Here is a 144179-nt window from a genome sequence, read left to right as displayed (position 1 = left end):
GCCCGTCACAAGTACTGGGCACACAGGCTCCAACTCACACATTTCTCGCTTTCATTTACACCTTTAATATGCATACATTCCATCGTTTTCACAAGATGTCGTGTTCTCTCTTTTGGCTATTTTCAGAAAGTTGACACCTCTATAGCTCACCACCTGGCTGGCATCAGCCATTATATTTTGGTGTGATGATGAGAAAACTCTACCATGGAAACCGAAAAACAGGGTGCATCACTTAATTTACATTCACCCTTGTTTCCATGTCTACAAATGGTTTTGCTAGAATATGTGTCTGTTATAGTATGTCTTTGACACTAAACCATAGATTTCACTGGCACGCACAGTAATGATTGATTCAGGTGTACTGTTGAAATTGTGCTTTAGCTGGGTAAAACAACAACATAAATCTAACTCCCAAGCGATCAGACCTTGCCTCCAGTATATGACCAGTGAATTGCTTAATAAGGAAAGATGTGAAAACTACCAGATGCCCTAGTAACAGTCCCAAACCCCCATCATATCCACAGCTAGGGCCCAATTAGGGCATCTTTAGTGACAGGTCCTGCATTACTGGGCTCCACAGAGGAAAAAGAGATCTCCTGGACTGTGTTTATCTCCATTGTCAATTCTTTCTTCCCTGACACCCTTCAAAATAGCCTTTGATGGTCTATTAATAAGAGCCAAAACAACATAAGCTGCCTGGCCAATACATGTTCAATTAGGATTATCCAGAGGAATAATTTATGGGAGTTTGGAGTTCATATCTGAGTGAAGCTTGTCAAACTGCACAAACTTCCATAAGGCTTTTAGGGGTTCAAATTTGCAATTAACTCAAGCGACAGCGAGGAGAACAATGCACCTACCCAGGTCAGCCTCCCCCTAAAGCTTTTCCATTATTTTAACAAGCAAAACAGCATATTGTGTTAATAGATTTTTTTCCCAGTCCTCTGGAGCTTGAGTTTCCTGTTGTCAGTCTTCCTGATTATAAATGGAAGACAATTTGAATTAGAGACACTACATTAGTATTCACAATATGTTCCCCAGTAAAACAATGTCTATTCCCCACAATGTCGCACCTTCGACTCACCCCTTACCTCATCTTAAATGTTCACAATACAGCCTTTAATTCCCAAATGACTCTCCCTGTTTATAAGATACAACCCTCTGTAAAAGCAACACAACTTTGTGTAATCTTGTTGTGAACATTTGGAACCTGTTAGTCCTAACATATGATAAGAACATTTGGTCTGGTCAACAAATTGTGTATAAACATATTGTGTGGAAACTTTGTATCTAAAATTGTATTTTTACAATTTTAATTTTGTATGATGTCAGCAGAGTTTCTCTGTATGTCGTTATTCATACAATGACTCATCTATAGTTTACCTAGCTTCATACTGGAAACCAACCCACTGTCAAATACAATTAGATCACCATAATTCCTTTGAATTAATAAAAGACTTCCGGAGAAGCCTTTGACACTAGCATTTCTTACTGTGATGAAACGTTGTGTCTATCGCTCCACTTGTTGTTGAAGCAGATAAGAGGTTTAGAGAGGGGAGAAGATCAATCTGAGTGGCATAAACTGGCTCCCAATGTTGGGAAGATGCCTGGTACTGAACCATGATTCATCAGAACACAATGCTGCGTTTAGTTGAGGGACAAAGCAGTCCAGTGGGCCTTCAGGAAGCCTGCATGCAACTGCGTCACCTGCAATGCTCCTGCCTCATCCTTCACAAGACAACATTCAACAACATGTGTCCTGGTGATGAATCTTTGCAGCACACAAGCAAATAAAAAGGGCCATGATTAATCTTCCTTTTTGGAAGTTGGTGAAGTGAGGTTGGTCTGTACTTTGTGCTCAAAGTCACTGTTGTTTTACTGTAGTTACATCTGCTGGAATTACAGGATACTGCGGTTTATTGCAATTCCACAGTTGCCTTCAGCTGCTGCCTACCAGTCAAAGCTCAAGACCCCCACTGTCAGCCAAAGGCTCCTCCCACGGTGGAACACATTTCACAGTGGGGCCGAGCAGAGTCCACCTCACCTCATATTATCTGCGAAAATCCAGTTAACAGCTAAAAAAAAAAACTCTGAGCTTGTACATGATCTGCAGTTTAAAAAAGCTATTTGCTCCCAAGCCCACACTCAAAACAAAACCTGCTGTAAATTGTGTCCGGCTCTCGACTCCTCTCTACTCGACTACAAATTCCAGACAACAGACATTGGAAGAAACTGGCTGAATGCTAATTTTGCTGCCACTGTTAAATTTGCTATTTGCTAACAGAGAGAATTGGCCCTCTATTTACCATTAAGAGAGGTATCAGTGATCTCTGTTTGCCCGTACAACAATTAATTGATTGGTACTGACTGGAGCCTGGAGGTTCCATTAGGTCCATCTGTTTTCCTATCTAAATGAAAAGTAACAGAAAGATGGAGGTTAACGGGAGGTTGGTACATCCTCATACATTAGATGAGAAGCTGCTGTCTAGAGTTAAATGAGCCTAGACTGCTCACAGGTTTTCAAACGGGACTTTTAGCAGATCTGTTCCGACTACTTCAATCAGGTAAAGGTGTTGTTTTCCTGTCTCAATAGGCAGATTTGTACATTCACATCCCTTTTCTTTACATGATGGTATACTGTAACATGCCCGTTGATTGAAGTAAGGGATATATGCAGCGGAATTCCTTCACGAACCAACAGGTTGTGTTTGTCAAATTGGTGTTGCAACAATAAGGTGGAAAACAACATTGTCGGTTGAGGTGCAAGTCAATCCAGCAGAGAAGTGAGTAAAACAAACAAAGCAAATGTTTTCCTGCCTACCTCATCTGAGATGCAAAACCTGCCTCTGAAATTGCATGAAGAATCAATGTCGTGCTACACAACAGTATCCTTCATAACAGCGCTGCATATTGAACACTCCACCCACCAATATTTCAAGCACTTAAAGCAGCTTGGAGGTTGTAAACAGATGTTCACATTAACACAGACTGGTTCCAAAATGGCTCAGGTCCCACCTTTCTGCAGTATCTCAACTAAAGCGAAATAGTCTCAGTTCTTCGGCCACACAGCGTTTGTAAGTTATATTCTTCGAGACTAGATACAATGTAACTTAATGCAGGAAAACTTTCAGACGCATGAACAACTGAATTGATCCACTGATTCAAAATTGACATATTATTTAAAAGTTCTGGTTGTCATGTTGTCTGGTAACCTTTGTGTTAACTTGGCGCAGTCTTAAGCAATGACAACATTCTCCACTGTTGGTCTCACCATTGTGCACATGAGATGAACGTTGTTACCTGGTTCCATCGAATGCCACCTGGCTGAGTTCCCTGGGGACAGTGAACAGAGGGGCTTTTAATACTTGAGCAATTTGCTGAGAGCACAGTCAATTGAAAAATGATTACGTCCCAGCATCTGCAACTTGCTGTCACCATTCAAACAGCGTTACAGCAGCTGGCACGAGGACGCCTTGTTTTACAGCTGTGCTTGGAACTCAGAAAGCATTGCTGTCTTATTTGGGGCATTTGATGAACAAAATACATCTGTAGTCCTCAGAAAATTAACCAGCATATTTGATTACACAATAATCAGCCCTGCATGTTGTAGACATTACGTATGAGTTTTTGGTGAGACAAAGTCCTTCTAGTGCCTATACAAATATTAAGCACAAATACATTCAAGGTAATGCGATGATGGTGGGGCAAATTTCCCAATGGGCACAGACGCCATTTCAACATCTATTCCACGTTGGTTCAAGGTAATTTCATTGAAATGACATGGAAACAACATTGATTCAACCAGTGTGTGCCCAGTGGGTTAGTTCACCTAAGCAAGGTCACCCTTTCCACCAGTCAAAGGGGAGGGAGTGTTCACACGTCTCCTAGGGACATTTCAAACTGCATTTTTGTTTAAAATACAACACCGAGTGGACAACAAAACAGGATCCGGAGGACATCTCTCATTTCCTTCCTAATAGTAGGATGAAAGCCCAACGTACCAGCATTATAGGGCAAGCATTGAGATCTGCTCTAAATGTCAAGAATATTCCGTTTGAAATGGTTTGGAGATGGTTTGGATGCTTTTGTATCTTCTAATTGAAGGAATATTGCTCCCCTATGGCTGTCCTTCCACTACAGCTTTGTCATTGTGAGTGACAGGGAAATTATTACACAGTATATAAGACCCATTTATCAAGAGAACAATTGCCTGCCGAAGAAATAACTTATTTCATGGGAGGAAAGTCTCATGTGATCTCACTTCCATCATTGAACTTAAACTTGAAGAGATGTAACTCCTGAGCCCTCTGTCGCCCTTTTTTCATGGCACCTGCAGCTGGGGCCCTGAAATTACTCCTATGTCTTTAGCAGCTCAGGAAGTCTATTCTGCGTGAGCACAGCAATCAAGAGCAGAGTCATTTGCATCCCAGGGTTCTCTATCAATCAACAATTCTACCTGATTACTATTGTGTTTTTTTGCATTGCATTTCAATGTGTTCTATTGTGGAGTCTGCAGCAACGGAGAATAATTTGACACAATTCTGAAGATTTCTATGGGTGTCTGCATGTAGCTGATTCTCATGTCATTTCAGTTTAAGTTGCACCAAGTGTCTTTGTATGGAGATCATGACAGTGTTCTGTTCAAGTCATCAGGACACTGACACATCAGAATGGTATGACAATGGGGCTGCTTTTGCTTAAATAAGATCTACACAAATCACTATTACTTTTCCCAGGTCTCCACAAAGCAGGCCTTGAACATTGGTTTTGAGTTGTGAATAACAAATGTTCATATTTGTATTTTAGACAGGTGGAAATAAAGGATCAATCTGAATACTGGTGTCAGAATAATGATTATATAACGCATTTCTCTGTCATGCGTCATACTTCAGGACAGAAGTGGTAAATTAAAACCCATCAAGCATTGCAGCAATATGACAGACAACCACCTCTTGAAGAGCTTAAGTGCTCAATGCAATATGTATGGGAAATATTTGCCACCAGAAGAACATAATGAGCTTTTAAGCAATGGAAAGACATTGAGAAAGTGTTAGTGGTTTATGAAATTAGTTTTATAACTGAATACATTATTATCTTTATAGGGGGCGGATGTGGGGATGAATCCTTAACTGACATCCTCATGTCCTCCATCCGCCAGAATGTCACTCTGGCATAAGAACAAAGGGAGCCATGTACTAAGTGTTGACCTCTCTCAGTAACAACATGTACTAAGTGTTGACCTCTCTCAGTAACAACGTGTACTAAGTGTTTACCTCTCTCGGTAACAACGTGTACTATGTGTTGACCTCTCTCAGTAACAACGTGTACTAAGTGTTGACCTCTCTCGGTAACAACGCGTACTAAGTGTTGACCTCTCTCAGTAACAGCGTGTACTAAGTGTTGACCCTCTCTCAGTAACAACATGTACTAAGTGTTGACCTCTCTCATTAACAGCGTGTACTAAGTGTTGACCTCTCTCAGTAACAAAGTGTACTAAGTGTTGGCCTCTCTCAGTAACAACATGTACTAAGTGTTGACCTCTCTCAGTAACAACATGTACTAAGTGTTGACTTCTCTCAGTAACAACATGTACTAAGTGTTGACTTCTCTCAGTAACAACATGTACTAAGTGTTGACTTCTCTCAGTAACAACATGTACTAAGTGTTGACTTCTTTCAGTAACAACATGTACTAAGTGTTGACCTCTCTCAGTAACAACATGTACTAAGTGTTGACTTCTCTCAGTAACAACATGTACTAAGTGTTGACCTTTCTCAGTAACAACATGTACTAAGTGTTGACCTCTCTCAGTAACAACATGTACTAAGTGTTGACTTCTCTCAGTAACAACATGTACTAAGTGTTGACCTCTCTCAGTAACAACATGTACTAAGTGTTGACTTCTCTCAGTAACAACATGTACTCGGTGTTGACCTTTCTCAGTAACAACATGTACTAAGTGTTGACCTCTCTCAGTAACAACATGTACTAGGTGGTGACCTCTCTCAGTAACATCATGTTCCCCAACAACTCTCTCGTCAACCTGTACAAAAGAATGGACAAATACAGATCTAATTTCTCTGTAATACATTATTATTCTGTAAAACACATTTCCTTAATGTTTCCAGGAACATGACAATATCTCCAACCCTGAGAGAAAGGCACAGACAGCACTTTGTAATTTTACAGATGGTTCAATAGCCTTGTAACAGAGGGGATTGGTGGTGTTAAAATGCATCCATATTAACATTCTGGCTTCTGTACATCCTTCTTTGAGGCATAGAATCTATTTTCTATTCTGTAGCTTTCTCACAGGCACAGCAGAACATACTTGTTAATGCATTATCCTGCCAACAACAATAACATGCAAGGTGGGAACATTATACACCAGGCCAACAGCCTATATTCTTGTGTTGACACACTGTCTCTTAACGCCTTCTAGGTACTAAACCTCTTTTTACACCTAGTTAGTACTGGACTATTTGGATTCGACATCGACTGGGCAATAGTTGCTGCATTATCAAACTATACTGAGCTAAAATTATAATAATTAAATACAGTGTACAATTTTCTAAATATATATTTTTTAAGAAATATGTTTCATGAAATGCAAGATGCATTTTCATACTGAAAAAAAAGTTGTGCACTTTTATTTATTTTAATTTCACCTTTATTGAACCTTTAGACAGGTGGAAATAACAAAACAAAGGAGATGATTGTGGACTTCAGGAAACAGCAGAGAGAGCACCCCCCTATCCACATCGACGGGACAGTAGTGGAGAAGGTGGAAAGTTTTAAGGACAAACTGAATTGGTCCACCCACACAGACAGCGTGGTGAAGAAGGCGCAGCAGCGCTTCTTCAACCTCAGGAGGCTGAAGAAATTTGGCTTGTCACCAAAAACACACAAACTTTTACAGATGCACAATCGAGAGCATCCTGTCGGGATGTATCACCGCCTGGTACGGCAACTGCTCTGCCCATAACCGTAAGGCTCTCCAGAGGGTAGTGAGGTCTGCACAACGCATCACCGGGGAACACACTACCTGCCCTCCAGGACACCTACATCACCCGATGTCACAGGAAGGCCATAAAGATCATCAAGGACAACAACCACCCGAGCCACTGCCTTTTCACCCCGCTATCATCCAGAAGGCGAGGTCAGTACAGGTGCATCAAAGCGGGGACCGAGAGACTGAAAAAAAGCTTCTCTCTCAAGACCATCAGACTGTTAAATAGCCACCACTAACATTGAGTGGCTGCTGCCAACATACTGACTCAACTCTAGCTACTTTAATAATGGAAAAATTTATGTAATAAACGTATCACTAGCCACTTTAAACAATGCCACTTTATATAATGTTTACATACCCTACATTACTCATCTCATATGTATATACTGTACTCTATACCATCTACTGCATCTTGCCTATGCCGTTCGGCCATCACTCATTCATATACTTTTGTGTACATATTCTTATTCGTTCCTTTACACTTGTGTGTATAAGGTAGTTGTTGTGAAATTGTTAGGTTAGATTACTTGTTAGATATTACTGCATGGTCGGAACTAGAAGCACAAGCATTTCGCTACACTCGCATTAACATCTGCTAACCATGAGTATGTGACAAATAAAATTGGATTTGATTTGATTTTTATGCATACTCAGCTAATTGGATGCAGTCTATCACAGTGCCATCCGTTTTGTCACCAAAGCCCCATATACTACCCACCACTGCGACCTCTATGCTCTCGTTGGCTGGCCCTCGCTTCAATTCTTGCCAAACCCACTGACTCCAGGTCATCTATAAGTCTTTGCTAGGTAAAGCCCCACCTTATCTCAGCTCACTGGTCACCATAGCAGCACCCACCCGTAGCATGTGCTCCAGCAGATATATTTCACTGGTCACCCCCAAAGCCAATTCCTCCTTTGCCCGCCTTTCCCTCCAGTTCTCCGCTGCCAACGACTGGAACGAATTGCAAAAATCACTGAAGCTGGAGAACCATATCTCCCTCACTAACTGTCAGAGCAGCTCACAGATCACTGCACATAGGCCATATGTAAATAGCCCATCCAACTACCTCATCCCCATTCTGTTATTTATTTATTTATTTTTTGCTCCTTCGCACCCCAGTATCTCTACTTGCACATTCATCTTTTGCACATCTATCACTCCAGTTTTTAGTTGCTAAATTGTAATTATTTTGCCACTATGGCCTATTTATTGCCTACCTCCCTTATCTTACCTCATTTGCACACATTGTATATATACTTTTTCTCTATTGTATTATTGACTGTATGTTTGTTTATTCCATGTGTAACTCTGTGTTGTTGTTTGTGTTGCACTGCTTTGCTTTCTTGGCCAGGTCGCAGTTGTAAATGATAAGCTGTTCTCAACTAGTCTACCTGGTTAAATAGAGGTGAAATAAAAAATATAAAAAAATGTAAGTAGGCAAGTCAGTTAAGAACAAATTCTTATTTACAATGACGACCTACCCCGTCCAAACCCTAACCCGGATGACACTGGGCCAATTGTGCACCGCCCTATGGGATTCCCAATCACAGCCGGATGTGATACAGCCTGGAATCGTACCAAGGTCTGTAGTGACGCCTCTAGCACTGAGATGCAGTGCCTTGAACCGCTGCGCCACTCGGGAGCCCCCACTTAGAAATGTCCACTGTGCTCCGTCCACATGTTCATTTCAAGTGCTAATTTGTTTTTTATTCCACAGTCTGTGGCTTCCCTTTCATTTCTCTGTGTACATGCTCAGAAGAGGAACGACAGAGAAAATATATACAAACAGAAGTCAGTGGTGTCTGGTTGCTTCTGAGGTGTATAAGCATAAGCCCATCTGATTGGAATGGAAGCCACACCACGTAGGAAGAGGCATGAGAAAGATGTGGGCTGTGCCGGTGGTGGGCGGTTGTCAGAAGATATAAATGGTAGTGCGAGTAAGAACCCTTAAGCCCTGTGCACACTGGCGGCAGTGGAGCACAAATATAATATATGCAATTCAATGGATACACTTCCACTGACAGAGGGATTACACCGCAGACAAGCCCAGCAGATAGCCTGGAGAGCAGTACTTTCACAGTATTGACCAGTGGCTCTCTCTGTTAGCTCTGTCAGTCACCGGGCAGCTTTGCCAGGCATGTGACATCAGTTATAAATTGTGTGACGAGGCATCCTCATGCTAGATTCTATGCCAGATGTATGTAGCATGGTAGAATGTCAAGTCACGTGACTTAAATGTGTTTTATGAAGTATGACCTTTGTGTGGTTTTGCATTGCAACTCTTCATTTTCACTCATGCTGTAAAAAAAAAGATGTCAATACCTTTTCAATATACACAAAATTCCAATCACATATAAGTTTACAGGTATGTTGCTAAATGCTTTTTGTTGCCAGATATTAATCACATTTAGAGAAAAAGACTTACCTGACTTAGCTTTTCCTAACTAATTAATAGGAGTCTTATTGGAACAGACACGTATACAACTGAGCTTCACAGCCAATATACAGAAAATACAACTTGATATTCACCTTGAAATCCTGACAAATAATTAAGAGTTGTCTCATGTTATTAAAGGTCCAAAGCAGCTGTTTTCATCTGAATATCAAATAATCTCTGGGTAACGATTAAGTACCTTAATGTGATTATTTTCCATTAAAATGGTCAAAAATAAACAAAAACAGCAATTTATCAAGCAATATTTTAGCTAGGACTGTATGGGAGTGGTCTGAGTGGTGAGGGGAAAACTGAAAACTAGCTGTTATTGGCAGAGAGGTTTGGAACTCTTTCTTATTGGTCTATTAACTAATTTATCGCTTAGTGATGTCACCAGGCAGACAAACTCCATCCCACCAAAACAGGCTGAAATGTTCTTGTCTTTCTAAACAGCTCTCACGCCAAAAAGAGCATTATCATAAGTTTTACATTATTATTCAAACCTAATAGTGTGCAAATGTATATAAAATACAGGAAATCACGTTTTTGACTGAACTGGGCCTTTAAGCTTTGTCGTTAATTGAGTAGATACTCAGAGGGAGCTCAGCAAATATCAATTTGCTGCTAATATTGATCTTCAAGATCAATTATAAACTTAAACGGATTCTGTTAGTGTTGGCATCAAATAACCAGGATTAAGATATCTGTGGCCAGAACATATGTGATTTTTTTTTGCAAAAAATAAGTAGCAGTTTGTAAAACATTGAAGGAAACCGTATTTCAACTAAATGACAGGCAACCGTATAACACGACAATCTTCAATAATAGTTTATTCATACTTACATTAGTGAAAATAAAGTTATTGAAATGAATCCAACAATGTCAAAATATCTTGTGACTTGAAAGGAAATATGGCAGAGCAACATAATACCCGTCGTAAAATTAAGTGTTTTGGCTAAGACGCACATGAGTATTCGTAAATGGTTTAGTAGATGTTAAAAAAACAGCAATAGCTGGAAAAGTGAATTTTTATAAACCATCTCTCTCATAGTGAGTTTTTCAGATTTTCTTTGATTCTCTGGGGAAGGGACAATCCAAGCAACTTCAAACTTCATATATGAATGTTCTGCATGAGCGGTGCCTATTAAAAGTCATGCATAATGCATTGAAAACTATAGCTGCAAAAATCTGAGAAATAACATTTGAAAAATTAGACTGAAGGTCAAAATGGTAACATTGATTTAATTTGATGCAGAAATGCTTAACTTCAATTTGAAATGGGAAATATCCGACTGAATATATGCCTTGTGCGCATGCATATACTGAATAGAAAATCAAAGGGTGCAGTAAGCATGATGAATATAGAAGAGATGTATATATGCCTGACTATTTTCCACCCCCTATTTGTGAATGTGACCTTTTTTGAACTGGTTTCTCATTTCGTTAAAGAATAGGTAACCATATTCAAAGGGTAGAGACCCAGTTTAAATAAATAATAGCTTTGGTATATTGTAGTTCAGTACAAACTCCTCATTCCACCTTTTTTGACACTTTTTGTTTTGTCTTTTTAGAAGGTAGCACAGGTGCATACAAAGCTCTTTCCTATTTTATTGGTTGGTCATCTTCATCCATGCTCAGTCTCAACTAAAGACTTCACAATTCACATTTTGGATTTGGTTCATGTTAGTCTAAATGACATAAGGGGCTGGCATAATAGACACTGTATAATACTAGAGGATGTCAATCCTGACAACTGAATCATAATCGTTTTCAAGTTTGCCATGTCACTTTCAATTGCTGTGCACCTCACTGCACAACTGTGATTGTCTTGGATGGGAAAGTACTGTTTCATCACCTAGCCCGAGAGACGGATTGTTCCCAGCGGGGTATGCAGCCCTTTTGCTCTTACCAGCCACAGGGAGAACTAGGCTTTGGTAAAGGGACTAGGATACTACCCTGACAAAACCTCACAGATTTCATCCTCACAATTATTCAGACTGTTATTTATTAAATATGTTTTGTTTCTCTCTGTGTACTCACCCCCCCCCCCCCACCCCTCAAGACATGAATTCATCCTAGAATAGACAGTCAAATGTTAGATGAGAAAGTTCCCCAGTAACCTAAATGTCAGGCCACCAGTGGTCTAGTTTATTCTGTGTGATATCCTAAAGCATAAAGGAATATAGACTTTAAAATTGAGGTCAAAGTGTCTCCAACTATTCTCAAAGAGGAACTTGGATATATTCTTATCTCAGAGGAGGAGTAGCTTGCACAGCCAAAGTAATGGGGGAAATGATGAAGAAGAAAACGACAGCCTATGACCAAAATATACTGTAGAGGTGAGACATTTTCATTAAGATTGGTGTTTTTCATTTTAAAACCACGTAATCACATCCTCTTAAAACAATGGCAGAGCATCTGGAACATACAGTGTTTAGTGTTCCTTCATAAAGTCGACAATATAACAAACATGCATCATAACGTTCTAGGAACGCCATTCTTTCACGTTTGTAATCTTATGTCTGCATTCCTCTTTATCTGACAAGAAGAATCTGTCCCTGTCTGACGCAATATCTAATAAACAATATGTAATTTATTACGGGCTACATCACACCAGAAGAAAACAGGCAACAATGTGCCATCAGCTATAAACTTTAGGGAAAATGTTTATCTTCCAAAGGACATGTTACATTTGAGTTGAGACATAAATTAATGTGGTCCTAATTTAGGAACAAAAGCAGCGTGAACTGCTGTAGGACACATTGTTTCGGTCAGCTTATTAATTGGCTGGCAATTAAGGGAACAAATCCCCAAGGAAGTTTCTCTTCAGCAAATGTACAGTATGTCTGCATCATACTGCACTCGCGGATCTATTAGTCACAGTGTTGTGTCAAACAAAAAATGTCTTCAGCTTGAAGACTATGTGATAAGTCAGTCATCATTTCAATTCATGCAAGTAAATGAGGCGCTTTTGTGGATTAAGCTAGCTAATGTGTGCAGAGTTCCTCCACTGAGAATAAACAAAACAAAAAAAGGTGAGGTGTATCAGACTATATGATTACAAAGACTAGATCCCTTTGGCGATGAATTCCTATATCCATGCCAACATGAACAACAGTATCCAATTAATACCAAGAAAGCAAGCACAGGGAACGAGATGGCATTGGCAGGAGTGTATTGAGTGTCCAATGGATCACATTGTTTTTCATTTTTGTCTTTCATTTGGAGACAATTGGACTTTAATAACAGGGTTTCATTGCAGGGAAATTAAACCCGAAAGCACCAGAGGAGTGGAGTCTGAAAAATGATGACATTAAATCTGTGAAATTGGTTGACAATTAAAGTAAACAGTGAGCCAAGTCCCACTCAGGCCTTGTTATGAGGAAAGGGCAGTTTGTTATGTGGAATTATATTCCACATAATGGAGAGGCAACTTAAAATCAAAGTGTTCATTCTATACAAAGCACCACTAATTGACTACTCTGTGGTGTTGGAATATGATAATAGTAGCATGCCAGTTCTTTCTGCAGCGATCTTCAGAGGTGTCTATCTCCATTTTTGTTTCAGACTCCCACAATGGGACTTTTCTATGTTGATCCCACATTTAGTTACAACCGCCTCGTTATTAACTCTGTATTTACTCCTTAAGTGAAAAGTGAAGATGTGTCAAAACTCAAAATGTGTATGAAACGTTAAACCTGTGGTTCTCAATCCAACTCTCGAAAAAATAAGAAACAAATACAGCTGCAACCCCGTCAAGTTATGCTACAACACTAAATGAGAACAGTTTTACAATAAGCATGCAATTTCACATACTGTAGTAAATTAGAATATTACAAATGTATTTGAATACAGTTCCATGTTTCACATTCGACTATAACTGCGATCCATTGGAGGTACTGTATCACCCTCACTCAGCACCCTCTCAGTCAATGCCTCAGCATTAGTATGGAAATAGTGAGAGGATTCAAGGATATGACAAGCAGGAGCGTCCCTGTAATTAACTCTAATCCGCTTTAGACCTGCTCGCCAATCTGTTCCCCAAGTCTGGTTGGTGCATCCAGCAAACAAGCTAGTCACAGCAACCTGCACATTTCAACAATGATTTGAGCATGATTCATACAACACAGAAAGCCGAGTACAAATTGTAAACATGGGGAACTTGTTCACCCTTCGTATCAGTGGTGTGGAGTCTGCAATAAGCAGCTCCTAGGCTTAATGAGAACAATAGCAGGATGTTCAAGATTGCACCATATATATACTACCTTGGCAACATTGAGTTCCACTGATGATTGCTAGTACATAACACTTCTGAAACGCATGTTTGTAATTAGCTGTTGTTGACAGAGATACTGGCTGCTGTTTTGTCTTCATAATATTTTTTTAACACTGGCACTCGAAAGACTGTTGTTTGTTTCATTTTAAAGTACCCAGGACATAGACCTTCTCAAAGCCATATTTATATTTAATCATATGGTTCCGTTAGAGGTGAAGGTGTGTAGAAATGCTTCTCTCCTAATTACTGACTGTGAAAGCCCCATAGCACCTAGAGGACACTAGTGTTGTTGACTGTTAAACATAATTAGAATTTAGCATCGGCAATAAAGAGTGCCTGTAAATCTGCCCAAGTTCCACTTGGTTTGAGGAAACATGGTTGGTGGCACGTTCATAAACCCAACACATTCAAATAAAATAAAACCATTTTTGAAATAAAATATTCCATCCCTGTTTCCTTTTTGCATTCTACAGACTAAACATCATCATCATCATCATCATCATCAGTGACTGCAGGCCATTTTTTATTTCAACCACTCTCTTTTGTGCCATCGCTGTAATAACTATGTGTTTTTAGGTCAACTACTGTGGTAGTGTCTGTGTACTTTATTTTAGGACAAAGGTGACCACAACCTCTACTTTCACAGGGTGAAGAGTGCAGTGCTTGTTGTCCCACTTGGTCCTCTGAGCCCAAACAAAGTGCATGGCTGTGGAGCCTGAGATGTAGTTCCTGGATGATACATACACAGGGTGATGGAGGCATTCATTATAAACAACCTGCCGTATTAATATTCAGCAACAGAACATTATTCACTCATCGTTTCCTCTCAAATCTGACATCACATTCATTCACGCGTTATGTTCAAAATCAGATATTGACAATTGTTTCAAGAATATTGATATTTCTTTTTCACACACACCCTTAGGCATTGACGTACAGGCCGACAGTTACAGAAAAACAAAGCGAGTGTGCTGCGAAGCGCATGCAATTCACACAGTCAAACATCACTTCATCCTCAGGAAAATCAGATGGATACATATTGACAGAAGGGAAATGTGTCCAGATTGAGTGAAGGAAGTGAAAATGAACACCCATGCCACATGCTGCATCTGACCAAATTCAATGTGAAGGCTAACAAACACTTCTCACATTTACTGCATCTACTTTCTCCCAGTTCTCAGAAACATGGGATTTTACAACAATGGGAAAGTACAGCTTACAATTCGCAAAGTGAAATATCCTTTATACATGTTAAATGCAAATCAGGATTTCAGCCACAAGACGGTTTGCAGCCATTTCACAGAGTATAGAAAAGTAGCTATATCCAGCTATATGCAAGTCATCCAACCAGAAGGGATTTGTTTGTGTTTGGCTGTCTGTTTTCAACCAGCATCCTGATGATTCGTTATTCATCAATTTCCACTGTGATTGCACATCCTGTGCGACAATATAGACTGAGCTCATTTCAATTTTGTCATGGATAATGCCACTTCATTTTCTGCCACTGAATCACAACAAAACATCCATCAAACTACCCTCATAATATCATCCCTGACAGGGCATTTAAAAACAAATGCAGAAAACACAGGATAACTCTCAATGCTTTGGAAGTGCATTTGACTCAATCTCAGTGTCGGTTATTGGATATTTAATTCACATTCAGCACCAGCTATTCTACAACTGTATCTCCATCATTACCCAAGATTATACTGATTAACACTGACATTCCATTTCGGTTCTGTAGATGACTTGCAATTGCAATGTTTCTGTGTAACTAAACGAATGTGCACAGTACAATAAAGAGCAGAGACAGGATCATAGTGGCATAAAAATCCATATCTTAGGTCTTTGTGCATGTGTGTCACCAGCTGACAACCGAGTACCATTGGTGCATTTTTGATACAGCAAGTAGGAATTTGGAATAGATTTCGCAATGCTAACTATCCGGTTCTAGACATCAGAATGAGAAACCACCCTCAGCAGGATGGGCCATGTTTGGATGAGTATGTAGAATCATGGTTTCAATAAAAACTGATGGGGCCATGTCTTGCAGACAGATTTGCTGTGCTTCTTGTCTGAGAAAGCCAAGGCCTCTGTGTAAGCATAAATCAATAAGTCTGAACTAACATCTTTGCCTGGAATAAATCTTGAATGACTTGTAATAATTCCGACACCCTGACAAGAAGGAAGAGCAGTACACTGTCTTAGAAGACACACACAGAGAGATGCTCAATGCCTGGCTTGTTGCTAAAACAAGATAATAAGGAAACTGTAACATATACACCAGGAGTCAAGAAGCAGGTGAATTTAATAATGAGTATAAGCAGATAAACACACCAGGAGACACGTACTGGACGTGAACAAAAGCAATACTGATGGCTAAATAAAGGGGAAGTAATCAAGGTAATGATGAAGTCTAGGTGTGCATAATAATGGTTGCCAGGTGTGCGTAATGTGGGTTGCCAGGACCAGTGGCGACGTCACGCGCCGGAAAAGATGGAACGGGAGTAGGCGTGACAGAAACTCAGCCTATTGACATCATTATTAATGTACAGTACAACACGCACATACTCTACTGTATATGGAAGCACATACCAACTGACACAGATGTATGTCATGGTAAATAAGCACCACCATCAATTATTCCCCATTTATATCTAACAGATATAGTGTTATGCCTGATAGGAAAATGAAATATTAGTCAATAACTCACAATATTGGCAACCAAAACTGGAGGCTTTTTATTTTTGATTGTATAAAATGTATATTGTAATGGCTCTCTTTCGGTGAGTGAGTAGACCAACGCGCAGCGGGTGATGAATACATAATGTTTATTTGACAAGACGGAAAAACACGAAACGAAATACACTTGAATGATAAACAAAATAACAAAACGAACTAGACAGACCTAAACTATGAACTTACATGAAACGAGGAAACACACGAACGACCGAGACGAGACAGTACCGTGTGGTGCAAAATACACAGACACAGCGACAATCACCCACAAACAAACAGTGAGAACAACCTACCTTAATATGACTCTCAATTAGAGGAAAACGCAAAACACCTGCCTCTAATTAAGAGCCATACCAGGCAACCCAAAACCAACATAGAAACAGAAAACATAGACTGCCCACCCAAAACTCAAGCCCTGACCATCACACACATACAAAACAACAGAAAACAGGTCAGGAACGTGACATATATTCATAACTGATGCCTAATATGGACAAAGGCCCAGCGGTTATCATTTGAGGAAAACCGCTATATTTTTGTACCTACTTTTCTCCCCTCCACCATGTATTAATAGAACACAATAAAGTGCTTTGGCTCTCTCCTGATCCCTTAGATATCAATAATAGGCGTTTTAAAGTCAAATCAATAACTTAAAGTAAAGGGAATATAATTGCCTCCATGTTATCATGTAAAACAGACCATTGAGTCCAGCTACATAATTCAGCTCAAACAAACAGTGTCCAGTTCTGAACAGCGTAGAGCCAATATAGCTAATCAAGAGGTTACTGAAGGACATATACAGTTCTTAATTTGTCTTCGTCTCATTGCCCATTCGATCTTGAGCTTTAGTTACAATAACTTTCTACTAAGAGAGAAATTATGAACAACCAAATTACCAGAGCCTGTTAAAGGACTAGTTCACTATTTTACAATTTTATGTTAGACGGTTCCTTACCCTGAAAGTAGTCTATGGACCAGGAGAAACTGTCATCCATGGTTCTTGGATGATTCTTTAAACAGCCATTACGAACTTCAGTTCACTTTCGCCACCGCTAAAAATCTATGGAAATGATGGGGGTATATGAGCATGTTTAGAAAAACAGTGCTCAAATCACCTGAAATGAACTCCATATTTGGTTTGATGTTACTTAATTAAAGTTGCTTGTGCCATAAACAAAACAACAACATGCTCACAAGCCTCCCATCACTTCCATTGATTGTCAGTTAATGCTGGCTAAAGTTGGCTCAAGTTTGTAATGGCTGTATAAAGAAAATTGAACCATGGGTTATAGTTACTCCTGCTCCCTCCCTCCGGAGCTCCACTCGCTGGTCTACTAACCACCGGTCCTGGCAACCCACATTGCGTGCGCACACTTGGCAACAATCATTGCGCTCACCTGCTCCCATCACTACGCACACCTTCTCATCATTTTCTCATTGATTACTCCCCCTTTATTTAGCCCTCAGTTTTCATTAGGTGGTATTGTTCTTGCTCGTGTTCAGTACATTTCTTACGTTTGTGCTTGTTTATCCTTTCATTATTAAACTCACTTGCTTCCTGGTGTATACGTTATACATAGACTCCTTTCAGGGTGAGGAACCATCTAACATCAAGTTGTAAAATAGTGAACTACTCCTTAAACAATAACGCCATATCCTAATAGTGGAAACTACCCTGTGAAAACAGGGGTGCCCTGTCAAAATGTCAAATATATGCTGCTTATTTATGGAACATCGATAATATGGACATTATGTCTGCAACTTGGCACTTTGATTAACTCACTTCATTTGGATCATCTCTCTGGGGCTTGCCCTCGACCCCAGCTTCAGACTGCACTGTAGGCTGGCTCTTTGTGGCGTTGCCAGTTGTGTACTAAAAAGCTTCCTTATTACAGTATCACTTTTGCAATGGCATCAGTCAGAGCTACATAATGCCCATCAGCAATTTATTGTAGGCATTTATGAGAAACAAATCTCATAAAAATATGAAACAATTAAATACCTAAAGTTTTATATTCTTCTGATTTTCTGATATTCTTCTTGAACTCACAATGCCTGATGTTGTTGGGCCAGACGATTCACAAGGGCAACTACATTACAATGGCAGTTTCAAGGGTAACTCCAATAATAGAGCCAATGAAAGTATGAAGCAAAATGTCTCCTTACTCAGAACGTGTAACAGAAAAATGCAGCAGATTCCAAAGTAGAGAACGTAATAGACCTTCAATCTTCTCTTTACAGCGGCAACCTTAATGACTCCTTGTCGATACGAGGGAGGATCCTATGGAGCAAATAGAGTAATTACTTTTAGACATTCTCATCATTAAAATAGCTACCTTTGACATGGGTAGCCACTTTATTGATCCCCTGGCCTTGCAGACTGAAACACTTCAAAGTCTAGGCCTGGTGAAAAAGCAAGATGTGTCAATATTGTCTCTTATGGAATATTTTTTTGATTTTTCAATGAGAATTCCCATCTCCTTGTTTAACTTTATCACGTTTATGCCAGACTAATTCTTTTTTACTTTCATGCATCGACAGGGAGAGAGCCTTTTAATTACTTGCTCAACTCTTGTCAAGCTCGGCCTATCAAGAGACAACAGCATGCATCTCTACAAAACTCCCTGTGCTGTGTCAGAAAGTACATCAACAGCCACGACTAGTCCTCTGATAGCTACAGTGCCTTCAGAAAGTATTCATACCCATTTACTTTTTCCACATTTTGTTGTGTTACTGCCTGAATATAACATTGATTAAATCGAGATTTTGTGTCACTGGCCTAAACACAATACCCCATAATCTCAAAGTGGAATTATGTTTGTATACATTTTTCCAAATGAAATTAAAATGGAAAGCTGAAATGTCTTGATGTAACGGATGTGAAATGGCTAGCTAGTTAGCGGGTACGCGCTAGTAGCATTTCAATCATTTACGTCACTTGCTCTGAGACTTTAAGTAGGGTTGCCGTGGCCTTTGTGGAGCGATGGGTAACGATGCTTCGTGGGTGTCAGTTGTTGATGTGTGCAGAAGGTTCCTGGTTCGCGCCCGTGTCGGGGCGAGGGGACGGTTTAAAGTTTACTGTTACATTGGTGCCGTGACACGGATCACTGGTTGCTGCGGAAAAGGAGGAGGTTGAAAGGGGGGTGAGTGTAACGGATGTGAAATGGCTAGCTAGTTAGCGGGTACGCGCTAGTAGCATTTCAATCAGTTACGTCACTTGCTCTGAGACTTTAAGTAGGGTTGCCGTGGCCTTTGTGGAGCGATGGGTAACGATGCTTCGTGGATGTCAGTTGTTGATGTGTGCAGAAGGTCCCTGGTTCGCGCCCGTGTCGGGGCGAGGGGACGGTTTAAAGTTTACTGTTACATTGAGTCAATAAATATTCAACCCCTTTGTTATGGAAAGCGTAAATAAGTCACATAATAAGTTGCATGGACTCACTCTTTGTGCAATAACAGTGTTTAACATGATTGTTTAATGACTACCTCATCTCCGTACCCCACAAATACAATTATCTGTAAGGTCCCTCAGTCAAGCAGTGAATTTCAACCACAAAGACCAGGGAGGTTTTCCAATGCCTCGCAAAGGGCAACTATTAGTAGATGGGTTTTAAAAAAGCAGACTATGAATATGCCTTTGAGCATGGTGAAGTTATTAATTACACTATGGACGGTGTGTATTTATCCACCCAGTCACTACAAAGATACAGGTGTCGTTCCTAACACAGTTGCCGCAGGGGAAGGAAACCGCTCAGGGATTTCACCACGAGGCCAATGATGACTTTAAAACAGTTACAAACTTTAATGGCTGTGGTGGGAGAAGCCTGAAGAGGAATCGACAACATTGTAGTTACTCCACAATAAATCAAATCAAATCAAATTTGTCACATGTGCCAAATAAAACAGCTGTAGACCTTACAGTGAAGTGCTTACTTATAAGCCCTTAATGAGGACAGAGGGCGCTGTTTTCACTTTGGGGGAAAATTGTGCCCAATTTAAACGGCCTCGTACTCAATTCTTGCTCGTACAATATGCATATTATAATTACTATTGGATAGAAAACACTATCTAGTTTCTAAAACCGTTTGAATTATATATGTGAGTAAAACAGAACTCCTTTTGCAGCAAACTTCCTGACAGGAAGTGGAAAATCTGAAATCGATGCACTCTTCTAGGGGCTGCCTATTAAAGTCCTTGATATTTACTAGTTTAGATGCACTTCATACGTCTTCCACTAGATGTCGACAAGCAGTGAGAGAAGAAATTGAGTGTGTAACTTGATCTGGGCTCGAATTATAGCTCTTGGCATGACGTGTCACCAGTTTCCTGTTTTCTGGAGAGCGCGAGCAGGGACCTGGATTTGCCTTCTGATAAGCTGCCGTTATGGACGACTAATATCTCCGGCTTTGATTTTATTTGATACATGTGACAATATCATCGTAAAGTATGTTTTTTCAATATAGTTTAATCAGATTATTGAATTTTTTTCGGGAGTTTTGCCGTGTTACGTTCTCTTCCGTTTGTTGACATGGAGAGATTCGCGCCACTTGGCAAGTGTGCTTGCTAAATCGAGAGGGAAAAAGGCCGTTCTAAATCCAAACAACGATTGTTCCCGACAAAGGACCCCTTGTACAACATTCTGATGAAAGATCAGCAAAAGAAGGACCCATTTTATGATGCTATTTCATATATCTGTCGAACATGTTGTGCTAGTCGTTTGCGCCCAGCTTTTGGGTACCGTCTCGCTATACCTAAGCTGGATGTCGTAATGAAGTTATTTTTAGAATTCTAACACGGCGATTGCATTAAGAACTAGTGTATCTATCATTTCCTATACAACGTGTATTTTTTAGTTATGTTTATGAATAGCTATTTGGTCAGAATATGTGTGTCAGAAAAAGTGTCAGAAAAATATCCGGACGTTGTGGGAAAAAGATGCTACGTTAGCACAATGTATAACCACTGATTTCAGCTCTAAATATGCACATTTATGAACAAAACATAAGTGTATGTATAACCTGATGTTAAAGGACTGTCATCTGATGAAGCTTATCAAGGTTAGTCAAAAATTATATATCTTTTGCTGGTTTGTTACGATCGCTAACTTTTGCTACTGGGAAATGGCTTGTGTTTCGGGCTATTGTGGTAAGCTAATATAACGCTATATTGTGTTTTCGCTGTAAAACACTTAATAAATCGTAAATATTGGCTGGAATCACAAGATGCCTGTCTTTCATTTGCTGTACACTATGTATTTTTCAGAAATGTTTTATGATGAGTATTTAGGTATTTGACGTTGGCGTCTGTAATTATTCTGGGTGCAATTTCTGATTGTAGCTGCAATGTAAACTATGATTTATACCTGAAATATGCACATTTTTCGAACAAAACATAGATTTATTGAATAACATGTTATGAGACTGTCATCTGATGAAGTTGTGTGTTGGTTAGTTTGGTTGGTTCTTGGTTAGTTAGGTTGGCTTTGTGCATGCTACCTGTGCTGTGAAAAACGTCTGTCCTTTTTTGTATTTGGTGGTGAGCTAACATAAATATACGTGCTGTTTTCGCTGTAAAACATTTTACAAATCGGACATGTTGGCTGGATTCACAAGATGTGTACCTTTCATTTGCTGTATTGGACTTGTTAATGTGTGAAAGTTAAATATTTCAAAAAAATATATTTTGAATTTCGCGCTCTGCCTTTTCAGTGGAATGTGGGAGGAGTTTCCCGCTGGCGGAACGCCAGAGCCAATGCAGTTCAAGAAATAGAGGTAAGAAAATATTTACTAAATAAACTAAAGTAAAACATTAAATAAAAAGTAACACAGTAAAATAACAATAACGAGGCTACAGTTGAAGTCGGAAGTTTACATACACTTAGGTTGGAGTCATTAAGACTCGTTTTTAAACCACTCCACAAGTTTCTTGTTAACAAACTATAGTTTTGCAAAGTCGGTTAGGACATCTTCTTTGTGCATGACACAAGTCATTTTTCCAACAATTGTTTACAGACAGATTGTTTCACTTCAAATTCACTGTATCAAAATTCCAGTGGGTCAGAAGTTTACATACACTAAGTTGACTGTGCCTTTAAACAGCTTGGAAAATTACAAAAAATGATGTCATGGCTTTAGAAGTTTCTGATAGGCTAATTTACATAATTTGAGTCAATTCAAACTCAGTGTCTCTTTGCTTGACATCATGGGAAAATCAAAAGAAATCAGCTAAGTCCTCACAAAAAGAATTGTAGACCATCACAACTCTGGTACATCCTTCGGAGCAATTTCCAAACCCTTGAAGGTACCCTGTTCATCTGTACAAACAATAGTACACAAGTATAATGGGACCACGCTGCTGACCATACTGCTCAGGAAGGAGACACGTTCTGTCTTCTAGAGATGAACGTACTTTGGTGCGAAAACTGCAAACCAATCCCAGAACAACAGCAAAGGACCTTGCGAAGATGCTGGAGGAAACAGGTACAAAAGTATCGATATCCACAGTAAAATGAGTCCTATATCGACATAACCTGAAAGGCCGCTCAGCAAGGAAGGAGCCACTGCTCCAAAACCACCATTAAAAAAGCTAGACTACGGTTTGCAGCTGCACATGGGGACAAAGATCGTACTTTTTGGAGAAATGTCCTCTGGTCTGATGAAACAAAAATAGAACTGTTTGGCCATAATGACCATTGTTATGTTTGGAGGAAAATGGGGGTTTTCAAGCTGAAGAATACCGTCCCAACTGTGAAGCATGGGGGTGGCAGCATCATGTTGTGGGGGTGCTTTGCTGCAGGAGGGGCTGGTGCACTTCACAAAATAGATGGCATCATGAGGGAGGAAAATTATGTGGATTTATTGAAGCAACATCTCAAGACATCAGTCAGGAAGTTAAAGCTTGGTCGCAAATGGGTCTTCCAAATGGACAATGACCCCAAGCATACTTCGAAAGTTGTGGCAAAATGGCTTAAGGACAACAAAGTCAAGGTATTGGAGTGGCCATCACAAAGCCCTGACCTCAATCCTATAGAAAATTTGTGGGCAGAACTGAAAAAGCGTGTGCGAGCAAGGAGGCCTACAAATCTGACTCAGTTACACCAGCTCTGTCAGGAGGAATGGGCCAAAATTCACCCGACTTATTGTTAGAAGCTTGTGGAAGGCTACCTGAAACGTTTGACCAAGTTAAACAATTTAAAGGCAATGCTACCAAATACTAATTGAGTGTATGTAAATTTCTGACCCCTGGGGAATGTGATGAAAGAAATAAAAGCTGAAATAAATAATTCTCTCTACTATTATTCTGATATTTCACATTCTTAAAATAAAGTGGTGATCCTAACTGACCTGAAACAGGGAATTTATACTAGGATTAAATGTCAGTAATTGTGAAAAACTGAGTTTAAATGTATTTGGCTAAGGTGTATGTAAACTTCCGACTTCAACTGTATATACAGGGGTAACGGTACCGAGTCAATGTGCGGGGGTACAGGTTAGACGCTGTAGTTTGTACATGTAGGTTGGGGTAAAGTGACTATGCATAGATAGTCACTGGGGGGGGGGGGGGGGGGGGGGGTCAATGTAACTAGTCCGGGTGGCCATTTGATTAATTGTTCACAGCCTTATGACTTGGGGGTAGAAGCTGTTAAGGAGCCCTTTGGACTTAGACAATACTAACCTAAATTATAGAGTGAAAAGAAGGAAGCCAGTGCAGATTAAAAATATTCCAAAATGTTCATCCTGTTTGCAATAAGGAAAAGTACATTAGAGTGTCTAGTTTGAGAAACAGGAGTTGCCTCTTCACTGTTGACGTTGAGACTGGTGTTTTGTAGATACAATTTAAGGAAGCTGCCAGTTCAGGACTTGTGAGGCTTCTGTTTCTCAAACTAGACACTCTAATGTACTTGTCCTCTTGCTCAGTTGTGCACCGGGGCCTTCAACTCCTCTTTCTATTCTGGTTAGAGCCAGTTTGCGCTGTTCTGTGAAGGGAGTAGTACACAGCGTTGTACGAGATCTTCAATTTCTTGGCAATTTCTCGCATGGAATAGCCTTCATTTCTCAGAACAAGAAGAAACTGACAAGTTTCAGAAGAAAGGTCTTTGTTTCTAGCCATTTTGAGCCTGTAATCGAACCCACAAATGCTGATGCTCCAGAAGGCCAGTTTTATTGCTTCTTTAATCAGAACAACATTTTTCAGCTAACATAATTGCTAAAGGGTTTTCTAATGATCAGTTAGCCTTTTAAAATTACAATCTTGGATTAGCTAACACAACATGCCATTGGAATACAGGAGTGATGGTTGCTGATAATGGGCCTCTGTACGCCTATGGAGATATTCCATAAAAAATCAGCCATTTCCAGCTACAATAGTCATTTACAGCATTAACAATGTCTACAATGTATTTCTGATCAATTTGATGTTATTTTAATGGACAAAAAATTAGCTTTTCTTTCAAAAACAAGGACATTTCTAAGTGACCCCAAACTTTTGAACTGTAGATTTGACAAAAATGTTGCATTTTACTTTTTCATTATGGGGCATAGTGTCTGGCTGGGCGAGAAAAAGCCACTGTAAACCCATCTACATAACGACACTATACGTCTATATCTATTCAGCATTCATCTTAAAAACACAACACTTCAATTATAAATTCGACATACTTTGCTTGTATCAAAAACTGTTTTCCGGCCCTCTCTCTCTTGCTGTTGTTTCATTGGAAATGTGTTGAGGCCTCTAGACATTGATGCTCACATAATGTTCTTATGTGTTTAATGTTGCTTTGCTCCTAACGTTGTGTGTTTGCCATCGTAACCATGCAAATCGTTTTTTATTCAATGAAGATGGTCTTGTATAATTAACAGGCATATATTCTGTGGAACTGAATGTATTATGATGACTTGGCCAGTAGAGCCTGGGTCTTTTACATTAGAAGGTGCAAGCTTTTCCCAAGTCATCTGACTGTCAGCTCAGCTGTTGTTACCATGGCACCCCTGGCTGGTAAAGGAGGAACCACAAACTGCTGCAGACAGCAAATGCAAGAATAGAATAAGAATAGAGAAGAATGGTTGTGTTCTTTGCATAATTAGGAGACCATTTTGTGAAGACTCTCAAGAGTACAATATGCAAAGTCCAGTTAAGTGAATTCACATCAGTAGGTGAATTTGAAATACATTGACATGCCATATCTTTGAGCCAGAACTGTTCAAATGATGTACATTACACAGTTATTGTATGTCAAGATGTGTATGAAGGCGAAGTCAGGTGCAGGAGAGCAGAGTATGATTAAATAAAGCGCACTTTACTATAGTTCCGAACCGTGAGCACAACAAAACAAACGCGCTCAAAAAACGGAACAATAAAGTAAAGCGCTTAACAAACATCACTTGACATGAAGACAATTACACACAAAACATGATGGTAGAGAGAGGGTTAAATACAAGTAGATTGATTGGGGAAATGAAAACCAGGTGTGTATGAAAACAAAAAAATCGAATTAAATTTTATTTGTCACATACACATGGTTAGCAGATGTTAATGCGAGTGTAGCGAAATGCTTGTGCTTCTAGTTCCGACAATGCAGTAATAACCAATGAGTAATCTAACCTAAAAATTCCACAACTACTACCTTATACACACAAGTGTAAAGGGATAAAGAATATGTACATAAATATATATGAATGAGTGATGGTACAGAACAGCATAGGCAAGATGCAGTAGATGGTATAGAGTACAGTATATACATATGAGATGAGTAATGTAGGGTATATAAACATAAAGTGGCATAGTTTAAAGTGGCTAGTGATACATGTATTACATAAAGATGGCAAGATGCAGTAGATGATATAGAGTACAGTATATACATATGAGATGAGTAATGTATGGTATGTAAACATTATATTAAGTGGCATTGTTTAAAGTGGCTAGTGATACATTTTTACATACATTTCCATCAATTCCCATTATTAAAGTGGCTGGAGTTGAGTCAGTATGTTGGCAGCAGCCACTAACTGTTAGTGGTGGCTGTTTAAAAGTCTGATGGCCTTGAGATAGAAGCTGTTTTTCAGTCTCTCGGTCCCTGCTTTGATGCACCTGTACTGACCTCGCCTTCTGGATGATAGCGGGGTGAACAGGCAGTGGCTCGGGTGGTTGTTGTCCTTGATGATCTTTATGGCCTTCCTGTGACATCGGGTGGTGTAGGTGTCCTGGAGGGCAGGTAGTTTGCCCCCAGTGATAAGTTGTGCAGACCTCACTACCCTCTGGAGAGCCTTACGGTTGTGGGCGGAGCAGTTGCCGTACCAGGCGGTGATACAGCCCGACAGGATGCTCTCGATTGTGCATCTGTAGAAGATTGTGAGTGCTTTTGGTGGCAAGCCGAATTTCTTCAGCCTCCTGAGGTTGAAGAGGCGCTGCTGCGCCTTCTTCACAACGCTGTCTGTGTGGGTGGACCAATTCAGTTTGTCCGTGATGTGTACGCCGAGGAACTTAAAACTTACTACCCTCTCCACTACTGTCCCGTCGATGTGGATAGGGGGGTGCTCCCTCTGCTGTTTCCTGAAGTCCACAATCATCTCCTTTGTTTTGTTGACGTTGAGTGTGAGGTTATTTTCCTGACACCACACTCCGAGGGCCCTCACCTCCTCCCTGTAGGCCGTCTCGTCGTTGTTGGTAATCAAGCCTACCACTGTAGTGTCGTCCGCAAACTTGATGATTGAGTTGGAGGCGTGCATGGCCACGCAGTCGTGGGTGAACAGGGAGTACAGGAGAGGGCTCAGAACGCACCCTTATGGGGCCCCAGTGTTGAGGATCAGCGGGGTGGAGATGTTGTTACCTACCCTCACCACCTGGGGGCGGCCCGTCAGGAAGTCCAGTACCCAGTTGCACAGGGCGGGGTCGAGACCCAGGGTCTCGATCTTGATGACGAGTTTGGAGGGTACTATGGTGTTAAATGCTGAGCTCTAGTCGATGAACAGCATTCTCACATAGGTATTCCTCTTGTCCAGATGGGTTAGGGCAGTGTGCAGTGTGGTTGTGTCGTCTGTGGACCTATTGGGTCGGTAAGCAAATTGGAGTGGGTCTAGGGTGTCAGGTAGGGTGGAGGTGGAGGTGATATGGTCCTTGACTAGCCTCTCAAAGCACTTCATGATGACGGAAGTGAGTGCTACGGGGCGGTAGTCATTTAGCTCAGTTACCTTAGCAAGACAAGACAAATGGATATATGAAAAATGGAGCGGCGATGGCTAGAAAGCCGGTGACGTCGATTGCCGAACGCTGCCCGAACAAGGAGAGGAGCCGACTTCGGCGGAAGTCGTGACATTGTATCTAACTTTGCCACATCATTTGGATAATTGTGTCAAGATAAAGAGAGTATATAGTAGATAATTCAGTTCCGAGAAGGGCAGGATATGAATTGAAACAGGCTATCGTAGAGATACCTTGCACATTAAAGTAAATGGAACTTTTAAAAAATAGACCAAAATAATAACTGGTTTATTTCATTAAAAATAATGCATGAACAATTATTTATTTCTGTCAAGTATTTTTGATAAATGTTTTTCCTTTTGCTAAATTCATTAAAGGAATACCATTCAATTACAGCTGTAAAAGCTTAGAATCACAAAGGCTTTTGGGACACGAGGACAGCTTAATTTATTTATTTTTAAAACAGAGCTATCTCAGAACCCAAAGTCTTTGAGAATACTGCTGAAACGAGAGATTCTCCCAGCCCAATTTCTTCATCACGTGTGTCTTTGATAGACATGGTGGTGGTTCCAAAGAGCTAGGGAGCTTTTCACCAGAGTTTGAGGCAGCTTGTGGAAACCATTTATTGTGTGGAAAGTATTGGCAGCTTTTTCCCCCCTCGAGGACTCAGCAAACTTCTCTTTAATGAAGGGGAAATATCAAACACCATTCCCAGCGGTACTCATTGCCTGTAGAGGCTTTCACTTGTTGTTTCACAGCAGTAGAATTACAGTTTAGCTTTTTAGTCTCACCACCAGTTAGCAGTGTGCATTGCACAGCATAGAGTGTAACAAGTCTTTGGGGTCTAATTGAAGTCCGAACAACAGATTGTCTTTGATCCTCCTTCCAGATGGAGAGAAGTACGGAGCGATCTCAATGTCAGTCGCTGGAGCCAAAACCTTTGTCAAATCAAAAAGTCTACCTAACGACACCTCTCACAATGGAGAAAAACAAAGCAATGGCTTTCTGGCATCAGAACATACATACTAATTGTGCCCCCTTGACTCAGACAAATAGTGACATAACTAAGAACATTAGTTTCAAGTGTTAATGTCACATGGACAAGTACAGTGAAATGCCTTTCTTGCGAACCCCAAAATGTAGTTATCAATAACAATGTAATACTAGAAGGAAAAACACGAAAAATAAGAAGAAATATGAAGAACACAATAAGTAAGTAAATAAGCATACAGGGTCAGTTCCAATACCATATTTACAATGTGCAGGGATACTGGAGTGATGGAGGTAGATATGTATAGGGGTAAGGTGTGTGTGTGTGTGTGTGTGTGTGTGTGTGTGTGTGTGTGTGTGTGTGTGTGTGTGTGTGTGTGTGTGTGTGTGTGTGTGTGTGTGTGTGTGTACGTACGTACGTACGTACGTACGTACTTATATATATATATATATATGTATGTATATATATATATATAGGGCCCTGTGGGTGTGCAGGGCCCTGAGAGTGTGTAGGGCTCTGTGAGTGTGTAGGGCTCTGTGAGTGTGTAGGGCTCTGTGAGTGTGTAGGGCCCTGTGAGTGTGTAGGGCTCTGTGAGTGTGTAGGGCTCTGTGAGTGTGTAGGGCCATCTGAGTGTGTAGGGCCCTGTGAGTGTGTAGGGCTCTGTGAGTGTGTAGGGCCCTGTGAGTGTGTAGGGCTCTGTGAGTGTGTAGGGCCCTGTGAGTGTGTAGGGCTCTGTGAGTGTGTAGGGCCCTGTGAGTGTGCATAGAGACAGTGCAAAAGTAAAAGGTCAATAAGGATTCAAGGTTAACTCAGATAGTCTGTGTAGCTATTTTGTTAGCTATTTATCAGTCTTACTGCTTGGGGATAGAAGCTGTTCAGGACCCTGTTGGTGTCAGACTTGATGCACCGGTACCGCTTGCCGTGCGGAAGCATAGAGAATAGTCTATGGCTTGGTGGTTAGAGTCTTTCACGATTTCCTGGGCCTTCCTACCACACTGCTTGATATATATGTCCTGGATGGCAGGGAGCACGGCCGTGCTATTGCCATACCCCCCCCCCCCCCCCCCCTTAGAGTTCTTGGACACGGGAATGATGGCGGTCATCTTAAAACATGTGGGGTTTACAGACTGGGACAAGGAGAGGTTGAAAATGACTGTGAATATGCCTGCCAGCTGTTCTGCGCATGCTCTGAGATCGCACCCTGGAATATCGTCGGGCCCTGCGGCCTTGCGGCTGTTAACCTGATTAAAGACCTTTCACACATCGGCATCGGAGAGTGAGATTACCCAATCCTCTGGGTCGGTGACGGCCCTCACACCCGGCTCGATGTTGTCGTTGTCAAAGCGTACATAACATGCACTGTGTTCGTCTGGTAGAGAGGCATCGTTGGGCAGATCACAGTTGGGTCTTCGTTTGTAACCCGTATTAGCTGTAGCCCCTGCCACATGCGGCGGGCATCGGAGCCTGGGTAATATGATTCCACCGTATTCCTATATTGTCCTTTTGCTCATTATACCACAGATTTACATCACTCTATATCATCCATAGGTTCATATCCATACGCATTAATGAATGACTTGCCTTATAAATAATGCAGCAATATGGTTAATGCCCTGAATGTAAATAATGTTCACAACTTTATAACTCTCATGTGCGACTCAAAGGCAAGCTCATTTGACTTACCAGTTGTCATTGACTATCACCAACCAATTAAACTGTGATTTAAAGGCACAATCTGTAAGATTTCCCACTGTTCAATGGCAACTTAATGATATATATACCAGCAGGATCAACCTGTTGAAATAACAGATTGTGCCTTTAGGAGGGATATCTGGATTCCTCAGTAAGGGCATCAGGGTGATTCCCTTGAGTGAGAGACTGGTTTGATTCTCATCCAGCTCATTCCTGGCATTTCTGAGTGTTTGGCAGCCCCTTCATTTCTCTTGACAATCGATTACATGTCTTAAACTTTAAAGTTCAATGTAATTAGTACTTATTCTTAACGTTTGAGCTGAGAATAGTTCATCTTAACCCTAATGGAAGAATGTGCCATCTCAGACAACCTTTCCTGAGTGAATGCATGCATCATTCTCTCTAATGCAGGATAAAAGGAAACGGTCATTCGTCTACTCAACTTGTCGTGTTCAAAAAAGTCAAAACTTTTCCTATGTTCCATTCCGCCAAACCCCCCGATCCAGATTGTCCCTTGTCAAATAGATGTTGGATTGAACCCTCATCAGAATAGTCTAAATGAAAGAGTTGCTTTGAGAGCATCAATTACATGATACACCTACAGTGGCCTCTTGATTTCTACACTCCCAGTGCCACGAGATAGCAATTCGATGTCAACTATCTTCAAAGCTATGAACTCTGCATGGCTGGAATGGAAAGGCCTAGCTAATTAGCCAATTTCCACTGAAAAGATGAAAAGACAGTCAGTGTAAATTCTGTTTATCCTGTCATTTTTAAACCCCTTCTTCTCACTATATGATTGGCAGCAATAAACAAATTCATTAGAAAATATACGGTGCTGGATGCTGCAGTATGGTGCTGGATGCTGTGGAGCAGATACAGTAAATGTTTTTTATGGGATGAAAAAGTTTTTAAAGATTTCATAAAACATTAAGATCATGCCTTAGATTGTTAGCAAGCGAACTTCAAAGCCAAAGCAAATGCCTTTTTTGTAAGTTCCTGTGGCAATTAGACAAAACAAGAAACATCCCTGAGCAAATCATGTTTATGCCACTCTGTATATACACACTTTCAGAATATCTTATTAAACACCAGTTGATTATTTTCCCGAGGATAAGACGGGTTTGAAATGTAATTTCTCTGCATGTTTTATTTATTTTACGGCAAATATACATCAAGATTACGTAGTCATTTGCAGTTACACCCTTTTCCTCTTTGCAAATGTATCAAAATATATTTTGGCAGAGGCAATGCAAAAGACGGATTAAGCTTAATTAAATGCTCCATTTGGTTAAACATCGGGTGAATAAAGTAGCGATGTGCTACTTGTTTTTTTACTTCTTCATATTGAGCCATATGCCGTTAGTGATGACAAACTGGTACTGCATATCCTATGGGGTCGGCACATTCTGGCACATTCTGACACATTCTGATTCTGAAGAAAAATCGGTCATTCCATGTTTAAATTCAAATCTGATTCAAGTGAAGTGCTGTACCTCAGAAATGCAAATCTTAAAACAAATCACAGCTAAACAAGACCAGCGTGTCATTTAAAACAGGTCACATGTATAATTCAAAGCTGTTGTGTAACAGCTTCATTTCCCCCCCTTCATTTGTAGACCTCCTGCTGCTTTCCATTCTGAGAGAAATGTTAGATGTCTTACCAAAAAGTCTTGTCTCCTGCTGCTAGCCTAAGAACTATCACCAAAGGTGAGTCAACAGGAATGACCAGCAGAGCACCGTGGGAGCTCTATGGTTCTCCAGACAGCCAGTCAGAACGGTTTAAAAACCAACACCCCTCCATAAACACAGGGGAGGCTGTTACAACATACACCTCTCTATACTGATTCGGGCCATATAGTGGAACTTACTGTAGTGTTGTGTCAAACTCTGCCTTCAGCATCCTTAGAGAGATGAATGACTACATGTAGTCCAAAAGACTCCCTAGTTTACACTGTGAGTTCCAAAGTAATCCAGGAGGGCATCCAGCTATAACCAGAGATGCAAAGTGAGGGAATTTGTCTTCAAAGGTTTGGATTTGACATGCAGGGATCATTTATAGCAATTAAGACTTGGCATGAAGGTATGAAGGGGATGAACATTTGTACGCTTCAGTGATTTGCAAATAATTTTCTTTGGGGAAAAAACAAGTTCCCTTAACCATCATCAGTAAATTTTAAACAGGAATATTTTCAACTGTACACTTACTTACAAATCAGTCAGGGTTAGAATAAATATATTTGTTCAAATATTTTAGTGCTTACCCTGAGAGGTCCGTTCTATATCATGTTCAAATTACATGTCATGGGCTAATTTGTAGGAGATAGTTAGAACGTGTAGATAATAAATGTACTTGGTCCGTTTCTGTGAATAAATCATCAACATCTCCCATGTTTTCCTTGTAGTGGGATCCAAATCATTTCCCCTGTCTGACAGATAACGAAGCAAGATGCCCCAGAACTAGCCCTTGCACCATCTGTCTCACCACACGCTCCATTCCGGCAGTAACTTCTCATTTACACTGTCCACCAGCCTGCGATCCAGCCCTGCAACCCCAGAAACCAGTTACACACCTGTCCCTTGACGAGTTAATTAAATGAAAGGAATAATTGGTCCACGGCAAAGGATCCTAATAGCTCTGTCAAACTGCCATGCAATTAAAAGAGAAACTTCTAAGGGGACTGTATGGAAGTCCATACAGGTACTGTGGCGTATAGGTACTTTATACAGTAAGAACATATATGGGGTTTCAAATACTACCTGAATTAAAGGAGAAACTGCCCTCCGTCTCTTTATCTCCTCCCTCTCTCCAAGATTGAATTCAATTGATCTGCCTTAGACTAGCCTGGGAGACAGCTGATGAGGAGAGCCAACCCTTGACTACTCCCGGACGGGTGTAATTGTGAACATGTATGCTAGAAAGAGAAATGTCGAATTGAAGAATGAAGTTTGGACCCCTTTCTGAAGCCTTTTGCCTGATTTCAAGACTTCATGCTGTAGAGAGAGCTACTTAAGCACACACTGTTGTATATTGGCAACCTAATGCCTGAACAGGTATGAATATTCAAATGCATGCCTCATTGTACCCTCCCACATCCTTCAGGAGGGCCTGCACCTAGATGTTTGCAGACAAGTCTCTCAGTGTCCCTGTGTCAATTGGTGTAGCTGAACCATCAACGCTATGAACTGTAAGTGTCATTGATAACACTAAGAAAGACAAACATACATCAAGAGATTTCTGGATAAGAGCATCTGCTAAATGTGTAAAATGTCAATTTCAAGTTCATTTAACTGTCAGTGCAGTTATGAATGCTTGGCCAGTCAACCATAATTTGTGCTTGCTTATAAAATTGGATAAGTGGATAATGGCCTAAAAGTCTATTCAACAAGCGAGGGGGTGTGTGTTGGTAATGTAGTTTAACTTCCTCCCTTTCTTCTTCCAGGAAGTGAATGCAGCGCCCTGATGCAGTGAACTGATTATTGAGTCCGCTGTGTTGTTCTAATGCAGCCACATTTGATCTTACTCTTTCTTTGATGGCATACAGACGTGAGCACTGGGAATCAATGCTCCAAAGTTAGTGTTTTTCTGCTGTGTCAAAGTAAGATGAGGTGACTAGAAAATACATACTGTTTCCTGGAAATGTACTTTTGTTTTTACTGTTTTCACGTCACAGGTTTCACATTTTGTTAAGCAAAGGTAATCCTTTAATAAATAATAGCCAAGTGTCAGGATCTGCATGCAATGCTCGGTTGGAAACTTTATTAGTCCTTCTCTAAAGACCGAATCCTAACTTGACAAGCACCAATTTCTCATGTGTCATCCAAATCTGAACTCAAATGACTGCAGACAACATCACTTTACATTCAGGCCCAAGCCCCTTCCTGAATTTAACCACTAAAAGAGAGGCTCCTGATCTCCAGGATGCAGGCGTTTAGCATAAAAGCAAATTAACTCATTGCTGACGGAGCCAGGTCGCTACATCTATTAACAATCCCTGTGGGAATTCATTTCCACCACAATCCATGAGAAAGTTTGTTGGAAATCCCTAGTGCTGCCTGAAAGAAAGGAAACACATTAGAAAGTTAACTTCAAACAGTTCCTCTAAAGCGGTGGAAGTTTGTTCACAAGCAAGATGATTAAAGAGGTGATCTCATTTCCATAATTGAATTTGAAGGAATTTATAGTCCCTCCAAAATGATTATTTTTATTTTTTAGCTTAATTGGCTACTATTTACATACAAGCCACCAGCTGTCTCCACAAAGGTAAATTAACCCGCAAGGCATTATGCCTAGCCCTTTCAGCAACAGCAGTAACAAGTGCAAAGGGATTGTAGGATTGCATCTAAATATGTGTCAGCAGCACACAGTGTTTAGGGAATAATATTCAAATGTGATCTGAATACCAAACGAAGTGGACGTTCAACAAGTAATGAGCAGAAAACAAAATGGGCCAGACTATTTTTCTCCATCAACGGACAAACAATGGGGATTAAAGAAGGTTTCTTCTTTATTAACGTAATTTCAACATGGCCAGAAATGTGTTCAACAAAGTATACTCAGTCATCATTCCTAAAGAAAGTGACAGGTTGATTAAAGGAAACCAAATAAGCAGATTTAATGAATACATTAACATGAACTATCTATTTCATTGGTGCCATAAATACATGCAAATCAAGTCATAATTAGGTTTAAAAATTCGATTTCATGGGATAATCAGACTTCTAAAAACTCAATTTTAGATTTTAATCAGATTTCAACAAGGATATTAACTCAGTGGTAATTTGAAGGGCATTTATTCATGTAGAGTATATTCAGCCTAAGCCTGAGAGCAGTTGATTAATTCAATAAAATTAAACCGTCGAGAGCTTTTATTCAGTAGAAATGTTAAAACACTGTTAGGCACTATGCTAAAATAATGATGTTTTGTTTCAACAATTTAGTATGAAAAACCCCAATTGAAAGATATGGTCAAATGTCTACTTGAAAAATCTATTTGAAAAGAATATGAATTTAAGAGGTTATCTTTTGTTGTGACCCATACAATACTTACATGTCTCATGCTTTTGTAACTGTGTAAAGGCTGAAAAACAGCTGGTAGACATTATATTTGGGGATGGCTGAACACAAATGCTGGCATCAGAAGTCGTGGCGTGTATCTATTGAATAGTAGGACTATCTTTACATCAGGGTTTGTAAAGATAGCAAAATGCCCATTTATAAACTGGGAGGTTTGAGCTCCGAATGCTGATTGGCTGACAGCTGTGGTACAGTTGAAGTTGGATGTTGACATACACCTTAGCCAAATACATTTAACCTCAGTTTTACACAATTCCTGACATTTAATCCTAGTAAAGATTCCCTGTTTCAGGTCAGTTAGAATCACCACTTTATTTTAAGAATGTGAAATGTCAGAACAATAGTAGAGAAGGATTTATTTCAGCTTTTATTTCATTCATCACATTCCCAGTGGGTCAGAAGTTTACATACACTCAATTAGTATTTGGTACCATTGCCTTTAAATTGTTTAACTTGGGTCAAACATTTCTGGTAGCCTTCCACAAGCTTCCCACAATAAGTTGGGTAAATGTTGGCCCATTCCTCCTGACAGAGCTGGTGTAACTGAGTCAGGTTTGTAGGCCTCCTTGCTCGCACATGCTTTTTCAGTTCTGCCCACACATTTTCTATAGGATTGAGGTCAGGGCTGTGTGATGGCCACTCCAAAACCTTGACTTTGTTGTCCTTAAGTCATTTTGCAACAACTTTGGAAGTATGCTTGGGGTCAATGTCCATTTGGAAGACCCATTTGCGACCAAGCTTTAACTACCTGACTGATGTCTTGAGATGTTCGTTCAATATATCCACATAATTTTCTTCCCTCATGATGCCATCTATTTTGTGAAGTGCACCAGTCCCTCCTGCAGCAAAGCACACCCACAACATGATGCTGCCACCCCCGTCTGTCACGGTTGGGATGGTGTTCTTCAACTTGAAAGCCTCCCCCTTTTTCCTCCAAACATAACAATGGTCATTATGGCCAAACAGTTGTATTTTTGTTTCATCAGACCAGAGGACATTTCTCCAAAAAGTACGATCTTTGTCCCCATGTGCAGTTGCAAACTGTAGTCTGGCTTTTTATGGCGGTTTTGGAGCAGTGGCTTCTTCCTTGTGGAGCGGCATTTCAGGTTATGTCGATATAGGACTTTTTTTTACAATGGATATAGATACTTGTGTACCTGTTTCCTCCAGCATCTTCACAAGGTCCTTTGCTGTTGTTCTGGTATTGATTTACACTTTTCGCAACAAAGTACGTTAATCTCTAGGAGACAGAACGCGTCAGTGCCATGACATTTTCTGGAATTTTCCAAGCTGTTTAAAGGCACAGTCAACTTCGTGTATGTAAACTTCTGACCCACTTTAATTGTGATACAGTGTATTATAAGTGAAATATTCTGTCTGTAAACAATTGTTGGAAAAAGGACTTGTGTCATGCACAAAGTAGATGTCCTAACCGACTTGCCAAAACTATAGTTTGTTAACAAGAAATTTATGGAGTGGTTGAAAAACGAGTGTTAATGACTCAGACATAAGTGTATGTAAACTTCCGACTTCAACTGTATATCAGACCGTATTACCCGGGTATGAGAATACATTTATTTTTACTGCTCTAATTACGTTGCTAACCAGTTTATAATAGCAATAAGGCACCTCGGGTTTTTGTGATATATGGCCAATATACCACGGCTAAGGGTTGTGTCCAGTCACATCGTGATGCATCGTGCATAATTTTATAAATGCTTCTATTTAACTAGGGATAATAAGAACAAATTCTTATTTACAATGATGGCCTACCAAAAGGCAAAAGGCCTCCTGCGGGGACGGGGGCTAGGATTAAAAATAACAAAATAGGACAAAACACACATCACGACAAGAGACAACACTACATAAATAGAGACCTAGGACAACAACATAGCAAGGCAGCAACACATGACAACACAGCATGGTAGCAACACAACATAACGTGGTAGCAGCACAAAACATGGTACAAACATTATTGGGCACAGACAACAGCACAAAGGGAAAGAAGGTAGAGACAACAATACATCACACAAATCAGCCACAACTGTCAGGAAGAGTGTCCATGATTGAGTCTTTGAAGGAAGAGATTGAGATAAAACTGTCCAGCTTTTATCATGAACAGCCCTTAGCCATGGTATATTGGTCATATACCACACCCCCTTGTGCCTTATTTATGAATTTGAAATAATTCCCCATTAATGCCTTATAGTTGGTATACTAAACCCATCGCTATGAGCAGCAGGTAAAGCGGTCTATCAGGGCACTGGTAAAACTCCAGGCACTGTGGATTTACACTACAGAAACTGGTGAAACGCAACATGTCCCTGACGCTGGAAATTGAGGACTTTTCAAAGGCAAGAATGGAAAAGCAAATGATTAGATACAAGGTAGCTAGCCTAAACTACACGGAGACTATGAGGAAGATCTGGATCTTCTTACCAAGGCAATGCACCAATATTGGAACATGGAATGCCAAAACAATGTATTTATTTATGATTGTGTTAGGCCTTTAACCTTTCGCCTCTAAACATGTCTAGTTTACTTCAGAAGTTCCTAGCACACTTTCCTGCTGGAGCAGGTGAAACCAGCACGTGTTGTGGTTAATCGTACTACACTGCCCTCTGTGTCAGCAGCAATAACAAATCGAACTTGAGGTTACCACAAAGGTGGAAAGAAATCTGGACAGCATATCAGCTCACAGTGTACAACGTAATCTATTATGTCCCCTCCTACCTACACACAATGCTTGATGGTAAAGGTGACTGGCTCCCAACTGCTCTATGGTGGAACTTGTATAGTCAGTGCTAGTCTCATTTATGGCAGTGAGGTTGAATAGAAATGCCTTGTTCATTCAGTCTGTTCTAAGGCATTTAACTGGACATTATTTGTGTCTTTGGTCATCAATGATTTGTGAAAAGTCAAGGCATTTGAAAAACATAGTTCAAGGTTTAGTTCAGTGGTCGATACCATGAAGACAATGTTTAAAACGAAGTTGATTTGACGTGCATGTACCTAATATTTTTGGGCAGTGTCCACATTACTATTCATTCTATGTGCTGTGTAACACAAGTCATGTGGAACCCAACACGCCAACAATGAACCAACCCTTTACAATCTAGCTGCCGATCACATAACTGAGGAGATAACAGGGAGGTATCCATGGCTTGAAAGTCACAGCTCACTGGCTAATTGTATGAAGGTTTATAATAGCATCATGGAGACAGGGCCCCTCCACCAATGTATGGTATCAAATATATGAAATCTTCCATGTGGATCTTTATGGTGAGGTTCTTTTCATCATATTCTCTATTTTAAGGGACATTTGTATCGGTTTCTCCTGTCCCCATCACATTCAATTGTGTTCTCAGTCCATTGCACAGTTCTGTTACATTTGTTTCTTTGTTCCTAGTAAAATCAGCAGAGTACTTTCAAACCCTGAGAGGCATATAATTACAGGAAGTAGTCAGTGACTAGAGAAAAACAGGCAAAGTAAAAAGTGCCAAATCAACACTACCATGGGCCTTCATCCCAAGGTATTTAGCTCTGTATATTGTGTATTTATATTACCTTTATTTAACTAGGCAAGCCAGTTAAGAAAGAATTCTTATTTTCAATGACGGCCTAGGGACAGTGGGTTAACTGCCTTGTTCAGGGGCAGAATGACAGATTTTTACCTTGTCAGCTCGGGGATTTGACCTCGCAACCTTTCGGTTACTAGTCCAACGCTCTAACCACAAGGCTACCCTGCCGCCCCCTGAGGGATATCTCAATCAGTGGCAGTCCACTTGGCAAAAATAATTCTAAATCACATCATTTCAAGCAGAGCATTCGAATGCCAGCCTGATGATGTATTGAAGAGCACATCCCCGCTCTCTGAGAGCGAAGACCAACACTATTTATAATGTACGGCGTCAGTGGCATCAGCCATTTCATTAGTCATGCTGTCCATGGCTCTTTCATCCAGCCCGTTTTCCCTTTATAAGCCCTAAATGAGAGAATGATTACATGTTACTACGTGGCTGGCAAAACAGATTATAAGCATTACAAATGGCAAACTGGAATATTTATTCTCAAACAAATACCAAATGTACTTTGTAATACTTCAAACACGCCTGACAAAGGAACAAAATTATAGTTCTGACGTGCACAGAAATTTACTTGAGGAACATGGTGGCTCTGATGATAAGGACTTGATACATACAATACATTCTGGCCCATAGATGTTGATATCACCTTGTCTGTAGGTAAAGATGAAAACAGCCCATACGGAGAAATGATTGGCCTGCGAATGCACAGCTTATTGATACCTCAAAGGCGCCATCTTCTGGTAGGCTAAATATTTCAGCTCAATTGAGAAATGAATAATGCATGCTCGATCCACATTTCTTGTTGGATTTTACAGATGTGGTATGGATGTGACTTGTACTTGCAAAGTATGTTTAAAATATTTCAGGGAAGGTTTCAAGAATTGTAGATGTTGAATAATGTAAATCATTGTAGAATATCCATCGATTTTAATGAGTTGGGTAAAGATATCATAGAACACTATAGATTTTTACAGAAAGTACATTCAGGAAGGAGAAATAGAGGGGCTACTCAAGTGCTTGAGCACCTAAAGCCTTTCATTGCAGGTGAACAAAGCTTACAACACGCATGAAAATATACAGTCAGACTATTCTATTTTTTCTGTACGACCGGGCAAGGAAAAACAACTCTGACGACTCCTTTCGGCTGGCTTTTGGTTTGACTGTCCTGACGTCACGGAACACAGCTGAAAGCTTCTGCTGAAGCTGGTGTGCCAATGCCCCGTCCCAATACTTACAAATCAGAGAGCCACCAGTCTGCAACACCTTCTCAGCCAAGTCAATCAATGACAATGACATTGTGATGAGTTTTTCATGGTCCATCTCCTTGAAACCACTGGCATTGGGTGCCATATCACTCATGATGACATGAGCCTGGGCACCAGGGAGAAGTTCAAGCAGCTTGGCATGTGTGACTGGGTCGGTGATGTCATGATTGGACAGGAAGTGAGCTCCATCTAGAGGTGCTATATGCAGAAGGTCAACTCCAACCACAGTGCCACGGGGGAATTCTCCATCTGGAAGTAACAAAACATGCAAGAGGTCATGACGTGTAGAACTGCGGTCATAACTCATTTTCACAGCTTCTTGTGCTAAAAGAACATTGGATAACACTGTCGAGCCTTGACAATTAATTGCACACTGATGTTCTACAGATGATCCTAATGCTTGGCACAGAGCGCTCCATAAGACCAACAATGAACTTCAAATGTCAAAAAACAGAACAATGAGGCAACTGAACATTGATTCCACCCCCAAAAGTAACATTCATATTTATTATAACAGCATTGAGACGGTTCAAGGTTCAGAGGCCAGTTTGGATCAATTTGTCCACTACTTTGACCAAATAAAACATCTTGTTGCTGAACTTAAAACCTCTCCACTGTCACTACCTACAACAGCCTCCACTCCCTCTGTGCCCTAGTACGTAGTCCCCAGTGTCGCTCTTCCTCCCTCGCCTGCAGCAGAGACAGCCCTGAGCATGCCTCTCTCACACGTGACACCTGCTGTACCACAGCATCTTCTAGAGGAGGAGATCAGCCTGGTACTTCAGCATAGGGATGAGGTTTGGGAGCCGCAGTGTGCATTGAATAATTTTGGAGGAAAACCAGGCTCTCAGGATGGAAGTGTGTAGACTTAGAGAGGAACTGTCCAGCGCAGACAACACTGACCACATACACAACCTGCAGAAGGAGCTATATGAGCTAAGGCAGGAATTTCTCAGCCACAACCATCCACTCTACAAAGAGTCCCACAAAAACCAGGATAACAGCTGAATCAGGACACACCAACCAACCAATGCACTGACCACTCCATCCCCAACTCACAGCCTGTAATTCTCCAATCACCCCTGCCATCCTTCATAGACCTGACGAAAAACCAGACATTATATTAATGATGGACTCAAATGGAAAGTTTATATTACAGAATAAACTTTTCCCAAATAAAAATGTGTCAAAGTTATGGTGCCCCACAACAGAGAGAGCTTTGGAGATCTTGACTGTGGCCCAGCTTGTCTCCCCCAGCCATATCATCATTCACACAGGGACCAATGACTTGTGTGTCCAATAGGAGCGAGTGGCCACATCACTAAGGGGAGTGATAGAAAGGGCCTCCACCATCTTCCCCTTCGCGAACATAGTAATATCTATCCTGCTCCAGAGGAGAGATTTCCACCCTGCCACCATCCAGAGGGTAAATGCCAGCCTCTCTCAGGACTGTGTGCTAAGGCCCAACATACACCTGACCCACCATCCCACCCTCAGCCTGGACTGTCTTTATGACAATGTACACCTGTACAAAGAGACAGTCCCCACCTTCACCAGGACGTTAAAGAATGTTGCTCTGGGTGGCCAGTCCACCTCACATGAGCAACAGAACAGGCACCAACTACCTGAGACAAATCAGACGCTCCTTTATGCCTGCATCTGGTGGCGCCTCACAGAGATTGGAGAACAGCCAGCAACACTGCCTCCCCACACCACCCTCTACCACTTCTCTCCAAGGAACTGCATACAGATACACTGAGCTATGCCCAAGCAGTACGCAGTCAAAGAAGCCCCATGCAGTTTGGAGCGTTGCCGGCCACACTGCCCTCCACACCACCCTCTTCAATTCCCCTTACAATCTCCCTCCCATGGTACCAGACCAGGCCCGCCTCAGCACAGCTCAACCAGACCCATCACAGCACAGCTCAACCAGACCTGGCCCATCACAGCACAGCTCTACCAGGCCAGGCCCACCTCAACTCAGCCCAGCTCTACACTGCACCGCCCACTACCCTAGGGTCTAGCAAAATACTGTTGAGGGTAGTGCACCACATGATGCAGTCCACACCGCCATACCACCCTCCTCAATTCCCCCACAACCTCCCTCCCAGGCTAGTTTTGGTTACACTCCCTACTCCCATCCACGGGACAGGCCTGGGACACTCCTGCCCCCCATAGCAGCTCCAGCCCTGCAACAGGAGCCACACCAAGGCCTCCTGTGCACACCCAGAATAGAGCATTGGCAGCCACCTCCTTTGGCGGGAGCTTCATCAGGGTGGACTGAGCTCTGCCAACACTGCTCTCCCAGCTCTCGCCCTAGCCACTGTATCCAGCGACTTGAAGAAGGTCTGTCAAATGCTGTCTACTCTGCTCTCACGTGGATTCGCCAGAGAGCTTGGCAAAGTCTCAGCTCACTCAACAAATAGCTGCAGATGACCCTATGCCTGTTAGCTCTAATGGGACTGAGCTGAATACACCCTCTGACTTTAAATCCTGTAGGGGTCTTGGGCTAATGTACCTAAATGTGCAAAGTATGATTTAAAAAATGGACACAATTGACCTTTGTGTACAGGACATTCTGGTTCTCTAGAAAACATGGTTAAATGGTTCCATATCTGATAAAGACATTGAAATAAATTATTATAATTATTTAGATGTGACAGATTACACTGGAGTGGCCATATGTCAAATCTATTTTCATGGTGTCCCAATCTTTAAATATTTATATTCCCCATAAATGTTAGCTACTGGTTGTAGATGTGCCCATAAACCAGAATACACACTTATTTGTTGCTGGGATTTACACCCCCTCCCCGCTGCCATGGCAGATGCTATTGGTGCTATATCTGAGTGTTTAACACATTTTCTTGTCCTCGGAGTTGGTCATTTTAGGGGATTTTAATCTGCATTGGCTATCCCCGGCCTCAAATCAATTTAAGAGCATATACATTGATTTGAATCTGACTCAATTGATCTCAAAACCCACACGAATAAATGTGAAAAACCCTGTTAACTCCTCATTGATTAATTTAATTCATACTAAAATATATATTTTAGTATTTGCAGCAGCAGCAGTTACAGCAGCAGTTACAGTCTCCAACACTCTGAATACCGTAAAAACAGCCTAACCAGCTCTGCTAAGGCGAGAAAAATGGTCAGAGTGAGGTGTTCTCTCATTTATGCCTCTCTCATTTATGTCTAACTTTAGCCAGTGAGCTTGGGCGCTTGACTTCCGCTGTGAGGTCAGAATGCTCGGATCAACTCCTACTCCTCAGCCAGAGCGTCCGGTGTGCACTCAATGCTCTGAGAGCGAAACGCTTGGAAAATTACAAACGGACAATCTGAAAATGCTCAGAATTTATGAACACCCAGAGCGCACTCTGAGCTCTCTCTGGCAATCCAGAGTGAATTTATAAAAGCACCAGTAGTGAATCTTAGTACATTTATTAAATAAAAACTATCTGTGATGTGCTAGATGCCTTGCTTAAGATTGGGCTGATATGCTTGATCCATGATCCATGATCCATTTCTGCTGCAGCTCTCTGCCCCCCTGATAGCTGAATCATTAACCCATATGTTTAACCTGACGATTATATCTGGTACAATCCCCAAGGTTTGGAAGACGGCCCATGTACTCCCCCTTCACCAAGGTGGTGACCCTTGTGACCTAAATAATTATCAGCCTATTTCTAAACTTTCTTGCCTCGAGAAAATACTAGAATCTTTGATTAATTCTCAGCTAAGAATTTTCTTATCTTTGAAATGTATTCTAAATGTATATCAGTTGGGTTTTAGACCAGGTCATAGCACCATCTCTGCTGCATCCCTAGTTATAAATGATGTGGTTAACTGTATGGATGAAAGGCAACATTGAGCTGCCCTCTTCATTGACCTTTTGATACTGTTGATAATTCACTGCTAATTCAGAGGCTTTCCTCAAGCGGTCTAGACCAGGCTGAATGTAACTGGTTTAAAAATGACATGACAGATAGAACTTAATGGGTATCTACTGATGGTGTTAAATTAGGTTTCCTGAATATTACGAAAGGTGTACCATAGGGGTTGATTCTGGGTCCTGTACTTTTTACTGTTTACATTAACAATATCGACTTTTCTGTGTAAAAAAAATATTTTACCTGCACTTGTACACCGATAATACTGTTGTGTATCTTATTGCCCCCAAGGGTGACGAGGCTCTGAGCTACAGTCTGCCTTCATTGTATTGCAGAAAACGTTATTGCCCTGAAATTAGTAGCCTACTGAATGCAGGTAAAACTAAGTACATGTTGTTCTCTAGAGCGCATAAAAATAACTGATGATTTAAGCATACGTCCTTTGGATGGTGTTCATATTGACCGTGTCCCTGCTTACAGGGAAAGATGAAAACTGTCTTTAAAAAGCATGTTGATGAGTTAGTAAGAAGCTTCTTCTATAGAAATATAATGGGCTCCTTCTATAGAAATATAATGGGCTCCTTCTATAGAAATATAATGGGCTCCTTCTATAGAAATATAATGGGCTCCTTCTATAGAAATATAATGGGCTCCTTCTATAGAAATATAATGGGCTCCTTCTATAGAAATATAATGGGCTCCTTCTATAGAAATATAATGGGCTCCTTCTATAGAAATATAATGGGCTCCTTCTATAGAAATATAATGGGCTTCTTCTATAGAAATGGGTCCTGCCTCTCGCTAAATAGTAGAAAGCAGATTCTAAAGTTGACGTTCCTATCGGTCCTAGACTATGGCGACATCATCTATATGAACACAGCTCCCACTTCATTAAAGCCATTAGATGCCGTTTAACATAGTGTTCTATGCTTTATTACGGGCGACAATTTTAGTACTCATCACTGCATTCTCTACCAGAAAGTTGGTTGTCCCTTTTTGATGTCACATTGCTATGTTTTCATTTATAAAGCCGGTTTACAAAAAGTTCCACTGTACCTAACATCTTGACTAAACTTTAGACATAGGAGTTAGCACACCCGGTCTCAGGGATGGTTAACTCTGGAAATTAAATAAAAGTTAACTAAAAGCTGATTTACCCTGCTTGCACCTTATTTGTGGAACAATCTTCAAAGTGTTCTTAAATGTGAAGTTCTTGGGACTCTAGGTCCATTCAGAAAGCTGATTAAGGACCGTATTACTGATGAATGTGTTTGTTTTTTATGACCATGTTGTTCTTTCTGCTTGTGTTTATTTTATTTATATTGTGCGTATTTTCTGTGGTTTATGTAATTCAGGGCTCATCTGTTAAAGAGACCTTGGTCTCAGTATGACTCCCTGATAAAATAAAGGTTAGATAAATACATAAATAAATACAAATAAACATGGCAGTCAAAACAATGTCAGACGCAGGAAAATATATATTTAGCCTAGCTGGTAGGTTAATTATAACAGCATGTCATGTGTTAATCTGCCAGTTGGGTAAATACAAGACGTACTCACTAGCCCCAGTTGAGTTGACCCTGTGAACAGCTATCTGGCTCCAAGCACCCGGTGTCGCACCACAATCTATTACGTTGAATCCGGGTTTTAAAAGTTTGTATTTGTCATCAATCTCCAGCAGTTTGAAGGCGCTTCTACACCGGTAGTTGTGCACATGGGCGGCCTTCACAAAGGGGTCATTAAGCTGCCGAACTATCCAGCGCTGATCAGCAGTACTCTTTCCTTTCAGATTATGCGCAGCCTTTTTTAAGAGATGTACAGAGGTATGTAGATATGATTTTTGTAACACTGAGTACCACATTATTTAGCTAAATGTAATGGCAACGATGTGCTAATGCTGCTGGCAAACAGCATTTGGTTCGATTTTGTAGTTGCACTTCCTGATCACATGAGTTTGTTGGACACGCTCGATTTAGTCAAAGACAGCCGACTCCGCGATTTAGCTCTCCCGGTAGTCCTGCAGGGCGACATTAGAATCATGCGTGATCCGCCAACCCGGCGCGTCGCGCGAGGTAAATTGAACGCAGCTAATTAATGTGTCCGAGAACGTCAATGATGCACATCATCTGCGCAGATCGATTTATTTTGGAGAAGTTAGAACGGGTGGCAATTATTTTGTTTTCAAACGTGTTAAATTGTATGAGGATGCGTAATTAAAGATGTTACCGTAATACTACAGCAACTGATTTCACCAGCTATGGAATTGTTTTGATATGATGTGGCATTATACTTGTTTCTAGTCGACAATATTTGAGGGTAACACATTTTCACAGATCTTTAACTAAAACGACCAACTTTATCCTGTATGGTTTTGTCAATGTCGAATGCTACAGGTCAGTGCCCGACACATTAAATACGATCACATGCCAGGCCTTGCCACTGTCAACGCGGGATTGGAGAAATTCGTTATTTATTCTGGATAACTCTAATCTACGAAAACCATTTAAAGGACTAGATTGACAACCTAAAAGTTGCTATAAAGGCAAGTTACTTGCATGAAGTTTTACTTCTAGTCTACTTGAAGAATGCAATAAAAGGCTACTTGTTTAAGTTTGCTGCTGTGCACTGCTGTGATGTCTTCTTGCATACCAGAACTCTTACAATAGTGTTTTGGCAGACAATAACATGACAGAATGCTTCTCAATAATCTGCAATGTGTCATCTCTAGAGATACTGTAGCTTCGATGCAACCAAGAGAGTGAGGTCATCCATGGATTGTGGTCTACTGATTATTACACACTGATTATGTATATTACAGGTACAATGTTTACCAACAAGCTGCTGACCCTGGTGCTGGTGGTGCAGCCTGGACGGGTGCTGCTGGGCATGAAGAAGAGAGGGTTCGGAGCAGGGAAGTGGAATGGGTTTGGTGGCAAAGTCCAACCTGGGGAGACTATTGAAGAGGCTGCCAGGCGGTGAGATTGGTTGCAGTCCTCGGTAGATGTCTTGAAAGGTTTCCCTATTTGGTTTAACAATTTGCATGTAAAATCATGTTAACAGATTCCAGCACTGGGCAGCATCTGATACTACATACCCCCATAAATGTCATATTGTGATGTTACAGTAGGCATGGTCTGATTATTGCCTGTTATCTGAGGTTTACTAGCTAGTTTTTCCTACTCTGGTCTGAAAGCGAAACACTTTCCTGCTACTTTCTCTCTACTTACAAACTGGGTTTTTTTTTCTCTCCAGAGAACTGCTGGAGGAAAGTGGCCTCACAGTGGATGCACTTGATAAGATTGGAAATATCAAATTTGAATTCATCGGAGAAACGGAGCTGCTTGATGTCCATGTTTTCCGAGCTGACAACTACAACGGGGAGCCAACAGAGTCAGATGGTATTTATTCTCAATCTCATGCATTCTATTTAGGGCCTGGTTTGTGACCAGGATAAACTCATAGCCCAACAGACTATAATCATAGACCCCATAGTTTTCCTGGAAAAAAACTGCTGACCCTATACTACGTGCCTTTTTATGGACATTTCTTAGACTGATGTCTGACGAAGTTCACTTCTCTTCTAGAGATGAGGCCGCAGTGGTTCGACTCGGACAAGATACCCTTCAGTCAAATGTGGGTTGACGATATTCTGTGGTTTCCACTGATGCTTCAAAAGAAGAAGTTCTTGGGCTACTTCAAATTTCAGGGTCATGACTTGATCATCGATCACAAGTTGGAGGAGGTAGAAAATCTTTAAGACAGATTACTGGCCTCTGACTCATTCATACTGTATCAAAGAGCATTCCCACATGCTGTCTACCTGAAACATCCCTGGAGAAATACTGCAGAATTCCTACTGATTCCAGCTACTCTTGTTCATATTCAGTGCCAAGAAATCCCCAGGTCTTTGTAAATTTACAAACACTTTGTTGCCTGTGAATCAGTAATAATAATTCCCACTGAGCCAAAACTAAACACTGGATGTGTAAATGTTGCTGAGATATGTATCCCATTCCACTATTGTGTTTATATTAAAATTTTAAAGTATGTGCGAATGCAGTGTGCTCTTTAGTAAAGAATGCACCTCTTTTTTGTTACTTTATCAAACAGGTGGTATGGTAAACTGGAATGACAATGATTTTGATTGTTCAACATCCTGTTTAATTAAATTTAGTATCAGGGTAAATTTTTAAAATTGAACCTTTATTTAACTAGGCAAGTCAGTTAAGAATAAATTCTTATTTACAATGATGGCCAAACCCGGACGATGCTGGGCCAATTGTGCGCCGCCCTATGGGACCCTCAATCATGGCCGGATGTGATACAGCCTGGATTCGAACCAGGTACTATAGTAATGCCTGTTGCACTGAGATGCAGTGCCTTAGACAGCTGCACCACTCGGGAGCCAAATAATACTAAGACGGGTATCTGATACTTTTTATTTAACATTAAGTGAGATTCAACATAAAACTGTACAATAGTTAATGGTCCTGTATCTACATCCTTCACCTAGTTCCAATTTTCTTTCTCAAAGATCATAGAAAGCATTTGTTCTTATTATTTAAGACTTGCCAAAAAATAAGGTTATGACAATATCTTATGTTGACACAATAATAAGAACTTGTGAAGAACCAACAGTTCCACAGAGAAGACAAAAAATAATGCATTGAATAACAAAACGTATTGTCCCGGAGCTCTCTAATATTACTGCGTTCTAATTGGGAGACAACATTTTGTTACATACCCTCATTCATGTACACTAATTACATGTAAAACACATGCAATTTGCACATCCTGCAAGAGGGTGAATTTTGCAAGAACAGGTTATGTAAACCTTCAAAATTGTGAGTGGAAAACTGAATTCGTCATCAGATCGAATAATGAGTAACTTTACCGACATGGAATCAATGTGTACTGTTGAATAAGAGGACAATAAATCATTGGGTATATTATTGAAAAGATAAATCAGAGAATATTCTTGAATATTACATACACAGAAAAATATAAAATCTAGTTTTCTTCAAATCTACATTAAGTAAACACTGAACCACCTTTGCAGCTTAATTGAAACTGAAACATTGCAAACATGTCAGAAGCATTAACACAGAGCACATTTAATTTCTACCTGAAATAAAATATTACAGGATAATTACTTCATAATTGCGCTAATGACTGTGTGGCATTGTAGCATGTTTCTTTGGTATGTTCACCATTGGTCAGGTGGAGTGTTATATCAGCCAGAAATCATACATTATTTACATTTTATCAAACTTCTTCCTCTTGATAACTTGCTCGGCTCAGGCGTAGAAACTGAAGTAGCTTTTCACAGTACTGCAACTAAGATTCGATTGGAGCAAGGAATCTGAAGTCCTTTGCATGAATATCAAGACAACAACAAGCTAGCAAGCCCAGTTGCACAAGTGTGGTCAGCAGGATGATTAATACTTATGTTGTACTTCCCAACAAACCATTGAATAGCATGCTGCTACTACATTTACTTTAATATATATTGGTTTGCCTGTCTTTATCAGAAATGAGGCTGTGCCCTGATTAGAATCTTTCTAAACATTTACGCTAGTCATTTTAAACACAAAGGTTATGTTGCCACCACCTGGCTGCGGCAAGGAAACATATCTTCCCTGTGTGGCAACATCTTCAATCAGCTTAATTAGTGCATTCTTACATACACATACATTCTTACATTTGTCTGCCTGCAATGAGACACTACATTATACCTCAACATAGGCAAATGATCCTCCAAGAAATGTAGGTAAGAAGTCCCTCATATGGTAAAGGCAGTGAGCTACAAAATAACACAAAAAGGTCCAGCTTTTCAACAAAATGTTTCCTAAATATCAATTATGAAATCCATATTTTCCTCTTCTCATACAGCAAGGCAGCAGTACACATTCTTCAAAGCACTCTTCCACTTCCCAATGAGCCCCTTTGACTGATCAACCTCTGTGACATCCCTAGTGAGGATGCACGTACAGTATAATATATCTCGAGCTGCAGACCACATCCATTCATTGAAATCAGTGATATAGTGGTCACAAAAAAAAGTGGGTAAACTGATCGCCGGGTAGCAGAGAAAAAAGTAGCGCTCCCTATACTTCAATGCATCTTTCCGCAAAAGGTGGATAAACTGTCCCACAAAGGGAAAAAAAAGGTCAACTACATTTACTCACCACTGATTGATACTTAAGGCACAGTTTGTAGTGTTTTTCAAGGTTTTATGAAAACAGTTCACCATCAGTCCCTTCTGAGACTTTGACTGTATCTTGGCTTGCAAAGCAGCATATTCATCGCTTGTTGAGAGAGAAGGGGACATGGGTGTCTACTTGGGTGTAAGAGGAGGGGATTGCACTTCATCGACACCGAAGAGACACCCAAGCTTCTGCTGGAGATCATTCCACACTGCACCCATCTAGTTATTGAACAAACAAAGTAGTCTGTTACAGTGAAAGCATCCTCTGACAAATTCCAAGATGATCATCTTATAATTGTGTATCTATTAGAGATTAGAATCAACACACACACATCAACCAAATGAAATGTGTGCTCTACTACTTCAACTCAATCCTAGAAATCCATGCCTGACACTGTATATTTCCAGGCGAGTCTCACCTCTTGGTGACCTTGGACCTGTGAGTTGACGAAGGCTCCCAGGATGTGAGAGGTGATGGGCAGGTATGTGAAGATGAGCTGAGTCTCCTGGTGAAGGCAGAACAGGGAGAAGTAGTTCCGCAGTTCCATGGTCTGAATGGCATTCTCCTGCTGTTAGGGGAGGATACAAACCATTACTTCACAAACCACAACCATATGATGGTTATCAAGAGGAACAGCCTCATTGATCATAAGACTATGCTGTCATGGCCTTGTCTGTAGAAGTCCGTGTTGAAAAACATGACATATGAGATCCATTCTAAAGGCTGAAATGTCAAATGCAATATCGTCCTAAAATGGTTTAGTATGAGAAATGTGGTAGGATATACAAGGACATCAATCCTTATACCAGGGTATCAATCAACTCCCCAATGATGGCATATAGGAAAATGCTGTTCCCTCCTTCCTCTCAATGTCAGAGAGGACACAGTCTCTCTGAGGGACGGAGGGTGGGTGGGGCCTGTGATGTCAGGATAATGAAGATGAAATAATGTCAACAGTGTTGATTTGACGTGTGACAACCCTGAGTAAATGAGGAAGGAAGAGGGTTTTCAAGCACACCGAGTGAGTGAGTGAGAGAGAGAGGGTGGAAGAGAAGGGGGTAAAATGAATGAGAAAGAGAACCTGCACAATGCGAGACTCCAGTTGCTCCACTGACACCTGCTCTTTGGGCTGCACTGTGGCACTCATCATCTGCCTCTTCATCATACCGTACTTCTGCAGCGCTCTCTGGTGCTCGTGCAATACTCCCTTCTCATGCCGCTCACACAGATCCTATGGGACACAACAACACACACACACACTGGGTAAGAAATAACTACCCTATTTTTTACATTATAGCCATTTAGCAGACACTCTTGTCCAGCTTACAGTAAGTAGTGGGTGCATACTTTTCCGTACTGGTCCCCCGTGGGAATCGAACCCACAACCCTGGCGTTGCAAGCACCATGCTCTACCAACTGAGCCACATGGGTCAAAGATGTATTGTTAACACTCTAAATTAAGTTTCTGTTATACCTGTGTAGTACATTTGTAATAACACTGGTAACATTGCATTAACATGACAGATAGTTCTTCAGTAACTGCATTTTTTACATTTCTCAAACTCACTCTGTATGATTGCAGCAAATCCAAGAATAGATTCAGTTTTTCCACAACATCGTCCTCTTCTCTCCTCCCCTTAAGATATCAATGAATAAATGATTATGTTTTGCACGCAGGTAAAGTTTGGCAATAGCACAGTAGAGCAGGTGGAACGTATACAGTGAGCTGGATTGTACCTGCTGAGCACCTTTGTCGGCTAGCAGAGCAAACTCCACGGAAAGGCCTTTCAGAGACTGACGGAGAATGCCCCAGGTGCTTTGGGATGAGGCCAGAGAGGGAATGGGTGAACCATCGGAGCCCAGTGTACTGCAACAGAAAGCATAACTAGAGAAGCTGGACCAGTACGGTGTCTTGGCTGACAAAAAAGATTTGAAGTGAAAACCCTGAAAAGGAAAAGAAAACAAATCCTTTACAATTGTCAACATTGTCTTACCCAAAACTGTTGTATGGGTCGGGTACCTAGCATAATACGTTTCCTTGGGCCAAAACACTTGTGTAGAGAGGGGCGATAGAGAAAGAGAGCTTTATGCCCTTAAATGCTGAGTTCTGTACCTGAGCTCCCTTCCAAACATTAGCAAATCAGTGGCGTTTTCCTTGGAGCGCTCGGCCATCTTTTCTGCCCGGTCCCGCAGCTTGTGAAAGCTGTTGTGGATATTCCTGATCAGTTCCCTGCTTGATGAAAACTGGGCCTGGATATCAGCTGGGAGATATTCCTACAGCACAGATGTACCAAGACTCACAATGCTGCATCTCAGTAGGATATCAAATAGTCATTTGATGCACTATTTCATAATAGAAACACTACAAACCTTTGCCAGAGTTGCCATTGTATTAGTCATGAATTCATCTCCCATTTTCTTGCAAGCATCACGCATTTTCACTTGAACGTCCTGAGAGTAAGAGAGAGAGTAAAGTTGTGTGAGCAGTACGGTCATTATCCATGGCAAGCCCAAGAACAATGTGATCTTGGCATAGACAACTAGCAGAGATGAAGCAAGGTGGGATTTTCAGTAGCAGAGACGTACCGAGCCGTTGAAGGTGAGAAAGGTCTTGACCAGTTCGTCCTCGGAGAAGAAGGGGTGTCGTGCCACTAGGTTGATGAACCGGCCCAGAGCACGCCGCCTTCCCTCTATAAAGTCCCTCTCAGACATAGAGGTCAGGACTGTAGACAGACAGAGGTCAGTTAAAGAGCCAGCATATTCAGTTGTTCTGCTTCCGTAAAACAGAAGATATCATACCGTTTTATGTAATACAGTCCGGGTTGGCTCTTGATGTAACTAATCAACCTGGATTACTTTTAAAAAGTGCAATCGGATTACATACATTCTTAAAAACAGCTAATTACTTTCGGGATTACTTCATCTATCTATACTTCATCTTGATAAAACTTTGTCATCATCGCTGTCATTTAGCGCACCATCAGCACTTCTCACATGCTCTCAGAGATTCTATTATTCTGCTGATCGCCCATCAAGGGTGGATGGCTTCTTATGTGGTTGAATGAATTGGTAAGGCTTCCAGAACATTTACACCTGGCTCACTGGTCAATGCAAATCAGCTGGGACTACAGAGGTCCTGCTTGCTGCTTTTAAGCAGTGCAATTTCAAACTCTCTTTCCTTGGTGAAATGCTTTCTGATCGCACAATATTTCAAAATGTAGGCCTAATCATGGGAAAAACACTATTGAATGCCACCAATGTTGTTACTGTTTAAAAGAAAAGGGTCTAAGCTTTCTGGTCTGAATTGTATTTAATATTCAACAAAGGGCACTCACGTCGGGCATTCAAGGTGGGTGTATAGGCATATAGATTAAAATGTACTGTTAGATATACATTTCACGGCTAACTATCAGTAATAAGCTATATTTTGAGTTAGCGATCTAGCTAACCACTTCTTCATCTGGTGAATTAGTCCCAAATAAATTAGCCTCAAAATATAAATGAGTGCCCAAAAAGATGTAGACAAATGAATATCTATTGAACAAAAACATATAACAATTCTGTAACCCTATTTTCATAGAAAAGTAATAACAATTGCCTAGTTGCCAAACCCCAAATCCATGACAATCACCGGTTTAGGTTGCAAATCAAAATAGCTGGAATCATGCAGTTGTACTTGAACATGATGTAAGAATAAACCATGTATTTCTTGAATCATACCATGTTACTAGTCTAGTACACCTCTGAATAAAAAACGCTGAATTACTTTATAAGACGATAAGGATACCATTTTTTTTCTATTGCATGACCCCACAGCAATTGTGGTGCAACCAAATCATGGGCTGTTGCCAACAAGTGAAAATGTTAGTATGGAGCCCCGTGACTATGATCTTACACATAGAATATAACATGAATTATAGGATCTTTAAGCTATGCTCTCACCCCATTTGGAAATAATAATGTTACTAAATTAAAGAATACTATATTAAATCAACAGTTTTAAGCGTTTTCAAATATGTCTGGGTGCTAGAAGGGAAAGTAATGCAAAAGTAATCCAAATGTAATTGGATTAGGTTACTTATTTGGGGTAATTCAAATTATTATTTATCATGTAACTGTAATCAGTAACTGATTACATTCTTCAAGTTATCCGCCCAACCCTGAAAAAAGTAATAACAATGGTATCTAATAATGGTAATATAAAGACAGAGTTCATGTCTGCTGTGGGAACACAGGTGAAGTTGGATTAATAGAATTTGAGTGTCTTTGGAGCAGCGGGACCCCAGCTCTGATGCAGAGTGGAACACTATTATTTACAGACCAAAGCCTCACTCTCCTCCAAATAATCAAACATTCTGACTGACATCCTCTATATACCTCCTTTCAGCATTCTCTTAGGCGGCAGTGCAGGCACCATTCTGTAGGCCAACCTCTGCAGCAAGAGCTCGTGGAAGACATCGAAATCACTGTACCGCCGGTAAACAGATGTCTTAAAATGCTGAAAAAGTTCAAACAAATATTATCTGTGAATAACCGAGATGTGCAAAATAACATAATGCTTTGGGATGTGAATTCAACAAATATATTGACACTGGATGTGTTTGTCATGGGTTGGCTTTAGTTCATACCGTTTGTGAATGCTCACTGTACAGAAACAACACCAGCTCTGTTAAGCTTAGGCATCCAGTGTAAGCGATGCAATGTACTGTATGTATACATTCATTCTTAGATGGACCCTTACCAACAAGCATTAAAGCCATTCGTTTCACCAAGCCAAAAATGCAGAAATAATTGAGGAGCCAGGAACATAGCCAGAAGGAATTACAGCCTTTTTGGAGTTATGATCAAAATTCCTATAAAAAAATATGTTGCTTGTAATGCACAATTGTGACCTATTCGAAGTAAAAAGGTAAATACATGGTAAAGTATGTGCTTGACCTTTTCTATTAATAAATTCCTTGACTGTTCTTCTAACAAAGCCCATTTATGTTACTCTCATATGTAATTAAATGCAGCCTTCACCTGGCTGGTGATCTGGTACTCCACGTGTTTGAGGAACAGACCCTTCTTTTCAGGAATTAGCTCCACCTGGACTGTATCCCTAGCAAGCAGCTTGCCCAGGGTCTGGGACACCGTGAGGGGGCTCTCCTGAGTTGGCTGCATCCTCAGAGTCTGGAGGTCCTTGAACTCACCAAGTTGGGGCTTAGGGAACTCTGTCAAATCAAACATGAGTAACCAATGCTCTCATCTACTCATTTCTCTGGAAGGCAATCAGCACATCTATGCTCACAGACAAAGTGTACACATCCAGCTCTATTGAACTAATAGACATCATTTATGATTTCCTGTAGTGCAGGTTTGAATATAAAAAACATCCATGTTGTGTGGGAAAAGCAAGCATGTTTCAGTGTACATTTGACATTTCACCTCCCTTAGTTGCCCTCTGATCCCTCAGACACTTGAAATCTCCCATTTACATGTTTTGGGATACTTTTATTTAATCAAGGGAGCCAAATTGAGACCAGTGTCTCATTTGCAATGGTGCCCTGAGGACACACGTGCGTGAACTTAATTACCAACAGAGTTTTAAACTGCCCTATCGGCATCAGGGAATCCAGGTGGAAATTGTTTGTAAGGTATTCCATAACTGTGGAATACTAAAGGCGAATTTACCAAACTTTGTGGAGACAACCGAGACCTCAAGAGTTAAGAAAACCTCGGAACGGGATTGGTATCTCATATTGTAATATTTCAACAGGGAAGTGGGGTATGCTGGAATCTTGTGGAGCGGAGCTTTGTAAACAAGAAAGGAGTAATAAAGTGATCTACAGGATTTTAGTGAGGTCCAGCCAACCTTCTGATACATGATGCAGTGATGAGTATTAAAACTGTCAGTGAAGCACGCTACGGTAGACGGCATCCAACGGTTTAAGAGTAGTGGCTTGCTGCAGTCTGGTAAAAATATTTGCCCCCTTTCAGATTTTCTAAATTTTTTGCATATTTTTGATACTGAATGTTATCAGATCTTCAACCAAAATCTAATATTAGATAAAGGGAACTCAGAAATAACACAAAAAGTTATACTTATTTTATTTATTTAATTCACGCAGTTATGCAACACCCAATTCCCCTGTGTGAAAAATGAATTGCCCCTTACACTCAGTAACTAGTTGTGCCACCTTTAGCTGCAATGACTGCAACCAAATGCTTCCTGTTGTTGTTGATCAGTATCTCACATCGCCCGAGGCAGCAAAGCATCCCCAAACCATCACACTACCACCACCATGCTTGACCGTTGTCATGAGGTTCTTACTGTGGAATACAGTGTTTGGTTTTCGTCAGGCATAATGCGACCCTATGTTATCCAAGTTTGCCAAAAAAAGCACCTGGAAACACCTGGATAATCATCAAGACTCTTGGAAAAATGTTCTATGATTGATTCAAAAGTAGAACTTTTTGACAAAAACCAAACACTGCATTCCACAGTAGGAACCTCATACCAACGGTCAAACATGGTGGTGGTAGTGTGATGGTTTGGGGGTGCTTTGCTGCCTCAGGACCTGTACGACATCCCTTAATAGAAGGAACCATGAATTCTGCTCTGTATCAGATAATTCTACAGGAGAATGTCCATCCGTCTGTAAGCTGATGCGCTGCTGGGTCATGCAGCAAGACAATGATCCAAAACACACAATCAAGTCTACATGGCTAAAAGGCAATACATTTGAAGTTTTGGAATGACCTAGTCAAAGTCCAGACCTCATCCTCATTTCAAGCAGTTCATGCTTGAAAACCCACAAATGTCACTCAGTTACAACAGTTCTTCATGAAGGAGTGGTCCAAAATTCCTCCACAGTGACGTGAGACTGATAAACAACTACAACTACAGGAAGTGTTTGGTTGGAGTCATTGCAGCTAAAGGTGGCACAACCAGTTATTGAGAGTAAGGGCGCAACTACTTTTTCACACAAGAGCATTGGGTGTGGCATAACTTTATTTATGAAATAAATGTAATAAGTATGTAATTATTGTGTTATTTGTTCACTCAGGTTCCCTTTATCTAATATTAGGATTTGTTTGAAGATCTGATAACATTCAGTATCAAAAATATGCAAAAGTAGAGAAAATTAGAAAGGGGGAAAAATACTTTCACACAGCACTATATATAAATAGTAAAGAGCACAGGTCCCAATACCAATGCCTGAGGTACACCTTTCGTAATATTGAGGAAACTAGACTTGACACCATTAGAAAGCACACATGACTCCCTAAACTCAAATGTCTCTTAAGTCTTTCAAACAATTATGATGGTGTGATTCATGTGATCCTGAATGTAACCCTCCTTGACATTCCACAGAGATATGAGCAGAGTTAATAGTCCTCCTACAACAACCAGGAAACCAGCTCTACCATAGCTCAGCAGAGAAAATGTGACATCAATTTCACAGAAAGCAGTCAGCTGCCATATTGGCAGCACTTGAAATAACACAGAGGGCCATAAATAATAATATGAGCTTTGGAACAGAGCTCTAACTCAGGGCTGTGTTCGGAATAATGGCTACCTCTGAAAAACCAAAGACGACTCCTCTCCAACTTAATGGTACTGTACACTGTAACACTCATGCTTTTCTGCACAAAAACCTAGCCGCAGAATGTGAAAGTAAATTGATTCATACAATCAAGAAATACAAGTGTACTTAAGAGAGAGGGAAGAGTTCTTCCTGTAACTTTCATTATGATTTTCACAGAGCTGTTCCAGAGGAATAAAAAAGGGCAGGGAAAGGTCTTTAACAGAGACATGGGAAAGGAGCTGGTGTATTCCCGGACGCAATGCCCAGAGGTTAGAGGAAACCGGCCAACAAATACAACACACTATGATAAAACTAGGACCAGCTTTTTAGCACAGCACACTTGCTTGTTTTGTGTGCAAATGCAATGTGCTTGTCACATGCATATTCAACTTCACACAAGAAATATATAGTGAACTGAACTTTCTCACACAAGCTGTTTATAGGGGTCACAAAGGTTTTTGACCTTATATACTAAACAGTCAAGCTACTCATTAAGCTACACATTTACTGCTGTGTCCTCACTTGTAAACAACTAGTTCAAAGGCTTACCTTGTATGCAGTTCTCTAAGAGTTTCGGGCTTGGTTGCTTTCCTTGCTGAGCAAGCGCAATCAACGCCAGTGCTTTATATAGGGACAACTTGCTTAAGAATCCATCAGTGTAGTCAACATGCTCAGCAATCTGAAAAAGACAAGGACATTACAGGACTCTCTTAACAGGTCATTGCCCAATCCAAGGTCTAAATTCAGCTGTGGTTGACAAGAAAAAGCAGAAAACACTTCAGTAATGATATAATACAGTAAGAAACATCAAACTGAACCATGTGGTCTCAGCTGAAATGCATCTATGAAGCGTTTCCATGGATAATGTGTAACACGTCGTATTTTTCATGTCCCATGTGCTCTTGAATAGCACAACTTTTAAAACGCCATCCCCTCAAATACCATCACTTTTCAGTAAGCTTTACTGAAGCAAATACCACTTATTAAAATGGCAGCAAGGAGATAGTTAGCAGAAACCACCCTTTCTAATAACTGGTGTTGGAACTAGTATTGTAATTACCCCCTTAGTACTTAGTGGTAAAACAAATATAGGCTTGAGAGGGTCTTTGAATAGAGTTGAATGGTTTGTATCAAAGAGCTCTAGATGTTTTTCAAGTATTTTCTGTTATGCGTCTACTTCCTATTCTGCAGAATTTCTTGTTCACTTTTCTTGGAGTTCCAAGAAGGGAAGAGGATAGAAAACCCATCGGTCTAATACATTACAAACCAGGCTGTGCTTCTGTTTCATAACAACAAAAACTTGAGCCTAAAAAAAACCCACAAACAGCCAGAACTCCCTTTCCACATTTGGCAGGCATTCTAAATCATAGATGTGACAACAAGTTAAGAGAAAGTCGTGTTCACCTGGCCCTGCACAGCACTGGGAAGATCTGTTCTGCTGAGCAACCTCTGGAAGACCTCCACCTGCACTCGTTCATCTATCTTACTCCGGATGGCCTCATAAACTTCCCTGTAGTATGGAGGGACTGATCCTGACAGAGGAGGTGCACAAACCATTAGGCATGGATTTATGTGGATGAAGACATTTTTATTAATTGCATGATTTGTGGTTAAACATCATTAACAAAATCGATTTCATTTAACCTAAACAAAATCAAATGTATTGGTCGCGTACACATATTTTGCAAATGTTATCGCAGGTGAAACGAAATGCTTGTGTATAGCTCCAACAGTGCAGTGATACCTAACAATACAGAAACACACACACTCCAAAATTATTATCAGAATGAGCAATGTCAGAGTCCGGATATATATAGATATTTTACACAGTGTACAAAACATTAAGAACACCTGCTCTATCCATTACAGACTGACCAGGTGAATCCATCTGAAAGCTATGATCTCTTATTGATGTCACTTGTTAAATCCACTTAAAATCAGTGTAGATGAAGGAGAGGAGACAGGTTAAGGAAGGATTTTCAAGCCTTGAGACATGGATTGTGTATGTGTGCCATTCAGAGGGTGAATGAGCAAGACAACCTATTTAAGTGCCTTTGAACAGGGTATGGTAGTAGGTGTCAGGCACACCAGTTTGTGTCAAGAACTACAACGCTGCTGGGTTTTTCACGCTCAACAGTTTCCGTGTGTATCAAGAATGGTCCACCACCCAAAGGACATCCATTCAACTTGACACAACTGTGGGAAGCATTGGAGTCAACATGGGCCAGCATCAACATGGGCCAGAAGGTGTTCCTAATGTCTGGTATGCTCAGTGTATATTCATATAATGGTGTGAAAATATGGACAGTATATGAATAGAAAAGGTGTGTACATCAGTAGTTATATAAGATGAGCCTTGACTAGAATACAGTATATGCATATGAAGTGGGTAAAGCAGTATGTAAACATAATTAAAGTGGCCAGTATTCAATGACTTTGTACACAGGGCAGCAGTCTCTAAGGTGCAGGTAGGGCTGGATTCAGGGCTTATAAAATTATACCTAGGCTAAAAAAATATGCCTTCAACATAGGAGCCACTAATAATATAATTATTGTATCAAAATAGATTAACCTGCATTTTTGCAAAATCACTGATCTGGCTTTCAAATCAGTCTACGAAATTGTCATTTTTGTTATAATTTTTTACCAGAACCATGCACAATACACATCCACTAATAATGACCAACTTCTCGTAACAGGCATTATAGAAAAATAAAGGTGTAAAATGTAATGCTTTGGGCAACCCAGCATATTCACATAGAAATGTGAGTTATAGATCTGTTATTCATGGAAAGCATGATTTTATTCTATTTTATTCGCGCTATTTCTATGCTTCCTGTACTTAAGTTTTGTTTTTGTGTTTTTTACTTTCGGTTTTGTACATCAGTTTCAAACCGCTGAAAATACAATATTTTTCTTAAGGAAAATATATTTCACAGTGGTTTAGATGGTACAATGATGCTCTACACTATATTTGCTTGTTTTGTCACAAACTGAAATTAGGCAACTATTCAAATTTTAGTAACCAGGAAATGGCTGAGCGATTTCTGCATAGTGCATCTTTAACACAGATCTCATAAACAATCTCAAGCACAAGCCCACCTGCTAGTGAGTAGCCAGATAATCTTTATATTTAAAGTCTAGCCAACTTGGATCTACAGTGCATTTTGTTGTCTTACAGCCTTAATTTAAAATGTATTAAATTGAAATTGTGTCACTGGTCCACACACACACAGTACCCCATGACGTCAAATTGTAATTTTGTTTTTAGAAATGTTTACTAATTAAAAATGAAAAGCTGAAATGTCTTGAGTGAATAAGCATTCAACCACTGTTACTGCAAGCCTAAATAGGTTCAGGAGTAAAGATTTGCTTAACAAGTTACATAACAAGTTGCATGGACTTACTCTATGTGCAACAATAGTGTTTAACATGAGTTTTGAATGACTACCTCATCTCTGTACCCCACACACTTTGTAAGGTCCCTCAGTCGAGCCCTTAATTTCAAACACAGATTCCACCACAAAGACCAGGGAGATTTTCCAATGTTTCTCAAAGAAGGGCACCTATTGGTAGATGGGTAAAAAAAAGCAGACATTGAATATCCCTTTGAGCATGGTGAAGTTATTAATTACACTTTGGATGGTGTGTCAATACACCCAGTCACTACAAAGATACAGGCGTCCTTCCTAACTCAGTTGCCAGGGAGGAAGGAAACTGCTCAGGGATTTCACAATGAGGCCAATGGTGATTTTAAAACAGTTACAGAGTTTAATGTCTGTTATAGGACAAAACTGAGGATGGATCAACAACAATGTAGTTACTCCACAACACTAACCTAAATGAGAGTTAAAAGATGGAAGCCTGTAGTGAAAAAAATATTCAAAAACATGCATCCTGTTTGCAATAAGGCACTAAAGTATAACTGCAAACAATGTGGCAAAGAAACAAACTTCATGTCCTGAATACAAAACAATGTCTAAGGCACCACTCCAGAATCTCCCATAAGTGTTCAATTGGGGTTGAGATCTGGTGACTGAGACAACCATGGCATATGGTTTACATCGTTTTCATGCTCATCAAATCATTCAGTGGCCAATCGTGCTCTGTGGGATGGGTAGCCAAAATAATGGCCTGCCCAGCATTTTTATACATGACCCTAAGCATGATAGGATGTTAATTGCTTAATTAACTCAGGAACCACCTGCTTTCATTATACTTTGTATCCCTCATTTCCATTATTCTTTGTATCCCTCATTTCCACTATATGTAATTTTCATAATGAAAAAAAATAACCAACTAACTTTCCACTCCTGTCATTTGCCAAGAGGCTGGTAAAAAAAAAGAAGCAAAACGGGAATCCTCTGCTCTCCCCACACCCAATGTTATGTTTACAATGACATGTATTACATCAGTATACCCAATGTTAGAATGTTTCTAATAAATGTATGAATTAAATTAATGTTTTTCTATTAGTATAATTTGCATAAATATTGTGATTGGATGATAGCTGTGAGGGTTATCGAATCAGGATCAAATCTTAATGACAGAATGTTCATATGAAGAGTACCTAAAGTCTCTTAGGCAAATGACAGGAGAGGCAAGTAGTGAAATATAATAGCTAAACAGAAGACAACCAGGCTAGTCCTTTGCTATGGAACGTTGAATACGTGAGTTGGACAGGTCATAGAAATATAATCTAGATTGTAATTCTATGGGACAGGTAACATCCATAACAGGTGAGAACATGACAATGAGCAGACCAATGCAACAGTACAGCAGCCTACCCTACTGTATAAAAAAAACGAGTTATCTGTCAAATCACCCTTAATTACACCTATCTTATGTTTTTGTCTATTACTGTTCTGTACTTGTAAATTTTATGTGGATCCCAGGTAGAGTAGTTGCTGCATGTGCAGTAACTAATGGGGATCCTAATAAACTAAACACCCTTGCTAAACTTGTAATCTAATGCTCAGATGAGTAGCCTGCATTTTACAATTCGCAGTAAACCTACTATATTACTGTTTATCTTATGTTGACAGGTTTTATAGTTACATCACGAATCGTAGGCTGCACTATTTAGCTCTGAAACCTTCACACCGCGTTCTCTTAGTCTGAATTCAATTAACAAACGTACCACCCCCCCAAAAAAACATTATTTCGCATGTCGCCACGTAGAACGTTTACAAAAAGTCGAAAACACATTCTTAAATCCAACATAAAGATGTGGAACATAACACGTATTTAGCAAATTACCTTCATTGAGCTCGCCTGCCATAGTTCAGATTGTCATGTGAGCACGACAGCACCTCCATGTGATTTCCTGAAGAAAAAACCCCTGAATAATATCCTGTCTTAAAGTTGTAGTGAACTTTGGACTTTTGCCAGATTTCAGACTTTATGCAGCAGTACTGTATATGTCTAAACATTGTTGTAGGCACTAGACAAGACCTGGATTACTGCAAACTGGATATTAGGAATCCAGAACATAGGAGCATAGGTGAACAAGTGTTATTGTATATGGGCCCTCCCCCACAAAGGCTTGAAAAACCTCAAATATGCCTCTGCCCTCGAATATAATTGCATTCCCACTCTCAGTCCAACTTTGGAAACCGTGCAATTATGACATAGCCTAACCGCAGTGGTGTAAAGTACTTAAGTAAAAATACTTTAAAGTACTACTTAAGTAGTTTTTTGGGGTATCTGTACTTTACTGTACTATTTATATTGTTGACTAATTTTACTCCACTACATTCCAAAAGAAAATGGTGTACTTTTTACTCCATACATTTTCCCTGACATCCAAAAGTACTAGTTACAATTTGAATGCTTAGCAGTACAGGAAAAAGGTGAAATTCACACACTTATCAAGAGAAAGTCCCTGGTCATCCGTACTGCCTCTGATCTGGTGGACACACTAAACATAAATGTTTCCTTGGTAAATTATGTCTAAGTGTTGGAGTGTGCCCCTGGCTGTCAAAAAAATAAATAAAAAAGGAAATTGTGCCATCTGGTTTGCTAAATATAAGGAATTTGATCAATAGCATTTACTTTTACTTTGTACTTTTACTCAAGTAGTATTTTACTGGGTTACTTTCACTTTACTTGAGCCATTTTATATTAGGGTAGCTTTACTTTTACTCAAGTATGACAATCAAGTACTTTTTCCACCTCTGCCTAACCATAACTTGATTTGAAAAAGCTCTAGCCAAATAAATCAAAGGACATCTCTTTGAGGACCAGTGCACCAAATCTATTTATTGGATATTGATATACAAATGTGTATATGATTACATTGTAATCTATTTTTACTTGTTGGTCGTTCAATGGGTTGAGATGGTCTAAAAGTTTGAAGGGTGATTTGTCTCCTCCAATAGATCCCAAAGGAGAGAAAAAAACAGTCAAGTAATTAGCAGGACCCTAAATTGATAATTACAAAAATGTTGTTATTGTACAGCATGTGTGCCAATGATTTCCTGGATAGAGACCAATAGTTTGTTCATTTATCCCTTTACTCAGCAGGTTGACTCGATAACTCACTCTTACTCAAAATATGCCTGGGTGTGTGTAGCTTCACCATCTCGCCACCAGAGGCCACTACACACAAATCATTTACACGAGACAGCGACGCTGCGTGAGGAGTGGGGTTGTTGTGGGTGCGAGCGGGACTGCAATCTGCATCGGATGGTGTGGAGGTTGCAGCGTCGTAGTCCCCTGAATAGTTCAACGGATTATTGTTTATCTTTAGTGAATGAACAGGAATTGTCGACTTTAAACTACTTTGCAATACAATAAAAGACTTGGTCGCCATCAAAGCATTTAGGAAAATTGAAGAAAAGACAAAGGGCGCAAATGGAACTGGAGCAACCACGGACGGAGCACGAATATATCCGCTAAGCTAGTTAGCAAGCCAACTAGCCTGCTGCTAGCTTTATAAATTGGAACACGAGGAACAATCAACTGGCTATGACTGATAATGAGGAAAGGACAGTCAAATTATAATCCAGAAGGAATTATTGAGAATCAATCAAATGTTTTAGCTACGCATTTTTTCTTACGAAAGTATTTGATTGGAATGGATGCGTTCTGTAGAATTGCTCAACAACAATAGTTAGCCGGCTAGCTAGCTAAGGTTACTTGCATGCTGAGTTGGGAAGCTATCCAGATAGCCAAATAACGTTACGTCATCTGTACAGTAGTTATCCAGACAGACAGGCAACTACAACAAGGTGGATGGACTGTCATCGGCGTGGGGGTGTTCGTGAAGTTAACGTTAGTTGACTGGGTAGCCCATTATTCCTCCTTCAGCTTTTTTGACACAGTTTAGTATTACACATGACAGAAGTGAACATGGGAGTGTTATATAACAATGGATATAGTTAGCTACCCTTTTGTAAGTACCGTAGGGAAGAAGTGACAACCGATATCTCAGGTACAGTTTAACGTTGGACCACAATGCATTAGGTCTGACGTTCTTCTTTCGGACATAGGATCTCTTTGGTTTTGCTGGACCGCTTGCTAACAATAACTTTATGACGCGGGCTCAGTCCATTATTTCAATTTTGACTGACCACACAGATCACAGTTTCCCTAAAGCGTCCACAGCCCTCATACCATGGCAGCGGTTGTCAACTACTCACCGCCGTGGTGGGTCAACCTGCTACACCGACTCCCTCACTTCAACCTTCAATTCGAACAGACGAGCAGTGATTTTCGCCCGGAGGACTCGTCATATCAACAGGTAACTTTATGACATACACTTACTTGAACTGTGTCTTGTGAATCAGAAGTTATACATGTCTGTCAAACATTATACGTTTGTAAACAAAGGAGTTGCCAGTGGGTTGCTGTTTGATGTATGATAATATTCTGGGATGATGCAATTGGGGAGTTGAATAAATGGGGCAGGCATCAGCATAGACCAATGCAATGTTATACCCTGGTGCACTGACAATGCCTATTAAACTTGTTTGGTGCAGAGCCTTTGCAAGAGTACTCGAGACTCTTATTAACCGTGGTTCCCTAGGCATGGTACAGTGCATAGACCTAGTCCCTACTGAGATTGGAGGGGTGACTAACAACTACTCTTGCAGGCTAGATTTCTCAAACTGTTGTCATGTTGACTTCCCATTGCAGAAACAGCCACTGTTACCTTCTGACATGACATGTATGGATTCCAGGGATGGGTGGAGATGGTTTAAAGACAGTGGTCTTTAAACCGAGTCATAACAGGGATCCCATATTTCATAAATTGCATCATAATCATAGCTATTCATCTAGGCCTGTTTTCCGGTTCTCCTAATTAAGTGTGTGTGAGGGGGAGCATAATGCCCATTTACGGTGTGGCCGTTATGGCTTTGGCCTGTGCAACAGCAAACAGAAACTATGGACATTTTAAGTTAGCTAGTCACAGGAGATGGGGATTTCCAAAATGAGCTTGTCTGCTTCCAAAGTGTATGGAGGAGGATGAGATTAACAGATGGCTTCCCCTTCCCTGTCAGCTGCTATGGGTATCACGACGACAGTTGTCACAACAGGCTCTAAAAAGAAGCCTGTATTTTCTGGCACTGGGTGTCACTGTCAGTTGAGTGCTCAGGGAGAAGGGAAAGGGAGATTGCCAGAGCTGCTCATTCACAGCTTCTAGGACCAAGATAACCTGTCAGTTATCAGACTTAATGCTGGGCCGTGGGCCTGCTGACCAAACACTTCATCCAGCCTACACATCTCAAGATAACCCCAGATTAAGTCATGCTGAAGGAATTGAATGTACTATCCCCGAACTACAAAAGTAATTTCTCAAATTTCTTGAGATAACTCTGTCCTAACCAAAGCAAGCTGTGGGCCATGTCAGTGTGAATGAGACCCAGTCATGTCTGTAATGTGCCATGTGTTAGCTGATGATTAGTCTGTTAGGCATTATTTGCATTCTTTTCTGCATTATTTTCATACTGTAACTCTGTTCCTCAGGAGATAGAGCCCGGCACTAATAGGTCATTAAGACCTTGATGTATGACCTTTGATCTGAGGTTGTGACCCCCAAGGTCATCTGGCTGCCCGATTTGACGTTTTAGTCACTTAGCAGACGCTCTTATCCAGAGTGACTTAAAGTTATTGCATTCATCTTAAAGAAGAATTTCACTATTTATGACCATAATCTGTATTTTTGATGTAAATAGCATGTTCTAGAAGTTTCCAGAAAGTTTTATTTGCAATTTTACTTGATTTTGAGAAACTTATCCCACCGGCAATTTGACTTCCTGAGCCTTATTCTGGAGTTACAAGGCATCCAGAAAACATGAACTGATGCTCCAAATACGTCCTTTTACAAACGGCAAATCTCTCAGTATCCTGATGCAGGACTTTAGATGTTGTACACATGACATTCTGTCATACTGAACTTTATCCACAACTTTATAATATTTTTTAACTCGGGCGATAATTTCTAGCGTACGCATATTGGCGGGCATGCGTTTACTTCCTTGTTCCTCTCGCTTCTGCCTATACCTCAGTGACTACTGCACACCTATAAGTTAAGGAGGGCGTGTTTCAAAAACACACTAGCCAGTCCACAACAACGTGTCCACTGTAAACGCAGAGCTGCTAGCTAGCTAGCTGCTGGCCGCTAATCTATCAAGCAAGCTAATTATTTGTTCTTTTTTACTATGCTACCAATATATCTGACTAGAAAATATGAGGAAATGTTTGAATTTGCAGGAGAGCCTTATTTATTTGATCCGGCATACACAGACAAAGATCTTCAACAAATTGAGGATGACAGAGAAAGGAGAGGGTGAGATGGAGCATGCAGGGGCTCAAGCAGATATTCAACCAGCAGCTCAGATGGGACTCAGGACCTCTGGGAACTGGTGGTATACCACCAAGTGTCTTTGCTGCGTGGAGTTGGACCTGCTTATACCAGCTTTGGAAATCTATACTAAACAACAATATAAACGCAAATGTACAAATTCTTACTGAGTTACAGTTCATATCAGAAAATCTGTCAATTGAAATAAATTCATTTGGCCCTAATCTATGGATTTCACATGACTAAGCAGCAGCGCAGCCATGGGTGGCCAATCAAACAGAATGAGTTTTTCCCCACAAAGGGACTTTATTAAAGAGAAACAGTCCTCAGTTTCATCAGCTGTGTGGGTGGCTGGTCTCAGATGATCCCGCGGGTGAAGAAGCTGGCGTGGTTACACGTGGTCATTGGTTGTGAGGCCGGTTGGACATACGGACAAATTCTCCAAAACAATGTTGGAGGAAGCTTATGGTAGAGAAATAAACATTACATTCTCTGTCAACAGCTCTGGTGGACATTACTGTAGTCAGCATGCCAATTGCACCCTCCCTCAACTTGAGACGAGTGGCATTGTGTTGTGTGACAAACCGCACATTTTAGAGTGTCCTTTTATTTTCCCAGGCACAAGGGGCACCTGTTCAATTTTTCATGTGCACAAAAAGCTTATTTCTCTCTAATTCTGTCCACAAATTAGGTTTACATCCCTGTTAGTGAGCATTTCATTGCAAAGATCATCCATCGACCTGACAGGTGTGGCATATCAAGAAGCTGATTAAACAGCATGATCATTACACAGGTACACCTTGACGGGATCCTGAGGCCCATTGTCGAGCCATTCATCTGCCGCCATCACCTCGTGTTTCAGCATGATAATGCACGGCCCCATATCGAAAGGATCTGTACACAATTCCTGAAAGCTGAAAATGTCCCCAATTCTTCCATGGCCTGCATACTCACCAGACATGTCACCCATTGCTATGCTCTGGATCGACTGGTATGACATTCTGTTCCCGCCAATATCCAGCAACTTCAATGGCAACTGCTGTTGAAGAGGAGTGGGACAGCATTTCACAGGTCACAATCAACAGCCTGGTCAACTCTATGCGAACGGAGATGTGTCGCGCTGCCTGAGGCAGATGGTGGTCACACCAGGTACTGACTGGTTTTCTGATCCGCGCCCCTACTTTAAAATTGTTTTTTTAAGGTATCTGACCAACAGAGATCTGTATTCCCAGTCATGTGAAATCCATAGATTAGGGCCTAATGAATTTATTTCAATTGACTGATTTCTTTATATGTACTGTAATTCAGTCAAATCTTTGAAATTGTAACAGTTTGCATTTATATTTGTGTTCAGTATACATCTCCTCCTCTGTCTAAATGTCCTTATGTGCTGGAGCAGCTGATTGCTAGATGCGGTGGGGTGTAGAGCGCTGTAGGCTATGGCACTAGTAAAAATCATGTTTGATGTGTGGACTTTCTTTTACACAATACATGTTTTCATTGCTTGCTAGTAATTATATAAATCGATCTTTAAAAAAAAAAGTTTGGATGTGTCTGACTTCATTTCCTATTCGACAGCAGTCAACAAGGTTGTTCTGGCTCTGAGGAAGCTGATTTACTAGATCACGTCACGAACGAGCATCATTTATTTCCCCTTTATACATTGTTTAGGGCGTTCATGTTTCCACTTATATCTAATAATTCATTTCTTCTAAATGTATATACTGTTGCTTCCTCTTTTGCCAGTGTCGCGGTATTTACTGTGCGCAAGGCTAATTATGTGTCGAGGAAATGTTTGGTCGAGTTGCATTGTGTCTCTTTTCAGTTTCATATTTAACTGCAGTAATCTACCGTTTTGCAATCCTCCCGGTAGATGCAATGTTTGTTTATTTCCATATTGTAATGCGTCCTGTGTGTGTTGAAGTTATGCGTGTCTCGGTACTCCATGTCTTGTCGGTGTTCTCTGCATAATGGGAGCGCAGCTCCATAAGTAATATGTTTTGCCTCCTGTTGGCCTGCAGAACTATTGTTATGAATTGTGTATTCATTAATGGAAAGTATTCCTGCATATTATTTAGACAGAATATGGTAATGTAGGTATAATGAGGATGTCTGTTACATGATTTAATATGCCATATTTGGGTTAATGGTAAGGTTCATAGGGAGGGGCCATAGGTATAAAGGTACCTGTTTTCACCTGTGAGGTTGAGTTATGTTGTAGCTCTGCTATGTGAGCTGTATGGGGAGGCTGTCCATAGTCTGGTATACCCCAACCTGCTATAGTTGGTTTGGCAGGGTAGGCCTGATTTGAGGCTCAGGTTTTTGATTCATATTCAAACCTGTATTTTAAGTCTGTTCATTTTGTAAATACCTTTTAGTAGCTTATGTACATTTTCATTGGATTTTGTCATTCACCGGGAATTACCTTTCACTGTTACTAAACTGGACACTTTTGCACTTGATGCTACTGACTGCCCTTAAGGCTGCTCCAACATCTGGTCCCTACGACATGTGCCTAATGATGTGTCAAATGGACAATGAATGCACCAATCCTCTCCCAACTTGGCATGGTATAGTTTGATATGGAATATTTTCTTAATTTATAGACTAATCAACGGTGGTCAGCACCGGTCCTGGCCGATATGCCGCCCTAGGCGGAACATGGAAAAAATGCCGCTCTCCAATACTCGCAAAGTAGAATAGTAGCCTAGGCTATACGGTGTCGGCCTGCAATTCACTTTTATGAATGTCTGTGTAACCTGCCGTTTGTAAAACAGGCCATTTACCATTCATTTATGTTAATGCATGTAATTATTCATTTACCACTCTCTTTCTCGGAGTGGAAAAGTTGTTTGCAGATTTCAAAACCTCCTACGCTTGTGAGAAACAACTTTTGGTTTATTTCATAACATATTTTACATGCTCCATATGAGCATGTGTCTGGTTTCTCTGTCCTGTTAATGTTGACGGAGCACGCAAAGAAGTACCTGGCTTGCTTCTCGCAAATGTAAAATGTAGGAAAGTGGCCAGCTGGGCTTCTCAGTTTTTCTTCACCTCACACAGTAAGTCAACAAAGTCCGTTTAATTTTTTTTAATTTTTTAATTTTTATACATTCATTCAAATATATAGTAGTTCCTCGCAGTATTTGAAAACTCTTTCCAACACTCTCCCCCTCGATAATCAGCATCGCTGATAAATAGGCTATGGACATGTTGCATGTATTTGTTTCTAATTTAATGATGGTCAATTTTAATCTTCATACTAGAGCATAGATGGCTCCGTTCATACGCTAATTGTCAATTCATTATCTTATAGTCTACTTTCTGGAAAGCCTAAGGTAGGCCTAGGTTTTTTAATACGTTTTAAGGAAAGGAGAAATACTTGCTCTTGTATCTGACATACGCTAGTGGCTTTGATAGACGGGTGCTTTTGCGGGGTTGTGAGTACGCTGATTCTCTCTATAGGCCTATATGTCCATTCAGGAAGTTTCCTAAAGAAGCCTGTCTGGACTCCATCTCTTTAATAAGAGTCAAAAGCTCCTGTCTTGATTTAGTCTTGTAAAAAGTCTGTTTTCAGTAGCTTAGGCTACATTATTTCTCTCATTACAGCGTCCTCTCTGCAGAGCATATGCCACTGCCATCGAATGGCCACAGCAACAGGGTTTGTGGCATTATGTGACTATTTCGGGAAAGGTTTGAGAACACATCGGACTTCGCTTGAATGGTTTTGTGCGTCGTAATAGGATCTGTATTAGAAAATGTTATATGCAGAAAAGCCAATTGACAAGGTAGGCATATATTATTATTTTGACTTGTTAATGTAGTCAATACAAGAATGTGACAGGTCCTCTGGCATTTCTTCATTTGTCGAGTAATATATATAAGTAATAACCTGAATAATAATGAAATGACATGATAATAACGAAGTTTCAATTAGGTTTTTATTAAGACGCATATCAATTTCGTCAAGTGTACAAACAGAATTGTTACCTCCCCTTTTTTGATTACCATTTGTCTGGTGGCTGTGCTTAGGGAGCTGGAACTCTGTTGGGTGTCTGCACCAGAGTGGGAGTGTTAATTTTGACCTTTTGGAGCGACAGTGGTAAGGGGCAGGAGTCAGAATCGGCTACAATCTGGGCCTTGTCTGGTCTTGGAACACTAGCTATGTTCTTGGGTGGTCGTGTTGGAAGTTGAACATTGGAGAACGTGTCCTTGTACACCACAATCTTGTCCTCCCATCTTTTCAGCACAGCTCTACCAGGTCCATCCAGAAGGTCTGTTTTGTTGGCTCGTTAAATGTTCTGAGCAACCCAGGCTTTGTTTTTTGGAGGAGAACCATACTGTACCTGGGTGTGCCTGAGAAGAAATGAAACCCCAATCAGCAATTTTCTCACTTCCGCATAAGATTTACACACTAAGTCTGCCTGGTGTCTACCTTTCCTGAAAATAAGATGGCAAAGTATGCACAATGACAGTAACAAGCATTACTGGAAAGAATGACATGATGTAACTTTCATCAAGTCTACAAAGACATGAAAACAATGACAATGTGATTAGCTTCTCCCTAACCCTAGACAATGTCTCCATAGAATCCATGACCTCTCCGTTATAGAATCCATAACCTGTCCATTGCAAAACCATCACATTTTACCTGCATCAGTGGTTGCCTGTCAGGTGTTTTTGTCCGGGGCTACAACAAAAATGTGTGATGTCGGGGTTACTCGTGAACCAGAGTTGGGGAAACCCTGATGTAAGGTGCAAATTCGAACACATGTTAAAATCCGAAAAGCTTGTGAGAGTACATTGTAATGCACTCAATTGTGGTGCAACTTAATGGGTTTGTTCTGGCTGACATGGAGCAGTGGTCCATTAACTTGAGGTTTCCTGTGACATAATAACCCCCATAAGCAACAAGACAATGTCAAATCAGTCTTTTATACATAAACTCAGCAAAAAAAGACATCCTCTCACTGTCAACTGTTTATTTTCAGCAAACTTAACATGTGTAAATATTTGTATGAACATAACAAGATTCAACAACTGAGACATAAACTGAACAAGTTCCACAGACATGTGACTAACAGAAGTGGAATAATGTGTCCCTGAACAAAAGCGGATGTCAAAATCAAAAGTAACAGTCAGTATCTGATGTGGCCACCATTTGCATTGAGTACTGCAGTGCATCTCCTCCTCATGGACTGCACCAGATTTGCCAGTTCTTGCTGTGAGATGTTACCCCACTCTTCCACTAAGGCACCTGCAAGTTCCCAGACATTTCTAGGGGGGAATGTCCCTAGCCCTCACCCTCCAATCCAACAGGTCCCAGACGTGCTCAATGGGATTGAGATCCAGGCTCTTAGCTGGCCATGGCAGAACACTGACATTCCTGTCTTGCAGGAAATCACGCACAGAATTAGCAGTATGGCTGGTGCATGTTGTCATGCTGGAGGGTCATGTCAGGATGAGCCTGCAGGAAGGGTACCACATGAGGGAGGTGGATGTCTCCCCTGTAACGCACAGCGTTGAGATTGCCTGCAATGACAACAAGCTCAGTCCGATAATGCTGTGACACACTGCCCCAGACCATGACGGACCCTCCACCTCCAAATCAATACCGCTCCAGAGTACAGGCCTCGGTGTAACGCTCATTCCTTCGACGATAAACGCAAATCCAACCATCACCCCTGGCGAGACAAAACCGCGACTCGTCAGTGAAGAGAACTTTTTGCCAGTCCTGTCTGAGTCCTGTCTGGTCCAGCGACGGTGGCTTTCTGCCCATAGGCGACGTTGTTGCCGGTGATATCTGGTGAGGACCTGCCTTACAACAGGCCTACAAACCCTCAGTCCAGCCTCTCTCAGCCTATTGCGGACAGTCTGAGCACTGATGGAGGGATTGTGCGTTCCCTGTGTAATTCTGGCAGCTATTGCCATCCTGTACCTGTCCCACAGGTGTGCTGTTCGGATGTACCGATCCTGTGCAGGTGTTGTTACACGTGGTCTGCCACTGCGAGGACAATCGGCTGTCCATCCTGTCTCCCTGTAGCGCCGTCTTAGGCGTCTCACAGTACGGGCATTGCAATTTATTGCCCTGGCCACATTTGCAGTACTCATGCCTCCTTGCGCAATGCCTAAGGCACATTCACACAGATGAGCAGGAACCCTGGGCATCTTTCTTTTGTTGTTTTTCAGAGTCAGTAGAAAGGTATCTTTAGTGTCCTAAGTTTTCTTAACTGTGATTATAATTGCCAACCGTCTGTAAGCTGTTAGTGTCTTAACGACCGTTGCACACATGGATGTTCATTAATTGTTTATAGTTCATTGAACAAGCATGGGAAACAGTGTTTAAACCCTTTCAATGAAGATCTGTGAAGTTATTTGGATTTTTACGAATTATCTTTGAAAGACAGGGTCCTGAAAAAGGCCTGTTTCTTTTTTTGCAGAGTCTATAAGTGAAAGCATTATTGCTAACTGTTTTGATAAGCAGTGATCTGATAGCTAAATATACAGTATGTTTTCTCATTGCGTTGATGCATGTTAGGATTGCACATCAGCAAAGTATTTTCAACAATATTCAGCAAATAACCTAACAAAAACTACTTCAGTTCCCTTGTCGTCTCCTGGCTGATCTTGTGAGTGACTAACTGAAAACGTAGCTAGCTAGCTACTTAGTACCTGTGCCGTTAGCACGCCCCCTACTTACACGCCCGCAATAGCGAGAGGAACAAGTACACGCTTGCAAGCCAATATGCAAAATTAGCGGTCGAGTTCAACAAAATGGATTATAATGTTGTGCATAAGATTTGGCATGACAACTTTGTGTGCAACATCTAAAGACCTGTATCATGATACTGGGTGCTTTGCCGTTTATTAAAGGATGTATTTGGGTGTTTTTGGAGCCTCAGTTCATGTTTTCTAGACACACTGAAACTCCAGCATGAAGCTCAGAAAGCTATTTGCTGATGTTGTAGCTTGTCCTGGGCTGAGCGGGAGCTTCCTTCGGTAAGGGTGGGAGGGCCAAGAGACCGGAGGTGGCAGGATGGAGTGTTCGGGTTGGGGTGTAGGGTTTGAGCATAGCCTGAGGGAAGGTAGGTAGTTCCCCTTGCTGCTCCCTAAGCAAGTATCATGGTCTTGTAGTGGATGCGATCTTTGACTAGAAGCCAGTGGAGTGTGCGGAGGAGCGGGGTGATATGGCAGAATTTGGCAAGGTTGACCACCAGGCGGGCTGCAGCGTTCTGTATAAGATGAGATTGTACTCTATGGACGCTGTAGAGCTTGCAGGAGCATGCTTGAGGTTTGATGTTTGCAGAGAACAGCAGGGTGTTGTCCAGGGTCACGCCAAGGTTATTTGCACTCTGGGAGGGGGACACCGTGGAGTTGTCAACTGCGATGGAGAGGTCTTGAAGCAGGCAGGCCTTTCCGGAGAGGAACAGCAGCTCCGTCTTGTCAAGGTTGAGCTTGAGATGGTGCGCCGACATCCAAGCTGAGATATCTGTCAGGCATGAAGAGACGCGTGTTGCCACCTGGGTTTCAGAAGGGGGTAAGGAGAAAAGTAGTTGCGTGTCATCCGCACAAGGTGCACCTGTGTAATGATCATGCTGTTTAATCAGCTTCTTGATATGCCACACCTGTCAGGTGGATGGATTATCTTGGCAAAGGATAAATGCTCACTAACAGGGATGTGCACAACATTTGAGAAATTAGCTTTACATGTTGTAAAATACAGATATCCCCAAAAACGACTTAAGTAGTACTTTAAAGTATTTTCACTTATGTGCTTTAAACCCCTGGATGTTACAGACAGTGTTAGCAGGGCAGGCCTGGCTTTATGCTGTCCAGCACACTATTCACTAGGCTATAAATGTGCTTTCAGTCTTCAAAGGTCTTTCAGGGTAATGGGACAGCTTTTGTCTTTGGCCAAGTATGTCAGGGAATAATTAGACAGTCGGACAGATTATTGATGCTGACGTTCTTGCCGTCCCTGGTGACTAAGGGCTTACCCCCGCCAACATCCCTCTCTCCACAGTCTTTCTTGACGATTCCTAAAAATATTCTACCCGCCTTCTACTCTGCAACCCAACTCTTATCAATGCCTACATATGCCATACCTCACACCTGACTACTGTAAACACGACTGAAACATACAGCATATGACCATCAGTATCCTACCTAATTTCTGCACCTGTAGAGCTCTTTCTGGTTCAAGCAGCAAGGTAATGGCAACAAGGCATACTACTGTAACGGGTAAATCCATTTGAATTCAATCACTTTTTGACAGCACCCCTTTCATACATATTTGCCCGTTGTAGAAGTGCTCAGAAAGGGACATTTTTGGACCTGAATGCCAAAACCTTTAAGAGATAAAGGTGCTCAACGTTGACTTATTTTGCATACTCAACCATACCATGAGACATGTCTTCATCACTGGGTCGAGATGTAATTTAAAACTTTTACAAACAGTGTTGTTAAACTGTATATTTTTTTCCAGTTAGGGGAGGGGATAACCATCCTCCTGCACTCTGCAGCATGGCACTTGTTCACAGGGTCAGAATTAATGGATATTCTCAGCTCATTTAGTTGAGGGTTTACCTCTGAAGTAAAATCCACTTTGTCCTTGATGTGCTGATCAGTGAACTTTTTCCCATTTCTCTTTTTAACGGCAAGTGCTAAGAATTTAGTGTTTAAGTGGATTTCAAAATGAGAGAGAATTGCCAGTCTGTCGACAAGGTACGACCAAAGCCAGAATTTGTTTTACCCCCTGCCTCAAGTGTCCACAAATTGAGTGCAGGCCTATGTTGCCTAGTACGCCAATTCTCCCCTTAACCTCTGATTTGGCCCACAAAGGAGATCTATAGGCCTACCAGGCATATTTACATTTACATTTAAGTCATTTAGCAGACGCTCTTATCCAGAGCGACTTACAAATTGCATATATGCAACATTTGTCCTGAGGCATACATACAGTAATCACACCTTTCATTCTGATATCCAATGATGTCTTAATGATGACTTAGTCATCCACTTTCTTCATTGGTGCTTTATAGTTAAAAATGTTTTGGCCATAGTGAGAAACGAGTGAAAATGGCTGTCTGACAAATTCCTTCTCGTCAGAAGGCAAACATGGAGGGGGGTTGTCAAGAGGCAGCTTTTGTAAATTGTGGACCAGAGCCAAGGTTTGCAGGTGGAAGAAGAGAGGCAGTCTATTGCCATTGTGATGGATGGGAGTGGGACTGGAGCTGGGTTTGTTTGGGTGTGGGCTGACTGGGGTGAGGAAAGTAGACAGGGCCAGCATGGTTTCAGCCTCCTACCTGGGTCAGAGAACGAGGAGAGCCCAGGCTAGCCTGAGGAGTGGGGAAATATATATTCTTTAGATTTAGGCCATACTTGGCCAGAAATGCTTTTTTTAAAGTAGGCTACTTTGGTTAGGGCAAGTATGTTGACATCCACACTGCCAATAGCACAGTGAGATAGATGTACGAGAGAACCAATGTTTTTGTACCTGGTGTGGTGGAGTGTTTGTGCACATTAGCCAAAAATGAATGGGCTGTTTGTCACTGCATCCGTCTGCATAGGTTCATCAAGCAGTTCATTTTGGATGTGGGGAATTTGACCTGGAAGTGAAACCTGATTGTAATGGACAAAGTGGACAGTTGAGTCAGCACGTGTTACTTTCTCTCTTCCCTTCTTGTCTTGTGATTTGGGTCTGCTATTCTTTCATGGCAATGTGTCTAATTCAAAGCCATACTTAAGTGCCCTTTAATTGAACACATATGGACCATGATTTGCTCGCTTGACCGACCGGTATGTGAAAAACGGAACTCCCATCCCTGAAACTTGAATCGCAACATAAAACGAGGACCATTTCCTTTTCTTGACAATGGGGAGTGAAAATGAAAGAAATCATGACTAAAAGGTAGAGAATGACTTTTAAATTGAAGGTCATTATTAGTCAGCATTGAATTCCCATCGTCTTGGATCAGAAGCTGGGAAGATGAGAAGGGGTTGAAACAATGCCAGCATCCTGTTCACAGGATGGTACGGCTCCTCTCCAGTCCATTTGAGCTTCACTTAGTCAGACAGTGACATTGACTGTTTTCCATTTATTTAACCACCCATGGTATGAATTTTCTCAACTTGCATTTCAGCATATGTAGTATTTGAAAATGTTTGCGCAGTATATCCATGAAGTAGTGGTATAATATCACTAGGTAACAAGATGGCTGCCCAGGAGATGGAGCTCTGTGAGACACTGTAATTTGAGTTCAGATTTTGTTTCTCCAGGGTGGGGAAACCGTCTCAATAAAGCGCTTCAATGGAGAGGCCTCTATTCACCAAGAGCCCAGGGGCAGCCCATTAGGCTGATCTTACTGAAAAATGCATCTGTTTGGAGAACCAGAGTGCCGGTATTTTCCTGTTTAATATATGCGACTACTAGGGGAAGAGAAACTGTCTGGATCGAAATCTGTGTAATTACAATGAACTCCCAACCTGTATTTCCCCCACAGGAATACAAACATGAGCGAGAGGCCTGTGTGAACTACATAGGAAGTGCCTGCCCTCTCCCTATGTGCTGCAGGCTGAGGTATGGGACTGGTGCTGGATCTACAGTACTCAGCAATAGACCCGTTTCTCTAGCACAATACTTAACATGTCATCAGGCCGTGAGATGCATTTGATAATAGGTGTTATGCTGTTTCTGTTTGATCATATTTAGCCTAAGCTGGTTCACTTAAGCTATTCGGTTTGTTAGTTCACTCGTTCACTCACTGACACGCCTTTTCAATACTCAAACACCTCTCATTTTCGTTTGCTTACGCTCTCTCTTCACCTCTTTCTCTCTCTTTTCTTTCTCTCTCAATTCAAGAGGCTTCATTGGCATGGGAAACATATGTTAACATTGCCATAGCAAGTAGATAATATACAAAAGTGAAATAAACAATTAAAATGAACAGTAAACATTACACTCACAGAAGTTCCAAAAGAATAGACATTACAAATGTCATACTATGTGTATATATACAGTGTTGTAACGATGTACAAATGGTAAAAGTAAAATAAATCTCACTCACATTCACCCTAAGACTTCCAAGGTTCAGCAGATGGGTGCCTTTTCACGTCAACGCTCTATATCGTAAGATCTGATCCCAGACCATATGACATCTACCTTGCAGCCTAGCCAGGACTTTACGTCAGTATTGAACCCACTTTCTTATCGTTTTGATCCACGTTACCTGTAGGTGAGTAGTGTACTACACCTACATAAATTGTCTTGCTGATATGAATTTACACTCCCAAGTTGAGAAGGCTACACTGCCAATAGAGAAGACAAACTTGCTATTCTTTCGACATTAGGCTAAATCAGGGGAGCAGTCATATCTTAATTGATACGGGCCATGCTTCCAGATTGGCTTGTTTTCGCTGCATTCCTGCTCAGTTGCAGCTTTCTGTTTCCTGTTCACGTTTGCCTTCCTTTTAAACCAGTTGGCAGTTTCCACACAGACCCTTGTTCTCTTTTGCCTGTTCTGGAATGAGGCTATGTGTTGGATTCATTTGCCAATAGAGCACACTCCAAATCATGTCTTAATGATTGATTCATGCTTTATAAAACTCTGCCCAGTTGGTTACAATGTACAAATCTAACTTTATTTGTCACATGCTTCGTTCACAAAAGTGAAATGCTTACATACAGGTCCTTGCCAACAATGCAGAGAAAGAAAAAATAAACATTATAGAAAAACTTGGCCGTATACACGGGATGAATGTGTAGGGGGTACGATGTAATTAAGGTAGATATGTACATATACGTATGGGTAAAGTGACTAGGCAGCTGGATAGATAATAAACAGTTACCAGACACTCATTTAACACCATCCAAAATAATGTGTTAATTTAAGCAACAAGGCACGGGGGGGGTATGGCCAATATATTCTAAACGCACGACACAACGCGGAGCTGTCAGCCAATCAGCATTCAGGGCTCAAACCACCCAGTTTATAAAAATAGATAGTTACCAACTTCTGCATATCCTTTTTCATTCAAGGACTGTGAATTATTTGTTTTCTAAACAACCTTTACTTGGCATACAGTTGGCAGAATAAAGTCTATTTTGTTTTTCCTGTGCAAGAATTAATGCATTTTTGCCTGCGATGGGCGCTCTAAGTAAATGCATCTAAATATCATTAAAGTCAAGAAGTCTTAATGGATTTACTTCGAGAACCTTCATTTCCCTTTATCTACGGTTCCATTTTAGGGAGAATGCTTTGTTTTTTTTATTCGCTTTTCACTGTCCGCACGCATGAACAGAAGACTGAAGCCCAGGCAGCGCCTAAAATTAGATCCTTATTTAGCATTTGCACAAAAGAGCTGGGCTGTCTTGCATTTTGGAAATAATTTCCTATCTCAAAGGAGCTCAGAGCAGCTGTTGTTGAGGGAACGGGCGGTAATACTGGATTCATTCTCATTTAAGGCGTTACAACACCAGGAAAAGGTGGAGAAGAACAATAATCTAAAAGACCATTTCCTATGCACGTTTGTTCTCAACCTCATATCCATGAGGTAGTGAAGGCAAATAATTACCACTGCTATCTGGGCATTTTAATCATATACAGTATTGCAATGGGCAAATCACTGCAAATGTACATCTGACAGCAGTAAAGAGCGAGTGAGCGGTGCTAAGCCCAAACGACAGTGGCCTTCCCCTCAGTCACCCCAGGGCCCTGGTCACTCAAGACTTTGTCTGGAGTGTAGTGACAGTCAATCTTCTCTTTTCCCTCTGCTGGAGAAGTGTCGCCTCACACGGACCCTGAATCTCTTTACCCCACTTCCTATAAAGTCACAAGCTCTCTGGTCTGGCCTGAGCCAACACAATGCTCTCTCCAGCACCCCGTTCTGTATGCCCACACAGAGTAGGTGAGAAATACTTTGCACACATTGAAAGGGAAAGATGGCAGCTTGTGAGCGTCCAAAGATTCCAGTCATTTTTAAGTGCTCACATGGAAACAGGAGTTCACTGGGTCCACAAAAATCAAGTTATTTGATATCAAGTCAAGCCCACATTTCATACAGGATATATCCATTACGATGAATCATAAGACTGAAGGTACTGTACAGCAGACAGATTTGGAGCATAATATGCTTTACGGTATCTTCAGTTTTTATGATTCATCGTAATGGATATATCCTGTTTGAAATTTGTGCTTGATTTGAAATAATTGTGGCCTTCCCCTGTATTATGAGAACTGGCTTTAAGTGAAACCTCAAAATGAGGCCAGGGAAACACACAGATTATTCATGTGTGATGACGTTAGAGACTAAGATTATATGGTTTCTATGTGTTTCAGTAGGCTTTGTCAGAGTATGTGTCTCATGGTGGTGTCTTTGTGCTTGTTCATGATGGGGGGTTTTAATGAGGCTTGAGGTTTTTCCTCCTCTGCCTTCTACGTTATTCTCAAAGTTATGACGATAATCCTTAATTAACTGATCTGGTGTAAATGAGCTCTAACGAGCCAAAGGGCATAGCTAATAATCAGAGGGACCATCTCATTGCCATGTGACTCCTCTGGGTGGTCAGAGTGTATATCTGATTCAATAGCTTCTCATTCCTTGCAGACTGGATGTGCAGGATAGCCTAGCGGTTAGAGCGTTGGGCCAGTAACCAAAAGGTTGCTGGTTTGAAGCCCCGAGCCGGCATTGTTCTGCCCTTGAGCAAGGCAGTTAACCCCCAACGACAGCTGCTCCCCGGTCTCTGATGACATGGACGTCGATTAAGGCAGCCCTCCCCACACACACCTCTCTGATTCAGAAGGGTTGCATTAAATGCGGAGGACACATTTCGGTTGAATGCATTGTTGTGCAACTGACTAGGTATCCCCCTTTCCCCAAATATCATTCCAACGGGCAACAGCTATGCAGTAAAAAAAAAAAAACATTTGTCTAAATTAGACAATATTGTTCTAGGACCACAAAATGGATCCTGGATGCTTGGCTCCTGTACCTCTACATCCTACATAGTCTCTCTGAAAGCTTTCCCCAGCAGTTGTGTGTGTGTGTGTGTAATAACCGCAAAACTTTCCGTTGCGATTATTCATTATGTGTGTGAGATGACGTCTCATCGTCCTCTTGTTCCCCCCCTCAGTCCATCCTGCTGCTGGGAGGCGTGGCTCTAGCCTGCCTGGCCCTGGACCTCCTCTTCCTGCTCTTCTACTCCTTCTGGCTGTGCTGCCGGCGGAAGAAGAGCGAGGAGCAGCCCAACGCCGACTGCTGCTGCACCGCCTGGTGTGTCATCATCGCCACGCTCGTCTGCAGGTGAGTCCCACGTGGAAAGACGTAAGGCTCTGATCACTCAACAGACCATTGGTTCACTACCCAAAATACAGGCCTAGCTGTAATGAGGTGGGCCATCTCTAATTTCAACATGTAAAGCCTGGGACTGCAGACGACAATGCAAGGATTAGCAATGTTAGCCATCACCCCTTAACCTCCTCTGATTAGCCATGTTCACCATCACCCTTTAACCACCTTGATTGGCCCTGTAGTGCACAGACATAAGCGTATTTCATGCATGATGGAGCAGTTTGTGCCTTTTTAATCTCCTCCTTGATACCTTTGTTATCTAACACATTGCCAGCAGTCTTCCTCTGAGATGAGTGAACACCACCCACGGTGTCATACGTGACTGGCTTTAAGACCTCATGCCTAGTCTGCCGGAGGGAATTTATTAGGGGTTTAACGGTACATGTATTCGTACCGAACCATTCGGTACAGGGACCTCGGTTCGGTCCATACTGTGAACCCGAATGAATACATGAAAGATATTTACAGTCCAAACACTAGTCCTATGTCTCTTGAGTACATTTCAGGCTATTCCGTTTAAACAGCTAGAGCCTTTGCGTACTTTTTGATCAACATTTTAATTTTAATTGGCGCATATCAAACTGTACTTTTGTGAGGTGCAGAAGTTTATTATTTTTGTATGATGGCGAGTGGTGGGGTTGATTAACCAGAATTGGAGGATCTTCATTCATCATTTAAATCTCCAGCTTGGGAACATTTTGGCTTCCCAGTAGATTACAGCGCCGATGGACAGAGAGTTGTGGATAAATGCTTAACAGTATGTCGTTCCGCTCAAGGAGAATAGCCTATGCAGCTGCCAACACCTCATGTTGACACCCCAGTATGCCGGAACAAGACAGAAACGCTAAGAAATAACAACATCGTCTCCCCTCTGCATTCAAGCATTCTTTGGCAGCTGATTCTGACCTGGCCAAAGAAATGACAATAGCGATTGTAAAAAAAGAAACAGACTGCCAGTCTTCGGTTTATAGCTGCGACCATTGACGGTGGTTGAGAATGGGGGGTTTCAGCCCCTCGTAAACGTGCTCCAGCAACTATCACGGTGCGTTCATAACTAAGAGGGAAGGGTACATTTTATATATAGGACTGGGAATAATCCACTTGAATGGCCCTCCAACTGGTAACTTCCCACCTCTCACATAGTTCGAAACGCAGCATCAGAGTGGAAACTTGAGAGGCCCAACATAACAATTCTGTCAGAACAGACAATGCCAAGAAGTCAAGCGGAGTCAATCACCACCTTCCGGAGACACCTGAAACCCCACCTCTTTAAGGAATACCTAGGATAAGATAAAGTAATCCTTCTAACCCCCCCCCCCCCCTTAAAAGATTTAGATGCTCTATTGTAAAGTGGTTGTTCCACTGGATATCATAAGGTGAATGCACCAATTTGTAAGTCGCTCTGGATAAGAGCGTCTGCTAAATGACTTAAATGTAATGTAAATGTAAGAACATTGTGAATAGCATTTAATTTCCCCGCTGTACCGAAACCAAACTGAAACGTGACTCCAAAACCGCAATACATACCGAACCGTGGGTTTGGTGAACTGCTACACCCCTAGAATTGATGGATGGTTTACTCTGCTGGAGGCTGTGCTCTGAGAGCAGAACTGTGACCTGTCTCCGAACTCATAATGGACACAGGAGGTATTTGACACACACACTGTCAGATGCCGCTTTTATTGTTGTTTACACCTCTCCCCTTCTGAACTGAGGATACAAGAGCAGGTCTTCATTTGACGTTGGACTTCACAAACCATGGGTTGCATGCTGTAGTCTGGGGGTGACAGACAGGACCCCCACAATTCTTCTAAACTTTGACCTGCAAACTTAATCCCGTTGAGAAATTATTCTGTTTTTGTGTAGGCAAACACTTTCTCTGCAGTGGAAGGGATGTGGTGTTTACGTTTGTGGTAGATTGTAGCATCTGAAAGCTGCTGGTTTAGTGTCTAACTACTCTGGTGAGATGGTGGTATTTTTAGAACTAATCTTCTGCTTACTTCATTGGAGCTCTCAATTGGAGGGTAGGCTACTTGGGCGCTTGCTGCTTGGTGTTAACCCCTTCCTCGTCTGGTGTTCGCATTTTTTAAACAATCTAGCATCTGCTCAAGCAGAGAATGAGAGGTGCACAGGGTTAAAAGGCTTGACACCACAAATCCTTCTACTCGATACTTTCTGCAGTCCGCCTCAAATTAAATAATCCTCAATCACTGCTACTTTTTTGTATCTAGGTTAATTAGCTTCCCTTTCTTGTTAACAAACTATAGTTTTGGCATGTCGGTTAGGACATCTACTTTGTGTATGGCACAAGTAATTTTTCAAACAATTTTTTACAGACAGAGTGAATTATAAGTGAAATAATCTATCACAATTCCAGTGGGTCAGAAGTTTACATACACTAAGTTGACTGTGCCTTTAAACAGCTTAGAAAATACCAGAAAATGATGTCATGCCTTTAGACGCTTCTGATAGGCTAATTGACATCATTTGAGTCAATTAGAGGTGTACCTGTGGATGTATTTCAAGGCCTACCTTCAAACTCAGACCCTCTTTGCTTGACATCATGGGAAAATCCAAAGAAATCAGCCAAGACTTCAGAAAACAAATTGTAGACCTCCACAAGTCTGGTTAATCCTTGGGAGCAATTTCCAAATGCCTGAAGGTACCACGTTAATCTGTACAAACAATAGTACGCAAGTCTAAACACCATGGGACCACGCAGCCGTCACACCGCTCAGGAAGGAGACGCGTTCTGTGCTCTCACTCTAGTGGTAGCATGAGACGGAGTCTACAACCCACACAAGTGGCTCAGGTAGTGCAGTTCATCTAGGATGGCACATCAATGCGAGCTGTGGCAAAAAGGTTTGCTGTGTCTGTCAGCGTAGTGTGGCCTGCTGGAGGTCATTTTGCAGGGCGCTGGCAGTGCACCTCCTTGCACAAAGGCGGAGGTAGCGGTCCTGCTGCTGGGTTGTTGCCCTCCTACGGCCTCCTCCACGTCTCCTGATGTATTGGCCTGTCTCCTGGTAGCGCCTCCATGCTCTGGACACTACGCTGACAGACACAGCAAACCTTTTTGCCACAGCTCGCATTGATGTGCCATCCTGGATGAACTGCACTACCTGAGCCACTTGTGTGGGTTGTAGACTCCGTCTCATGCTACCACTAGAGTGAGAGCACCGCCAGCATTCAAAAGTGACCAAAACATCAACCAGGAAGCATAGGAACTGAGAAGTGGTCTGTGATCACCACCTGCAGAATCACTCCTTTTTTGGGGGTGTCTTGCTAATTGCCTATAATTTCCACCTTTTGTCTATTCCATTTGCACAACAGCATGTGAAATTTATTGTCAATCAGTGTTGCTTCCTAAGTGGACAGTTTGATTTCACAGAAGTGTGATTGACTTGGAGTTACATTGTGTTGTTTAAGTGTTCCCTTTATTTTTTTGAGCAGTATATATATATACAACATACAAAGCTGCAATAAATCACATTTGTTTAGTCTAACTAGGCCTAAAAAGCCAGGCCTTTCTGGGATTCTCAATGAGTTTCTTCTGACTTTCTGGATTGACATATGTGTATTAATTATAGTGGGAGTAGTATTGATTTGTTTAAAGCTGATGAAGTGGTTGTTGTCTGACTGAGAGACGCTATTATGAAGATGAGGACATATTGATTCTATTTAGAGAGTAAGTTGATGCCACAGAACACTGAATAAGTGGAGCGAGGAAGTTGGAGAGGCATTGTTGTGCAATGTAATCTTCTGTATGATTATGAACAGTGAAGAGTATTACACAGAAACCATTTTTTGGGTGATGTGATGGGTCTCGGCTGTTATTTTTGTTTATTTTATTTAACCTTTTATTTAACTAGGTAAGTCAGCTGTTGAACAGCTCTAGGCTGAACCACATCCTGTTTTAATGGCCAGCCATATTTAGGCTTTAGTTTACATCATTGGTGAATGCAAGTTCCTGCGCTGCACTGCAGTCAAAATTGCCGTAGAATCATGCCAGTTTTCAGCGTCTCTGTCTGAAACGTTGGTTCCTTACCAAACACCATGCCAACGTCCCTATTCTCTGGGATAGACGGGATAACCGTGAGGCCTCGTCTCTGCAGGTAGTCCTCCAGCAATGTACTGGAAAATAACGAAAAAGTTAGCAAAACAAAGGATTTCCCACATTCAAACTGAAATCATGTGACAAATGAGCCCCCACCGTAGTTTCCATGGCAACATTCTCTCAGAAGCCACCTCAGGACACAGAAGAAGACCCAGAGGGGCTGGCTCAGAGCAGGCAGGGGTTTGGCTCAGACCAGGCAGAGGGATACTCAAGGACTCTGGTGGTTTAGCGTTAGAACCCTTTGAATGACAATAATATTGTGGTGTATTTTCAGGAATTAGGCTACCCCAAGAATTCTGCAAAAGTGTCAATCTTGCGGAGCTAATCACACTAGATGGTCTACTATACTGGACAAAATGTAAACGCAACGTGTAAAGAAATACAAGATCCCAGACATTTTCCATACACACAAAAATATTATTTCTCTCAAATATTGTGCACAAATTTGTGTACATCCCTGTTAGTGAGCATTTCTCCTTTGCCATTTCAAGAAGCTGATTAAACAGCATGATCATTACACAGGTGCACCTTGTGCTGGAGACAATAAAAGGCCACTCTAAAACATGCAGTTTCGTCACACAACACAATGCCACAGATGTCTCAAGTTTTTAGGGAGCATGCAATTGGCATGCTGACTGCAGGAATGTCCAACGGAGCTGTTGCCAGAGAATTGAATGTTAATTTCTCTACCATAAGCCTCCTCCAACAACGTTTTATAGAATTTATCAGTACCGTGCTGAGGTGTATTTATGTCTGTAATTAAGCCATTTTGTGGGGGGAAACTCATTCTGATTGGCTGAGCATGGCTCCCATGACTGCGCCCCTGCCCAGTCATGTGAAATCTATAGATTATTTATTTATTTCAATTGACCGATTTCCTTCTATGAACTGTAACTCAGTAAAATCTTTGAAATGTTGCATGTTGCGTTTTATATTTTTGTACTGTATACTTCAATGGGATGGCAAAGTATCACGTTGGGGTAAATGCTAAGGACGATATACCCTTTCACTATCAAAGAGTAGCTCTGTGTCTAGTACAGTGGGAAACCAGACCAAACTGTTACGTTTCTAAATCCTTCCTTCCGGAGTCCCTCCCAACCAATGATTTACACGGCTGTCTGGAATAACGACAGGCTAGTCCACCACAATCACACAGACAAGCTTTGGAATCCCTGGGTCTCACAAAGGGTCATGTTCTGAGTGTCAGTGACAGATAAGTGAATGAACAGTGCTGTCTGTCAAAATAATGGACCTAGAATTCCTAGAAAAACCTTCCTTTTCGATTATGCAGCCCCTTTGTGAGTGATCTCTTAAAACTTCTTGACGCTACGGATCCCTTTAGCGGGATCATTTTCCTAAACAACCGCTGAATTGCAGGGCACCAAATATATTACTAAAAATATTTATAATCATGCAATCACAATTGAAATATACCAAAACACAGTTTAGCTTGTTGTTAATCCACCTATCGTGTCAGATTTTGAAAATATGCTTTACAGCGAAAGCAATCCAAGCTTTTGTGAGTGTATCAATCAATGCTAGAACAGCTAGCCCCAAATTAACATGGTCACAAAAGTCAGAAAAGCAGTAAAATTAATCGCTTACCTTTGATAATCTTCGGATGTTTGCACTCACGAGACTCCCAGTTACACAATAAATGTTCTTTTTGTTTGATAAATATTACTTTTAGAACAAAAAAACGCCATTTGGGTTGCGCTTTATGTTCAGAAAACCACAGCCTCGTTCCGTTCAACGAAAATTCCAAAAAGTACCCGTAATGTTCGTAGAAACATGTCAAATGTTTTTTATAATCAATCCTCAGGTTGTTTTTAACATACATAATCGATAATATTTCATCCGGACCGTAACCTATTCAATAAAAGAGAGAAAGAAAGTGGAGAGCTACCCCTCTCGCACGCAGGAACTAATCAAAGGACACCTGACTAGTTTTGAAAAATCTCGCTCATTTTTTCCCAAATAAAAGCCTGAAACTATGTCTAAAGCCTGGTCACAGCCTGAGGAAGCCATTGGAAAAGGAATCTGGTTGATACCCCTTTAAATGGAAGAAAGATGGGAAATGAAACACAGATTAAAAATTTAAAATAAAATAAAAAATCATTTCCGGTTTAGATTTCCTCAGGTTTTCGCCTGAAAAATCAGTTTTGTTATACTCACAGACAATATTTTGACAGTTTTGGAAACTTTGGATTGTTTTCTATCCTAATCTGTAAATTATATGCATATTCTACTATCTGGATCTGAGAAATAGTCCGTTTACCTTGGGAACGTTATTTTAAAAAATAAAATAAAAAATCTGACCCCTAGCGTCAAGAAGTTAAGACAAAGCTATTGGCCAGAATGGCCACTCTGTAGTGTCTGGGGCACAGCCCAGTATTTATGACTGATGAAAGGTTTTTGGTCTTTTCACCTCAGTCTCCCTCCATCCGTCTGTGGATACGCACTTCCCAGCCTTCTGTTTCAAGGCGCTGTGACCCAGATGGAGGATGGTACCGCTCCCTGAACTGTAATTGCATCTCTGGCTGAATCTGAATGATGGATATCTGTCCTCCCTGAACCCCCAGTGAGTAATGACCATCTGCCCGCTGCCTTAACAGTGAGCTTCTGGAGTCTCTCTGCCCGCCTCTCTGGCACTGGCCCTTCTTTGAGAACGAATCCATCCACATGATGCAAGTCTCTGCAAGCCCAGGCAGCTGAAAATATTTCTTCCCGGCCGTGGGAGTCTTATCGAGTCCCATCTATGCTTGTAGGGAGAAGAGATTCATCAAACTCTCTTCGCCCTACCCTCCTTTCACAGGCTATGAGAGGGTCTCTCCCCATTGGGAAGAAGCACAACCCATAATAAGCAGCGGAGTTATCATGAATTGAGCAAGACTGTGCTTTATGTGCTTAATGCTGTTGTGTAATTCATGTGGTCTGTGCTAGGGATGGGCCCGGTTAATCAAACGGACGTTAGTATTTGATTATTTGCGAGTGTACATTTTTCTGCTGCAAAAATGTGTCGGCCTATTTTAACATTGAATAGGCGTTGTCTGAATTAACTAAAATGATCCATGATGTGACATTACTACATACAAGTAAATACCATGACATTTGACATTCTTCATTTAATAAAACAACAAACTTTTTAAAATAGTTTTTATGATGTGCACCCCATTTTTAAAAAAAGACACACTGGTAGCCTTCACACATTTCACGCGTGTAAATCGGTAGGCGATGTGAACAAAACCTTTTAAAAAGGTCAAAATTCACAAAGCCGCTGGGCCAGACTGATTACCACGACATGTACTCAAAGCATGCGCGGATCAACTGTCAAGTGTCACTGACATTTTCAACTTCTCCCTGACTGAGTCTAATACCTACATGTTTCAAGCAAACGACCATAGTCTCTGTTCCGCAAGGAAGCAAAGGTATCCTGCCTAAATGACTACCGCCCCATGACACTCACTTCTGTAGCCATGAAGTGCTTTGAAAGGCTGGTCATGGCTCACATCAACAACATCCTCCCAGACACCCTAGACCCACTCCAATTTGCCTACCGCCCCAACAGATCCACAGATGACAAAACACCTATGTGAGAATGCTGTTCATTGACTACAGCTCAGAGTTCAACACCATAGTGCCCACGAAGCTCATCACTAAGCTAATGACTCTGGAACTAAACACCTCCCTCTGCAACTGGATCCTGTACTTCCTAACGGGCCACCCCCAGGTGGTAAGAGTAGGCCACAAGACGTCTGCCACGCTGATCCTTAACACTGGGGCCCCTCAGGAGTGTGTACTTAGTCCCCTCCTGTATTTCCTGTTCACCCACGACTGCGTGGACAAACACGACTCCAACACCATTAAGTTTGCTTGGTGTCCACATCACCAACGAACTATCATTGTCCAAACATACCAAGACAGTTGTGAAGAGGGCACGACAAAACCTTTTCCCCCTCAGGAGACTGAAAAGATTTGGCATGGGTCCCCAGATCCTCAAATGGTTCTACAGCTGCACCATTGAGAGCATCTTGACCGGTTGCATCACCGCCTGGTATGGCAACTGCTCGGCATCTGACCGTATGGCACAACAGAGGGAAGTACGAACGGCCCACTACATCACTGGGACCAAGCTTCCTGCCATCCAGGACCTATATAATAGGTGGTGCCCATAAAATTGTCAGAGACTCCAGTCACCCAAGTTATAGACTGTTTTCTCTGCTACCGCATGGCAAGCGGTACCGGAGCGTCAAGTCTAGGACCAAAAGGCTCTTCAACAGCTTCTACCCCAAGCCATAAGACTGCTGATCAATTCTTAAAATCGCCACCAGACTATTTACATTGACACCCCCCCCCCCCCCCCCCCCCCCCCTCTTGTACACTGCTAGTCGCTGTCTGTTTGTTACCTATGCATAGTCACTTCGCCCCCACCTACATGTACAGATTACCTCAACTAGCCTGTACCCCCGCACACTGACTCGGTACCGGTGTATACAGCCTTGTTATTCTTATTGTGTTACTTTTTATTTTACTTGGTAAATATTTTCTGTACTGTTGGTTAAGGGCTTGTAAGTAAGCATTTCACGGTTAAGTCTACACTTGTTGTATTCGGCGCGTGTGACACAGTTTGATTTGGTTTATTGTGAGGCAATCAAAGCGGCACTACAGTCAGAGGCTCCGTACTGTATGTAGCCTAGCAGGTGAGTGGGGACATTTCTAATCATAAAGGAATAGAAATGAGGGAAGTTAGACTGTTTCATCTGAAGCTCGCCGTCACATATACAGTTACTGTTCCGTTGTAGGGCATTACATAGGAGAAGCGTGAGAGATTACTACTCTGCCAATGACTGTACCTGTTATAGCAGCACGTGTCTCACGTTGGACTGTATCCGTAATCGGTAGATGGTTCTGATGCAAAGGCTGCCGTGTGCATGGCCGAACAGTGCCCAAGAAAGTGTTCAATCAAATAGTTTGATGCCACCACCACCCCTTCAAATGAAAAGCCAACAGCGGGGTGGGACATAACTCTCAAGGTGGGTATACGTTATAAGCTTAGACCTGAGTTCCACTCTGGGCTAGGAGTTGTTGTACTTGTAGACAAGGAAGGGGAGTGCGGTCTCACACACACTGACCCCTGCCCTTCCCCCTGCTACAGCAGCAAACAGAGTTTTACAAAAGTTTCACAATAAAACACGTTTTTCGACTATCCGGATATCCGATTTTAAAAAATAAATAATAATAAAAATGTTAAAAAAAAAAAAAAAAGATATATATATATTGTATTATTTGAAAAGTGTAAATATTTCAAATGCCCATCCCTAGTCTGTGTGCATGGAAGCCTTTTTGGAGGGGGAGAAAACAAATCCGGTCTGCCATTAATGATAAACAGTTACCAAAGTAGTGGGTGGTTTTGTAACAGAGAATCTTAACTGTCAGGCACTTTGTGTGTTTTAATAATCTGCTAATAAAGATATGGGAGGATGAGGAAACGGCTTCTTCAGCTGTAATTTAGAAAACATGAGCTTTGTGTTGTGGGTTCAGCCCCCAGGCCACCCACACAAGTAAACAGTTGAGTCTGTTTCCTCTATTTGTTTAGTACTTCTCAGATCATGGCATCATTGTCTACACAGAGGCCCAGCCAGGAGTCTCAAGGCGCTGAAATGGAAGTCGTTCTGCTCATCTAGGGACGGACAAATAGACACACAGACAGCAAACTGTAGACAGTCACTGTCTGTAGCTCATACATAGATGATCAAAGCGGAATTAGGAAAGCAGCCACAAACGCAGAGCAAAATGGCCTGATGGCAAGTGACAGGAGAAGGACGGACAGACAGACCGACATTAAAAATGGCCGATATCTTCTGCTCATGATCTTTTTCAATGTTTTCCTGTTCACCTGTTGACCACATGGAAAAAGAGGCCTCTGCTCTTCATGGATCCACCCAAATAAATGCAATAAGTCCGTTTTCTGTATTGCACTGCGTTCAAGGACACCTTTTAAGAATCCAACCATCTGCTTTCTGCAGTTTATGTTCAGCATTGTGGAGGTGTGAAAACACAGCCTAAAATAAAATCCACTCTGTATCTGCCTGGAAACAAAGCCTATTCTCTCATGTATAGATGAGAGGCCATCATTGTAAATGATCATTTGTTCTTAACTGACTTGCCTAGTTAAATAAAGGTTGGATAAACAAATAAAAAATGTATAATGATACTATGTAAGTAATCCTCTGGGATTTGACTGTTAGGCCAGATACTTGTATATGCATGCAGTCTCAGAGGAGTCATGTGAAAGGGAAGAACAACATGAGAGGAGAGCAAAGAACTCCCACGCGTACTGAAAACTGAGTAATGTCTTACAAATGGAGGACGCCCAAGAGAGAGACCCACAAAAGCTTCCATATCCCCAATAAAGAGTTAATTTATTTGGGAGAGCTTGTCAAATCCAAGCGTGAGCTTTTTGCTGAGTCAATTGTGGAATCTTCCTGTTTTTGTCACATCCATTTTAACACTGGGCTGAATCCTGCTTTCACGCCCCCTGAGTTGGATCAGTTCAGAGCCATGTTGTTGGATTCAGCTGAAATCACTGCAGAGCGGCTCACAAAAGCATGGAGACCTGATGAGCATGTGGGCTGCATGATAATTACTCTCTCCCTGTGTGTCGTCACGTGTGTGTGTGTGGTGAGCGCATGGGGAAAGTGGGATTAGAGCGATGAGTAAAAATGTCGCATGGGGTATATCAAATGAAGTTTAATGCCACGTAAATGACAGGCAATGTAAGTTTATGGTCCAACTGTCATGAAACTTGAGAGAATCTCAGCAATTTTTTTTTTACTGAAGTCTTGCACAAAGCTCATGATTTGAGGGAGTCCTCGCAGTCACATGCCCATCCTCTGTCACTCTGTTACGTTTTGGCTGCGAAACTTGAGGTTGTCGAGATCAAAGGAGCTGTTGCTGCTTGCATAATTAAAGATGATGGAAATCCCAGGCAAGAGCCTTGGAAGCAGAACTGCCTTTCATGTAAATCCGTTTTTAGGCTTGACATTGAGTGTGCGATAACATCTCTCTGGTTTGTCTTCAGCCTGCTGTAAACACACTGTGCTGGTGGATGACAGGGAGATGGAACTCAGATATGTCATTTCTGGCGTTGTCTTTTTGAACACCTGAACATAAAGCACTTAAGTCATGTTTGTCTGGCTGCTTTGGCAGTCCTGAATCACTGACCTTACAGTGAGAGAAACAACAACACTCTGTTGTGTTGTATTTCATCTCTGCCTGTGTTTCCTGTTCTCCGTTTCCACCACAGTTTACCAGTCCCCAGAGGGAGATGTGCTTTGTTTGCCCTGAACACAGACCCATAGCTCCAGCTCACCGTTCCATCCTTCAGAGTATGAGAGGAAGAGATTGTCCTAGCTAGCAGCAGTTCAGGAAATGGCCAATCCCATCCACTCATTGGACGCAGGGTGAAGAGGAGTGGACTGGCTCCCATTTTAACAGGAGGTGTTTCCCTTGTCAACGTGACATTTGATTTAATCCCCACTGACATCAGATGCTCCTGTGTAAAGGACTGGGGATGTTATGTCACAGGCATGAAGAGTTAAGCCTATACAGACCTGCTTTTAAAAAAGGAAAGATCTGAGCTTGGTTTTATGGGGGTGGGGGGTGAACATTTGATATTATGTATCTTACTGGTAGGGTGGCTCGTTGAAGTCTGTTTTTTTCACACGACGTCTAGACAGCGTAGGAGGGCTAGATCAGCTTAGTCTTCGCAATATACACTGAGTGTACAAAATATAAAGAACACCTTTACTTTCCATAGGCTGACCAGGTGAAAGCTATGAGCCCTTATTGATGTCACTTGTAAAATCCACTTCAATCAGTGTAGACGAAGGGGAGGCGACAGGTTAAAGAACAGGTTAAAGAGGCGACAGAAGCCTGGAGACAATTGAGACGTGGATTGTGTAGGTGTGCCATTGAAGGTGAATGGGCAGAACAAAAGATTTAAGTGCGTTAGAACGGGGTATGGTACTTGGTGCCGGGCGCACCGGTTTGTGTCAAGAACGGTTTGTGTCCAGCCAACTTGACACAACTGTGGGAAGCATTGGAATCAACACAGCATCTCTGTGGAACACTTTAAACACTTTGTCTATAGATTTTATGCAGGGGATGATTGAATGTCTTTCTCCAGGTTTGTTATGAAGTAGTTTAACTTGTCTTATGTCTATAATGATTGACTCTGCTTCTTTCTCCCTTCCCTGAGGTAATTGTCGTATTGTACAGCTTTAACTTTGCTCAAATGTGGTTGCCATGGCAATTTCATAGGTCATTGATGGTGCGTCAAAATGTAATATCACTGTTGCTGTGGCTGCGTCGTAGAATTCCGTTTGACTCTTTGTTCAGAGAGATTCTCCTCATCTGTCCTTGAAGATTCTCTACTTCAACTGAGACATTATGTTGAGTAAGCCTAGTTTCTGTTGATGTAGCCTAGTTATTGCTGCAGCCTTAAATGCATGATCCTCAAACTTGTCTTTTGAAATGTTTGAGGTTTTGGTTACTACTACTGGAATGGCCTGGTCTTGGCTCCATTGGTGCTGAACAACTAGATGTTTATCAATGCCAGAGGAACCCTTTGTTTGGCCTTACCTCAGACCCACACCCTATACAGATCATCCTGGCAGATTTACTGCCTTGCAGGAATGATCGGAACTCTGCTGCAGGAAACCATGTAACCATAACCTTAGGAAGATGACGTCTGTCTGAGAACCACAACTGAACGTACCTGCTTTGAACATACTGTAGGATAATGGCAGTGAAGCTTTGAAATCCTGCAATACAATGTTAAACGCCAGTCTGTTTGACCAGAACGTCTCTTTTGATACGCTGCCCTCAGACCTCCTTCCATCTTGCTTGTAGAAGTCCCTCCAACTGCCTTGTAATGATGTCATCATGATATCGGCCTATTTACTTTAGTTTATAGCTCGGAAGGACTCTCTGTATGGAGCCTGTCCTCCATCTGATGTCACGTGTGTGAACTGTAGATGGACTGTCCTTCAACAAGCTGCTGTACACGTGGAACGCTCCTCCAGTTTGCATGTGTTCAGCTGAGAGTGACCATATGGTCACTAGGCTATTGTTTGGACTGGCTGTCTGGCTCGGCAGTCTCTCAGTCAGCAGGGTGGCAGTGATTGTGGCGCCTATTGAACTGTTCACAATGGGAGGGAGTTGGAGAGAGAATATTTCTTATTTTAAATATGTTAATATTGTAAATCTCCAAAGTAAGTTTTGGCAATATGTACATATTTACGTCATGCCGATAAAGCGAATTGAGAGCGAGAGGCTGTAGTGACCCCTGGTGGTGAGGTATTTGTTTCACAAAGGGGAAGAGGTTAAAAGTAGTGACAACTCCTCCTTAGAGAAGGCTGATATCATTCTCGTTGTTGATTCAATTGATTACCCCCCACATGTATTGAGCAACAGTCCCACTCTCACCAGGTCTTCAGTTCCTACTGAGTTTCCTGGGTTTCACTGTTGAGCAAAATTCAATCGCATTCTAATCTAAAGGACAACTCAGACTGCTAAAGGCCTACTGGTATCGGTTTTTAATAGGTAGCTAATATTCAGAATGTGTATGTAAGTAATTAGATGATACGTGCATGAGAAATTCAGCGTTGGATATTGCCACCTCTAATGCATTTGATTCCACTTGGGAACCACTCTAGCGCAGTGGTTCCCAACCTTTTTTGGTTACTGTACCACCATCTGAATTTTGCTCTGCCTGGAATATCCCTGAAGTACCCCCTCGTGCATTTTACCAGTAGGCCTATGGTCTCATGAGTCTTCTCAAGTTTCCCTGTGGATAGGCCAATTACCCCCAGGGCTCCTGGTTCTCCTGGTTGGGAACCACTGGTCTAGCACTAGCTGGCAGGCAGTAGGTCTTTGTGATAGCCAGGACAGCTCCCCCTATACTCTCCGGCCTCCATGAATGGGCAAGGGTTGATGTCCTGTGTCAGTGCAGCCTTTGTCAGCTCTATGGTGTGGCTCTGGGCATTGCTGACCCATTCCTCTTGGTTGCTATGGACTCTGTATCGGGAGGCTTTCTGCTGGAGCTCAATGCTGCCTGTTTAGTAGCATCTATCCCTGGCAGGGTTGATGCAGGGTTCACACGCCTACCCCCTACGTCTGTCTGTCTGCCGTGCTGTGCCGACCCCTCTTCCTCCTCCTAACCACTTCCTCTCCTCCCCTTTGTCTCCCTTCAGCGCCGGCATTGCTGTTGGTTTCTATGGGAACGGCGAGACCTGTGACGGCGTGAACAGACTGACGTACTCCCTGCGCCACGCCAACCGCACGGTGGCAGGAGTGCAGAAACTGGTAATACTCAGAACTCCCATTTAAACAATGACACCGCAGCAAAATCTCTACTGTCACAGCCATAACATGGGCTGGGCCCCACATTCACAGTTATCATACTGTTGATCACTATAAGGAGCAATGATTCCCCTGCTAACCCCAAATAGATACGATATAATAAACACGATTGATTTTGTCTATCCCCACAAGGAGTGGGTTGTTTGTGACTTTGTCCCTCCCTGTGCCTACTACCTAGGTATCAGACAGCACGGGCTCCCTGAAGCAGACGGTGGATGGCAGTCTGGGGCAGCTGGAGGGCCAGTACGCCAAGCACACAGACTATCTGTCTATCATCCAGAAGCTGCAGGGCCAGCTGGACGAGCTGGTGAGGCAGATGGTAGAGATCCCCTTCTGGGACAACAGCGACATCTCCCTGGAGGAGCTGGCCGTCAACATCGAGCTCTACGACTGGTACAGGTGAGAGATGGACAGACTGGGAGACTCAATTACATGACATCTCAGGACAGACACTTTCTATGGTTCACCAAAACCATTACCAGAACTGAGGCCTGTTGTTTTAGTACATCGTTTGGCTATTGTAGGTGAATGTAGTTGGAGTTATGTTTTCTTGTCATGTTGTACGATACATTGCTTGTATTTCAAGTTGGGGATTAGGGAGTTTTTATTATTAGCTACTTTTGCTGCTGCCTCATTTACATACAGGAGCTCACAGCAACGAGGGTTTAATGGAGCGTAAACAGAACTACACAGCTTCCACTCTGAGAGGAATCCTGCACTACAGGATTAGCAGTTTACGCGAACAGTACGTCATTCCTCGTAGATTTATGTTTATGCTGGTGTCGTGCTGCATAATTCCACTGTCAGGCCTTTTAGAGAGAGAATCATCTCAGTTTATACTCAGAAAAAGCTAACATGAACCACAACAGGCCTCAGATTTTTCTGGGAAAACCCTTCAAATGAACCATTTAGTGGGAGGAGACACTGGATGAAACCCGAAACACACAACACAGTCCTCCCTCCTGTAACTCGTGTTAACAACCCTGCAGTGTAAGATTGTGAAATGTACTGAGGATATATAAACTGTTGGATAGTTGGTCTCCTGGTGAGACCGTCCAGCCAGACAGACAGTGATGTTCAGTTGGATCTGTATGAATGTGAAAGTAGTCAACAGAGATGACTGCAGTCAACAGCGGAAAGGCCTTTACAGTTAAATCAGTCTGATTCAGCAGCCGACCCTCACTGCTACTTCCTCTTGACATCTCAAACACTTCCTCCCTCAGCATCTCGCGGGGGAAGTGGACTTCAAATCACATCTCCTTTTTGTTTTATGCATGTTTGAAGCAATCCCCATGTTTGTACCCTTTTGTTTTCTTTAGCAGTACCAATGTGATTTGTACAGTGGTCATAGATAACATCTTCTTTCTGTGCTGCGTTTGTCAGCAGGTGTTGGGGTTTCTTCAGTCAGTCGGTCTATAGTTCTGTTGTGTCTGTGGTTGGGTGTTGGTTTCGAAACTGTTGTTATTGTTGTTTTCTACCTCAGGTGGCTGGGCTACTTAGGCCTGCTGCTTTTCAACATCCTCATCTGCCTGCTGGTGCTGTTTGGCCTCATTCGCAACTCCAAGGGAACACTTATTGGGTGAGTCCTACCATGTGAGGGAGTGAGCCAAAAAGAACTGTGGTGAGGGGGACCATATTCTGCTAGGCCATATATTTATAGCTATTGTCATGCTATTGAATTATTTAAACAAAATGAATGCCTCCAACGTGTCAGAAGTTTTATCTCAAGTATCACTTTGTTCGCCCGTTGCAAATTACTTTTGACTGTACGCTGAACAACCTTGTCATTGCGATTATGTGAGACGAATTCACGCTTCAAAAAGTGTCAGCCAGTCACAGTCCATTTGGTACGTGCATTAAAACTAATCTCTCATAAAATTCCTCTGTCTCAACTCTTGACAACTATGCAGGAAGTATGTTAGATCCTTTTTAAAAGGCATCAAAGACACAGGCTCAGCACTGCCTGTCCTCCTCTTCAGTCCCTTCTATTTCATTTAATGATCTGTGTCTGTGGATACAGCGGGGTCAGTTTGGGTGGCTCATTATCATGTGAGTCAGTTCCAGAGTGTTGGGCTTTATGCTTCCCCCAGGTCCCCCTCTCCTATCCCTCCTATGTCCTTTCATCTCACGCATCCTCAGTGAATCAGACCCAGGTCATCCTCAAGCCCTGCCCAGAGACCAATGAAGGGGTACTTCCTCTAACATAATTAACCCTAACTCTCCTTGTGAGATGAGGGAAACATTATCCCAAGTCCCTGTGGGTGTTTAGGGTTGAAATCAAGGTTTCCTTTTTCATAGCTCAACATTAAACCCTTCAGCATTTAATTTACATCAGTCATAATGTGTAATAGCCATCGTTTGGTGTTAAGGCTAAGCAACTCCCAGTCCAAGGCAATGTTCCCTCAATTTTTTTGCGGGATTGAGAACATTTTTGTCTGCTGGGAGCAAACTTGAACGTTATGAAAATTCTGTGCAACTTCCAGTGTGTGTTTTACTGTGTGATCTGAGGCTGTAGCAAGTTTTTTTGTTCGTTTTATCCAGAGGTCGACCAATTATGATTTTTCAACGCCGATACCGATTATTGGGGGCCCAAAAAAAGCCGATACCGATTAATCAGACGATTTTTATATTATTTTATTTGTAATAATGAGAATTACAATAATACTGAATGAACACTTATTTTAACTTAATATAATACATCAATAAAATCAATTTAGCCCCAAAGAAATAATGAAACATGTTCAATTTGGTTTAAATAATGCAAAATCAAAGTTTTGGAGAAGAAAGTAAAAGTGCAATATGTGCCATGTATAAAAAAAAAAACTAACGTTTAAGTTCCTTGCTCAGAACATGAGAACATATGAAAGCTGGTGGTTCCTTTAACATGAGTCTTCAATATTCCCAGGTAAGAAGTTTTAGGTTGTAGTTATTATAGGAATTATAGGACTATTTCTCTCTACTATTATAGCTATTATGCACATAGCAACATGGTTTAGGAAAAGCACCAATTCAATAGCGTGCTGATATTTCAGAACCTCGGACAGCGACCTCTATCCAACTCGGGAGAAAGCTCATTTGTTATGAAGTAATATTATTTTTATTAGTGTTGCACCATTGTTATGTAATATAACCACATACAATTTCAGTAGCACGTCTTAGTGATGGACTGTGCCATCCCCACGGCCTCCACAATGGATTAGTCCACTCAGACAGGTGCCAATCAGACAGATGTCTTGTGAACAATGATGATAAATAAAAACGAAAGAAATCTTGGTCCACCAAACAATCAACCAGTCTACTAAATGCGGTCAGCCCTAAAATGTGCACCCAGATACATGCGGTTCTTCACTTTGATCTCAAAACAAGTGCATCTACTCGCGGTCACTCGTGCCTGTCAATGCAATGGAATCCTCCTCCGATGCGCTCTGCCTATAACAAAATCTCAGACGTTTTTTTTCCCGGTGTGTTGCTTTGAAAGGGACATATTATGTTGATTCGACAGTCCTGACAGTCCTGTTCTAACCTCTGTCCTCCCTCTCTCTCTCTCTCCTTCCCCAGAGTGTGTCTTCTGGGCATCCTGGCTCTGGTTATTAGCTGGGCCTCCCTGGGTCTGGAGTTGGCTGTGTCTGCCGTGAGTGTCTCCATGGGAACATGGCTCTATATCTCTATGTTGAGGCTTGGAACCCAGAGCTCAGCCCCACAGTAGTGTGGGAGTTAGAACCTGTACAACCTTTTACCTGAGTCACTGCAGTGGGCCAGCTGACACTGAACAAAATAGAATGTTTGGCATGAGGTACTATAATCAGTATGATTCATGAAGTTAGGTTTGTTAACACTTGCCAAGTTTATCTAGGGACAATTGCGAGGCAGACTAGCTACTACAATTTATAGCTGGTACAGTGTGCCGTTGGTTGTGCGCAGCATGCCTTTATCAAATATGTAGGACCCGGTGGGATCTGTCTTTATGTAAATCCCCCTCCCACACCATTTCAAATGGATAATTCCCTCCCCTGCATATGAATCAGAGATGACCCCCCCTGCCTCGTCTTCCTTCCGTGACACGATGGTGCATGTGATCTTTATTATCTCCTGATGGATTCCTCTAGTGAGGCTGATTATCCTACAGACTAAACATTCTCATTATTCTAACTACTGTGTTGTTGGGAAATGTCCTGTTGTGCTTTCTGACTGTTTGGTTTCCCCCCCCCCGTGTGAATGTGTTTTACTCCCCTCTCTGCAGACCTCCAGTGACTTCTGCGTTGCTCCTGACATGTTCGTCACCCAAATGACCGAACAGTATGGAGTGCTCAATAAAGGTGAAGATTCATTAAGAGGAATCGTCAGTGTCTTAGATTTGTCACGTTTATTGAGAGAACAATCATAAAGAGAAATGCAGACTCTGCTCTCTGTGAGATTCACGTCTAACTCTACTTTTTAAGTTGTTCTGTGCAAGAACGCTGAGAGGCAAGTTTTTGTTAGATTTCTCACAGTCACGTAAGCTTTCATATCCTGTTTGTTTTGGAGGAGAACCGTCTGCTGACTGAATTGCGTTCTCTCTTCAACTTGAGAGAACACGACAACAGTTGTAGAAAATCGTTTTAGGGGGAAATGCCTAACACCAATGAAAAGTGTGGCTTTAACACTGTCTGTTTGTTTGTTTGATAAAATGAGTGTTTCTTTTGTCGTCGGGTACTCATCTGGAGGATGTTTTTGATAGCTCTGACAAATGATTGGATTCATTCTCTTCAGTAGCATGCACGCTGGGATATGATGCGGAAATAATGACAGAGCAACGACACAAATGCCAAAAGCGCTTTAATATGTGCCAGACAAGCCCAATCACTTTGATGCTCAGTCAATCCCCCATCCCACCCTGGGGAGAGAGATAAAACGTTTTATTTTCTCTGGCCAGCGGTGAAATGTATTGCTTTCAGATTTATGGACCTGGGCTGGGGTGCATGAGCTACCTCCTCAAACCTGTAATAGGATTCAATAAATTACCCCCAGAGCATCTGTGGCCGGGCAGACAAGCCAGGGGTGACGGGCTGCGCTGCATTTTAAGTGTCTAATGCGACCTGTGGCGTAATTGGCCAATCTGGTCCCATGATGAGGAGAGAGATGGAGCCAGGGGTGTGTGAAGTAGTGTGTGTGTGTGTGTGTGTGTGTGTGACTGAGATAAGACCAGTGGAGGAGGGGGGTGAGGAGAGAGACGTTATGGTGAAGAAGGCAGGCAGAGTGGGTGGGTGGGTGGGTGTGTGTGTTTGTTCCTACTGCAGTTGACGGTATCTGTGGAAAAGTACTGCATTCATGGAAATAAAAGTGCTGAAAACAAATTGGCTCCATATTTCACAAAATAAGCTATGAAGTAAAAAATACTATTGCAATGTTGTCAAAACGATACGATATATTGTCAAAAATACCACGATATGTAACTGTATCGATTTAACAATAGTTTTGCCCTATCAATAGTGCCCAGTTAGTGTCATCCTCTTTCTAAATCACCACTCCAGCTTTCCCTCTCCATTGTCAAGTCATTGCTGGAGAGAATAGAGCTCTCTACCCTGTCATTGTGAAGCCCTCTGCCTACTCTCAATAGGAATACTAGAGGAGCTCCAGTAAGGAAAGCCTACCCTAACTGTAGATCCTGGCTAGTGGAACTGTTGTTAAGACCTACAGTTGAAGTCGGAAGTTTACATACACTTAGGTTGAAGTCATTAAAACTCGCTTTTCAACCACTCCACGCATTTCTTGTTATTAACAAACTATAGTTTTGGCAAGTCGGTTAGAACATCTACTTTGTGCATGACACAAGTCCTTTTTCCAACAATTGTTTACAGACAGATTATTTCACTTATAATTCACTGTATCACAATTCCAGTGGGTCAGAAGTTTACATACACTAAGTTGACTGTGCCTTTAAACAGCTTGGAAAATTCCAGAAAATGATGGCATGGCTTTAGAAGCTTCTAATAGGCTAATTGACATAATTTGAGTCAATTGGAGGTGTACCTGTGGATGTATTTCAAGGCCTACCTTCAAAGTCAGTGCCTCTTTGCTTGACATCATGGGAAATTCAAAAGAAATCAGCCAAGACCTCAGAAAGAAATTGTAGACCTCCACAAGTCTGGTTCATCCTTGGGAGCAATTTCCAAACGCCTGAAGGTACCACGTTCATCTGTACAAACAATAGTGCGCAAGTCTAAACACCATGGGACCACGCAGCCGTCATACCGCTCATGAAGGAGACGCGTTCTGTCTCCTAGAGATTAATGTACTTTGGTGCGAAAAGTGCAAATTAATCCCAGAACAACAGTAAAGGACCTTGTGAAGATGCTGGAGGAAACAGGTTAAAAAGTATATATATCCACAGGAAAACGAGTCCTATATCGACATAACCTTAAAAGGCCGCTCAGCAAGGAAGAAGCCACTGCTCCAAAACCGCCATGAAAAAGCCAGACTACGGTTTGCAACTGCACATGGGGACAAAGATCGTCCTTTTTGGAGAAATGTTCTCTGGTCTGATGAAACAAAAATAGAACTGTTTGGCTATAATGACCATCGTTATGTTTGGAGGGAAAAGGGGGATGCTTGCAAGCCGAAGAACACCATCCCAACCGTGAAGCACAGGGGGTGGCAGCATCATGTTGTGGGGGTGCTTTGCTGCAGGAGGGACTGGTGCACTTCACAAAATAGATGGCATCACGAGGAAGGACAATTATGTGGATATATTGAAGCAACATCTCAAGACATCAGTCAGGAAGTTAAAGCTTGGTCACAAATGGCTTCAATCCTATAGACAATTTGTGGGCAGAACTGAAAAAGCGTGTGTGAGCAAGGAGGCCTACATACCTGACTCAGTTACACCAGCTCTGTCAGGAGGAATGAGCCAAAATTCACCCAACTTATTGTGGGAAGCTTGTGGATTGCTACCAAACACTAATTGAGTGTATGTAAACTTCTGACCCACTGGGAATGTGATGAAAGAAATAAAAGCTGAAATAAATCATTCTCTCTACTATTTTTCTGACATTTCACTCTTAAAATAAAGCGGTGATCCTAACTGACCTAAGACAGGGAAATTTTACTAGGATTAAATGTCAGGAATTGTGTAAAACTGAGTTTAAATGTATTTGGCTAAGGTGTATGTAAACTTCCGACTTCAACTGTATGTGCATCATCTCATCTCTGTTCAGTACAGTATCTTCACCCACTGCCTTGAGGCTGGACTCGGGCATTCAGGGGTGTTACTGTATTCTGTTTTCCCTGCGTGTTAACATGCCTGTGTGTTTAAAAGAAGCAATGGAAATTATTTCAAAAGAATGTAAGGTGGTTTAGACTTAGAAGCGAGCTGGCATTGTGGCATTGCAAGACTTGATTTTAAATTGGTACGCTATTGGTGATATTACTCTGAGAGCGTCTCTCTCTCTTCAACATGGTGTCCAGTACATGTTTGTGACCCCTAAGAATGACCTTGCCTTCCGCCCTTAAGGTTGTTGTTCTCAATCTGCAAAAGGCAGCCTTTGAAAAGAAAGTGGCCGCCCTGGACAAGCCGTTGGTTTTATTGCTGCACACGATTTCCTGTTTATTTTGCCCTGGTAAACGAACGCTACAGGCTATACCTAACTCTGCAGCACTGAGGTCTCTCTGGGAATCATTTCAACGGCTCTGGTTCCATTCTTCATCTTATCTGTTGTTCCTCGCTGGCTGTAATATGTCTGTCTTTACTGCCCTGTCCTAGCCCCAACAGAAAGACCGTTCTATTCTCCCGCTTTCTGCTTAATGTTTCGTCCATTGTTTCTCTTTTACATCACTCTGCCATTGTGGTAGTAAAATCCTGAACCGAGTTATTGCAGCTCCCACAAAGATAAGTCGTCTCTGACTGGCTGCTTTAAACACTATTACAAGCCGTAAATGAGAGGTCTTCTATTCAGCCTGTTGTATATGGCCATCCAAGTATATAATTGAATGAGCAGTTCATTTCCCTTGTCAGTGCCATAATTACACTGTTTATGAGACTCACAGGGAGGGAGCTCAGTTTAGAGGAGCTACGGCAGATGTGAACTGGCCCATCCATAACCAGAGCAGACTTGCTCTTCTCTCTACCACGCTGTGTGTGTGGGGGTGCGCGTGTGTGGGTGCGGTATATCCGGAACACATTTGACTGTGTGGTAATCAGTGAACGTCACATACCAGTGTGACATCAGAACTAGGATGTGTTATGTTGGTGGTGCTGGTGATATTCTCTATGATTCATACTGGGGACCAGAAGGAGAGCCACTCTGATTCAAACCTGTGCCATGGCTGTGCTAAGTTTGAGTCACGAACTCCCAAATATCATTATTTATTAAATTGCCTGAGTGTGTGGGTGAGAATACATGTCTCCTTCTCACACTGTCCCAGATTGAGTTCCCTAAAGCAGGATACTGTTAATCCTACTGGCACAGTGTGCCTGACCGTGCTGCTAGCTAACCCATTAGCGATGTTTACGGAGCTCTGAACTGTCCCCATCGACCTAGGGTCTGTCCCAAATGGCACCCTATTCCCTATATAGCGCACTACTATTGACCAGGGTGTAGGGTAGGGTGCCAGTTAGAGACACAACCCCAGTCTCCTCTCCTCACAAGCCCCCGGTCTCGTCTCCTCTCCTCACAAGCCTCCAGCTAATCGGCAGCCATTAATTACTCTGCAGGCCCTCCCAAAGATCATTATTCACCCTCTTCAGAAAAGCAACCCCAAAAATAACCTTATCTGTCTGTCTCTGTCTGTCTCTGGGGAAGCTGACCTGAGATGATACCATATCACTGTAGGTTATAGAGTTTCCAGTTGACATTCAGTAGGCTGGGCACTGCTTCAGGCAGTGGCATATAAAGGCTATGGGATGTCAAGGTCAGGGAATAGAAATACCATCCAGTAAGTCACCATGGTGGTGAATGAGAGCTCCCACATACTGCAGCTTCTAAAGGACCTGCTTTCACAGGGGAAATGGTTGGAGACAACATGATGTCCTCTGTGAGAATGTGGTAATGCAATTCACCTTATAGTAGTACAGTGACACGACTAAAACTAACTAGACTGAGGTTGTCTGCGGTACTGCTCACATCATCTGATCCAGGCCTGTTATGTGTGTTTTTCCAGACATTTTGCAGTACTACATGACATGCAGTGTGGGCCAAACCAACCCATTCCAACAGGTAGGCTACTTCAAACAGACTTTTTACTGTCCATCATATTTTAGCAAAGCGCTTTGATATAGGCCTCGCAGGCAGCAGGGATGTGTTGGTTTTATAGCATGTTTAGTATTCATATCTTTTTCCGTGTACAGTATATGCGTGAATCAGGCTAGCATGTAACTTTGATGCGGGTTCTAATTTATCTGATCTACTGAGGCTGAACAGTGAGATGACTCATCTAGCTAATGCGTCTCGCTACCTCGCATACTGTATAATGTATGCACATATCTTCTCTCTCATCTATGACCTCCGAATGACCTCTGCGTGTGAATGAGACGATCCCATTGGACGAAAGGAAGGGGCGACGGTGATCATATGCAGCCTTTTATAGACTGCCGTCTCAGATGAACATTTCACACCGCCGCCTCGGCCTTAAAAACAGCAGCTTTAACCCGGCGGGGGAAGTGGAAGTGATGTCATTAGAACATGTTCTGCCTGCTGGCAGAAACTGAGTCTTAGTAAGAGTAAGAGGAGTAAGACTAGTCAACAACCGCTACTTCAGAGGGAAAATATTGTCTTTTCACTTAGACTTTGTAGCTTTTAATCGACTAATTAAAGTGTGGCAAAACATTGATGTACAGGAGATGTTTACTGACAAACATATCTCCCGGAAAAGCTTTTTGTTCAAAAAGGGGTCACAAAAAGCATATTATGACGTACACTCTGTACCGGTCCACCTAGAGAGGAGTGGTCTTGCTGGGAGAGACAGAACAGAGTGCACACACTCCCTGTGCCTTTCATCTTTTAGGCCAAATGTCAGATTTTCCCGGAGGTGTAAATGTACAACTGCGAAATGGCCACTAAGGCCATTGCCAGTGTCAAATATTAATGTGATTTGAAGACCCTACCGTAAGACCCTATCCGTGACTTGCTTTTAATGGACGGTAGTATTCTTTCCCTCTTCTCAGTGCAGCACAAGCCCAGGCTAGCTATCACAGCTCCATCTGTTAAGAAAAAGGGTTGATATATAATATATCTGACAGGTACAAGGTGTCAATGTGGCGACATTGGGTTGAGTGTAAAGGGACATATTTGACCATCAGAAAGGACTAGAGTTCGCTAGCAGGGTTTTTTAATAAATATATTCTGTGTTCGGGTCAGGAGTTTTCTCACCAAGACATTGAACAAGTAGCGCAGTACTCAATGCCATGTCTGATACAGGCGGTTGTGTTTCCCTCTTGTGTTGTAGAAGTTGTCCGGGAGCCACAAAGCCTTAGTGGAGATGCAGGACGACGTGTCTGAGCTGCTCCGCTCGGCCACCAGAGAGTATCCCCAAACTAAGGTGTGCGTCCTGACTCCTGAGATCCATCACTTTACTTCCTGCTGTGAACGCCACCTGCGTATACTCAACACTCTCGCCACCTACTGATACTCAACACACTCTGCCTGGTCTGGATACACCGGCTGTACTATTGTAGCAATTCTAAGGGTTGAACAGTCCACTGAATGGAACCAAAGGACCAAGAGGCAGAGAGAGAGAGAGAGAGAGAGGAGACGAGTGCACCTGGCCACAAAAGTCTGCTGGCACGTCACCTTTGCGTTATGCTCCTGTTACTTTCACTGGCCTCCTCTGTACAGCCCTGGGTTGTATTGTCCAGCGCTGATATTTCCACTGTGTGCACAGAGCACACTTCAGTGGCACAGTGAAGAGAGAAAATTCTGAGTTCATGGGAACATTTCACGTTCTGTTGGGCTACCAGAGATGTAGAACTCCATCAACACTCATCAGCCCTTGGGTCCCATTTAGTCATTTAAAATAGACCTCTGGACAGACACTGTTCTCTGCCGGCCGTTACAGCCCATAGGAGAATCCGGACGTGGTTTGTTATTACACCTCGTGCAGGCAGAAGGCGTTATAGCCTAAGTTTGAGGTTTCGGAGGAAGTACCTTCATTTCAATGGAATGTGGTGCGCACCATTAAATCCTGGAGTCTGTCTGCATGAGGTGTCAGGGTTGCTGACTGTTCTGGTTCGGGAGTTTTTTCTATTTTTGTTGATGCCATACCAACCTTCTTTACTAGTTTAAGTAGGACACCAAAATTAAGTACTGCCAGTATCTCTCATACACACACACACACACACACACACACACACACACACACACACACACGCTCACTGAGACAGTGGTCTGGCCTAATTTGCTGTGTTAAATGTAGACCTGGCCCTGTTTTTAAAGTGTTTGTGTGTTTTTGTGTGTCTTGCAGGGGAATCTAGAACAGATCCAGGGGGTGCTGAACACCACAGAGATCGGCCTGCATCAGCTCACTGCCCTGGTGGACTGCCGAAGCCTGCACATGGTGAGCTGCCTTCCTGCCTGGGACACCAGGGGGACCATGGCTAACCATCCTTACTCCACAGGGGATGTCGTATGGTCTCTGTGTTGCGTGGTCACGGTCTACATGTGTACATATCCCTCTCTGGGATGTGGTTGTTAGCATGTACGGTACGTTCGCTGCATGTCCAGTCCGATGATGTTTGCAGATGTGTGCGCAAGCTGTGTTTAAACGGTCCGGTGAGTCGTTGCGCCACCCGCAGTTGGTTTTCCCTCTGCCTGTGTGATGGAGAGGACCACGTTCACGGTTCACACTCCTGTGCACGTGCGTCAGTGCTCTTCTTAGCTGAGCTCAACTCTGTTCCACTGCTCTTGGTTCAACCCTGTATTCAGACCTGCTCCTCTCTGCCTGCAGTGCATCCGCCGCCCTGGGCTGAGCTGCATATCTCTCTGATCTGTAGTAGCAGCCCTACCTGACTGCTCTCCCTGTCCTCCCCTGTTAACCCCTATGTGGCCGGTGCCCACTGTCACACTGTCAGAACCCTGCCTGGGTCTCACTGTTCCTATTGTCACTTCCACTCTCATCCCCACCACTCACAGCCCTCACAGCGGAGGGCAGGAGAACCTGAGCCAATCAAGTAGTAGCCCAGGAGCTTACATTCAGCCTAAACCAGGGCCACTTTCAGTAGCAGATAGAAATGTCATGATGTGAATAGAGCTGACGTGGTTTGTTCTTCTACAGAGAGGGATTTTTGTTCTGCATCGTATATTTCTTTCTGAACATTGTGCTGAGCATGACCCAGGAGGATGGTGTAACGCGCCTGCCACTACATCACATGTAATCATGCTGTACCTAGAGGGAACAACCAAGACGTCTCTCAGTGCAAATGCAGGAAGCAGAAGCGGCCGTCATGAAATGTTTTCTTTAAAAGTTGGACAATATTATTCCCAACTTACTCTGCTTTTGTCATGTTGAATAGCGCTCGCGGGTATTGCACATGTTGCCGAGCTACTTCCTCTCGATAATGGCTGTAATTTGCTTGGCTCTGAAGCAAGGCGCTGGAAAAGCACCGTCTTGGCCTTCTTTCACTCCTCTACGCGATGTATCATTAAATAGTCATGTCTAACCTCCCTCCCCCAGCTTGTGTAGCATGTGTGTCAGATAGGGCGCTGGGTACAGTAACCCTGTGTAGCAGACAGGCAAAATGTAGCATCTGTTTGGTAGGTTAGTTGTATTTCTGTGACGTGATGTGAATCTAGCCTGTGCACTAGTTGTCATAGATACATGTATATGACATGACAACGAACCAGAAAGTAGTGATGGGAGGAAAGATCCATGCAGGTACATATCGGGGTATTATTTTGAAGAGACATCGCATAGTTTTGACAATATCGCAATATTATCTGTGCGCTAGTTGTCTGTACCTGCACCAAAACTCCAGTATTTGTCCTTCATAGCTTTTAAATAGGAAGCCCATTTGTTTTCAGCACTTTTATTTCCGCGACTGATCAAACCTCATTTTCTCATGGCTCTTGTCTTGTCCCTCTGCAGCGGCAGTATTTTTGAATGATCGACTCGCAATAAAGTCACAGTATCGAATGGCAGTACATATTACAATTGTGAGAATCGCAATACATGTCGTATTGGCACCGAAGTATCGCCCTACTAGACAGTGGAGTATACTATGAGCAGACAGATCTGTTACCATGTTAGCGGTATTGTATCCAGACACATTTGCTCATGCACAATTGCATCAATGTCCTGTCATACAGGCCTACTGTACATGGATGGATGGATGGATGGATGGATGGATGGATGGATGGATGACATCTACTCGTGATCTAATGTCATGCACCATCACATAATTGAAGAGACTGATGCACTGTACCACCCTGTGCATACTGTGCCCATAAAGGATGTTATAAATGACTTGTCTGTTTCTGTGTTGTGTTCCAGGACTATGTCCAGGGTATAACAGGGTTGTGTTATGATGGACTGGAGGGCCTGATCTACCTGGTGTTCTTCTCCTTCGTCACGGCTCTCATGTTCAGCTCCATCGTCTGCAGCCTACCTCACACCTGGAACAACAAGAGGTCAGAACCCTTCTCCCGCACACACCACTATCCTCCAGTACCACATACTGGAGTACCACACCACTATCCAATTGGACCTCAATGCTATTTCTGTTTCTATGTTAGTGCTCCATGTCAATGAGCAAAATGGTTCAGAAAATAAATGATGTTTTAGGTATTTCGGGGTTTGAGAAACCATTTAGAATTGCTTCCAATAGAACTCATACATTAGTTAATACAGCTTTTGCCTGAACCGCGGACTGTAGCCTCGGAGTCCCATTTTTACATTACACGGAAATGACTCAAATGATAATGATTTGCCTGTAGACAGTCGGAGACAATACTATTATAGAATTTAATAGTTTTTTTCCTGAAGAGTTTCTAAACCCCTGACTAAATGTGTTAGCTGCTTTAAGTCTTCCGTTGCTAGTGTGTAGAACACTGGCAGCGTGTTCCATGGGACCTGGCCAGGAGGGCCCAGCTGCTTCCCCAAATATATCACTTCCTGTTATCCCCCTCTCTCTAATCGTGCAAAGCTTTGCCTAAGTCTATTGCAACCATTGCATGGAGTGGTGTAATTCTGGAGGTTGACGTTGTACTTTATGAAATCCATCTGATTTCCCTCCGCTGGGTGACCCTATCAGCAGCAGATGGAGAGGATTAATCATAATGCCTTGTAAGAGAGATGAGAGTTAGCTGTCCCAGGCCACGCCTCCAGTTTAACTCCACTATGTAATTAGCAGAGTTCTGAGGAGACTGGTGGATATGTTATGTCCTGCAGTTTGAGCTCAGCTCGCTGTTCCTGTTATACAGCAAAGGGTTTTGTATAGGAATGCATCTTCTAAATGACATACAGTTGTTTGAGTAATAACTCGTTGTTGTAATGGTGCATGTAGTTCTTAATAATAACCCGCCATTAAACTTTACTGCTTTTAGTGCCATAAGCCATTCCATTGATATGTTTTAAATATGAACACAGGCAATGTTGGAAATTAGTTACGCCCCCCCCCCCCCCCCCCTCCCCCACTACACACTCTGTCTTCGTAATGTTCTGTATGGGTGAATGCTCTGTATGGGTGAATGCGTGCTGCCCTGAATGGGATGATGTCATTAATTCGCTGTGTGGAGGAGAACGCTGTGGATGGCAGGTTGAACACTAGAGGGAGACATGTCATCATCATCATCATCATCAGCGCTATTCACTGCAGCGCCGCAAGGGCTATTTTTGTCTTCTTTTGTTGTCCATGTTTTATACCTTGACCATTGTGCTACGGGGGGAAATGTCTTTGGCACATTTTTTTTTTTAACTAATGTGGGCTTTCAGTGGTGCCCTTGCGGTAGTCACGATCACAGCTCATGTTTGAACAGAAATGGCAAAGTTAACCAATCCGTATTGTAGCAGATCAATCTGTAATATTCGTGTGGAAACTGAATACATGTTTATCTTACTGGAGCGTGGTTTTATTCCTTAAGCTCAGTGGGGATTTGCTGCTTTCCCTTTTTCAAAGGGACACATCTTTCGTCTCCCCTTGGGCAGTGAATTGAATAGAAACGTGGCCGTGGATGAATGCAAAACGTGACACTGAATGTGCCTGTTTTTGTGCTGCTGCTCTCCCCATCAGTGGGAGAGGGGCTCCCTCTTGTGGCCGTTTGTCACTCTGCAGGGTTGTAGTCAATTCCATTTCATTGGAAATAACTGTCATTCCAATTTTTGTCCCCCATGAAGAAATTGAGAATGGGACTGTGGATCTGTCCTTGTCCGTTTGTACGTTCGTCACATGCAATATCTCAGATAGCGCTGGGCCCGATTTTGAATAACGCATCTTTCTATAGAGATCCAACATTTACAAAATTACACTGATTTGCCCAAGGCAGGAGCTATAGTAATTCACTGAAATGTGTTAGTCACATGTAGTATCTCATTTGGTCCAAGCAGGGGGCGCTGCATCCTTCTTAGAGTATGACATGTTTTCTGTTGCCTTTTCCTCAATGATGTTCTATGAGAAAATGTGGGAGTCGAATATGGAATTTCTGTTTTCTTCCTGAATTGAAACGGAATTAACTCCAACCCTGGTAGTATGTGTCCTGGTGGATGTGTGACTCAGCAGTGTCTCTCTCTCTGTCTCTATAGGAACGAGGCGGACAGCGAGGAGGAGTCCGTGGCCCACGGAGGCAGACTGCAGAACCACGACAACCTGTACCGCGTCCACATGCCCAGCCTGTACAGCTGTGGCAGCAGCTACGGCAGCGAGACCAGCATCCCTGCTGCAGCACACACCGTCAGCAACGCCCCCGTCACAGAGTACATGTGAGTACAGTAACACCAGTCCCATGGAACACTCGTCTCAAACAGAATCACTGGGGGACAGTGGGTGCACTTCCCCTCCACTTTCTCAGTGTTGACAGGTTCAAAGCAGGCTGTGGTGGTGAGGATTGAGGAATGTGAGATACCATGTGACCCAGGGCTGTACTAGCATAGCCTCCACGTTTAGGGCACCGCTGAGAAAGAGAGGAGCGGTGCTCTGCTCTCCCATAGAGGGTCACATTCTGGCGGCCACGAGCGATGCAGCTGTTGCTCTCCAGCTGTGGCCCTTTGAAACCCAAGGCCAACAGCCTTATGAATGGACCTCTTAGGATGGGGGCTGGGGGAGGGGATTTGTTGGTACTTCTGGTTTTGGTGGATTGTACAGCACAGTACAGCCTGGGATGTACTGTGGGGTTCTGTGTCTGTGGTGCCTGTAGGGGTTTAAATGGTATCATGAACTGTTTGTATATGTGGGTGTACGTGCTTCTGTGGCATGGAAAATATATATTGAGGGTCAGTAAGTCATGTACGTGTTTGTGCACCTGTTTCTGTGCGTGTGTGTGTGTGCGCGCGCGCAGGTTCTGCAGCTGCAGTTCCATCACCGCCTGTGTTTAACCTTGGAGTGTGTGTTTGCTCTGTTACACAGGACCCAGAATGCCAATGCCTTCCAGAACCCGCGGTGTGAGAACACCCCACTGATAGAGAGAGAGTCCCCTCCTCCCTCGGTAAGTGTCCCCATGTCTACGTTATACACTGATGGACAGAACACCTCCACTGACTGGGTCTTTTGGCAGCCGTTGTGTAGGACACGATGATGATGATGAAAATGAAAGATCTTTCCGCTGTTAACTTTAAAACAAGATCTCAGTCTGCCAACGAGGCTTTGGAAATGATGTCTCAGTGTAGTCAGTGGTTTTTGCCTCTTATTTTGACATATTCAACTGAGTTTGGCTCACAGTAAGCGCTAGAGTCAACATGACGATCCTAGCTACCAGTCTCCATAGGTTGTGTGTTGTAAGTCATCCTGGATCCCTCCGTCAGTGGTCCCTGGTCCTCCCTGGCTGGTTGTCCTCTTGTCCTGGAGGCTGAGCCCCTCCTTGGTGTCAGTGTGTCTGCTTGGGCCTAGACTCTGCACTGTGTATCAACTCTATACTGTCTTGTCGCTGTTGTTTTCTTTCCTGCAAACCCACACAGTTGTATTTGACTGCCGGCATGGACAGTTACAGCCGCAACAGCTGGCAGTTAAAGCCCTCGGCGAGTGAGAGATCGTTTTGGTAACCTCCTCCGCTATGCTAACAGGTACAGACAATGCCCCTCCCCCCCACCTTCACTTACTGGCCTGTATTCCCCCCCAAACCAAGTCTACCCCCCCCCCCCAACACCCCACCCTAACCACCCATGCCGTAACCAGAGTTACCTGCCACCCCACTGCCCTCCTGTGTCTTGCTAGAGTGACCCCTCACCTAACGCGTGTTCCCTGACTGTGGCCTTGGGCAGCATGCCTTCCTATCCCCCAGCACTGCAGCTGTTTCAGGTGGTACACGTCACGTTCTTGTCCTGCCTACAGGCCCATCATGGCCTTTAAGCCTACATCCAACAAAAAAGGAGATTCCCGTAACTGCGTTGCAGTCTGCCGAGCCCTTCAGACTGTTGCTTTCCCCTTTCCACCTGAACCAGGGAGGGTCTGGAACGGAGTGGACACTGTGAATGACATCTGAGTTCACTTCTTTAGGGATTTTGACGGTTTTGAAAAATGAACGAGTTAATTACTGTAGAAGAGAACAACTTGATCCAGTTTGTTGCCAGGAGATTCCCCTGGTCCAGGACTTGTACTGGTTCATTCTGGAAGGCTTGAGTTCTTCTGTGAGCCAGAACATCTTTCTGCTATTGTCAGGTTGTTCCACCTATGTCTCTGTCTCTCTCCTGGCCTTCAGAGCTCATAGATGTACACTATAAAGGGTAGAATGGCTCCTGAGTGTGGATTATCTCCACTTCACTTTACCTCCAAATCTAAGAGACTCCCATTGAAAGTCACGTTGATCTGACAAGGCCACTTTTCAGTACGTCCGTGTGCAGGATATAACGTCAGGTTATATCCAGTTGGCCGAGCATGGCGCTGGAAACGCTGAGGATCCTGGGTGCACGCATGACTGCAAGTCGCTTTGGATAAAAGCTGAATGGCATGTATATTATATAGGAGCTATAGGCAAGTGGAATAAGTCCTGTTAGTTCTGTAAACCTGTCACATCCTTTCACAGAGTATGTACTGCAAGTGCACCTGGTTTTGTGTCTGCTTCTTCCTTTGCAGTAAATGCATTGTAATGTACACAGATGTGACAACCCAATTCTAGTGTGGTTTATTATCTCTAAGTACAGTATGATAAGCCCTTACTTTCCCATGTAGAAACATACTATATACACACTGGATGGATGGATATATATTGTTGATATGGTAGATACAATGGATACGATCGGTAGATAGATAGATAGATAGATACGGTAGATGGATGGATACAGTAGATAGATACGATCGGTAGATAGATCGATACAATAGATACGGTAGATTTGTATCTATCTATCGTATCTACCGTATCTATCTACCGTATCTACAGTTGAAGTCGTGAGTTTACATACACTTAGGTTGGAGTCATTAAAATTAGTTTTTCAACTATAGATAGATGCTATAGATAGATACTGCGGGCAGATAGTGCAAGTAGTTACTATAAGTAGATACTGGAGATAGATACTGTAAATACTATAGATGGATACTGAAGATTCTATAGGTAGATACTATAGATAGATACTGAAGATTCTATAGGTAGATACTGTAAATACTATAGATAGATACTGAAGATTCTGTAGGTAGATACTGTAAATACTATAGATAGATACTGAAGATTCTGTAGGTAGATACTGTAGATACTATAGATAGATACTGAAGATTCTATAGGTAGATACTGTAAATACTATAGATAGATACTGAAGATTCTGTAGGTAGATACTGTAAATACTATAGATAGATACTGAAGATTCTGTAGGTAGATACTGTAAATACTATAGATAGATACTGAAGATTCTGTAGGTAGATACTGTAAATAATATAGCTAGATACTGAACATTCTGTTGGTAGATACTGTAAATACTATAGATAGATACTGAAGATTCTATAGGTAGATACTGTAAATACTATAGATAGATACTGAAGATTCTGTAGGTAGATACTGTAAATACTATAGATAGATACTGAAGATTCTATAGGTAGATACTGTAGATACTATAGATAGATACTGAAGATTCTATAGGTAGATACTGTAAATACTATAGATAGATACTGAAGATTCTATAGGTAGATACTGTAGATACTATAGATAGATACTGAAGATTCTGTAGGTAGATACTGTAAATACTATAGATAGATACTGAAGATTCTATAGGTAGATACTGTAAATACTATAGGTAGATACTGAAGATTCTGTAGGTAGATACTCTAGATTCTGTAGGTAGATACTCTAGATTCTGCAGATAGATACTGTAGATACTATAGGTAGATACTGCAGATAATATAGGCTTCACTACAGGCTATCTCTGTGGTAGAATTCCAAATTCCAAAAGGCAGTTAAGGGACAAATGTATCTATATTTCAGGTTTACATCACAGCCTGATAAGCATGCAGTTAATTTTTGCCATTTCCAACCAAAATGCAGACTGAAGCTTGATTTTTTTGCACCAGGCAGTTACATTTCTGATCTCACACACAGACCGTTCAGAGTCAAATCTGAGGGTAGGGTACTCTGAGATATTGTGAAAATACTGCTGATCCTAGGTGTCAACAATAGGCTGTCCAAATGACTCCCCGGGTGACATTCCCACAGTGCAAAGCCCCGGTGCTGTATCCCGCATGGACTCTGCACAGTTACGCAATTCAAAATGAATGGTTTCTTTTTTGACACGAGTGGTGCATTTGTTTTTCAGCGTCAGAATAGGGGACCCTGAATGTTTTCTCTGTTGTAGTTGTCATCTGTAATGTGTGGAGCTTGTTCATTCTCCAGCCCTCAAAACCAAACCCTCTCTTGATTTGTTAAGGTGACCTGTTGTTCTCAGCTTGTTACATTAGTATTTGCTTTTTTGATGTCAGGGCAAAGACCTGCACTTTCAAACATAGAATATATCTAATATACACCACTAAGGCAGAGGCAACGTGTAAAGACTTTTGTCTTCATTACAATGTAAAGACTTTTGTCTTCATTACAATGTAAAGACTTCTGTCTTCATTACAATGTAAAGACTTCTGTCTTCATTACAATGTAAAGACTTCTGTCTTCATTACAATGTAAAGACTTCTGTCTTCATTACAATGTTTTCCGGAGGACCTTTCATGACTTTTCCATTTTTTTACAGTTCTTTATTGGATGAAAATGTTTTATCTGTGAATACATGGGTCATCTCATGCTGTTTTGTTACGCCTACTTGTCTCTTTCTCTCAACAGTACACCTCCAGCATGAGGGCCAAGTACCTGGCCAACAGCGGCCCGGGTCCCAGTACCTCCACCCCCGTACCTCCAGAGCACCCATCACAGCACCAAGAACACGACTCTGCACACCACTCACGACAGCACACTCCACACCGCCCACCACATCACCCAGCGGCACAGCTCTAGACAACACCGGGGGTGTGACCCACCAACAGACACACCCGTGTGGAACCGCCTAGCCTCTGGAACTTCTTCTCCAATACCCCTCAACATCTCTGTGACATCATCTCCATCCTCAACCAGGCTACAGTCTCAATCTCCTTTCCTCTTCGCTCTTACTCGCCCTCTCCCCCCAGCAACAACTTCAAACATCTGAGCCAAATATGTCTTTTGAAGTGTGCTTGATGGTAGAGCTAAGAAAGGAACGCGCAAGGCAGACGCATCATGTAAATAGTTCTGTCGTCATTACAATGTTTTCCATAGGCCCGTTCATGATGTTTCCAGATGGCGAGTCTGGGCTGGGCCACAGCAGAGCAGCTAGCCAGTGCAGGGTGGAGGGCCAGTGGGAGGTTATTTCCAGCATCCTGTGATCTCTGTCATCTGCTTCATGGGCTGCTAGTGGACTGACTGAGTGGTGGCCCTTGTTCCCCTGCTACCCCCTACCACCGCCCCGCCTCAGTGCTGGGCCATCCTCGTGGCCCAGGGACAATACAGACTAATGAGGCAACTGGCCTCCAGCTCTTCATGAACGATCTCTGCTCCTTTTCCACTCCTCTGTCTGCTCAGTCCACCAAATATCATCTTGAACGGAGTAATAATGTCTTATGTGAGGATATGTTGCTCAAACAACATCTGTTGGTCTTATTTGTCTGCCACTTTTGGGGTCTCCCTGTATTTGATATTGTTTGAAGGAGATATCCACCATCAAATGGTCTCCGTGTTCACCACTGCAAAAACCAGTAGTTATGGTGCTGTGAAGGAGAGAACACATGACTAGATAATGAAACCAAACTGCCATTGCTTTGGTGAGGACTGAGACAGTTTTGGTAATATCTAGGCTAGGACTGATAACTATTGATAGTGATTTTGTTCAATATGTTGCTACGTACTGTACTCTCTCTCATTGCTGGAGGAGATGTTGAGCAATGCCTTACACAGAGAGCTGTGGCAAGGCCTAGAAACTGCTGTTCCCTCTCACCCTTTTACAGAACTAGGCCTCTGTCATAGCAAGTTGGGATCCAGGCACTGTTCCTCCAAAGGTTGGATGTACCTCAACAATACTATGGCAATGATAAGTCTGAAAGACAAAGACCAGTGTTTCTCAAGCATTCCGTGTGAGTGTTCTTCATAATAGTGAAACATCTCAGTTCCTCATGTGATCCTGTTATTTGGAGGACTTGCAACACGGCCAGTAGAACGCCTGGTCGAGGAAAGGGCATTAACATCAGTTGTATTATCCGGTCTCTCAATCCATGTGTCTGACGAGATCACATTGACATGTCATTACTACTGTCTTAACAAGCTGAGAGACTACTGAATTCTTATCTACGTAGCCATCAGCTTGTTATTGCATTTGTCTGTACAAACAGACTGTGAGTGGGGCCAGTTATCTTATTTCCTAATGTCTTATAGTAGTAGGTCTATGACTGGAAAAGACTGGGACCTCTTAACTCTTACATTAGTCCTGACCTGCATGTTTGTGGCTGTCGTCGTCGTCCCCACCCAGAGGGAGGTTTTTCTTTGGAGTGATACAGTATGCCACTATTCCTGAAAAATGACTGAAGCTACATGGAATTTGAACTGGAGAGTTTTGCTGTGAAAAACGAGTTTATTTTCGATTCCAGCGTCTGCTCTTGGATGATGTGAACTGAAAAGACGGATAAAGCTCACTAAAGAAGAGGAGCTGTGAACGGTGGGACCCACTGTCCTCTCATCAATACCACAGACCGCTGTTATCAGAACTGTAATTCCAATTACATTGAGGAGTTTGATCAATTGAGGATATGCTTGACAAAAATGTTCCCACTTCTATGGTAAGGTTTTGTTCCCAAACCGGAAGACCGTTCAGACGAGGAAAGGAAACATTTCGAAACTAACTGAAGCACAAGCTTTTTTTCAACCGACAGACATGAGGACTGGTTCCTGATTGCTGAGAGACGAAACAAAAGAGGAGTTTCCCTCCACCATTATAAGACTCATTTAAAGTCTCATTTGCAGTGCTCTTCTATTAGCCAGGTATCTTGTGTTGGTGTTCCTCTGTGTACAGTGGTCGGTGTTTTTGCTTGCCTGTCTCCTGTCCTCCCAACAGATCTCTGACCGCCTCGCAACGTTCTCCTCTGCTGAATCACGTTACATCCCGTGTCTGGAGGCTGTGTACATGAATTAGTATGTCTTTCTTCTAAAGAGGGGTAGAATACATGTATTCTAGTGTACAATTGTGCATGTTGCAACAGCCAAGAGAACTGCAAAATGGACATCCTAATGCACCAGCATTTCATTGTCACAAAGATGTGTTTTGGCATAAAGAATTATTTTGGAGAGAGAAAATGAAACTGCAGGAGTTGTTTCACAATGGGTGAACTGAAGAAATGGTGTAGTGACACAGGTTCATTTGTACCATTTACCTTTTCAGCAAGAGCATCCTACTTTCCTGTGGACTCCTAAAGCATGGTGCCCCTTCAAACGTAGAGTGAAATATTGTTGTACGCTGTTGCTACCGACGCTTCTCTTGGCGCCCCTTCGTTCTCCGTTGTAATCAATATGAGAGGTGTGGTTCTTTCTTCAGACTGTGCCAATAACCAAACACAACACCTTACCTTTACTCTGATCTTTTTAAATGTCTCACTTAGGCCTGTTTGTACAGTTCACAGCACTGTGGTTGCCTGAGCAACCAAATGAGGAAAATTAGCCCTACATTTTGAACTGGAAATGTCTTGTTCTTTTATTCTCTGTGTGAAAGACCATTTATTATAGTAATGATGCATTTTTACTGTTTTAGAGTAGTCATATTATCTTTGTTAATATTGTAATGCTAGACCAATGTACAGACTTTAAAGGGATACTTCATGATTTTGGCTATTAAGCCCTTTATCTACTTCCCCAGAGTCAGATGAACTAATAGACCACCGTCTGCATCCAGTATGAGGTAGATCTGCGAGCTAATGCTAACTAGCGATAGCTGAATGAGTGGAAGTGTGTGGTATCTACTAGCAAATGCGCTAACGCTAGTTAGAAACTTCCTTCAAACTGCACGCAGAGACATAAAAACGGTATCCACGAGTTCATCTGGCTGGAGAAGTAGGGCATTAATTGACAAGTATCCCTTTAAAACATGTTTGCTAAATGAGCTGGTGAAGTTGACATTTTCTTTGTCATTGTGATGAAATCTCTTTTTGCTTCATAAAAAAAAAAAAGTAATTTACCATTGATTCATTTTAGTGTTCATTGCATATATTACGATGTGTAGCAAGAAAAACATGTTTGTTTCTTTCGATGTGAATACGAGATCATTTTTGTCTTTCATTGCTTTGTTTTGATAACATTTCCCTGTAGATTTACTCATTTGTTTTTATATTATTTTAAATCAATTACTAAAATATTGTACATGTTAAACCTGTGGTTTTATTGAGCTTGAACTCAGTGTTTTGAAATTAAACCAACCTTAACTGTTGAACCCTGACTTATCTTTACATGTCGTAAAGAATGGACAATGTTGATCATAACTAAAATGCATGATTTATACGAGAGTTTGATTTTAACTTAGCCTACATTATTTTACAGTGGAAGCCCGTGTGCAGCTGTCAATGGTAGAACAAAGATAACAGATTGTTTGGTAGGTAGCAGCAGAACGACACAGTGTCTCAGTAAATATATCTGTGCTATAGTACTCTGAGGTGATGGTTGTTTGTTGATACAAGTATTTTGATATTCAACACAGCAGGCTTTGTTACAGGCAGTAATATATAGCTCCAATGTATTTCTGGGATGTGCTATTGTTCTCTATAGTGTGGAGATTGAAAGGCTATAGGCCTGGAGGAGAAAGGCTGTGTTGTCTGTGTAACCTCACTGGGCCGACGGCAGGCGAGAGGTCGGTGTCACAAACAGGACAGCATTGTCTCCTTCCTGTAGGGCGGAACGTCAGGCAGCTGCTGTCTCTCCAAGACTGGCGTCCTGTCTAGTCTAAGGGGGGTTGGAGGGATGGGAACGTGGATGGATGAGTGAATGGTCCCTCGATCCTGAAAGATCATGAGCCAAAGTACTTTAATCCTAGTATTTTGTTCATCCCATTTTACAACAAATGTAATGTTAGGAACTCAGCCTTTACGATACATTAATGACAGAAATGTCCAACAAATCCTTTTAAATCAAATCGGTTGTCATGTGTTCTTCCAACATAGTATGAACAAAGAGAAGTGGTCAACACGTCTTCCTGGATCGTAGGATGATGATAAGTGAACAGCTGGAGAAGTAGATGAACTCAGCAGCTGTCCGTTCCTTCTGGCCACTCACTGCACTGTCATCAGTTTGGAAGGTCCATTTAGTATCTCACTCCAGATGTGAACTTTTTGGTAACCCTTTAGGATAAACGTTAGGCATTGTTGTCTCCATGCATACTTATCAGATGATATTATTTGGTCTTACATGTAAATGGTTTATGATGCTTACGATATTCGCTGAACAAAAAAAGTTTTCTAATTCAATATTCTTGTCTGAATATATAGCAATCACACCTACCTCCTTCCTTCCCTGCTTCTCAAAGTTTCAGTTTGACTGAGAAATAAAGAAACAAAGCAGAACGGTGTTTAAATAGTCTTGTTTCTCCTGAAGAGGCAGCCAAGTTTTTCCCAAATGCACCGGAAATGTATTCAGCGAGAAGGGGCGCGCTAATGAAATTTCACAGTCTTACTCTTGAGGAAATTGAATTACTCCCCATTGTTGGATTGGAGGAATGCATTGCTAATGCATTGAGGTGGAGGGCTGAATAGTGGAGCGGGGCGAGATGGTGCCAGGGCCCTCTGACCCCCAGCAGACACTTCCTGAGTCGGGCCTGGGCGCGCAGCCAGTTGTTCCTACACTAGCACAGCCCTCTCTCCTCTGGAGGATTCTAACCCCAGCTATCTCTCCAGGTCTCAGAGCAGCTGCATGACAGACCAGACGGAAGAAGCCTATTAGTGTAGATGCCTCCAAGTTGTCATCCCTTTTAGCTAGAATTAGAAAAGTCTAATTCTATAGGATGTCTCAGTGTATTCTGTTCCACCCTTTTTTAACACAATGTACAGTAGTGTCCTGTGGGACTGAGCCAGGCAGAGAGCAGTGAATGCAGGTCTCTGGGCATCTTTGACTGGAGGGACGTCCCACCAGGCACATTGTAGTTGGAGACAGGGCGTGTTGCGTGTCCCTCCTTTGTGGCTGGACTCAAAAGAGAGGGGCAGCTGTATCCTGGGGGGGGTGTCTGTGTTACTCACATCCCTCACACACCAGGAGGGGGAATGAGGGAACGCTGGAACTACTCTGTTACCCACTCCCTAACCTTTTATTCCATGGCTGTGTGGAAAACCAGTCATTTCAAAAGCAATCATTGGTATTGGTGCAGGGTAGTTAACTTCTCGAGCAAATCCCCTCCCTCTCACTGTCCTACTTTTTACATTGATCTAAACCGTATCCCTTTTCGTTCCTAGGCTTTGAGGGGCGTCTTGCCTCCTGGGCAAAACTAATGCCTTGAACCAATGTTTTTCCACCACTTCTGGTTTAATAAGGTACATTTTCACATTAGTTTGCCACACGTGCCGTGAATGTGGCCACATTCCTCCTGTAGAAGCAACAATAGCTGGAAATGGCATTTACAGAACGAGCTATTGTGTTAGAAAGCAGGGAGACTTGTATATCGCTACAAAGAACGGGTCTTCTTCTGTGGTGACGATTGTCTTGTTGCCGGTCGGCTCTCAGGCCTAATATATAAATACTGCAATGGAATGACTGAACTGAGCCCCATTTGAAGTGTGGCACACCTATAACTGTAATCCTAGATCACAGATGCATTAGTGGGATTTGGTATAGGTTATGAATAAGCAGCATTATGCAATAGCTGTAATATACTGTATTTAACTGAAAATCTCCAGACACGTGGCTATGAGGCATACATGCCAGTAATCAAGCTGCAGTCAACACTCGTAGCTTGGAGTCATCTTGAGTGTCTGCCGGGGCAGAGGCCTGGAGAAGGTGCTGTCTGTCCAGAGAATTCATTTGCATCCTGATTTGCATTCCATGCAAAAGCTTGTGTCTCGCACACCCCTAAGACACTTCCACAAGAAACCAGACTTCTTCAGTTCAATGTGTGCTCGAGTCCCTGAGTTAGGACTGTTTCCCTACATGTGTAAAGGAAATGTTCTATTTTGTTGCCTCCACTATCAAATCAACCTTTCTTGCATATCTCTGCTGAAGATCTCTTTGGTGTTATACAGTACGAACAGGCCTCCTTCCTTGTGTACGTTTCAGAATGTGTTGTGATGGGGGTCAGATTATGATAGGCGTGTCAACCTAGTGTTCAACTGGTAAAGATGGTCCGTCTTCATCCCCCCCAACATCCAGCATGTCTTTACGCGACACAACCTGGGGTGTAAGAGCTGACGGTGATATTTGCATATCTGAGAGTAGCATCGTTTGAAATACTGATCTCCTCTGCTGTTACTATTATGATGTTAACGCAGAGGGTGTGGGCCCAAGCGTCACTCAACAGCCCTGCACTTGCCAATGTTGTCACTGTAGAACACTGGAGTGGGAAGAGTTAAACCCCAGGCCATACAGTACTGACTTCATGAGCTAATCCTTGTTCCCCAAGTATATTCCCCATCCCTCGGATGCTGGCCCATGTTGACTCCAATGCTTTCCACAGTTGTGCCAAGTTGGCTGGATGTCCTTTGGTTGATGGACCATTCATGATACACACGGGAAACTGTTGAGTGTGGTAAAAACCCAGCAGCGTTGCAGTTCTTGACACAAGCTGATGCGCCTGGCACCTACTACCATACCCCGTTTGAAGGCACTTAAATCTTTTGTCTTGCCCATTCACCCTCTGAATGGCGCAATCCTTCTTTAACCTGTCTCCTCCCCTTCATCTACACTGATTGAAGTGGATTTAACAGGTGACATCAATAAGGGATTGTAGCTTACACCTGGATTCACCTGGTCAGTCTATGTCATGGAAAGAGCAGGTGTTCATAATGTTTTATATACTCAGTGTGTTTATTTTAAGTGTAGGAAAGTACTTTGGACCTAGGGCAGCAATGGTATATGAGTGAGGAATAGGCGGGACAGCCTTTCATGAAATAAGTGGATGTTTTCAGATAATTCAAATGATTCAATTTAGGACAATGTCATGGAAAGTGGTCGAGTACATTATCATTGTCACTATAAGACTGTTTTGTTTTTTGTTTTTTTACCCCCTTTTCTCCCCAATTTCGTGGTATCCAATTGTTAGTAGTTACTATCTTGTCTCATCGCTACGACTCCTGTACGGGCTCGGGAGAGACGAAGGTCTAAAGCCATGCGTCCTCCGAAACACAACCCAACCAAGCCACACTGCTTCTTAACACAGCGCGCATCCAACCCGGAAGCCAGCCGCACCAATGTGTTGGAGGAAACACCGTGCACCCGGATCCCTTGGTTAGCGCGCACTGCGCCCGGCCCGCCACAGGATTCGCTGGAGCGCGATCCTACCGGCCAAACCCTCCCTAACCCGGACGACGCTAGGCCAGTGCCCTAGACCACTGCGCCACCCGGGAGGCCCCACTATAAGACTGTTGATGGATAATTCAATTACAGCTTGTGCCAACAGGAATTCATTTCCCAGCATTCAGATGAAATAATTCAATGATCATGAGTTACAGGCACAGCTATTCTGAGTCGGTGTGGAATGGATGGGTGAGATCAAGCTATTGGCTGGACACACAGGAACTGTTTTGCCTGCTGTGGGACACTGTAGAAGGTCCCTTATGTATTACCTTACCCAATGGACCTTTCAAGAGGCTATGGTATATAGATGGATCAGTCTGGGAGGAGCCTGCAGCACTCCTAAGGCTGGATCTTCACTATATTCTGTTCAAGGACAGTGTCTTCACAAATAATAGCCACTCTGTAGTTCAAGCGAGCCTTCACTTCTAGAGATATGTGATACCTGGATTATGGTAAACGACAGCCTTCCCAGCTTTTGAGTATATGCTGAGAAAGCGGATTAAGCCCTCAGCCAGTTGCTGTGAGTGCTCCCTCCCAGTGGGGCTATACAGAATCGTCCTACCACTCCAGCCACTCCTAATCCTACAGACACCGTGGGCTGTTAATTGGAGACTGTCTGGGTGGGTGATCTGCAGGGGAAAGCCACGGTGACAGCGTGCGAGTCACCAGCGTCTCCGCAATCCCCGGCGCGCTGTGGAATGTTTGTCTCCTGGCAGTTGCTCCAACGTTGGACGCCTTCCGTACCTCGCCAGATATTAGCCTTATGCCAGGATTCACCATGAACATCACTGCAGGAGTTTCCTAATCCACAGCACCACTGGCCCACTGCCCAATGCCATTCCATTGTCAGACAGTCATTTATTAATTGACACAAATGGAGTTAATACCCACCGGGTACAGACGTCAATTCATCGTCTATTCAACATTGGTTCAATGTAATTTCGAGGCTGTATCACAACCGGCCGTGATTGGGAGTCCCATAGGGCGGCGCACAATTGGCCCAGCGTTGTCCGGGTTTGGACAGCGTAGGCAGTCATTGTAAATAAGAATTTGTTCTTAACTGACTTGCCTAGTTAAATAAAGGTTTAATAAAAAATATATTTCAAAAAATTGAATTGAAATGTGGAAACAGCATTGACTCAACCAGTGTGCCCAGTGGGTATGAATGAAAACAAGGCAGACCTCCCTAACAAAACAGACTTTTCGTGTGTACTTTGACACATCTGAACCAACAGCAAGCAGGGAGGTGTGAGATGTAACACCTAGGAGGCTATAGATTCTCCGAGGTGTTAAAGTGTCTTATCAGCAGGATACAGACAGTTCCGGATCATCACCGTCTATAGCCATCTCTGACACTTCTCTGTCGATAACTGTTGAGTGTGTCCACCAAATGAGTCGGAGTGAGTCACAATGCAACTATCTTACCTCAAGTGTTTAACAGGTTTGCTTTCATGTTTCATTATCAAGGCACCAGTTGATCTGGTGTTTACATTGCACATTTTTTTTGGGGGGGGGGGGATTTCATGATTTAAATATAGTTATAGTTGTAATGTTTGGAATCCTACTCGCTCTATTATTGGCCTACACATTCTCAAGTAGGTTGGGAGCTTTTTTAGACAGGAAGCACCCATTAAATGGACCGTCTGGGAAAAGGCGGAACTCAGACAGTCTGTAGCTTCTGAAGTGGAGGGGAACCAGTCAAAACAAATATCAAACCTTAAGTCCATGTGTGTTTAAAGTACTTAAGAATTCATGTCAACTGCCACATGGGAGTTCTCAGAACTAACTATCATTAAAAGGGTGGCAGAGCAGACAGACAGAGACTAGATACATCAGCTATTCATGATGACTGACGCCCAAGGTTAAAGCCACAAGTACGGCAAGGGTGAGGGCAGACAGTTGGACTGACACAATTCTGGAGAAGCTAACAGAAGGAAGACTGGAGATCGAGTGTCGACTGGCATCAGTGTGTGGAGAAACATCAACTATGCAGACAATTCATCATTTAAAAAACTGAAGTTGGATAGTGGACTGGTTTGGTTCCTAAAATCTTTATCAGTGATAACAGGATGAGGCACAACATCCCCCCCCGGTTCTGTTTCAACTTTGTGTCTAGTCACCAGAAGAGATGAGGTTACAGGGCTGTAGCGTCCTGTTGTTGCTATCTGATAACCCTCTCACCAGTTACATGTCTTTCTGTTTGTCATCTGTCACCTGCTGTTGTGTCCGAAACTACACGTCTAAGGTTGTCTGTCAACATACACTCAGGACTTCCGTTCAGTGGGACTGTAGCCTATCTCTCAAAGCATATTTTAATCTTTTGACTCACCCACTTTACATTTACAGTCATTTGTCCACTTAGAAAGCATTTCATGTGAAGGGATGACGGACCCGTCAGTGAAGCTGAGCATGTGAGACAAATTACCAGAGAAAACATCCAGACCACAAAGCCATAATCATAGCTTGGCTTGGTGATATGTAGTGGGAAAAGTTACAGGCCCGTAATGTGTCTGAAGCTCAGTTTCAAACAGACATCTGTCATCAATATCTCTCTCTCTATTTCTCTCTCTATTTCTCTCTCTTTCTCTCTGTTCTCTCCTCTCCAGTGACACATGAAATGATAACTCCCCCACCCCCCCCCAATCTTTATGGAGGTTTGAACTGAGGGTGAAATGTATTATATGACACAGGCATGTTAAAGCCATCACTCAAGTAACCATATCCATTTAACCAGTGGCTATTGGTTGGGTAAAAGTGTATCCTGACTAACCCAGAGGAAGGATGGGGTTCTTTACTGGCACTGGACCCATGTGAACTGCATCAACATGGATCAAGTATATCAACTCTTGTACAACTAAGTGGTAAGTCGCGGATGTGTCCTCATAATAACATGTCTTCTTCGGCACCGAGATCTTTCACTTAGAAAAACAAACGTTTTTATATGAATAACAAATCCTTAATTGAAGAGTAATGTGATCTCGTATAGCTTTGGCTCTAAAGTCTGGTCTGACTCACAGGGTTACAGAAACATTACCTTGGTCAGTCGTTTCAAAACCTAGAGGGATGAAAAGTTCTGAGAAGCTTTTCTGCGCTATGTTATAGGTGAGACTGCATTGGTTGAGTGATGGACGTTGTTGGGTCTAGTATCTTTCAGATCAGGCAGGGCTACTGTTTATTTACAGTAAGAGGGGTACAATATGGGATACACAATGCGTCACCCACAATTCATCATTGCCAAACTGTTTTCCCCAAGGCTTTGTCACACTGTATGATGACTGATTTCCTCTGTCTTCTGCATAGAATTGTGTCTGAAGAAAAGCAGTGGCTGTGTCTGTCAGACACACAGAAATGTCACGTCTGATCACAACGTCAGTGGAATTAGGATTGTGACACATGGAGAATTGCGGTTCTCTGTTTATTTTCTTGCAATCCTTTCCCATACCCAGTGTTGTAGACTAATAAATAAAGTCTGAGTTGTGGCTTTTAAGTGCGTCCAATTAGCATTAAAATTTACACCCTGGGCCTCGGCCAACATTCAGACTCACTGGGAGAGGTTGTTTGCCTAAATGCTTTAGTGAGACGAGCACAGAGCTTTAGACAGAGTACATAAGCATTTGGGCATTACCATTTCGCCCTTTTCTTTGGCATGGTTGTGAGAGATGAGAGTTCACAATGATAGTTTTTAAATCGTCATGCCTGGGTGTGCCCTCTAACAGACAGTTACATATAAAATCATGGCAAGTTATGACACCCCATGTCATCCCTTCTGAATAATGACATGATTGAATAAGCTGATATTTTGTTCACACACACTATCTGTAAAAAAGGATGGTTTATTCCATTCTAATCTTTATGTAGAAGTAGATCTGTAATCTCCTACTATGAATGGAATGTCATAGAAAAAAATACGAAACACAGATTGTTTCTCAGCGGTTATCCAACTTTATTTCCAAGCGTCATGTTCAGGCACCACAGTGGTTCCTATGGTAATAACATCAGGATTTGATCATAATCCCTGAGAAGCAAACATTAGAACCATCCAGATACTGGAGGATAAATAACAGCCATTTAGCGCAGTTACAACAAGCAGTAAAAACATGTCCAGGTCAGCAAAATCCTTTACATTCTAATCCTCAATATACACATTTAGCATTTCAACAAAAATGCACAGTACACAAATACTGCTTTATAATTAACATATACAATTCTACCCAATATGGGTCGTTTAACGAGGATGAACACCTCTGTGTGTGTAAACACTGGTGTTGCTCTTGCAAAGCTCAATACAAAACCAACCCGCATACTCACTGAGGAATAAGTTAGACTAGTGTACATGGTTCTCCATCAATCCATTTTGTGCAAAAAGTATCAGAGAGTATTACATGTGTTGATGGTAATCTAAAAAGGTAAATATAAACTCTCAGTGGAAGAGTTGGAGGTAATTTAGCTACTTCACAAGAGCAAGCAAAAGTTCATTTGAAACCCAGCTGTGCAATTTTTAAACAAGACCATCTTCAAACAAATCAACAGTTGATTGTAACAGAAAAAAACAGCTATCTTTGCTGTATTTTATTTTCCCTGATTCTATCAAATGCAAGGAATGTTATTAAATACAATCAAATCTAGAGATATTGATATTTTTGGGGTTGTCATTACATCCGTTGGTTTTGACACAGCTGTGAAACATATCTAGGGATGTCAATTCTGTCAATTCGTTCATTTAAAACTATCAATAAGGGAGAAAGTGCTTATTCCTGATGTACCTCAGATTTTATAACCTGACGGCACATTTGGAAAACTGCCTTCTGCCAGCTCAAATCATATATTAGTAATAACTGACAAATCATTAACAAAAAGCACCAAAATATCTTCATATTATTGTTTTTGTCCGGAGTCTTCTGAAATGAACAAAAAAATTAACCACAACCAAAAATCCCCAAATGAAAACCATTTCCTCCACAATCTCAGAAATTCTGACCGTCTGATTATTTCTATAGAACCTAAAAGGATCACCTTGAATGGCTTCCAAAACCCAGAAGAAACAAAAAGAAATTGAACAATAAAGCAAACAATTCAATGGAAATTCAACAAATTAATCACGTAAAGCTGGCAAAAGGCTTGGATATATAAGTAGTACATTCTATAAGAATTGCAAATACATTTACAAGCAACATTTAAAACACAACGCACTGATTGCCTGCAAAGCCATAATGCTGAAAGCTCCTTCCTACTAAGTGCCTGCCTGGCTCCTCTGCCCCTATGCCAGGGGAGGAAGCCAAGACACCACACAGGGAGGAAATGTTCCAAGGGGGGGCCGCACAGCAGCCCAGTAAAACTATCAGAGTCCGTGTGCCACTGAAACAAAAATACAGTGACATCACAGTCCGATACCAAACACGGGTCCCCACCAGCCTTTCAGATACCGAGGCACGGCGGGGACGAGGATACCAAAGGAGCCGGTCACCTAGTAGGCAACCTGAAGCGGGCACCAAGGGGTGTCTGGGTACAGCAAACAGTGCACAGACTTAAACCTGGAACACAAGGAGAGAAAGAGACATGGAGGTTAGATTAACAGAGGAAAAAAAGATATACCCTCTTTACAGTCAAGATAGTTCAAGTAGAGTAGGATCGCCATTTGTGTATTAGTCATGCAGAGTGTAATGTCTCACCTTGATGGGTCTTCCTCCACAGGGAAAGCCCCTTTCATATTGATGATGTTCCTCTTGTTCTCAAACATTCCATAACTCAATGTGATCTGGAATAAGCAAATACAGGAAAGAAATAAGCAACCCTGCCCAATAAGTTCTGATAAATAATGAAACTCTTTTCTCACAGTGAAACGACGGACGGACACACGTTCACATCTCACCTGTTTGTGAAGTTCAGATCTGGACACCTGTTGCAGGTTCTCCAGATGGGAGTGGAAGAAGTTGCTGCGGGTCAGAGGCACCCCCAGCACCGACTCGATGATGTAGCCGATGGTGCAGTCGTCAGGCAGACGAATCTTCTCTGCCGTGTTCATAAAATGGCCGCCACTGGCCCATGGGCTCATCTTCAAAGCCAGGCCTCGACTCACACAGAAGCCGGCTCCCCCAGTAGCAAACCAGAAGTTTACTGGTCTCTGGAAGAAAAAGAGACGGCGAGCATGTTAGGTTGTTGTTATGCAACCTTTCTGAAGCATTTCAAACTTTTAATAACCAATTGAAAAGTTGTCATAGGCCAGGAGGGCTAAGTCCACCTACCATCTTGTTGTCTCCTAGCCTCTCTGTGGCCTCGATGGGCCGGTCCAGGCTGGGCTTGCCAATGTACATGTCCTGGGTGTGGGGGTAGTGGGACAGCAGCTTCACCAGCGTCCTCATGTTAACGTAGTTATCATCATCCACGTGACAAAACCACCTAAGAGGGGAAAACATTGTTAAAGCGTTACAATATTTAAATTAGAACAATAATCACTATCAAATCTAGAATGATATACAGCCTGGGTAAATTCATCACTTTAGATAGACACTTACTTTTTCCCAGACTCAATGAACTTGTCGTACTCCACAGCCATCTTGCAGGATAGAGCTTGGCGGCTGTGTGCTGCTGAACAGTTGGTGTTGATGGCGTGACTCCCTGTAGGAACAATGAGGGAGGAGATGGTGAGTTACAAACTAGTACCTTACTAGCTAGTTAATGCAAGTAATTGTAACTATAGCGTCGTTAGAGCCTTAACGACATCTGCCACTAAGACTACATGCCCCAGGAGCTCAAAGCAACACATTCCATGGGGATTAAAATAGGGGCTTGGTTTCTCACTATCAAATCTGGACGTTTAATGATAAACTAATTCCAGCTACTGTTCAGGTTAAGATAAATATAAAATGAGAACTAAAATGCTTCTAAAAAATCCAAAACTCACCAACTTTCTTCTTCAGCTCCTCATCTTCTCCGTCTGTGAAGATGTATGTCTGAAGAGGAGGGAAAACACATCAGATCACGTTGTGGGAGTGGAAATCCGTGAAATCAAAGCCCCTCACAGAACAAGTGGTGGCACAAGAATCAACTGGAGTCCAAAATACAGTATGTCTGATGTCCTTGTTCACCATACATCTACTTCAGTGTGATGACCATCTACCAGCAGTCATTTATGCATGTGGAGAACACATGGAGTTAAACAACCTCCACTCTAATAAAGGCCTCTTATGCAAGGTTCCCCTTTCTCCATGGCAACTGTGCAGGCCCCCCAAAAGTATCCCAGACATAGAACAAAGAGGGAGGCAACCATCCCTCCCCCCCAACACCATTAAGACCCAATTCCATTCTGGATCTGTACCCACTCCCTAACTCCAACATGTTGACTAGAAATACAAATATAAATCGATGGCCATCATATAGATATCAATGGGGACATCACCAATGATAATTTCAGCACCACCTGTGTGACACAGAGTAAGGTCTTAGTAGCCAAAGAATAAAGCTGCCAAGGTTAGAATACTGCAGGCTGGTGTTTAGTTAACAACAAAAGGCAGCCTCAGTGGCACACTTAAAAGAGCAGGTAGGGATTAGGAGTTGTTTTATGGTGGGTAGGGCTTAGCAGGTGCTAGGCAGCCCTCCCTCAGTCAGACAGACAGGGCTGATGAAAGGGCCCCCATGGCCTGTTTGTGTCTGCCGTTGCCTGTTTGTGTGTGTGTCTGCCGTTGCCCGTTTACTCTTCCCCTCTTGAGAGACAGCACCTGCCTTATCTCCGCCGCGTGCCCCAACACGCCAGGTAGCAGCGCCCACTCACTCCTTCCTCGCTGCTCGCGACCTCCCAACAGTTTATGACAACTGAACCAACCCCACATTCCCACTAATTGCTTGCTGCCACTGACTGTTGAGCAGCAACAGCCATCAGATCTGTATCTTAACAGTGGGGCTGGCTGAGTTCATGCCACAGGGCGATAAGGCAAAGACATTCACTTTTCTAATAACTCCCCTCCCATTTCTACAGTTCAGCACTATCTTCCATCGGTGCCAAAGCTTTATCTGATTGGTTTGCACAACAAACTGGGAGCAGATGTTGTGCGATGGATGCTGCAAGGCCCTGGGCCTGTGTTTGTTTAAGGAAGGGTGGTGGTTTCACTGGTAAAGGGATCAGAGGCTGGCGCTGTTGGCTTTAAGTCCCGCTGAATGGACAGCCTAATCACTGAGGCAGCTGCCAGAGCGGCCTGGGTACTGACAGAAAGGGGTCGAGAGGGGCTGATGGAGAGGGGTGGGGGGGGGGGGGGGGGGGGGGGGTCTCACTGCTGATTTGTAAATTGAAATCTGTGTGTGGTCATTCACCCCCACTTCAAGCTTCTACCCATCCCCCGTTCCCCCCCTCTCTCACCACCCCATACGCTGTCCCTCTTCAATAGAACAATGCCGGGTGTTTTCATGCTGGTTAAAGTCCTCCGCTGGGTAAATTCTAACTATGTTTGCTGGTATTTGCATACAGCTGCAGCAGTTAACTAAAGAGAAGTCTCCAAAGGGCTAAATGGCTTTTGTCTTAACTGAAACATTAAAGAAGTCACTCAAATGGAATACTAATTCATTTACCCCCATAATTTCATAAATAACAAGTCCTGCCCCGTGAGGAGAATAAACCATTTTTTTTAATGATGACTATCTGAACCACAAATGAGATGAGGGCTGGGGACGACAGCACTCCTCCCCACTAAAGAAAGGCCTGGCACAGCCCAGTCTGAGCAGAGCATGGTGCCTGGCTGGCTGTCTCAAGATCCCCGGGAAGGAAGGGCACGGACTGCACTCCCCTCCACTCATCTCCCTCCATCAACAACCACCTACTCCACCCCCCCTCACCCAACCATGTCTCGTTCTCCCTTCCCTTTAGCCTTTGGCACAGCACTAAAGTCACTGGAGTGTGGACTACAGGACAGAGAACAGGCCACCTACAGACACACAATGACACTTTCCCACTCTCTGACCAGATGGATATTCAGACTCATTCCTTCATACTGTGAAGGTCTATTTGATTAACTCAACAATGGAGCCAAGTCTTCTTCCAAACTGCCAGACGTACAGACGCTCGTTTTGGGATTGCTGGCGAATTAGTATAATTTCAATTAAAAATGGAATGCATATCCAACCACTATGATGTCACTGCCAGGCTACCAGCTGTTCTGTCCAGACACAACCAAAGTCAATACCCTTATAATGTCCATTGATGTGTAGTTTAGAGCTAGATTTCAACCTGTGTTTTGTAGCTAGTTATGTACTGCAGGGCCCGGAGCCAGGCCAGGGAATGCTGTTGCTGCACAGTTTGTTCTCTCATTGTTTTGAGGCTCACTCACTAGGGAAGCTGCATTGTTCCAGGGGGGAAATCTGCTGAAACACCGGAAACAAGGGCCTACTATTTGAACAACCCGTGCATAATAACAAGTTGTAAAAAAAACTTTAAAAAACATAGTATTTACCATATTATGTCACAGTACTTTTGCTTACTCACTAACTTATGACTCACAAAAAACAATTGGGCCTTTCACTACACCAACTATTCTCTGAACCAAATCATTTTTTCCCCCAATAACTTATTTCATTTGATGTAATAAAAAACAAACTTCTGACCATAATACTAAATTGGATATGTTATTCTGCAGACACAGTAAGCCACAGGCACAATTCTATCATGGTAATTACAGATTGGATCTACCCTCTCTATTTACATGTAAACATTATCTGATAGCACGTCCGTTGGCTTAAGGAAACAGAAAGTGTATATCCTGTGCTGGAAATACGAATCAGGGCTCTGATCTGCCCAGTTTACAGTTCTAGTCAGGCCTCACCTGCTGGCAGAATGCCATGAAATCTCTACCAGCTTCAGATACCAGCTACAGACATGATCAACTGGATTCAGTCAGCTGAGCTCCACAGGTGTTCATCAATTGAGCATTATCATATAGCCTGGGTGCAGATGTCCATATGTGCTGGGAATGACCTAATTCCTATGACTGGCATTAGAACCATCCTTTGTTCTCTAACTTCTGGCCACCTGTCAGCCTTCCTCCAGGAACTCCCATTTGTATTGTGGGCCCAGGCTGTCCTTTAAGCCTGCACTGGCTCCCACCAGCTGCCTGATTAAACCCTGCTGTTAACCCATCTCAGAGAGAGAGAGAGAGTTAACTTACATCATCCACTACAGTAAGCACAACACTCAATGGCCATGTATACTGCTACTCCCAAACTCTATTGACAGCCCATCTTACTGAGCATAAACCTGTCCTGAAGTGGGGGGGGGGGGGGGGGGGGGGGCAGGCTGGGGTAGTTTAAGAACTAGGACAGATGTCAGATAGACTTCCCCTGTATCGGATGTAGTAAACTCACCACAGACCATTATGTAATGGAGGGAGTTTTTTGAATGGGCTACTGTATTTGATCATGTGAAGCATCTTATGTGTTCAAAGTTCCATTTTCTCACCCCACTTCCTCTGCATACAAAGAGAGACAGTGTTGCCATGACTAACCTTCAAAACACCCAAAACAGAGTGGGGTTTGGCTTGGGATGGAGAGAGGAGTTCTCAAAAGAAGGTGGATAAAGAATGTGTGATTTTGCCCGAGGAGAATTTAATTGACTTTTGAAAAATATGCGTGACAACTCTGGGTAGTGGATAAAATCACTATGACTAGCCTCTGTTTCCTCTCGACTATGGCTTTGAGTGCCTTTGTGCACCAGTCTAAAACGAGCTTGGTTCTCAGGGCTGCATTTTCATACTCAGCATGCTACTCCCAGCACAAACTTCCCTATAGATGCACCCCTTTGTCCCAAGCATCCCCTTAACGAAGCCCCCCGTTTCCCCATCCCTTGGCTGCTTGACCCAGACTCTGCTCCCACGTTCCCATGGAGCGGCTGAGACAAGGGGGCTGGGAAAGCTTTTCTTCCCCCCTTCAGAAAGACGCTTTGTTAGCCCTGGAAAGGGGACAGCACTGGAGCTGCTGCTGTGAGACATGCATTGCACCGGGGCATTCACAGGGACTCCCAAAAGAGGGGGTGAAAAAGAGGGGAAACGAGGGGGGTGCAGAGGCTTGAAACTGCTCCCTATGTTCCCAGGGGCATCACTCAAGGCAGAATACAAAGTGGCAGGGCCTAAGGAACTCTGCATAATTAATAGGGTAACATGGACAGTTCAGAATCAAACAGTTATCACCCATCTCACCTGATCTGAGTGGAACAGATGTTTGAGTGGGTCAGCAATAACAATTAACTCTCATTGGTGGCTTGTTGTAAAGCATATTTTAAGGGAGAATATTCGTTTTTTTTTACCATTGTGTCCTATGGTAAATTGCCTAGCCTAAGCCTACTAAAGGAAACCTAGTGGAAATATGTGATTGTTTTATTCTAGGTTATGTCCATGGAAGATTTCAAATTAACCATATTCTTCTGATTATAATGTAGTAGCGTTGGCTTACCTGCTGCATGTTTCTAGAGATCCAGGTATCCAGAAGGAGATTCAGTCGAGACTGATGAAACTTCTTTGTGGTCTTGACAGCGATGAAGATGTCATCTGCACTGATGTCCTCTGCGGGGGACGCATCTGTCGCCGACTGAGCGGACCCTGCAGGCTTGTCCGCCTCTCTCCGTCCCCGGGTCAACTTGGAAAAATACGCAGATAATCCTTTTTTCGCCTGCGCCTCCGAGTTGACCTGTTGCTGATCAGCCTTCACTCCGTCCGTAGCCACGGTGTCCATGCTCTGGAGTGAGCGCGTCCCCATCTCTCTCTGGTTTGGAACCTCGTCTACCTGAACTCTTTGATGCTGCGCGACCACCAAGAGCAACATAAGGCAGGTGAATACTGCACTGGTTATAGAAACAACCGTTTTCTTACCATAACTTTTCGACATGTTGATATATTTCAAAACTACAATATGTAGTTGTATACTGAGAATCACCTAAATTGAAAGTCCATATAGTAATTCTCTCCAGATAGAACAAAGAAATCAAACAGCCGTCCCGTGCGTCTGCATTATTGTAATACAATGCAAATTTGTCCTAGCCCAACTATATAACCTACCCTTCAAGCTAGCCACGCCTCATGGGCGGTCTGTAAAGTGCCATATTGCGCTATATTGTGCGGACGCTGAGAAAAGACTCTCCCCCCAGGCAGATCTAAATCGTAGACACGCCCACGATGTGAGGTGTGTGTGTGTGTGTGTGTGTGTGTGTGTGTGTGTGTGTGTGTGTGTGTGTGTGTGTGTGTGTGTGTGTGTGTGTGTGTGTGTGTGTGTGTGTGTGAAATAAATTATATAAGCCCCTTGTTACTTTTGAATTCCTTGCCCGCCAAAGTTCTCACATTCTGCTTAGCCTACAGCTATTTTCTATAGGCACTTTGCTTGTTCATGAATCTACTATAAGTAGGCCTTTATAGTAGTTTGGTAAATAGAACATCAAATATGTTGCTGTGTGAGCATGTGACATATACATTTGAATAAAGAAGTCATATTAGCTGGAGGAGATTAAGGAGGGGGTCAGATCCTATGGTTTTCCTTATCAGGGAAGTCCCGTGGCAGTTACAGATAAGAGTGAAAGATTTACTCTAAGAAAGCAGCAGGTGGACATTGCTCATGTTTTCAGTTAGCACCTTGTCTGCAGCTGGTGGTGGTGAAAAGTAGCATTTTTCAAATAGGCTTGAATAATTAACAAACCTATCTGACTTTAGTTGGCCTGTTTGTGGAAAGAACGTCCGAGCCTCACAATCTACAAGAGATGGTGCCTAATTGAATACATCTTGACTATATTTAGGCTACTTATATGTAACGGATGTGAAATGGCTAGTTAGTTAGCGGGTACGCGCTAACAGCGTTTCAATCGGTTACGTCACTTGCTCTGAAACCTAGAAGTAGTATTGCCCCTTGCTCTGCAAGGGCCGCGGTTTTTGTGGAGCGATGGGTAACGACGCTTCGTGGGTGACTGTTGTTGATGTGTGCAGAAGGTCCCTGGTTCGCGCCCGTGTCGGGGCGAGGGGACGGTTTAAAGTTATACTGTTACATATACATACATCCTTGTGAATTACGCATTTCTTTAGTTTGGTTACAGAGCAGGATTCTGAGTTTAAAATGATTGATTAGGCCTACCATTGGAAACTTCCATTTAGAACCGGTGGATTCTGTAACATTTGGCTACGTTCAACGTCATACAAATATCTCTCAGATATAAAAAGTTGGACTCCTCGTTGAAATTCTTTGTGAACTTATTCAAATTCTGCCAAGTGTGGGCAGCTTGTTCACCAGCCAAGCAAATGCAATTATTCTGCATTGACCTTGTAAGGGCTTTAAACAGTTGGCAATTCCTCAGCCCTTGTTATTTAAATTCTGTCTCTCAACCAGTGGGGTGGCTGACCCCTAGACTTGACATGAGTTCCAGCAGACCGACTGCCATGCAGCTGGCAGTGACAGGTCTGAATACCCACACTCACTCCCACCAGTCTCAGTCTCAGAGAATGGCCAATGGACCAAGCAAACTATTGGATGAGAATTATAATCTCATGTTTCTAAATTGAAAAAACAGTTTGATGTGAAAAAGCATGTGAATCATGTGAAATCATCTTTTGGTTGTAGGGGTTAGCTTTAAAGTCATATGGAGAACAGTCTAACACTGACTATCCTTATTTGCCGTCATCTAGCTAAAGCCCTACCCCACCCCTTCTCTTGTTGAGCTAAGTAAACCAGAGTAAATTGGTATGGATACAACCTTTATACTTCTAGTCCTCTTTTTGAACCGACATCACAAGGACTGGTTGAGCTAAAAGAGAACACACTGGATGGAGGAGAAGAACCAGTAAGCCTTTCTCCTTAAATGTCCCTTGAAAACAAACTGAAAGGTGGGCTTTTAATCAAACAAAAATCACAAAATGTTGCTGAGAAGTAATCCTTTCACCTCAAATTGTCCTTTTGTGCATCTTTTAAAACTGCTCACAAAAAGGCAGCGAAAAAACAAGTATAAGAAATCAGTGAGAGGGGGTTGTCTCCCTGGCCCTCATTCTTCTTGGATCAACAGGCTCTTTCTCCTGGTTCTGCAAGAGATTCGTCCCACCTCTAAAAATACTTTTGGTCAGACAACTCCTTGGACTCCTGGGACAATGGCAGTTGTTAAAATGGCGGGTGAAATGTACTAAGTGAACGTCCTTCTTCTATACCAGCTTCATGCCAGCCATCCCCCTTTTTGCTCCTGTCTTCCCTCCACTGACAGCTACAACAAAAACATCAAACCTTCTTTTCCCCTTAAACGGCCCCACCACACCATACAGTACCCCATTCCATCCCATCCTGTGCCCTTCTAACAATGTTACCGCTGAATTTCAATTAATTGAAATCCCCTTTGTAAAGAGTATCCCACTTCCACCAGAGAGTGCCCACAGACCCACCAATAAACACAATAGCGCTTGATCTCTCTCTGAACATCTCTGGGGATCTGAATAGAGAGGGCCTGGGGGGCCTGAGTGGGGTGGTTATGATTAGAAGGGTGCTATTTATATTCCTCATTCACTGTAGGATCTATGCACAAAGGGGATGTAAAGCATTTCTGTCAGTTCTGAGGTCAGTTTGAGAAATATTACTATTGTTTTTTATTGTTTGTGTCTAGCCACAAAAATGTCTCTGTCAGACCACTTATTGTTAAGGCCTTGTTCTCACCACTGAAACTTACAAAACACATCCACTCAGTGCTGAAAGATTGCACACTCACTGTTGAAACTGACTACATACAGTTTCACCTTGCTCTGTGCGTCCATAGGAAGCATCTGCACATGGTAAAGAGGTTGCATATCGCTCTGGGCAAATCCTGTACACATACATTTTCTATTTATTTAATTTACATCTTCGCTTCTCATCCCCTTCAGCATTTGACAAAATTTGCTGCTCTTGACTATAAACAGACACGTACAGTGCCTTCGGAAAGTATTCAGACCCCTTGACTTTTTCCACATGTTGGTACATTACAGCCTTATTCTAAAATTGATTACATGTATTTTTTTCCTCATCAAACTAGACACAATACCCCATAATGACAAAGCGAAAACTGGTTTTTAGACATTTTTGCAAATTTATAAAAATAAAAAACTGAAATATCACATTTACATAAGTATTCAGACCCTTTACTCAGTACTATGTTGAAGCAACTTTGGCAGCGATTACAGCATTGAGTCTTCTTGGGTATGACGCTACAAGCTTGGCACACCTGTATTTGGGGAGTTTCTCCCATTCTTCTCTGCAGATCCTCTCAAGCTCTGTCAGGTTGGAAGGGGAGCGTTGCTGCACAGCTATTTTCAGGTTTCTCTAGAGATGTTCATTCGGGTTCAAGTCTGGGCTCTGGCTGGGCCACTCAAGGACATTCAGAGACTTGTCCCGAAGCCACTCCTGCATTGTCTCAGCTGTGTGCTTAGGGTCGTTGTCCTGTTGGAAGGTGAACCTTCACCCCAGTCTGAGCACTCTGGAGCAGGTTTTTATCAAGGATCTCTCTGTACTTTGCTCTGTTCATATTTCCCTTGATCGTGACTAGTCTCCCAGTCCCTGCTGCTGAAAAACATCCCCACAGCATGATGCTGCAACCACCATGCTTCACTGTAGGGATGGTGCCAGGTTTCCTCCAGACGTGACGCTTAGCATTCAGGCCAAAGAGTTCAATCTTGGTTTCATCAGACCAGAACATCTTGTTTCTCATGGTCTGAGAGTCTTTAGGTGCCTTTTGGCAAATTCCAAGCAGGCTGTCATGTGCCTTTTACTGAGGAGTGGCTTCCGTCTGGTGGAGTGCCGCAGAGATTGTTGTCCTTCTGGAGGGTTCTCCCATCTCCAAAGAGAAACTCTAGAGCTCTGTCAGAGTGACCATTGGGTTCTTGGTCACCTCCCTGACCAAGGCCCTTCTCCCCCGATTGCTCAGTTTGGTCGGGCTGCCAGCTCTAGGAAGAGTCTTGGTGGTTCCAAACTTCTTCCATTTAAGAGTGATGGAGGCCACTGGGTTCTTGGGGACCTTCAATGCTGCATACATTTTTAGGTACCCTTCTCCAGATCTGTGCCTCGACACAATCCTGTCTCGGAACTCTACGGACAATTACTTCAACCTCATTGTTTGGTTTATACTCTGACATGCAATGTCAACTGTGGGACGTTATATAGACAGGTGTGCCTTTCATGTCCAATCAATTGAATTTACCACAGGTAGAATCCAATCAAGTTGTAGAAACATCTCAAGGATGATCAATGGAAACAGGATGCACCTGAGCTCAATTTCGAATCTCATAGCAAAGGGTCTGAATACTTCTGTAAATAAGTTATTTCTGTTTTTAAATTTACAAAAAATTCGAACAACCTGTTTTTCCTTTGTCTTTCTGGGATATTGTGTGTAGATTGCTGAGGATTTGTATTTATTTAATCCATTTTGGAATAAGGCTGTAACGTAACAAAATGTGGAAGAATTCAAGGGGTCTGAATAATTTTCAACGGCACTGTACATGAAAGGAAACAAACGGTAATGATAATGTATCTCTGAGGAGATCATCAATCAATCACATGCTTAGACTTGGCCATCGACTTCAACTTATTGTCAAAGGAATTGCACGCTTCGAAAATAACTGAAAACGGAATATGTTTTGGAAAGTATAATTGTGTGAATATAGCTATACCAGTGTTGTAGTTGACCACAACTGAATGCATCGCTGTATTTTACTGAATGAACGGTGTGCTGTATTTATTTGAAGTATTTTATGAGCTCTCTGTACCTCTGGATTCTCTGTGAGGTCTGGAAAATGTTAAGCCTCTTGTAAGCCTTGAGTCACGGTCATGCTGTTGTTCCTGAATATGGTACCAATATGCGTAAATGAACACAGCTCTGAGTCTGAGAGGAAGACCTTCTCAAACCACTCCTCTGTCTTCTTGTCTTCTTCTCTCTTTCGGTCTCTTTGAAAAATGGATTAGTCAACATATTTTGCAAGTAGCCGCAGTGATAAAAGCCATATTTTCCTGCCTTTGATTCATTGTTTCTTGACATAGACCTGCTCATACACCCTGCTGATAGAGTGTCTTTCTGTTCTCTGCTGGGTGAGCAGGAAAACACTACTATCCCACAGAGGGAGTGTCCCAGACCCAGACCTGACTTATGGCCTACTTTACAGAGAAATCAACCCATGTATGTCTCTTTGGAGCGGTTCCATTCAACTTGATGGAAACTCTATCTGTGTATTGTGGACCGATATAGAAAAACAGGCTCTATTTATTTGTCTGTCAAGCAGTGAGCCATTCTGCCTCTTATGATCCTGCGGAGAGCATCCTCTAATGTTGCATGGGGGGCAAGGAAATTGAAACCCACTTCTGAGGGGCCGACCAGTCCCCTGGCTCTCACTTCTGGTGTGACCTGTAATCCTATCAGTGCTAGTGTGTCCATGCTGGGAGAATAAGCAGAGACAGGGGCTTCTCCTGCTGCCCGTTTCTCATTTACTGGTTCTCTGGCCCAGGCCCACATGCCTTCTCTGAGAGAGAGATACAAACGTTCACTGTCACATATTTTATAGGCATACTACACTGAGTGTACTAAACATTAGGAACACCTTCCTAATATTGCGTTGCACCCCATTTTGCCCTCAGAACAGCCTCAATTTGTTGGGGCATGGACTCTACAAGGTGTCAATAGCGTTCCACAGGGATGCTGGGGCATGTTGACTCAATGGAATTTACAAAAAAATAAAAAAAATAAAGTCTATATACAGTTTGTGCAAATGGCGTAAGGAGGTAAGGCCTATTTATTGCCTTACTTCCTCACGCCATTTGCACACACTGTATATAGACTTTCTATTTTTTATTATTTATTTTATTTTATTTATTGTGTTATTGACTGTACGCTTGTTTATTCCATGTTTAACTCTGTGTTGTTGTTTGTGTCGCACTGCTTTGCTTTATCTTGGCCAGGTCGCAGTTGTAAATGAGAACTTGTTCTCAACTAGCTTACCTGGTTAAATAAAGGTGAATAAAATTACATTTAAATTAAAAAATGCTTCCCACAGTTGTTTCAAGTTGGCTGGATGTCCTTTGGGTGGTGGACCATTCTTGAGACACACGGGAAACTGTTGAACGTGAAAAACCCAGCAGTGTTGCAGGTCTTGACACACTCAAACCGGTGTGCCTGGCACCTACTACCATGCCCCGTTCAAAAGGCACCACCCTCTGAATGGCACACATACACAGTCCATGTCTCAATTGTCTCAAGGCTTAAAAATCCTTCTTTAACCTTTATCTACACTGATTGAAGTGGATTTAACAAGTGACATCAACAAGGGATCATAGCTTTCACCTGGAGTCTATGTCATGGAAAGAGCAGGTGTTCCTAATGTTTTATACACTCAGTGTATAACTAGTATTCTAAAAAATAGCATATTTACTTTTTTGCAGTTATAAGTCTAAGATAAACTATATTACCAAAAGTATGCGGACACTTGCTCGTTGATCATCTCATTCCAAAATCATGGAAACCCATTTCATGAAGCTCCCGATGAACAGTTCTTGTGCTGATGTTTCTTCCAGAGGCAGTTTGGAACTCGATAGTGAGTGTTGCAACCGAGGACAGATTAGATGTTTCCACTTCACAATAACAGCACTTACAGCTGACCGGGGCAGCTCTAGCAGGGCAGAAATTTGACAAACTGACTTGTTTGAAAGGTGGCATCCTATGACCGTGCCACGTTGAAAGTCCCTTAGCTCTTCAGTAAGGCCATTCTCCTGCCAATGTCTGTCTATGGAGATTTCATGACTGTCTGCTCGATTTGATACACCTGTCAGCAACGGGTGTGGCTGAAATAGCCGAATCCACTAATTTTAACTTTTGTATATATTGTGTATCTATCACTTTCTCAATGTTCAACACTTAAACTTGCATGTAGGCTATTAGGCAGATGTGAATTATTTTTGTTTTAAAACAAGTTTGACTTATACATTAAATTCTTTGGACATGACAGAATATTTCTCGATTTTTGGAAGTCATTTCCTGCATGCGTTGACAGTGGGTGACATGTGTGGTTGCCAGTTGCAGTTGTTGTGTGCGGCTTGTGCTGTATTTCCAGCTAATCTAATTGATTACAGTACTATGACAGTGGATTAGATGACCGATCTACTACAGCTCCAGGTCAGGTTACACTCTGACATGTCCAGGCATGTTCAGCTGACTCCATCTTGCTCTGCCATAAAGGCCTGGGTGAAACTCTTCTATTCGGCTTGCAACACTAACATATTGCTATGGTACCCATGGTGAGCAGAGTGAAAACATTTTGATGACTCAATTACACCCCAAAAAGCCTCTCTTCCTGAAGTTACTGCTGCATTACTGCTACAATCTTTGTGATATTTGGAAAGAGGGAGAAAAGTGAGAATAAAGAGATGTATTACAGCATCCGTTGTTTGAATTGTTCTGTAATCGTCAGAACTTCTAATACCTGTTGACAAATGTAATTTATATTTTATGCTCAT

General features: G+C 42.3%; 5 protein-coding genes across 7 annotated transcripts; 2 read left to right on the top strand and 3 right to left on the bottom strand.

The window, feature by feature from the left end:
* Positions 1–39463: 39463 nt before the first annotated feature.
* LOC129830123 (rRNA methyltransferase 2, mitochondrial-like) lies at positions 39464–46137 on the bottom strand. The gene is made up of 2 exons (XM_055892389.1): positions 45721–46137; positions 39464–40516 (listed from the first exon to the last, which is right to left on the bottom strand). The coding sequence occupies exons 1-2, from the start codon at positions 46019–46021 to the stop codon at positions 40083–40085; spliced, it is 735 nt and encodes a 244-aa protein (XP_055748364.1). The 5' UTR covers positions 46022–46137; the 3' UTR covers positions 39464–40082.
* LOC129830127 (oxidized purine nucleoside triphosphate hydrolase) lies at positions 45896–48209 on the top strand. Of its 2 annotated transcripts, XM_055892412.1 has the most exons (5): positions 45896–45983; positions 46554–46702; positions 46979–47135; positions 47413–47558; positions 47745–48209. In XM_055892412.1, exons 3-5 carry the CDS (start codon positions 46984–46986, stop codon positions 47915–47917), a joined length of 471 nt encoding a protein of 156 aa, XP_055748387.1. In that variant the 5' UTR covers positions 45896–45983; positions 46554–46702; positions 46979–46983; the 3' UTR covers positions 47918–48209. The 2 variants fall into 2 exon arrangements, with proteins under 2 accessions (XP_055748387.1, XP_055748378.1); XM_055892403.1 differs by lacking the exon at positions 46554–46702.
* Positions 48210–48583: 374 nt separating this feature from the next.
* LOC129830120 (sorting nexin-8-like) lies at positions 48584–63272 on the bottom strand. Its single transcript, XM_055892374.1, has 13 exons — positions 63200–63272; positions 59345–59472; positions 58490–58619; positions 55392–55582; positions 54747–54867; positions 52956–53092; positions 52740–52820; positions 52483–52643; positions 52107–52236; positions 51937–52005; positions 51451–51600; positions 50788–50937; positions 48584–50587 (listed from the first exon to the last, which is right to left on the bottom strand). The coding sequence occupies exons 1-13, from the start codon at positions 63219–63221 to the stop codon at positions 50498–50500; spliced, it is 1560 nt and encodes a 519-aa protein (XP_055748349.1). The 5' UTR covers positions 63222–63272; the 3' UTR covers positions 48584–50497.
* Positions 63273–64584: 1312 nt separating this feature from the next.
* ttyh3a (tweety family member 3a) lies at positions 64585–120660 on the top strand. Of its 2 annotated transcripts, XM_055892361.1 has the most exons (15): positions 64585–65684; positions 81880–82049; positions 96468–96579; positions 96815–97035; positions 98120–98215; positions 100195–100267; positions 100877–100952; positions 105772–105827; positions 107056–107148; positions 108070–108162; positions 110095–110231; positions 112342–112518; positions 113162–113240; positions 113710–113814; positions 117003–117087. In XM_055892361.1, exons 1-14 carry the CDS (start codon positions 65559–65561, stop codon positions 113791–113793), a joined length of 1593 nt encoding a protein of 530 aa, XP_055748336.1. In that variant the 5' UTR covers positions 64585–65558; the 3' UTR covers positions 113794–113814; positions 117003–117087. The 2 variants fall into 2 exon arrangements, with proteins under 2 accessions (XP_055748336.1, XP_055748328.1); XM_055892353.1 differs by lacking the exon at positions 113710–113814 and having other exon boundaries at positions 64587–65684; positions 117003–120660.
* Positions 120661–128637: 7977 nt separating this feature from the next.
* On the bottom strand, positions 128638–136717 carry LOC129830104 (beta-1,3-N-acetylglucosaminyltransferase lunatic fringe-like). Its single transcript, XM_055892338.1, has 7 exons — positions 136146–136717; positions 131620–131668; positions 131231–131333; positions 130961–131114; positions 130588–130839; positions 130388–130473; positions 128638–130249 (listed from the first exon to the last, which is right to left on the bottom strand). The coding sequence occupies exons 1-7, from the start codon at positions 136575–136577 to the stop codon at positions 130183–130185; spliced, it is 1143 nt and encodes a 380-aa protein (XP_055748313.1). The 5' UTR covers positions 136578–136717; the 3' UTR covers positions 128638–130182.
* Between the last annotated feature and the right edge of the window lie 7462 nt (positions 136718–144179).

Source organism: Salvelinus fontinalis, chromosome 2 (genome assembly GCF_029448725.1).
Source record: "Salvelinus fontinalis isolate EN_2023a chromosome 2, ASM2944872v1, whole genome shotgun sequence".
In the NCBI taxonomy this organism is placed as follows: domain Eukaryota; kingdom Metazoa; phylum Chordata; class Actinopteri; order Salmoniformes; family Salmonidae; genus Salvelinus; species Salvelinus fontinalis.
The sequence above is the reverse complement of the archived record's forward strand: the minus strand, read 5'-3'. Positions and strand labels throughout refer to the sequence as shown.

Coding starts and splice junctions, on each gene's coding strand:
- LOC129830120 (XM_055892374.1), bottom strand. CDS start 63,221: ATGGCAGGCGAGCTCAATGAAG. Junction 52,237..52,482: donor ATGTTTGGAAGGGAGCTCAG/GTACAGAACTCA, acceptor TTTCTGTTGCAG/TACACTGGGCTCCGATGGTT. Junction 52,006..52,106: donor CCGACAAAGGTGCTCAGCAG/GTACAATCCAGC, acceptor TGATATCTTAAG/GGGAGGAGAGAAGAGGACGA.
- LOC129830104 (XM_055892338.1), bottom strand. CDS start 136,577: ATGTCGAAAAGTTATGGTAAGAAAACGGTTGTTTCTATAACCAGTGCA. Junction 131,669..136,145: donor TCTCTAGAAACATGCAGCAG/GTAAGCCAACGC, acceptor CCTCCTCTTCAG/ACATACATCTTCACAGACGG. Junction 131,334..131,619: donor GGAGCTGAAGAAGAAAGTTG/GTGAGTTTTGGA, acceptor TTGTTCCTACAG/GGAGTCACGCCATCAACACC.
- LOC129830123 (XM_055892389.1), bottom strand. CDS start 46,021: ATGTGGTACTCAGTGTTACAAAAATCATATCTACATACCTCTGTACAT. Junction 40,517..45,720: donor GGTCAACTCAACTGGGGCTA/GTGAGTACGTCT, acceptor TGTTACTTCCAG/ATGGAGAATTCCCCCGTGGC.
- ttyh3a (XM_055892353.1), top strand. CDS start 65,559: ATGGCAGCGGTTGTCAACTACTCACCGCCGTGGTGGGTCAACCTGCTA. Junction 108,163..110,094: donor ACTGCCGAAGCCTGCACATG/GTGAGCTGCCTT, acceptor GTTGTGTTCCAG/GACTATGTCCAGGGTATAAC. Junction 113,241..117,002: donor GAGAGTCCCCTCCTCCCTCG/GTAAGTGTCCCC, acceptor TTCTCTCAACAG/TACACCTCCAGCATGAGGGC.
- LOC129830127 (XM_055892403.1), top strand. Junction 47,136..47,412: donor ATTGAAGAGGCTGCCAGGCG/GTGAGATTGGTT, acceptor TTTTCTCTCCAG/AGAACTGCTGGAGGAAAGTG. Junction 47,559..47,744: donor GGAGCCAACAGAGTCAGATG/GTATTTATTCTC, acceptor CTTCTCTTCTAG/AGATGAGGCCGCAGTGGTTC.